This window comes from Triticum urartu, chromosome 4 (genome assembly GCF_003073215.2).
Source record: "Triticum urartu cultivar G1812 chromosome 4, Tu2.1, whole genome shotgun sequence".
Classification (NCBI taxonomy): Eukaryota; Viridiplantae; Streptophyta; class Magnoliopsida; order Poales; family Poaceae; genus Triticum; species Triticum urartu.
The window spans coordinates 324,454,834-324,599,012 of record NC_053025.1 but is presented as its reverse complement, the minus strand read 5'-3'; the positions used below and the strand labels follow the sequence as shown (position 1 = coordinate 324,599,012).

The window sequence follows — 144,179 nt, the reverse complement described above, 5'->3', positions numbered from 1 at the left end:
ATGCCTCCGCACCGGCCAGTTGAATTCGTCATCGATCTTGAGCCTGGCACAGAACCAATGTGCAAGCGTCCCTACAAGCTCGGACCGGAAGAGTTGAAGGAGCTGAAGAAGCAACTCGATATTCAAGAGCGTATGGGTCTCATCCGACCTAGTTATTCTCCGTGGGGTTGTGGTGTTCTTTTTGTGAAGAAGAAGGATGGAACGGACCGACTTTGTGTTGATTACCGTCCATTGAACAAGAAGACTATCAAGAACAAATACCCACTTCCCAACATCAATGAGCTGTTCGAACAACTCAAAGGTGCCCAAGTATTCTCCAAGCTTGATCTCCGTATGGGTTATCATCAGATTCAAATTCATGAACAAGATATTCCCAAGACGGCTTTCAGGACAAGCTATGGTTCATATGAATACACTGTCATGTCTTTTGGCCTCGTCAACGCTCCTCCGACGTTCTCTCGCATGATGAACTTCATCTTCAACGCCTACACCAATGACTTCGTTCTGGTCTATCTCGACGACATTCTGGTTTTCTCGAAGAACAAGGAAGATCATGCCAAGCACTTGCGTTTGGTACTCGATAAGCTCAGGGAACACCAGTTCTAAGCCAAGTTCTCCAAGTGCGAATTTTGGCTCGATGAGGTTCTTTATCTTGGTCATATCATTTCTGCCAAGGGCATTGCGGTGAATCCTGAGAAGGTGTCTGCAATTGTGAATTGGGAACCTCCTCAGAACGTGAAGCAACTCTGTAGCTTCCTCGGTCTTGCAAGCTCCTGCCGAAGATTTGTTGAAAACTTTTCCAAGATCGCGAAGCCTCTCTCAAATCTTCTCCAGAAGCACGTCAAGTACGTTTGGTCTCCGAAGTGTGACATTGCTTTCAACACTTTGAAAGAGAAATTGATCACTGCTCCAATTCTGACTCCGCCTGATGAATCCAAGCCGTACGAGGTCTTTTGTGATGCCTCTCTCCAAGGTCTTGGCGCAGTATTGATGCAAGAGAAGAAAGTTGTTGCTTATACCTCACGCCAATTGAAGCCCAACGAGAAGAACTACCCCACTCATGATCTCGAGTTGGCGGCAGTTGTGCATGCTCTTTTGACTTGGAGACATCTCTTATTGGGAAGAAAAGTGGACATCTTCACTGACCACAAGAGTCTCAAGTACATCTTCACTCAGCCTAATCTCAACCTCAGGCAGACTCGATGGGTCGAAATGATTCAAGAGTATAATCCGAGTATCGAGTATACTCCAGGCAAGGCCAATGTGATTGCTGACGCATTGAGCAGGAAAGCTTATTGCAACAGTCTGATTCTCAAGCCTTATCAACCCGAGCTTTGTGAAGCTTTCCGCAAACTTAATCTGCAAGTTGTTCCTCAAGGTTTCCTCGCCAACCTTCAAGTCTCTCCTACCTTGGAAGACCAGATTCGCCAAGCCCAGCTTCTTGATGCTATGGTGAAAAAGGTGAAGATTGGGATTGCCAAGAGTCAACCCAAGTACAAGTGCTACCGCCTTGATGACAAGGATACTCTCTTCTTCGAGGATCATATTGTTGTGCCCAAAGGTGAACTTCGTAAAGTGATCATGAACGAGGCTCACAATTCTCTCCTCTCCATCCACCCTGGGAGCACGAAGATGTATCAGGACCTCAAGCAAGCTTATTGGTGGACTCGAATGAAGCGCGAGATTGCTCAGTTCGTGAATGAATGTGATGTCTGCAGAAGAGTGAAGGCAGAACACCAAAGGCCAGTGGGTCTCCTCCAACCTCTTGCCATTCCAGAATGGAAGTTTGACCGCATTGAAATGGACTTCGTGACTGGGTTTCCAAAGTCCAAGCGTGGCAATGATGCTATATTCGTTGTCATCGACAAACTCACTAAAGTGGCTCACTTTCTGCCTATCAAAGAGTCAATCACTGCAGCTCAATTGGCGGAACTCTATACCTCTCGAATTGTCTCTCTGCACGGTATGCACATCCCCAATAATAAGAATATCATATTTCAAATAACATGGAACCGGAGAAATTTCGAATAACACTATGTTACCTCAACGGGGATATGCACATCCCCAATAATAAGAATATCATATTTCTTCTTGACAGTAGGAAGAGGAAATTCAAAACCTCCAAATATAATCGATGGAATTTTTCCAATAGAGTTGATACTATGAACTTGAGGTTGTTTCCTTGGAAAGTGTACCGTATGCTCATTAGCATTAACATGAAAAGTGACATTGCCTTTAGTGCCATCAATAACAGCCCCTGCAGTATTCAAAAAGGGTATTCCAAGAATAATAGACATACTATCGTCCTCGGGAATATCAAGAATAACAAAATCCGTTAAAATAGTAACGTTTGCAACTACAACAGGCACATCCTCACAAATACCGACAGGTATAGCAGTTGATTTATCAGCCATTTCCAAAGATATTTCAGTAGGTATCAACTTATTCAAATCAAGTCTACGATATAAAGAGAGAGGCATAACACTAACACCGGCTCCAAGATCACATAAAGCAGTTTTAACATAGTTTCTTTTAATGGAGCATGGTATAGTGGGTACTCCTGGATCTCCAAGTTTCTCTGGTATTCCACCCTTAAAAGTATAATTAGCAAGCATGGTGGAAATTTCGGCTTCCGGTATCTTTCTCTTATTTGTAACAATAGTATCTTTCTCTTATTTGTAACAATATCTTTCATGTACTTAGCATAAGGATTCATTTTAAGCATATCGGTTAATCGCATACGCAAAAAGATAGGTCTAATCATTTCAGCAAAAGCGCTCAAAATCCTCATCATCCTTTTTCTTAGATGGTTTGGGAGGAAAAGGCATGGGTTTCTGAACCCATGGTTCTCTTTCTTTACCGTGTTTCCTAGCAACAGAGTCTTTCTTATCATAACGTTGATTCTTTGATTGTCGGTTATCAAGATCAACAGCAGGTTCAATTTCTATATCATTACCATTAGTAGGTTGAGCATCATCATGAACATTATCATTAACCTTATCACTAGACTCAGGTTCATTACCAGATTGTGTTTCAGCATCAGAAATAGGAATATCATTTGGATTCTCAGGTGTTTCAATAACAGGTTCACTAGAAGCATGCAAAGTCCTATCATTTTTCTTTTTCTTCCTTTTAGAAGGACTAGGTGCATCCACATTATTTCTCTAAGAATCTTGCTCAATTCTCTTAGGGTGGCCTTCAGGATACAAAGGTTCCTGAGTCATTCTACCACCTCTAGTCATAACTCTAACAGCATTATCATTATCCTTACTATTCAATTCATTGAGAAAATCATTTTGAGCTTTAAGTACTTGTTCTACTTGAGTGGTAACCATAGAAGCATGTTTACTAATAAGTTTAAGTTCACCTTTGACATTACCCATATAATCACCCAAGTGTTCAAGCATATTTGAATTGTATTTCAATTGTCTGCCAAAATAAGCATTAAAATCTTCTTGCTTAACCTTAAATTTATCAAACTCATCTAAGCATGGGCTAGCAAACTTAGTAAATGGGATTTCAGCTTTATCATATCTATAGAGAGAATTTACCTTTACTACCTGTGTCGGGTTATCAAGACCATGAGTTTCTTCAATAGGTAAAGGATTAAGATCATATGTTTCTTCAACGGGCGGTAAATTAAGACCATGTATTTATTCAATAGGAGGTAAATTCTTAACATCTTCAGCTTTAATACCTTTTTATTTCAAAGATTTATTTGCCTCTTGCATATCTTTAGGACTGAGAAATAGAATAGCCCTCTTCTTTGGAGTTGGTTTAGGAATAGGCTCAGGAATTGGCTCCGGAGCTGGCTCAGGAAGTGTCCAATTATTTTCATTTGTCAACATATTATTCAATAGAATTTCAGCTTCATCCGGTGTTCTTTCCCTGAAAACAGAACCAGCACAACTATCCAGGTCATCTCTGGAGGCATCGGTTAGTCCATTATAAAAGATATCAAGTATTTCATTTTTCTTAAGAGGATGATCAGGAAAAGCATTGAGTAACTTGAGAAGCCTCCCCCAAGCTTGTGGGAGACTCTCTTCTTCAATTTGCACAAAATTATATATATCCCTTAAAGCAGCTTGTTTCTTATGAGCAGGGAAATATTTAGCAGAGAAGTAATAAATCATATCTTGGGGACTACGCACACAACCAGGATCAAGAGAATTAAACCATATCTTAGCATCACCCTTTAATGAGAATGGAAATATTTTAAGGATATAAAAGTAACGAGTTCTCTCATCAGTAGTGAACAGGGTGGCTATATCATTTAATTTAGTAAGATGTTCCACAACAGTTTCAGATTCATAGCCATGAAAAGGATCAGATTCAACCAAAGTAATTATATCAGGATCAACAGAGAATTCATAATCCTTATCAGTAACAAAGATAGGTGAAGTAGCAAAAGCAGGGTCAGGTTTCATTCTAGCATTAAGAGATTGCTGCTTCCATTTAGCTAATAACCTCTTGAGCTCGTATCTATCTTTGCAAGCTAAAATAGCTAAAGAAGCTTCTTTATCAAAAACATAACCCTCGGGAATAACAGGTGAGTCTTCATCATCACTTTCATCAATATTATCAGATTCAATATTTTCATTCTCTCTAGCCCTAGAAAGTTGTTCATCAAGAAATTCACCAAGTGGCACAGTAGTATCAAGCATTGAAGTAGTTTCATCATAAGTATCATGTATAGCGGAAGTGGCATCATCAATAACATGCGACATATCAGAACGAATAGCAGAAGCAGGTTTAGGTGTCGCAAGCTTACTCAAAACAGAAGGTGAATCAAGTGCAGAGCTAGATGGCAGTTCCTTACCTCCCCTCATAGTTGAGGGATAAATCTTAGTTCTTGGATCTTTCAAGTTCTTCATAATGATAAGCAGATATAAATCCCAAGTGACTCAAAGAATAGAGCTATGCTCCCCGGCAACGGCGCCATAAAATAGTCTTGATAACCCACAAGTATAGGGGATCGCAACAGCTTTCGAGGGTAGAGTATTCAATCCAAATTTATTGATTCGACACAAGGGGAGCCAAAGAATATTCTCAAGTATTAGCAGCTGAGTTGTCAATTCAACCATACCTGGAAACTTAGTATCTACAGCAAAGTGTTTAGTAGCAAAGTAATATGATAGTAGTGGTAACGGTGGCAAAAGTAATGTTTTTGGTATTTTGTAGTGATGATAGCAATAGCAACGGAAAAGTAAATAAGCGAAGAACAATATATGGAAAGCTCGTAGGCAATGGATCGGTGATGGAGAATTATGCCGGATGTGGTTCATCATGTAACAATCATAACCTAGGGTGACACAGAACTAGCTCCAGTTCATCAATGTAATGTAGGCATGTATTCCGAATATAGTCATACGTGCTTATGGAAAAGAGCTTGCATGACATCTTTTGTCCTACCCTCCCATTGCAGCGGGGTCCTAATGGGAACTAAAGGATATTAAGGCCTCCTTTTAATAGAGTACCGTACCAAAGCATTAACACATAGTGAATACATGAACTCCTCAAACTACGGTCATCATCGGTAAGTATCCCAATTATTGTCACTTCGGGGTTAACGAATCATAACACATAATAGGTGACTATAGACTTGCAAGATAGGATCAAGAACTCTCATATATTGATGAAAACATAATAGGTTCAGATCTGAAATCATGGCACTTGGGCCCTAGTGACATGCATTAAGCATAGCAAAGTCAGATCAACATCAATCTCAAAACATAGTGGATACTAGGGATCAAACCCTAACAAAACTAACTTGATTACATGATAGATCCCATCCAACCCATCACTGTCCAGCAAGCCTACAATGGAATTACTCACGCACGGCGGTGAGCAACATGAAATTGGAGATGGAGGATGGTTGATGATGACGATGGCGATGGATTCCCCTCTCCGGAGCCCCGAACGGACTCCAGATTAGCCCTCTCGAGAGGTTTTAGGGCTTGGCGGCGGCTCCGTATCGTAAAACGCGATGAATCCTTCTCTCTGATTTTTTTCTCTCCGAAACCAAATATATAGAGTTGGAGTTGAGGTCGGAGGAGCTCCAGGGGGGCCACGAGGTAGGGGGCGCGCCCCCCACCCTCGTGGACAGTTGGTGGGCCCCCTTGCCTTCTTCTTTTGCAAGGATTTTTTATTATTTCCAAAAAGTTGTTCCGTGAAGTTTTAGGTCATTCCGAGAACTTTTGTTTCTGCACATAAATAACACCATGGTAATTCTGCTGAAAACAGCGTCAGTCCGGGTTAGTTCCATTCAAATCATGCAAGTTAGAGTCCAAAACAAGGGCAAAAGTGTTTGGAAAAGTAGATACGACGGAGATGTATCACCCGCCGCACCGCGTTCCTCGCCGCCCACGGCCGCGCACATGGTAAGGAAGCGATGGCATCTCGCCGCGCCGAGTTCATCGCCGCCAGCAGCCAAACAGTTACATGGGCGGAGTTTGAGGATGCCATGGCCGAATGGGTGGTGGATCTAGAGGCGGCCAAAGCCACATAGAAAGAGTGGAAAAGGCAGAAAGCAGTCAAGAAAAGAGAGTCCCGCCGCCGCAAGAAAAAAGAGGCCGCACGCCGTGGTGAGGAGAGCTTGGCGGAGATAGCACAGTGGGCTGCCGCCTACAAGGCCGGGAAGGAGAACGCCAGCGTCTGGCCAGCATGCCTTGATGGCAGCATGTGCGAAGTAGTTTAAGTTTGTAGTATTAGAGAAAATTACCAGTAGTACTTTAAGTTTGTAGTATTAACGTACAATGTCAGTAAGAGCGTCCTTTGAGGGCTTTGAGTGTTGATTAGCATGTGTGCCCGTGTGCGTTTTTTGCGTTAATCATTAGAAGATCACAAAACACACGGTTTCTATGACGTACCCATCTGTGTTTTTTGCGTTAATGACCCATAAGTCAGTTACCTGTGTGATATTTCCTAATAAACCAGGCGTACCATTGACCAAAAAAAAGATCAAGTACACGTGTACATTTTTTTTTGGAAACAGGATCTATCAACTTTCTTTTATCTCGCACACGAGTATTTTACGTGATTCGTCTGCATTGTGTGTTTCCCCTGCCCAAGTTTCAAATTTCGCACCAAAATTTTCATTAGGCGCGCGATTTCAGAATTTATTCCTCCAACAACATCCCCTTCCCCTCGGTATCCCCCCTCCCTCGCGCCTCCCTCTACCGGCATCTCAAACCGCCACCGCCGCCGCGACCACAGCTTCAACCACTTCTACGTTCTTCTTGGATCCAGTCAGGTAACCCACCGATCTCAATCACGTCCCCGGCCTGATTGCTTAAATGGCGCCTGCGAAACATCCTCATGCCTCCAAATCCCCCCCCCCCCCCCCCCCCCCCCCCCCCCCCCCCCCCCCCCCCCCCCCCCCCCCCCCCCCCCGCCAGGAGCTGATGGCGGTCCATGGCGCGATGGCTACTGTGCGTGTTGACCCGGAGGAACACCTCGCCTCCGCTGCCGCTGTCGACATGGTGCAGGCTCTGGCCCGGATGAAGTCCCCCAGCGACTCCCCCCAGGACTTAACATGTAAGATCTGACCAGCTAAATCTTACCAATACCACTTGCAACGTCTATGATTTGTATGGTTGGTGTATTAAGCATGTTCATGCCTTTTTTATTTCAGTACTACACACTGTGTGATGTTCAAATGTTACCATGTCCAGCTCAATTTCACCAATACTAGCAATAAACTTACAATACATGACTCAGGATATCACTAGAGATGCTGCCCATTTGCTATTTTTGGTGGATGCTAACCCTATTGCACTTAACATGCATGCCCATGTACTTACGCGGGGTCATAATGGCTGATGCTTTTGTTTGCCGTCAAGGTGAGCTGCATCCCATGTCTTACAGTATTTCACATAATTTGTGCAATTGCAGTTTAACTTCTACCCATTTACTGGTTGCCTGTAGGTACACATGTTAGTGGCACTGATCCATGCTTTAACCCGGAGGAACAGCTCGCCTCCGCCGTCGCTGACTTTGGGCGAGCTTTGGCCAAGATGAAGTGCCCCAGCAACTACCTCTCGGGACTTACCAAGTATGTACTCACCAGTTCAATCTTACCAATACCAGTTGCAATTAATTGCTATGTTCTGTACGGTCGATGTATTAAGCATGTTCTAGTAAACATGCCTAACACGTTTTTGCTACTATCCCTACCTTTTTATAGACATCTGGGCCATTCTCTGCTCTGGCAGTACCTGCCTTGTGATGTTTAACTATGCCAATAGCATTTTTATCAGTACCGGTTTCAATGTCTATTAAGCCTATTGCAATTAACAGTTGAATCCATTTTTAAACAGTTGCATTTCAATGGCTACAAACTTACAAAACATGACTTAGGATGTTATTAAGCCTATTGCAATTAATAGTTGTATCCATTTTTTAATCTGTCCATTTGCTACCATGCTACTCTGCTCAATGAAGATATACTAGAGATACTGCCCCATTTGCTATTTTTGGTGGATGCTAACCCTGTTGTACTTAACATGCTTGTCCATGTACTTACGCAGGGTCATAACGGCTGATGTTGTTGTTTGCCGTCAAGGTTAGCTGCATCCCATGTCTTATAGTATTTCACATCATTTGTGCAATTGTAGTTTAACATCTACCATTTACTGGTTGCCTGTAGGTACACATGTCAGTGGCACTGATCCATGCTTTGACCCGGAGGAACAGCTCGCCTCCGCCACCGCTGACCTTGGGCGGGCTCTGGCCAAGATGAAGTGCCCCAGCAACTACCGCTCAGGACTTACCAAGTATGTACCCACCAGTTCAATCTTACCAATACCAGTTGCAATTAATGGCTATGTTTTCTATTGTCGATGTATTAAGCATGTTGTAGTAAACATGCCTAACATGTTTGAGTTATTTTCCCTACCTTTTTATAGACAACTAGGCCATTATCTGCTCTGGCAGCACCTGCCCTATGATGTTTAACTCTGCCAATTGTATTTTTATCAGTACCGGTTTCAATGGCCATTAAGCTTGTTGCAATTAATAGTTGTATCCATTTTTAAAGAGTTGTATTTCAATGGCTACAAACTTACAAAACATGAATTAGGATGTTGTTAAGCCTGTTGCAATTAACAGTTGTATCCAATCTGTCCCTTTGCTACCATGCTACTCTTTCAAAATGAAGATATCACTACAGATGCTGCCGTTTTATTACCAGATGCTATTTTTGGTGGATGTTAACCCTGTTGTAGTTAACATTGGCTTTCCATGTACTTACACAGGGCTACAATGGGCGATGTTGTTGTTTGCCGTCAAGGTTAGCTGCATCCCATGTCTTATACACCATCTATTCCTAAATATAAGAATTTTTAGAGATTCCAATATAGACTACATAAGGAGAAAAATGAGTGAATCTAGATTCTAATCTAAACTATATCTATAATTCTATATGCATCCGTATGTAGTTCATATTGAAATCTCAAAAAAAATACTTGTACTTAGGAGCACAGGTAGTTGTATTTTACATCATTTGTGCAATCTCGGTTTAGCTTCTAACATTTACTGGTTGCTTGTAGGTACATATATGAGGGGTACTAATCCATGCTTCGATCCCTTTTGCATATGGGGAAATGAGACATTCATGAACAAGCGTCAAGTGAGGAAACTAAGAAAGATTGTTAGGCGAAAGAAATGGGTGATTGGAATTAAGCTCTTTATTTACACTTTGTCGAAGACAATGGTGAACTTTAGGATGGTAAGTAATGTGTTGCCTTTTCTCCTTCCCACAACAAGTTACTCTATTAGACCTCCATATCTGATATTTTTCTCTTTTCAGTGGTTTCCGAAGCTATTTACTGATGATTACCTTGCAAAGTACATGACCGGAGTGGAGGCAACTAAGGTTGAAGTATATAATTCATGCTACCATGATAATGCTCTAGAAGTCTTCGTGAAGGCAGTGAAGGATGGGCGGGCGATTGTCACAAGGGGTTGGACAAAAGTGGTTCGTGCCTATGGCATGCAAGAAGGCACATTATGGGCATTCCGCTTCTTCAACATCGTCTGAAGTCAAAATGATTTACACTTGTCTCTTCACCTTTACTGCCTTTAAATAATGCGGTTCATCATAGTTAATTGCTGCCTAATCCTGTAATTACTGAACATATTGTACTGGCAATTTTATTTATGGATTCATTATTGAACCATTGTGCTGAGAATTTGAATTGCATGTTTCGTATTTCAAAATTTCCAATTAGAATAATAAATACAGGCAAAAATAAAAATAGAACAGACGGTCATGGACCTTTGCAAACGGTTCTAGCAGTAAAAGCGCTTGCGATGGATAGCCCAATGCCACACAGTTTTCTACATCAAATCGTGTGTGATGTAGTTAATGAAAGCAAACAGTTAACCAAGGCAGAGTGTGTGTGATAGTTACACCTTTCACACACGAGTGTATACATAAAACCGTGTGGGGTGTACATCCGAACGGAAATGTTTTCCCTGGATTGACTGTGTGGGATGTACATAAGAACGGAAACGTATTCCTTGGATTGACTATGTGTGATATACATACGAACAGAAATCTTTTTCTGGGATTCATCGTGTGGGATGTACATACCTATGGAAATGATTTCTGGGATTCACCATGTGGGATGTACATACCTACGGAAATGATTTCTGGGATTCACTGTGTGGGATGTACATACCTACGGAAAGGAATGGGTTTTGATGCCTCGCCCGATCACACACGGCCCCAGCCTGGGTCCCAGGAGGGCCTATCCCCGACGATTTCTGGGTCGTGTGGGGAGGACACCCTATCGCACACACTCACTTGGCGACGGTTCCAAATGCCGTCGCGGAAAGGGGTTTTAAACCGTTTGTTTAGGACCGACACGCACCAGTGATGTTACTATTAAACTTGCTAATAGAGACACTATATCACCAATTGGCATTGTTAGAGATGTTGAAGTCTTGTGTGGGAAAATAAAATACCCTACTGATTTTCTTATTCTTGGTTCCCCACAAGATGACTTTTGTCCCATTATCTTTGGTAGACCTTTCTTGAACACCATTAATGCTAAAATTGACTATGAGAAGCAAATTGTCGGTGGTAGTTTCGATGATGAGTCTCATGAGTTTAATTTTCTAAGTTTAGTAGAAAGCTTCATGAAAAAGAATTGCCTAGTAAAGATGAATTAATTGGTCTTGCTTCTATTGTTGTGCCACCTACTGATCCACTAGAACAATATTTGCTAGACCATGAAAATGATTTACATATGCATGAAAGAAATGAAATAGATAAGATTTTATTTGAACAACGTCCTCTTCTTAAACACAATTTGCCTATTGAAACTCTAGGAGGTCCTCCTCCACCTAAAGGTGATCCTGTGTTTGAATTAAAACAATTGCCAAACACTTTGAAATATGCTTACCTTGATGAAAAGAAGATATATCATGTTATTATTAGTGCTAACCTTTCAGAACATGAAGAAGAAATATTACTGAAAGTTCTAAGGATGCACCGAGCTGCTTTTGGATATACTCTTGATGATTTAAAGGGCATTAGTCCCGCTCTATGTCAGCACAAAATTAATATGGAACCTGATGCTAAACCCGTTGTTGATCACCAACGTCGGTTAAATCCAAAAATGAAGGAAGTGGTAAGAACGGAAATCTTAAAACTTCTGGAAGCAGGTATAATCTATCCTATAGCTGATAGTAGATGGGTAAGTCATGTTCATTGTGTCCCTAAGAAAGGAGGTATAACTATTGTTCCTAATGGTAAGAATGAACTTATTCCACAAAGAATTGTTACAGGCTATAGAATGGTAATTGATTTTAAAAAATTAAACAAAGCAACTAGAAAAGATCATTACCCTCTGCCTTTTATTGATCAAATGCTTGAAAGATTGTCGAAGCACACACATTTTTGCTTCATTCATGGATACTCTGGTTTTTCACAAATACATGTTTCTCAACCTGATCAAGAAAAGACCACTTTTACTTGTCCCTTTGGAACCTATGCTTATAGATGTATGCCTTTCGGTTTATGTAATGCAGCTGCTACTTTTCAAAGATGTATGACTGCTATATTCTTTAACTTTTGTGAAAAGATTGTTGAGATTTTCATGGATGACTTCTCTGTTTATGGGAAGTCTTTTGATGATTGTTTAAGCAATCTTGATCAGGTTTTGCAGAGATGTGAACAAACAAATCTTGTCTTGAATTGGGAGAAGTGCCACTTTATGGTTAATGAAGGCATTGTCTTGTGTCATAAAATTTCTGGAAGAGGTATTGAAGTGGACAAAGCTAAGGTTGATGCAATTGAGAAAATGCCATGTCCTAAAGATATAAAAGGTATTCGTAGTTTCTTAGGTCATGCTGGTTTCTATAGGAGATTCATGAAAGACTTTTTCTAAAATTTCTAGGCCTCTTACAAATCTTTTGCAAAAGGATATTCCTTTTGTTTTTTATGATGATTGTTTAGAAGCCTTTGAAACGCTCAAGAAAGCCTTAATTTCTGCACCTATTGTTCGACCACCTGATTGGAACTTGCCTTTTGAAATTATGCGTGATGCTAGTGACTATGATGTTGGTGTTGTTCTAGGACAAAGAGTTGATAAGAAACTGAATGTTATTCATTATGCTTGTAAAACTCTAGACAGTGCTCAACAAAACTATGCTACTACTGAAAAATAATTCTTAGCAGTGGTGTTTGCTTGTGATAAATTTAGACCTTATATTGTTGATTCCAAAGTAATTGTTCACACATATCATGTTGTTATTAAATATCTTATGGAAAAGAAAGATTCTAAACCTAGACTTATTCGATGAGTTCTCTTGTTACAAGAATTTGATTTACATATCATTGATAGAAAAGGAGCTGAGAACCCTGTAGCTGATAACTTGTCTAGGCTTGAAAATGTGCCTGATGACCCACTACCTATTGATGATACTTTTCCTGAGGAGCAGTTAGCTGCAATAAATGTTGCTCATAGTACTCCTTGGTATGCTGACTATGCTAATTACATTGTTGCTAAATATTTACCACCTATATTTACATATCAACAAAAGAAAAAAATCTTCAATGATTTAAGACATTACTTTTGGGATGACCCACATCTTTATAAAGGAGTAGATGGTATTATTAGACGTTGTGTACCTGAGCATGAACAGGGACAAATCCTACGGAAATGTCACTCTGAAGCTTATGGAGGGCATCATGCTGGAGATAGAACTGCTCACAAGTTATTGCAATCTGGATTTTATTGGCCTACTCTCTTCAAGGATGCCCGTAAGTTCGTCTTATCTTGTGATGAATGTCAAAGAAAAGGTAATATCGGTAAGCGTCAAGAAATGCATATGAATTATTCACTTCTTGTTGAACCATTTGATGTTTGGGGATTTGATTACATGGGACCTTTTCCTTCCTTTAATGGGTATACACATATTTTGGTTGTTGTTCATTATGTTACTAAATGGGTAGAAGCTATTCCAACCAGTAGTGCTGATCACAACACCTCTATTAAAATGCTTAAGGAAGTTATTTTCCCAGGGATTGGAGTCCCTAGATATTTAATGACTGATGGTGGTTCACACTTTATTCATGGTGCTTTCCATAAAATGATTGCCAAGTATGATGTCAACCATAGAATTGCATCACCTTATCATCCTTAGTCTAGTGGTCAAGTTGAACTTAGCAATAGGGAAATAAAATTAATTTTGCAAAAGACTGTCAATAGGTCCAGGAAGAATTGGTCTAAGAAATTAGATGATGCACTTTGGGCTTATAGAACAGCATATAAAAATCCTATGGGTATGTCTCCTTATAAAATGGTTTATGGAAAAGCTTGTCATTTGCCTCTTGAGTTAGAACATAAAGCATATTGGGCCATCAAAGAGCTCAACTCTGATTTCAAACTTGCTGGTGAAAAGAGATTATTTGATATTAGCTCATTAGATTAATGGAAAACCCAAGCTTATGAAAAAGCAAAATTATTCAAACAAAAATTTAAAATATGGCATGACAAAAGAATCCAAAAGCGTGAGTTTAAAGTCAGGGAATATGTTCTTTTGTACAACTCTCGTTTCAGATTCTTTGCAGGAAAACTCCTCTCAAAATGGGAAGGCCCCTACGTTATCGAGGAGGTTTATCGGTCTGGAGCCATCAAAATAAATAATGCCAAATGTACTAACCCGAAGGTTGTTAACAACCAATGAATAAAACATTATATCTCAGGTACGCCCATTAATGTTGAAAGTAATATTATCCAAACTTTGACACCGGAAGAACACATAAAAGAGTCCTTCCGTAACACTCCAGAATCGTGAAAATAAGGAGGTACGTGATACGGTAAGTAAACGGACTCCAGAAAATCCGCAAAAATATTTTTTGTCGGTTTTGGAATATTTAGAAAAATAGGAAAATAAGAAACTTCCAGGAAGAGTACCCTGGTGGGCACAAGACACCAGGGCACGCCAGACACGCCCAGGTGGGTTGTGCCCACCAGGGACACCTTCCGGACTCCATTTTTCTTCTGTTTGCTTGTCCCCCAAGATAAAAAAATCTATATATACTTCCCGAACCTGTTGGCCACCGTGTCGCAGAGAAATCCCCTATCCTTCTTTCTTGCTGTTTTCTGCGCGGTTCTGAAAAATTTCATCCCAACACTTTGACGGAGAGAGCTATGTCTCACATCTCATTGCTGGCCCAAAGACCTAGGGGGGCCTATCTCCTTATGGTCAAACTACCGATGACGAGGAGGATGCTCACTTGATGAGGATCGATGATTCAAGCTCGGAGGAGGAGGATGTCCCTCTACCTCAACCTGTGGATATGCACGTGGAGTTCAAGAAGTCAAGTCTCCCTAAGAGAGCTAAACAGTCTAAAAACCGATCTATTCCTTTTCGTTTTCGGCAGAAAAGCAAAGGGGATTTATGTGAAAAGATCTTGAAGCTGGAGCTGGAAGTCGATGATTAAAAGAGGAAGTTGCTCTCCTCAACTATAATATGAAAAAGTTGAAGGCACAACTGTCATCACCACCACCTTCTTCTTCTTCACCAAAAGAGAATTGAGTATCAGGTATGGGCACTCCCCTTGTCTTCCGCCAAGCTTGGGGGAGGTGCCCCGGTATTGTATCATCCCCACTATCTTTTGCCTTTACTTATTTTAGTTCGACCTTTTGCTTTAGATGAATAAAAGGTGAGTTTGATACTTTATTTTCGAGAGTTTGCTTAGTGATCTATCCTTGTAATCATGTGCGAGATATATAATAAAGTTTAGTTTGAGTTTTTGCTTTCTTTATTTTCATGTTGCAATTAAAAGAAAGGAAATAAATGAAAGAAAGGAAATAAATGAAAAGGATCATATGCTAATCTTATGGTAGGTGATGACACTAGATAAGGAAAAGTATAAGTAGGAAATTTTATTAGAGATTGACAAACATAGCATTAGTCAATGATGCAACTTATGAAAGGATTAATAAGGGAAGAAAAGATTCACATATAAATACACTATCCTAGAAATCTTTTGTGATTGTGAGCCCTCATCAAAATATTATATGCCAAAATTGTTGACATTGGACAAGGAAGACAACTTAATGGTTTATGTTTGTTTATATTCACATAGAAGTCATATTGTCATGGATCCTTTAACATGTGGTGCTTGCCCTATCTTTGCTAGCCAAAAATTCCGCACTAAGTAGAGATACTACTTGTGCATCCAAAAACCCTTAAACCCAAATCTTATTTTCAAGTGTCCACCTAGGGATTGAGAAAGATCCCTCAAGTAAGTTGTCATCGGTACAAAAAGGCAATAAAAATTGCTTCTAAAAGTCTGAGATCATTTAGTGTAAGAGAAAATTGAGCGTTGCACGAACTTGCGATGGTCAAGAATAAAAGCGATAGACTGCATAATAAAGGTCGCTATCACAAGGGGCAATGCAACGTGACATTCTTTTGCACTAAGGGGTTGAGCATGCAAACAAATAAGTATATGGCAACCTCTACTTCCCTCTACGAAGGGCCTATCTTTTACTTTTATTTATTTACTTTTATGCAAAGAGTCAAAGTTTTCCTCCTATTCCTTTTCATTTTTGTCCTTTGGCAAGCATCATGTGGTGAGGAAAGATCTAGGCACATATGTCCAGTTGAATATAGATAGCATGAATTATTATTGTTGACATCACCCTTGAGGTCAATACGTTGGGAGGTGAAACTATAAGCCCCTATCTTTCTATGTGTCCGGTTGAAACGATTTGCTCATGTGTACGCGGTGAGTGTTAGCAATCATAGAAGACTATATGATGGTTGAGTATGTGGACTTGTCTAAAGGCTCCGATACGTGACCCTTCCTGAAAAGATGATGAATTGTAGTTGCAAAGTTGACTAAGAACATAGTTTGTTGGTTTCTAATAGAGTTTTTGCTTTGTACTTCAATAGTGTGATGAATTGTCACTTGTTCATGAGAAGTCTATGATATGAGTCTTATTTTTAAGTTTGTTGTTGTTATAATAATGAACATGATGATTCTATGTCCGTATTTTGTTTTTATCGACACCTCTCTCTCTAAGCATGTGGACATGTTTTTCGATTTCGGTTTTTTGCTTGAGGACAAGCGAGGTCTAAGCTTGGGGAGTTGATATGTCCATTTTGCATCATGTTTTCTTACTGTTATTTATGATGTTTTTATCCATAATAATGCTTTTTGGAGTAATTCTAATGTTGTTTCTCTCATAATATGCAAGGTATACACAAAGAGGGAGAATTCCGGCAGCTGGAAATCTGGACCTGGAAAAGCTACATCATGCCACCTATTATGCACAACTCCAAACAAACCAGTAGGAGTAGGGTATTACGCATCACTTGCGTCCCGAACCTGGATAAATTCCCCCGTGTTGATCTTCTAAAACCGCTCTTTCCATAGCCCCGTGCCCGCCAACCGTAGAAGGGATTCCCTGTGATCCCATAGGTGTCATTTCCACCGACATTTTTGGCGCACCAGGTAGGGGGCGCAAGCTGTGAAAACCTAGTTTGGAAGTTAGAGCATCGACTTCATCATCACCATGGCCCCCAAGAAAAAGGGGATCACAGCGATCGGGTCGTCCGGAGCAGGCCCATCCAAGCCAGCGCGAGCAGGCGACCGGGTGGCCACGGATGGTGCCGGAGACGTGGCCCGTGAGCATCCACGACACTCTGGCAATCGGAGCCAGGCGAGCGGCGTCGTTCGAGTGTTAGACAACGAGCCGCACGACGCTGGGTTCGGGGCGGGGCCATGCTGCCCACGGGCGGCGCGGAAACCTCTACTGTGCCCCAGTTGGCACCCGCATCGCGGCCTTCCTAGGCCGCGTGCGATGAGCGACACCGTGACGCCAGAACTCCCGGGCACCGCCGCGGGAAGAGCCCTGTGCGCCACTCTTAGGACGCACTAGGCCGGCGCGCGCCCGGGCGCCGGCGAAAGTGGCATGCGACCGCGAGACTATGACAGAGCTCCTTCTAACTTGGTTAGAAGTCGGAGCACGTCGCGGTCCATGCAGCTTTCGCCACCGCCCACGCCAGCAGAAGCGATGGCGCGCATGCAACTGCTCCTCGACTTCCCCCCTATTGCAGAGAAGCTCGACGAGTGGAGGGCCACCATCCGAAGCCTCATCAGCTTCGCCAATAAAGACGAGCCGCTCCCGGCGGGACCCTCATGCCGGCGTTCTATCGAGCCAGTGCATACCGGCGGTGGGAGGACAAGAGATGTTGCGACCATGGTGCACTCTCCTCCCCCACGGCCGCGACAGCAACCACTGGCTCGCCGGGCCGACGCCTGTGACAACGTTTCCACAGCGTCATCCGACCCGCGAACCCACTGCGACCAATGTCGTGTGCTTCGAGAACGAGCTCAGGAAGACGCTCGAACTACCATAGAGCGACGGCGGGAAGCGTGCCATCAGTCGGATTGTCGTGCGGGGCCTGCTATGGATCACCCAGCGCCGGGGGGCTCTAGCGACCTGCCTTACGAGGTGGGTTGTTCGGCCTTTACCAGAGAGTTGTGGCAGTTCCAGTGACCCTCCCACCGCACGTTCAAGCCTGATGTTGGGGAAAAGTACAACGGCAAGACTCACCCGTCAGAGTTCCTCAGCATCTACACCATCACGATGCAAGCCGCCAGGGCTCGCGACGACAAGGTACTCGCCAACTACTTTCCGTTGGCGCTTAAGCCCAATGTCATGTCGTGATTGATACACCTGCCAGTAGATTCCATCTCTTCCTGGTCGGATCTATGCCACGAGTTTGTTGGCGCCTTTACCGGAGGCCACCAAGCTCCTGGCCAAGCAAGTGACTTGTTGTCATCCCCCAGAAGGATGGCGACTCCCTGCGTAAGTGCATACAAAGATTCAGCCGTGTGCAGTACACCATCCTAGATGTTCATCCCGCCACTGTCATCAGTGTGTTCCATCAGAACATACACAACTGCAAGATGCGTGAAGAGCTGGCGATGAACAAGGTCAAGGATGTAGCCGAACTTTATGTTCTGGCTGATAGATGTGCTTGGGCTAAGGAAGGAAGGAAGTACCCGGCGAGGACGCCGACGCGGAGACTGACTCCACGGACGAAGACGCCGGCGCCACAATGAAGAAGGGTCGGCACCACAACAGGAAGCGTAAGGGCAAGATTGTGCTTTCTGTTGAGGGATCCGGCGACCCCGGCGCCGCCAAGAAGGCCAAGGCTGAGGACCCCAGCAAGGAGGTTGCCGGGTGCGCTGCCTACCGGGCCTTGGCGGCCGCCGACAAGCCAGGAGGCTCCGACAAGCAGTACTGCAAGATCCATCGCACCAATGGCCATGACCTCCAGAACTGCCGACAGGTTGAGCTACTTGCAGAAAAGCAGAAAGCTGAATATGCAAGGCGGGACAAGGAGAAGGGTCAAGATGGTGCTGAGGGGTCCAGCAAGAAGCGTGGAATCCAAGGAGGTTGCCGCGGCAAAGATAATCAACAAGAGAGGCCCGCTCGGGGCCGCGACAAGAAGGAGGAAGATGATGATCATGACGAGCACGACGAGTCCGGCGAGCACGAATTCCAGAAAGCTACAGAGGCCATGTGCATCGACGGTGGCGCCTCGCTGCACACCTCTCACCGCCAACTGAAGCAGTGGGCGCGTGAGGTCACTGCGGCAGAGCCATCGTTCGATGCCCAGGAGCCACTGAAGTGGTCCCGCACGCCCATCATTTTTGACACCGAGGATCACCCTAATCGCACAACTGCGGTCGGGTGTTTGCCGTTGTTGGTTTCACCAACAATACGCAACCTCAAGGTGACAAAAGTGCTGGTTGACGATGGGGCCGGTCTGAATTTGATCTCGCCCGCTATGATCAAGAAGCTGCAGATTCCTGATGGAGATCTCGAGGAGACGGGCATGTTTCAAGGGGTCAACCCGGGAAGGAGTCCGCCGAAGGGTAAAATCATGCTACCTGTTACGTTTGGGGGCGAGCTGAACTATAAGATGGAGAAGATCGTTTTTGATGTCGCCGAGATCCCCTTGTCGTACAATGGGATCCTTGGCCGCCCAGCGCTGGCCAAGTTCATGGCGGCATCACACTATGCCTACAACACGTTGAAGATGTCGGGGCCACCGACCGTCATCATCGTCCCCTCTGACAAGAAAGATGCGCTCATCTGCGCCAACCAACTCTACCTAGAGGCAGTTGCTGCAACTGCCGCCAAGGCACTTGCTCCTACCGCTGAATCCCCAGGAAGGAAAAAGGCCGGCAAGACCGCTTCCGGCGAAACCTCTTCCGGCAAGACCTCTTGCACCCATTCTGGCAAGCGCGCCTCTTCGGAGTGCTGCGCTCCCGTTGGGGACATGCCAGAAAGCTCCACCGGCAAGAGCAAGAAGTCCAAGGCTGCACCACCAGAAACCAAGAAGGTGTCCGTTAAGGAGGACGACACTGGCGGGCTTTCACTATAAGCTCCACCCTCGACAGCAAATAGGAAAGCGCTCGTTGCCTTCCTGCAGGCGAATGTCGATGTGTTTGCATGGCAAGCATCCGACATCCCCGAGGTTCCCAGGGAGGTGATTGAGCACTATCTTGTTGTATGTCCTCATGCGTGGCCCGTCAAGTAGAAGGTCAGGAAGTAAGCTTTGGTGTGACAAGAGTTCATCATCGAGGAGATCAGGAAGTTGGAGGCGGCAGGCCTGGTTAGAGGAGTGCTCCATCCTACGTGGTTGGCCAATCCAGTGGTGGTGCGTAAGGCAAATGGGAAATGGAGGCTATGTATTGACTACACAGATATCAATATAGCCTGTCCAAAGGATCCTTTCCCTCTGCCACACATCGACCAGATTGTGGACTCCACTGCCGGGTGTGACCTGCTGTCATTCCTCGATGCTTATTCAGGATACCACCAGATCTTCATGATGAAGGAAGACGAAGAAAAAAACGCGTTCATCACCCCATGTGGTATGTATTGTTTTGTACGAATGCCTTTTGGGTTGAGGAGCACTGGTTCAACGTTTGCCCGAGCTGTCCAGATTGGTTTTGAGCCCCAGCTACATAGAAATATGGAAGCTTATATGGACGGCATAGTGGTCAAAACCAAGGACAGGGCCACACTCGTGCAAGATTTAGAAGAAACATTTGCAAATCTGTGCAAGATCAACCTCAAGCTCAACCCAGAGAAGTGCTTTTAGTGTACCATCCGACAAACTCCTTGGGTTCTCTGTGTCTCAATGTGGGATCAAAGCAAATCCCGACAAGATCAAAGAAACTGAGCAGATTAAGGCGCCAAAACAGGTCAAAGACATCCGTAGGCTTGCCGGCTGCGTTGCTACCCTAAGTAGGTTCATCTCCAAATCTGCTGAGCGCACCCTCCCCTTTTTCAAAGTTTTGAAAAAGGTGGGTCTAGTAAAGTGGAATCCGGAGGCAGAGGTAGCGCTGCAAGATTTGAAGAGGTACCTCTCCTCCACGCCAATACTAGTTGCGCCTAAACAACAAGAGTCGTTGTTGCTGTACTTAGCAGCAATGAATCAAGTGGTCGGCACTGCACTGGTGGCACAGAGGGAACTTGGGGAAGAAGAAGAAGCAGTAGAAGCAGAGCCATCGGATAGTGGGCCAGAGCCCTCCCAGGCAGAGCCTAACACCGGCAAGGCGGAACCCCCAGCAAGGCCCGGTCCCGGCAAGATAGAGTCTGAGTAGATGGGCGAAGTGGGACAGAAGAAGAAGGTGGTGCAGCACCCTGTTTATTTTGTCAGTTCCCTCTTACAGGGGGCTAGATCAAGATATTCTAGTATGAAGAAGCTACTTTTCGGCCTCCTTATGGCCTCGAGAAAGTTGCGTCACTATTTCCAAGCGCATGAGATCACCGTTGTCACCCGCCTCCCCTTGCAACGGATTTTGCACAACCCAGATGCGACGGGGAGGATTTTGGAGTGGGCATTGGAGTTGTCGAGCTTTGGCCTCAAGTTTGAAAGTACTGAAGGAAATATGCCCTAGAGGCAATAATAAAGTTATTATTTATTTCCTTATTTCATGATAAATGTTTATTATTCATGCTAGAATTGTATTAACCGGAAACATAATACATGTGTGAATACATAGACAAACAAAGTGTCACTAGTATGCCTCTACTTGACTAGCTCGTTAATCAAAGATGGTTATGTTTCCTAACCATGGACAAAGAGTTGTTATTTGATTAACGGGATCACATCATTAGGTGAATGATCGGATTGACATGACCCATTCCATTAGCTTAGCACCCGATCGTTTAGTATGTTGCTATTGCTTTCTTCATGACTTATACATGTTCCTATGACTATGAGATTATGCAACTCCCGTTTGCCGGAGGAACACTTTGTGTGCTACCAAACGTCACAACGTAACTGGGTGATTATAAAGGAGCTCTACAGGTGTCTCCAAAGGTACATGTTGGTTTGGCGTATTTCGAGATTAGGATTTGTCACTCCGATTGTCGGAGAGGTATCTCTGGGCCCTCTCGGTAATGCTCATCACTTAAGCCTTGCAAGCATTGCAACTAATGAATTAGTTGCGGGATGATGTATTATAGAACGAGTAAAGAGACTTGCCGGTAACGAGATTGAACTAGGTATTTGGAATACCGACAATTGAATCTCGGGCAAGTAACATACCGATGACAAAGGGAACAATGTATGTTGTTATGCGGTCTGACCGATAAAGATCTTCGTAGAATATGTAGGAGCCAATATGGGCATCCAGGTCCCGCTATTGGTTATTGACCGGAGACGTGTCTCGGTCATGTCTACATTGTTCTCGAACCTGTAGGGTCCGCACGCTTAAGGTTTCGATGACGGTTATATTATGAGTTTATGATTTTTGATGTACCGAAGGAGTTCGGAGTCCCGGATGAGATCGGGGACATGATGAGGAGTCTCGAAATGGTCGAGACGTAAAGATTGATATATTGGACGACTATATTCGGACATCGGAAAGGTTCCGAGTGTGACGAGGAGTCTCGAAATGGTCGAGACGTAAAGATTGATATATTGGACGACTATATTCGGACATCGGAAAGGTTCCGAGTGATTCGGGTATTTTTTGGAGTACCGGGTAGTTACGGGAGAAGCAATGGGCCTTGATGGGCTTTAGTGGGAAGAGGAGAAAGGGCCAAGAGGCTGCTGCGCCCCCCCCCTCCCCTCTAGTCCGAATTGGACTAGGGAAAAGGGGGCCGGCCACCTCTCCTTCTCCACTTCCTTCTCCCTTCCTCCCCTCTTGGTGGACTCCTACTAGGACTTGGAGTCCTAGTAGGACTCCACATCCTGGCCGCACCAACCTTGGCCGGCCTCCTCCTCCTCCATCCTTTATATACTGAGGCAAGGGGCACCCCAAAGACACAAGTTGATCCACGTGATCTATTCCTTAGCCGTGTGCGGCGCCCCCAACCACCATAGTCCTCGATAATATTGTAGCGGTGCTTAGGCGAAGCCCTGCAGCAGTAGTACATCAAGATCGTCACCATGCCGTCGTGCTGACGGAACTCTTCCCCGACACTTTGCTGGATCAGAGTCCGGGGATCGTCATCGAGCTGAACGTGTGCTAAAACTCGGAGGTGCCGTAGTTTCGGTGCTTGATCGGTCGGGCCGTGAAGACGTACGACTACATCAACCAAACGCTTCCGTTGTCGATCTACAAGGTATGTAGATCACACTCTCCCCTCTCGTTGCTATGCATCACCATGATCTTGCGTGTGCGTAGGAAAATTTTTGAAATTACTATGTTCCCCAACAGTGGCATCCGAGCCTAGGTTTTATATGTTGATGATATATGCACGAGTAGAAAACAAGTGAGTTGTGGGCGATATAAGTCATACTGCTTACCAGCATGTCATACTTTGGTTCGGCGGTATTGTTGGACGAAGCGGCCCGGACCGACATTACGCGTACGCTTACGCGAGACCAGTTCTCCCGACGTGCTTTGCACATAGGTGGTTTGCGGGTGACAGTTTCTCCAACTTTAGTTGAATCGAGTGTGGCTACGCCCGGTCCTTGCGAAGGTTAAAACAGCACCAACTTGACAAACTATCGTTGTGGTTTTGATGCGTAGGTAAGATTGGTTCTTGCTTAAGCCCGTAGCAGCCACGTAAAACTTGCAACAACAAAGTAGAGGACGTCTAACTTGTTTTTGCAGGGTATGTTGTGATGTGATATGGTCAAGACATGATGCTGATTTTTATTGTATGAGATGATCATGTTTTGTAACCGAGTTATCGGCAACTGGCAGGAGCCATATGGTTGTCGTTTTATTGTATGCAATGCAATCGCGATGTAGTGCTTTACTTTATCACTAAACGGTAGCGATAGTCGTGGAAGCACAAGCTTGGCGACACGACAACGATGCTACGATGGAGATCAAGGTGTCGCGCCGGTGACGATGGTGATCACGACGGTGCTTCGAAGATGGAGATCACAAGCACAAGATGATGATGGCCATATCATATCACTTATATTGATTGCATGTGATGTTTATCTTTTATGCATCTTATCTTGCTTTGATTGACGGTAGCATTATAAGATGATCTCTCACTAAATTATCAAGAAGTGTTCTCCCTGAGTATGCACCGTTGCGAAAGTTCTTCGTGCTGAGACACCACGTGATGATCGGGTGTGATAGGCTCTACGTTCAAATACAACGGGTGCAAAACAGTTGCACACGCGGAATACTCAGGTTATACTTGACGAGCCAAGCATATATAGATATGGCCTCGGAACACGGAGACCGAAAGGTCGAGCGTGAATCATATAGTAGATATGATCAACATAGTGATGTTCACCAATGAAACTACTCCATCTCACGTGATGATCGGACATGGTTTAGTTGATTTGGATCACGTAATCACTTAGAGGATTAGAGGGATGTCTATCTAAGTGGGAGTTCTTAAGTAATATGATTAATTGAACTTAAATTTATCATGAACTTAGTCCTGGTAGTATTTTGCAAATTATGGTGTAGATCAATAGCTCGCGTTATTGCTTTCATATGTTTATTTTGATATGTTCCTAGAGAAAAAATGTGTTGAAAGATGTTAGTAGCAATGATGCGGATTGGATCCGTGATCTGAGGTTTATCCTCATTGCTGCACAGAGGAATTATGTCCTTGATGCACCGCTAGGTGATAAACCTATTGCAAGAGCAGATGCTGACGTTATGAACGTTTGGTTAGCTAAATATGATGACTACTTGATAGTTTAGTGCACCATGCTTAACGGCTTAGAATCGGGACTTCAAAGACGTTTTGAACGTCATGGAGCATATGAGATGTTCCAGGAGTTGAAGTTAGTATTTCATGCAAATACCCGAGTTGAGAGATATGAAGTCTCCAACAAGTTCTATAGCTAAAAGATGGAGGAGAATCGCTCAACTAGTGAGCATGTGCTCAGATTGTCTGAGTACTACAATCGCTTGAATCAAGTGGGAGTTAATCTTCCAGATAAGATAGTGATTGACATAATTCTCTAGTCACCATCACCAAGTTAGTAGAACTTCGTGATGAACTATGATATGCAAGGGATAACGAAAACGATTCCCAAGCTCTTCGTAATGCAGAAATTGACGAAGGTAGAAATCAAAAAAATATCAAGTGTTGATGGTAGACAAGACCACTAGTTTCAAGAAAAGGGTAGAGGGAAGAAGGGGAACTTCAAGAAGAACAGCAAGCAAGTTGCTGCTCAAGTGAAGAAGCCCAAGTCTGGTCCTAAGCCTGAGACTAAGTGTTTCTACTGCAAAGGGACTGGTCACTGGAAGCGGAACTACCCCAAGTGATTGGCAGATAAGAAGGATGGCAAAGTGAACATAAGTATATTTGATATACATGTTATTGATGTGTACTTTACTAGTGTTTATAGCAACCCCTCAGTATTTGATACTAGTTCAGTTGCTAAGATTAGTAACTCGAAACAGGAGTTGCAGAATAAACAGAGACTAGTTAAGGGTGAAGTGACGATGTGTGTTGGAAGTGGTTCCAAGATAGATATGATCATCATCGCACACTCCCTATACTTTCGGGATTAGTGTTGAACCTGAATAAGTGTTATTTGGTGTTTGCGTTAAGCATGAATATGATTTGATCATGTTTATTGTAATACGGTTATTCATTTAAGTAAGAGAATAAATTCTTGTTCTGTTTACATGAATAAAACCTTATATGGTTACACACCCAATGAAAATAGTTCGTTGGATCTCGATCGTAGTGATACACATAATCATAATATTGAAACCAAAAGATGCAAAGTTAATAATGATAGTGCAACTTATTTGTGGCACTGCCGTTTAGGTCATATTGGTGTAAAGCGCATGAAGAAACTCCATGCTGATGGGCTTTTGGAATCACTTGATTATGAATCAGTTGATGCTTGCGAACCATGCCTCATGGGCAAGATGACTAAGACTCTGTTCTTCGGAACAATGGAACGAGCAACAGATTTGTTGGAAGTCATACATACTGATGTATGTGGTCCGATGAATATTGAGGCTCGCGATAGGTATCATTATTTTCTGATCTTCACATATGATTTGAGCAGATATGAGTATATCTACTTGATGAAACAAAGGTCTGAAACATTTGAAAAGTTCAAAGAATTTCAGAGTGAAGAGGAGAATCATCGTAACAAAAATGAAAATTTCTACAATATGATCGCAGAAGTAAAATATTTGAGTTACGAGTTTGGTCTTCAATTAAAACAATGTGAAATAGTTTCACTACTCATGCCACCTGGAACAACATAGTGTAATGGTGTGTCCGAACGTCATAACCGTACTTTATTAGATATAGTGCGACTTATGATGTCTCTTACCGATCTACCACTATCATTTTGGGGTTATGCATTAGAGACAACTGCATTCACGTTAAATAGGGCACCATCTAAGTCCGTCGAGACGACACAATCTGAACTGTGGTTTGGCAAGAAACCAAAGTTGTCGCTTCTTAAAGTTTGGGGTTGTGATGCTTATATGAAAAAGTTTCATTCTAATAAGCTCAAACCCAAATCGGAGAAATATGTCTTCATAGGATACCCAAAGGAGACTGTTGGGTACACCTTCTATCACAGATCTGAAGGCAAGACTTTTGTTGCTAAATTCGGAGTTTTTCTAGAGAAGGAGTTTCTCTCGAAAGAAGTGAGTGGGAGGAAAGTAGAACTTGATGAGGTAACTGTACCTGCTCCCTTATTGGAAAGTAGTTCATCATAGAAATCTGTTTTTGTGACACCTATACCAATTAGTGAGGAAGCTAATGATATTGATCATGAAACTTCAGATCAAGTTACTACCGAATCTCGTAGGTAAACCAGAGTGAGATCCGCACCAGAGTGGTACGATAATCCTGTTCTGGAGGTCATGCTACTTGACCATGACGAACCTACGAACTATGAAGAAGCGATGGTGAGCCCAGATTCCGCAAAATGGCTTGAGGCCATGAAATCTGAGATGGGATCCATGTATGAGAAAAAAGTATGGACTTTGGTTGGCTTGCCCGATGATCGGCAAGCAATTGAGAATAAATGGATCTTCAAGAGGAAGACGGGCGCTGATAGTAGTGTTACTATCTACAAAGCTAGAATTGTCGCAAAAGGTTTTCGACAAGTTCAAGGTGTTGACTACGACGAGAGTTTCTCACTCGTATCTATGCTTAAGTCTGTCCGAATCATGTTAGCAATTGCCGCATTTTATGAAATCTGGCAAATGGATAAACAAAACTGCATTCCTTAATAGATTTATTAAAGAAGAGTTGTATATGATACAACCAGAAGGTTTTGTCAATCCTAAAGGTGCTAACAAAATATGCAAGCTCCAGCGATCCATCTATGGACTGGTGCAAGCATCTCGGAGTTGGAATATACGCTTTGATAAGTTGATCAAAGCATATAGTTTTATACAGACTTGCGGTGAAGCCTGTATTTACAAGAAAGTGAGTGGGAGCACTACAGAATTTCTGATAAGTATATGTGTATGACATATTGTTAATCGGAAATAATGTAGAATTATTCTGCAAAGCATAAAGGAGTGTTTGAAAGGAATTTTCCAAATAAAGACCTCGGTAAAGCTGCTTACATATTGAGCATCAAGATCTATAGAGATAGATCAAGACGCTTGATAAGTTTTTTCAATGAGTACATACCTTGACAAGATTTTGAAGTAGTTCAAAATGGAACAGTCAAAGAAAGAGTTCTTGCCTGTGTTGCAAGGTGTGAAATTGAGTAAGACTCAAAGCCCGACCACGACAGAAGATAGAAATAGAATGAAAGTCATTCCCTATGCCTCAGCCATAGGTTCTATAAAGTATGCCATGCTGTGTACCAGATCTATTATATACCCTACACTGTGTTAAGCAAGGGAGTACAATAGTGATCTAAGAGTAGATCACTGGACAGCGGTCAAAATTATCCTTAGTGGAATAAGGAAATATTTCTCAATTATGGAGGTGACAAAAAGGTTCGTCGTAAAAAGTTACGTCGATGCAAGTTTTGACACAGATCTGGATGACTCTAAGTCTCGATCTAGATACATATTGAAAGTGGGAGCAATAAGCTAGAGTAGCTCCGTGCAGAGCATTGTTGACATAGAAATTTGCAAAATACTTACGGATCTGGATGTGACAGACCCGTTGACTAAAATTATCTCACAAGCAAAACATGATCACACCTTAGTACTCTTTGGGTGTTAATCACATAGCAATGTGAACTAGATTACTGACTCTAGTAAACCCTTTGGGTGTTGATCACATATCGATGTGAAACTATGGGTGTTAATTACATGGTGATGTGAACTATTGCTGTTAAATCACATGGCGATGTGAACTAGATTATTGACTCTAGTGCAAGTGGGAGACTGAAGGAAATATGCCCTAGAGGCAATAATAAAGTTATTATTTATTTCCTTATTTCATGATAAATGTTTATTATTCATGCTAGAATTGTATTAACCGGAAACATAATACATGTGTGAATACATAGACAAACAGAGTGTCACTAGTATGCCTCTACTTGACTAGCTCGTTAATCAAAGATGGTTATGTTTCCTAACCATGGACAAAGAGTTGTTATTTGATTAACGGGATCACATCATTAGGTGAATGATCTGATTGACATGACCCATTCCATTAGCTTAGCACCCGATCGTTTAGTATGTTGCTATTGCTTTCTTCATGACTTATACATGTTCCTATGACTATGAGATTATGCAACTCCCTTTTGCCGGAGGAACACTTTGTGTGCTACCAAACGTCACAACATAACTGGGTGATTATAAAGGAGCTCTACAGGTGTCTCCAAAGGTACATGTTGGGTTGGCGTATTTCGAGATTAGGATTTGTCACTCCGATTGTCGGAGAGGTATCTCTGGGCCCTCTCGGTAATGCTCATCACTTAAGCCTTGCAAGCATTGCAACTAATGAGTTAGTTGCGGGATGATGTATTACAGAATGAGTAAAGAGACTTGCCGGTAACGAGATTGAACTAGGTATTTGGAATACCGACGATCGAATCTCGGGCAAGTAACATACCGATGACAAAGGGAACAACGTATGTTGTTATGCGGTCTGACCGATAAAGATCTTCGTAGAATATGTAGGAGCCAATATGGGCATCCAGGTCCCGCTATTGGTTATTGACCGGAGACGTGTCTCGGTCATGTCTACATTGTTCTCGAACCCGTCGGGTCCGCACGCTTAAGGTTTCGATGACAGTTATATTATGAGTTTATGAGTTTTGATGTACCGAAGGAGTTCGGAGTCCCGGATGAGATCGGGGACATGACGAGGAGTCTCGAAATGGTCGAGACGTAAAGATTGATATATTGGACGACTATATTCGGACATCGGAAAGGTTCCGAGTGTGACGAGGAGTCTCGAAATGGTCGAGACGTAAAGATTGATATATTGGACGACTATATTCGGACATCGGAAAGGTTCCGAGTGATTCGGGTATTTTTCGGAGTACCGGGTAGTTACGGGAGAAACAATGGGCCTTGATGGGCTTTAGTGGGAAGAGGAGAAAGGGCCAAGGGGCTGCTGCGCCCCCCCTCCCCTCTAGTCCGAATTGGACTAGGGAAAAGGGGGCCGGCCACCTCTCCTTCTCCTCCACTTCCTTCTCCCTTCCTCCCCTCTTGGTGGACTCCTACTAGGACTCGGAGTCCTAGTAGGACTCCACATCCTGGCCGCACTAACCTTGGCCGGCCTCCTCCTCCTCCATCCTTTATATACTGAGTCAAGGGGCACCCCAAAGACACAAGTTGATCCACGTGATCTATTCCTTAGCCGTGTGCGGCGCCCCAAGCCACCATAGTCCTCGATAATATTGTAGCGGTGCTTAGGCGAAGCCCTGCAGCAGTAGTACATCAAGATCGTCACCACGCCATCGTGCTGACTGAACTCTTCCCTGACACTTTGCTGGATCGGAGTCCGGGGATCGTCATCGAGTTGAACGTGTGCTAAAACTCGGAGGTGCCGTAGTTTCGGTGCTTGATCGGTCGGGCCGTGAAGACGTACGACTACATCAACCAAACGCTTCCGTTGTCGATCTACAAGCTATGTAGATCACACTCTCCCCTCTCGTTGCTATGCATCACCATGATCTTGCGTGTGCGTAGGAAATTTTTTGAAATTACTACGTTCCCCAACAAGTACTTCAACGATCAAGAGCCGAGCCTTGGTAGAATTCATAGCGGAATGGACCGCAACGCCCGACGAAGAGGTTCAAGAAACCACCCTTCCCGGCAAGGAGACCTACCGCGATTGGGTTATGTACTTTGATGGTGCTTTCTCACTACAAGGTGCTGCTGCCGGCATGCTACTCGTCATGCCCACCGAAGAGCACCTCAAGTACGTAGTCCAGATGCACTTTCCCCGGGAAAAATCAATGAACAACATGGCGGAGTATGAAGGATTGCTTGCCGGTCTCAGGATCGCGGCAGACCTCGGAATCAAGAAGCTCATCATCAGAGGTGATTTGCAGCTCGTCGTTAAGCAAGTCAACAAGGGTTACCAGAGCCCGTTGATGGAGGCCTACGTGGATGAAGTGAGGAAGTTGGAAGCGTGTTTTGACGGATTGCAAGCAGAGCATGTTCCCCGAGCGAAGAACGGCATTTCTGACAACCTGTCGAAGGGCGTTGCCCTGAAGTTGCATGTGGAACCAGGTACCTTTGTGCTTCAATTACCTCAACCGTCCGTCGAGCCATCAGCAGGACAGAACAAGTGAAGGAAGGCAAGCCCTGGCAAGTACTTTCCCGTTGAGCTCCCAGGAGCCGCCGGCAAGGACGTTGCCGGGTGCCCCAAGCTTGCCGGAGAACAGCAACCCCCGGCGGAGCCTCGAGCTCTGATCGTAGAGGCAGCTGCCCTTGCAGCTAAAGATGTGCCTTTAGTCCTTGTCGTCGAGCCTCAGGCTCCGGCATGGGCACAGCACACCGTCCGTTTCTCCAAACAGGGGAGCTTCTTGAGGAACAAGAAGAAGTAGAGAAAGTAGACCGTCAGTCCAGCATGTACCAGTTTGTGGATGATGCCCTATATAGAAGGAGACCGAACGGCATGAAGTTGAAGTGCGTTCCTCGGGAATACGGACTGAGGCTATTGGCGGAGATACATGGAGGCATGTGTGGCTCCCACATAGGGTCGAGAGCCCTTGTCAGCAAAGCATTCCGGCAAGGCTTCTTCTGGCCCACCGCCCTCGAGGATGCAACTGCCCTAGTAACCAAGTGTGAAGCGTGCCAGTTCCATTCAAAGAAGCTTCATCAACCAACCCAAGCTCTTCAGACAATCCCTCTTTCCTGGCCATTTTCGGTCTGCGGGCTCGACATACTGGGCCCCTTTCCCCGCGCTGTCGGGGGCTTTGAGTACTTGTATGTCGCGATCGACAAGTTCACAAAGTGGCCGGAAGTGGAACCAGTGAGAAAGGTGACAGCACAGTCAGCCGTCAAGTTCTTCAAGGGGCTAGTCTGCCATTTTGGTGTGCCCAACAGAGTCATCACCGACAACAGCACGCAGTTCACGAGCCTCACCTTCATGCAGTACATTCAAGACCTCGGCAGCAAGGTCTGTTTTGCTTATGTTGCTCATCCCAGAAGTAACGGCCAGGCCGAGAGGGCGAATGCAGAAGTGCTGCAAGGCCTCAAGACTAGGACTTTTGACAAGCTGCACAAGTGTGGAAGGCGTTGGGTTGATGAGTTGCCAACAGTTCTTTGGTCGATCAGAACGATGCCAAATTGAGCAACTAGCCATACACCCTTTGCCCTGGTTTACGGGGCCGAAGCAGTTCTCCCCGCGGAACTCATATATGGGTCACCTGAGTGCTCGCTTATGATGAGCTTGAGCAAGAGCAGTTGCGCCAAGCGGATGCGACGCTCCTTGAGGAAGATCGTCTTTGGGCTGCTGTGCGAGCCGCTCGCTACCAGCAGGCCTTGCGCCGCTATCATAGCCGCAAGGTTCACGCCCGAAGCCTTGAGGAAGGCGACCTTGTTCTTCGGCAGATTCAATCCGCCAAGAATTCAAACAATTTGACGCCAAAGTGGGAAGGCCCTTATCAGGTAATTCGAGACACCAGGCATGGCGCAGTCTGCCTGGAGACCGAAGATGGCATTCCGGTGAGCAATTCCTGGAATATCGAACATCTTTGCAAGTTTTACCCCTAAGGCGCGGTTGTCGGGAGCCTCGGCAACCCCCATTTTGTACTAGCCTTGCCGGCAAGGCATGTAACCCTATGTACAAAGCCAGGCGCAGACCCTGTGCGCAGTCAGGGAAAGGAATCCCTTAGTATGTATAGTTTCCTGTTGATTCCCATGTTTTTGTGTGTATGTATATACATGCTTGTCGGGGGTACTGTACTGCTTTTTTATTCCAATAAATGTTAGTGGACCATCGAGGTTCCATGCTCTTGCCCTCTCTTCTTTCCAGCCACGGCAAGGGCGCGCGATCCCGCCAAGGACCCAGCTCTGACAAGAAGTCGAGACGACTGCCCAGCACGGCGATCCCCGGCAAACCAAACATATAAAGTTTACCTCTTGCCCATTCGTGTTAGTAACCTATGACTTGTGCATTAGAAAACCTCACCACTCTTCTTTAAAACTCGGGTGCTCCCATTCCCGGCCCGAACACTGCTTCGGTCAGAGTGGTCGTAGTAGCCCTTGCTAAAAGGAGGTGGATGGGGGGCTGGACCCTTTGTCTGTAACCTGGCAGATATGATTCTCCGGCAGGCGCAAAGGGCGCCGGCAGGGCAGCTTGCTGGGAGGACTCATTTACTTACATTAAGGAGGCATTTCGCCTCTGCACGAGCATAATGCGTGCACGGGTTCCCGGCAAGGCTAGACTTTTTCATTAACATACTGATGCAAGAACAGAGGTTACACGACACAAGCATGGGCTCAAGAGATTACATTATCTAGAAATTAAGATTTGGCAAGTGCCTACAATTTAAAAGAAAGATAGGTGCCCCGTGATCTCCGTTCTTGCCCCTTTCCTCCCAGGTGCGGCAGGTGAAGGCAAAAAGGAAGCGGCGGGGAATGCGCTGATGGAGAGCTTGACGAGGAAGACACTCGGCAGGGCGCGTGGCCGAGGGAGGAGGGCAGCGCGGTCAGTCGGAGTCGGTGTCCTCCCGCTTGACGCCCTCGTCGTCGTTGTCGTTGTCCTCCTCATCACTCTCGCTCGAGGAGGAGGTTTCATCGTCAGTGGAGCTCTCCACGCAACACCTTAGGCGAGTTCCCAAGTGCCCAAAAACCTTGACGGAGAGCAGGCTATTCTCCATCAATTTGAAGTGGAGCACGAGCCCCTCCGACAGACTATGGGCATGGGCGAAGGTTTTCCACCCGCGGCGGAGATACATGACATGAGGGGCGAGGAAGTCGACGTCGACCCGCATGATGCCATTCCCGCAGCCCCTCATATGCAGCCTCAAGGCCTGTGGCGGGTCGAGCTCCATCTCCCGAGCAAACGGAGTGGGGAGACGGAGGTGACCGCGCACTGGTTTGTGCAGCCTGATGAAGAATTCACGGGGCTGGTCTCCGACATGGCCCTCCATTGGGGGAGGAGCCGCTGGCGGAGGCACGGCTGGTGCGCCGCCCCGTCCTCCTCTCCCCTGTATGCCACGGTGGCCTCGCCCCTCCCTCTTCCTCTCGCGGCCGGCTCCTCCACCACGAGCTCTTGGGGAGGAGGGGCACGCTGTCGAGCAGAGACCCTCGTCGATGCCATCAGAGCGACGGCGCACCCTCTCGCCATAGCGAAGGGAAGGAAGGAGTCAAGATGGAAGGAGATGAATGTTGAAGGATTTAAGGATGCCATCCCATCCCCTTCTTATAAAGGGGCGGGGCCGGGGCTCGACCGCCCCACTTAATCAATCTGGCCGCCAGGGGCGTAGGGAATCGGGACCGACCCGCTGCTCCAATCAGCGACGACCTGGTTTCCCGCCTCGCCATTAAGGCCCGTGCCCTCCGCATCCGCCACCTACCCACCTTGGTCCATGGAGGACACGTGGCGAGCAGGCCAGAATCGAGAAGACAAGTGAAGCGACTGTTTTCCACCCCGTGATCGTGGGGCGCGGGCGCCTTAAAGGCCACAACCCGAGTCCACTTAGTAAATGAGTCGCGCCCCTGCGTTTTCCTCTTTTTATGGGTAAGGCGCGAGCTTCCTCTTTACTATCCGCCATGATGTGACGCAACTGGGCCGCAACCGCCCCATGCACGACCCCCACGTCACACATTCAACGCGGGTCGTGGGGAAGCGCAAGTGGCGAGGGAGATACTGCGATAAAACTCTGCCACGCATACCCTCGCACCGTTCTGTGCCTGGCCCAATAACGCTCCGCGCTTATTTGTGGCACAGGCCCGGTGGCTCCTATCGGTGTACAAAAGTAGGGGTCCTTTTTGTACCCCTTTACTTGTGCGCGGGCAGTCACAGCCACACGCCTGCGGCCACGCTTGGCGGGTAGAGGAAGCGAAGACACAAGACTACCAGGGCAGCGCCAAGCCAAAGGCGTTGTTAGAATTATGTCGAATATTATTGTACAAGGTAGGTTACAGTTGGACTTGGTTTGGACTGTGTGTAGACTGGGTAGGAGTTGTGTCCTAATAGGACACATGTATCCTAGGCCTCTCATACATATCGGGGGTAGACACACGATGTAACCTATGCCAACATAATAGCACGGGCACGCGGGGGAGCCAGCGGCGTGTGCCGGCGCCCGGGCGGCCGGGGTGTGGTATTGTGACGGTGTCACGGGGAGGAGCACCCGTAGTCAAGCCCCGGGGATGTAACCATGATGGTGAACCTCGTTAACAAATCTCGGTGCCGTGCTTGTGTGATTGCTTGGTTCTCGGATGATCAATGGTATGCCTCGGATTTATTCTAACAAGTGGTATCATAAGCAATGCACGGAGATGTGCGGGCGGACACGATGCAGGGTGGAGCATGGTTGCAGTCGGATAATTTCGGCTAGGTCAGACTGGACTGTCTGACGTACCGACATGGATGTTGGTTAAAGCAGAAGACGGCGGTGATTTTAGCGACGACGACATAGGAGCGTGATGCTGATGGTGGCCGACTTCTGGGGCGTGGAAACACGTGGTGCGGGCCTGAGGGCTTGTGCAGCTTCGACAGACTATGACGCAGGGTTGATTCAAGATGGTGCGCATGAGAGCTTGGAGTCGACAGGGCGCGGGGGGGTGGCACGTACAACCACCATGGAGTCATGTTGAAGGTGGAGCTGGAGTCCGTTGGAAGACTTCACTCTGTGCTGATGGAGGGGCTACGGCGTAAGAATTCGGAGAGTCGAAGCCTATTTCAGTGGGATAGCGAGAGACACGTGGATCGGACTGGGTACCAGTGGTCGGATGGAGACGTGATACTCGGCATCGATCGGTGATGATCGGTGGTTCTCTGCAGTAGGGGTTTGAGTGGTGTGGGTCTGCAGCCCTAGAGACTCGACCAGGACAGCAGAGGCTCGGTGCGGTGATAGCGCCGAGGCGTGTGGTAAGCACGGGACACAGCGACAGGCCAAGGCACTAGCGGTCAGACGTGTGGTCAGACAAATTGTGCACGGGGTGCTGAAGCAGTGTTGACGAGTACCGGATTCAAGTTGGTGACTGGGACCATGGAGAATCTGAGAAAGTGGCGGACCGTCTGAAATTGTCAAAAGCTGAGAGAGTACATGGCCGTATATTCTGTGGTGTTCAGTGCACATGGCAAAGTGCGGATGACAAGGCAGAAGGAGGTGGAGTGCTATATCTATGGGACATGTCAGAGACTATCCGAGAAAAAAGGATGAGACAACTGTGAATTTGACTCAAAGTGACACAGGGCGACGGTGAAATTCCTTCAAGTTTCAGACAGACGGTCATGAAAGAGCGGTGATGTTGAGTTCAGGTAAATCTTATATGTGACACCCAATATGTGAGTTGTTCATTTTCACGCAGATTAATGATCAGTGTGTGATGGCATTGAGCGGATACTCCGGAAGTTGGGAGCACAAAGTAGAGTAACGAGGAACTTAATTTTTGCTCGAGTGTTGACTGTGATGAAGACGAGAAGGGACTACAGTTGCAGGTGGAGTCACATGGAGTCTGAGAGTAGCAGCGGTGCTCATGGTGTATCTCAAGTCCAATGTACATGGAGGTTCGACGCACGGACGAATTCAAGGTGGTGGAGAATATTCGCCAAGGTGGAGTTTGTTATAATTATGTCGAATATTATTGTACAAAGTAGGTTACAGTTGGACTTAGTTTGGACTGTGTGTAGACTGGGTAGGAGTTGTGTCCTAATAGGACACCTGTATCCTAGGCCTCTTATATATATCGGGGGTAGACACACGATGTAACCTATGCCAACATAATAGCACGGGCACGCGGGGGAGCCAGTGGCGTGTGCCGGCGCCCGGGCGGCCGGGGTGCGGTATTGTGACGGTGTCACGGGGAGGAGCGCCCGTAGTCAGGCCCCGGGGATGTAACCATGATGGTGAACCTCGTTAACAAATCTAGGTGTCGTGCTTGTGTGATTGCTTTGTTCTCGGATGATCAACGGTATGCCTCGGATTTATTCTAACAGGCACGAGAAGTAGAGGGACAAGGTAGGCTTTCCCCGACAAGAGCCTTGCCGGGGCAGCTTACGTAGCCCTAGCAAGAGCCTTGCTGGGGCAACTTGCCCAACACCAGCAGAGCCGCCACCCTTGAGCCTAAGAGTTCCGACACCGTCGACAACATTGGAACCAAGGCACGGGAGGCGCCTGCATGGTGGCATGCGGATCTTTGTAAAGACCAAGAACATACAAGACTAGATGAGAACCAGAAGACGGAAACCCCCCGGCGAGATCCTTGCCGGGGATGCTCACGAAACCCCCGGCGAGATCCTTACCGGGGACGCTCACGAGACCCCCGGCAAGACCCTTGCCGGGGACACCTGCGGGGCCGCAACCAGGCCCCCGCCTGCCAAGGCTCCACCGCCGTTCCAACACAGCAATCAACCCGCCAACAAGGCAGGCACCTACGTAGCGACGTGCAGCTTCCAGGCCAACTCAGCGAGCACCTGCGTGGTGGCATGCAAATCTTCGGGAAGACTCCGCCACCGCACTAACTCAGCAGCCAGCCAGCCAGTGTGGCGCTGCACGCCTAGTCAGCTTGGACGCGCGTCAGTGCGAGATGAGGCAGTGACAGGCGAGACAAGCTTCCTTGTCATCCCTGATAAAGTGAGGGGGCACGTCGGCAGCGCATTAAATGCGTTTGTTCTACGGTACCAGGGGATAGACTTGTATACAGTACAAACTTTCTACCTCCTATGTGCCACTATGGCGACCCCTTTGGCTATAAAAGGAGGCTTGAGGCATACTGGAGTGGGATTCGGACTTTTTGGACCCTGCACGCTTTGTAGCTAGTCCAAGAACACCAGATGAACACAAACCGACATGAGTAGGGTATTACGCATCACTTGCGGCCCGAATCTGGATAAATTCCCCCGTGTTGATCTTCTAAACCCGCTTTTTCCACAGCCCCACGCCCGCCGACCGTAGAAGGGATTCCCTGTGATCCCATAGGTGTTGTTTCCACCGACACCCTCCGATGGAGCGATTCCGCCGGGGGGGCTTCCCTCCCGGAGGGGGAAATCATCGTCATCATCATCACTAACAACTCTCTCATTTTGGGGAGGGCAATCTCCGTCAACATCTTCAACAGCACCATCTCATCTCAAACCCTAGGTCATCTCTTGTGTTCAGTCTTGTTACCGGAACTATATATTGGTGCTTGTGGGTGACTAGTAGTGTTGATTGCATCTTGTAGTTGATTACTATACAGTTTATTTGGTGGAAGATTATATGTTCAGATCCAATATGCTATTTAATACCCCTCTGATCTTGAGCATGATTATCATTTGTGAGTAGTTACTTTTGTTCTTGAGGTCACGGGAGAAATCATGTTGCAAGTAATCATGTGAACTTGATATGTGTTCGATATTTTGATAGTATGTATGTTGTGATTCCCTTAGTGGTGTCATGTGAACGTTGATTACATGACACTTCACCATATTTGGGCCTAAGGGAATGCATTGTGGAGTAGCAATTAGATGATGGATTGCGAGAGTGACAGAAGCTTAAACCCCAGTTTATGCGCTATTCCGTAAGGGGCCGATTGGATCCAAAAGTTTAATGCTATGGTTAGAATTTATTCTTAATACTTTTCTCGTAGTTGCGGATGCTTGCGGGAGGGTTAATCATAAGTATGAGGTTTTTTCAAGTAAGAACAGCACCTAAGCACCGGTCCACCCACATATCAAATTATCAAAGTACCAAACACGAATTAAGCCAAACATGATGAAAGTGACTAGATGAAAATCCTGTGTACCCTCAAGAACGCTTTGCTTATCATAAGAGACTGTTTTGGCTTGTCCTTTGCCTCAAAAGGATTGGGCTACCTTGCTGCACTTTTGTTACTACTATCGTTACTTGTTTGTTATAAATTACATTGCTATCAAACTACTCTGCTACTTCCAATTTCAACACTTGCAGGCATTACCTTGCTGAAAACCACTTGTCATTTCCTTCTGCTCCTCGTTGGGTTCGACACTCTTACTTATCAAAAAGAGCTACAATTGATCCCCTATTCTTATGAGTCATCAGCCGCTGTGGCCTGGATCCGGCGGTGAGGCGTCGCGAGGGGCCGCCGTGGCCTGGATCCGGCGACGGGGCGTGCCATCCAGCGATGAAGCCAGATGCAGGCAGGGGCATTGTGGCATGTCGGTTGGGGTTGCTGGGCGGCGGGGAGAAGGTGAGTAAGGGGTTGGCGCATCGGAGGAAGGGGGAACCAGTGGCAGAGGGTGGGTTGGGTAGGCCGACGTAGTGGAGAAGGTGGAAGTGACTAGATGAAAATCCTGTGTACCCTCAAGAACGCTTTGCTTATCATAAGAGACTGTTTTGGCTTGTCCTTTGCCTCAAAAGGATTGGGCTACCTTGCTGCACTTTTGGTGGGTCGGGTGGGGTGGTGGGCTATTGGGGTAGAAGGAGGCGGGTCGGGTTGTGGTGTTAGCAGAATAACGATATTGTTAGCAGAATAAGGTCTTAATGGTGTTATTAAAATAGACCCATCCTATATATATGTGTGTATTATGTAGTTCAATAGCAATCAGAAAACAAAAAATATAGCTTGAACTACCTCTGGATCACTGAATGCAACATCAATATCCTGAAGGCAAGGCTTCACGTGTTCACACCGCGCATACTATGGTAGGTTACAACCGTTCAAGACCATTCATCTTTCAATGTTTGTGCAATTGATTCTGCAAAAAATGCTCAAATCTGTATGGTCATCATAAAAACTAATTCACACTTAGAAAAAAAATGTTTTTACATGTAAGAACTGGAAGCAAATGCAGCTGCTAAGCTATGATATGATCCATTCCCGGAAGTTGGGGTGAAATTAGTATTATTGTGATGATAATGCTCACAAAGAATCTTTGTCGAGCAGATTAATTTTGTACCTGCTCAACAGAACGAAGTACCAATGGAAAGAGCTATAATAAAACATCTAAACTACAACAAAAGTAATAAATACTTGTGATGGCATCAACACCTTATTCGCAACTGGCTCCTCCCCTCTACATCACCACCCGAGGAAGCCGCCGCCACCACTACCGTCGTGGCCATCATCTGGATCTCGTCACCCAAATCAACACATCTCGAGGTTGATAGGGGTAGGACGGGGTGGGGATCAAGTGACCGTACTTACCTTAACACCCTCGATCGCAATGTGCTCCTCCTCCACCACATGCACCACCGCCATCGTGTACTTCTCTGTCGCGGACCTTGAGTTCAGGGCTCCAGGATCAGTTCCAGGCCGGCGGGCATGCCTCTCGACCTAGGCGCCTCAGCCAGCAGCGGTGATCGGATGCGGGCTCCAGGGACAACCTCCTCCGGCTGCAGTTGCTCCCCCTCCTCGCCTCCAGACGGAACTTGACCGGCAGCACGGACGCGCTAGCCCTCTTCTGCGGCGAGGTCGGTGTGAGGGGATGTGGTGGCTCGGCACCTCCGGGTGGGATATGGAGACGACAAGAGTGCGGGGAGGACGACGGCGGTGGTAACCCTGGTTGTAGGAGTGGGGGGGAGAGGGGCGCTGAGCGTGAGGGGGAAAGTGGCTCGCTGGTCGCTCGCACTCATGAAGTCGAGTTTTGTTTATTGCTTCATTCGGTACAGTAAAATCTAGCATGGTAAAAGTGGACAGGTGTACCACGTGAGCAAGCGCCCTTACCCTGATGCTTATTGTGTTTGATTTTTGGCATGATGACCAAGAAACATAATTATAGACCATCTAGGACGAATGCCTTGACTAATTAGTTGATTATAAGTAAATCATTTAGTCTAGGAAAGAAAAAGATACATGCAATCAAAAGAGATTCTTTCCCTATTTTTCTCTAAAAGGAGATATACATGCAATCAACAATCATAGGGAAGATACTTTTTTAGGGCTAAAAATAAAATTAGAAGAAATGTATCTTAGATTGTGAAAATTTATCAAAAATAAATACACCCTATATAAAAGAACGGATAGAGTAATATTGTAGCACGGAATTAGAAGAAATGTACTTAGATTGTGAAAAATTATCAAAAAATAAATACACCAAATATAACAGAACGAATGGAGTAATATTGTAGCACAAATATAGTATGAAATATAGTAAGTGCAGACAGCGATGCAGAAACTTACCCCACATACGTATAGATTGATTAGCAAATAACATAGAATCATACCTTAAAAGGCCCATCAAAACACCGCATTATAAAAAAACACATTGTCATTTCCCACACTCACTAACCAAATACTCACAGGGTTCTAAAATATGAGGTGTATTTGTTTTTTGATAAGTCAAATTTCTTTAACTTTGACCAAGTTCAAAGTCAAAAATATCGACATCTACGATTCTACTAAATAAATAAAATATAAAAATTCATTTCATGGTGAATCTAATTATACCAGTTTGATAATATGGATATTGACATATTTCTCTACAAATAAAAAGTTTTAACTTACTAAATAACTAATACACTTTACATTTTAAAACAGAGGGAGTAAAAACATTATGAAAACCGCAACAAAGCACGTCCAACACTTCAGTAAAAGTAAAAGGCTGGGGAGTCAAGAATAAAGGGGAGAACAGTAAAAGTAAACGGCTGGGGAATCGAGAATAAAGGGAAGAATGGAATTGCACCAATCGCGAGCACGCCCCTGGTCGCCATGCGACAGTCCTTCCTCGCTATCCGTCCCCACCCCTTTGGCGTGTTTGTCAGTGCGTGATTAAAAAACAGATTATATTTGCGTTAAAGAAAATTAAGAGAGTGCTTGGATCCAAAAGAATTATTTTAGCCTGACTAAAAATAGTCTCTTTAAAAGGCTAAAGTTTCAAGCACCTTTGACTAAAGAGTGGCTAAAACTAATCTTAAGACTGAATTTTTTTAGTTAGGGGTACAACTACTAAAATGTGAATTAGTCCTAGGGTTTGAAAGATAATAAATGCTCATTAACTTGATTTTAGAATAATAAATACTCATTAACTTGATTTTAGCCTTTTTAGTATTTAGATCCAAGTATGGATGAGGCTAGCATGTTTTAGTCACACTATTTTTAGTCATGGGACTAAAACGTATCAAGCACCCTCTAAGCCAAAGAACAAATGAGTGATGCTCAACGAAAAAGATTTCACGATAATAACAAACGGTGCTTGATTTCTCAAAATTACATGATAAATATTATTGTCTTGAATTATGTAAATGATAACAAATCCTTGTCCAGCTACAAAAGAACCACCAGCATAACATGAAAGAAATATAAAAGCTGCTTCAGTAATCTCTTTCTCAAAAAGAGCTATATCTAGGCCCCAACCATACATTCTTGGCTCCCCAGCCAGCCTACATGGCTGCTGCCTTGCCGTTCCCAGCAGCAACGACGGTATCAGATGGGTTCAGCTCGTCCCAGGCCTCGATCCAGGTGACCATGGCATCAGCAAGCTTCACGAAGTAAGGGTCAATCTTGCCAAGCTTCTCCTTGACCTGCTCCGAGAGTGAGATGTAGCACTTCTGGACTGTGTCACACTCCTTGGAGAGGGTGGCGTTCTGGAAGAAGGGGATGATGTCCTCCTGCCAGAAGATGCCCTTGTACTCTTTCTTCAAGTTGACAAATGGGTTGCTAGCCTTGCTGTGCCACAGGTATGGCAGCCCAGTCTTCACTCCAAGGCTCAAGTGGTCGCAGATGACCTGAAGTTTACACAGTTGTATCAGTTTCATTACTTCAGTTCCTTCTTTTTTTGAGATGAGAAGATTTCATTACTTCAGTTAAGTGAAGTGTAAATACAAGTTGTAGTTCAGTTAAATAAATACATACCTTGACGCACCATCCAGCCCACATGTCATCGTAGCGACCAATAGGCTGGCCATCACCCATGAGGCCAAAGTACATTGCAGGGCCAATGAGCTGACGGTCAAAGGCAAGGTTCATGCCACACATGGGGAACAGTGTCCCCTTGGGAATAGTCAGGACGGCATCAACATACCTGAACAAAATATAAGAGATCAACAGCAATTCTTGATGCAATACAATGATTGCTGATTAGCAGCAGATCAAACAAAATGCAGTACCTGCTGTTCCTCTCACGAGGCTTAACCATCTGTGTGGGTGCATCATAGTCAGGGATGTTCAGCCAAAGGCCATGAGAGACCGCGGTGGGGGCACCCTCCCTAAGGCTGAAGGGGTATCCACGGACAAAGTCCGCACCTTCACGGTAGGGGTCATACAAGGTGTTGAAGAAAAACGGGGTGGACGGGCTGAGGAGGTTCTTGATGTGCTGCTCAAGAGCATTGATGTCTTTGCCAGATGGGTCCTTGGCCACCTATTTCCAAGGAGGGCCAATAAATTTCAGTTCAAGCAACACACAAGACACTGATCGGAAGAATAAAACAGTTTACCCCCACTTGATTGCTTCATCAGGAGAGGCAAGATCTAGTGGAGACCATATGGTGTGGATCTCAAAAGGATGAAGCATAGTTCTTTTACAATCGAATCAAGTACAGAGAGTAAACAGAAATCGAGCTACAACGGTGTTTCTCGGATCTGCGGCAAATATCGTGGACCAACTGAAACTGACAGTAAATACTTGCAATGCGTTGTTTGGTTACTAATAACTGAACCTGCCAACTCGTGTTACACGACCGAATCACATAAACTAGAACCTCTAACCAAATGAAAAGACTCTTCACCTCTAACGAAAAATGAACAGATGTGCTACCTATCACATGCATCAGATGGGGAAAATTAATTATACTACGATCACAGAGATCACTTTACTGGATTCTCTACCAGCCAATGCAAGCAAGGCCGAGGCTGCTTGTCTGTGTCCCAGGAGCAGCTGCTGCTCAAATCTGATACGGCTCGGGATCTGATAGGCTACACTTTTTTGTTGAAGTGACTGATTGCGGGTTCCTAGATCCAGATCTGATCAAGCCAGATCCGGAAAAATTAGAACGAAGGCGACCCGGATCCGGGGCAACAATCCTAAACTTCCCACGGATCCGCGCAGAATTCGAACAATCGCCAGCAGGAACGACTAGGAAACGAGGGCAATTTGGATTTGTGCAGAGGGAAAGTTAGAAAGGAACTTACGAAGCAGTCGTCATCGATGGTGAAGACGTACTTCTTCTTGGAGACCATGTAGCCGAAGCAGCGGCACGCGGAGTCCTTGAAGGAGATGCATGAGGCCTTGGGGCCGAGAATGCGGTTGATGTCGTTGCGGTTGTAGAGCTCGTAGTCGAAGCCCTCAGGAACCTTGATGACCTTGCTGGGGTCGCCGTCCTGCACGATGATGAGGTGGTACGGCTGGAAGAAGGGGCGCCACATCTCGAGGAAGTCGAGATTGCGGATGGTCGGGATCACGATGTCCAGCTCGTCCTTGAGCAGCGGCGTTGATGGCACCGACGATCCGGGCACAGTCACCGTCCCTGCCATTGCTGCCTGGCCGGGATCTCGATCTCGAGCCCTGGATCTCGCTGTTCCTGGAGGTGGTGGTAGGGGTGGGAGTAGAGAGAGGTGTGGGTTTGGGCTTGGAAAATGAGGGGGTTATATAACGCTCCAGGATGAAGAAGACTTTCATCTCCATCGGTGCCTGCCTGTCGGTGTGCGTTCCTCTTTCCTTTCTCCTTCCTTTTGTGTGTTATATTTACTTTTTTATTTTCTCCTTCCTATAAAGAACGGGGAAATGCGTACGTGAAATGCACGTTAATATACTGTTGAGAGGCATAAAGATAAAAAATAAAACATTTTCTTTAACTATGTGAATAATGTTGACGATGATATTTGGTATGATACTAATTACACGTTGAACATGTTAAGCGCTCACCATTGAAGCAATGTGGGTGGTTAGATTTGACCTTATTTGATAGCCGAGATCGATTGAGGTCTTTTTTTATATTCTATACTATATACATGCTATAAAGAATGTTGGAGAGTACCAGCCTCCTAGGGGCATCAGCGCTCGCAGGTGCCCTTCACGTCGTCCGTTTCGCGCATGTGCCTCGTGTCAATGGCTGTTGAGCGCCCTCCCCACCATCCGATCTTAACGGACGCTTCGCACCTAGCGGACTTCCTCGGAGCTCCATGACGCGTGGGCTGCTGGCACGTTAGCACCGCACCACGTGTGTGGCCTCGCACGTTCGAGAAGCATCTGGTCGGACTCTCTACCCACCCCTAATGTTCGGTTCCGCTGCCCGGGCTTATTGTTGGCAGCCGTATAGGCTATCCATATGCCTCGTTGCCCTTGCCCCACGTGTGTCGCCTCGCCTAGTGGAAAGACCATTGTGCTGGCTTTCCAGCCACCGACCATTCGGTTGTTCTGGTCGGTCCTCTTCATGGCTGCTTGGTAGATTGGATGTACGGGGTTTATGTGTTGCTTGGTTATTGTGCTCGCCTGTGCCGGGGACGCCCATGCGTCCGGTCACCCGCCTGTTAGGTCCATGCAGATAGGCACCCCGGGTATGCCTGTGCACCCAGGCACCCTTTGTGTGTTTGGTTTGCCTTTCTCACAGTGCCTTGAGTGCAGGTTGTTTGCCCTGCATGCGCCAGGTGCGAATGTTCCTGTTGTATTCATGTGCGCCAGGTGCAATGATGCTTCCGGGCACCCTATGTGTGTTTGGTCAGCCTTTCTCGTCGCGTTGGAGATGTGTTCTCGCCCAAGTGTGACTGGGTGTTTGAGTGGACACTTGTTGGTGTGTTTGTGTGTGTTTGGTCAGCCTTTCTCGTCGCGTCGGAGATGTGTTCTCGCCCAAGTGTGACTGGGTGTTTGAGTGGACACTTGTTGGTGTGTTTGTGTGTGTGTGTTCGAAGTTGGATGCTCTGGGCTCACCTTGTAGGCCGATGGCTTTGTGCAGAAGCTTCCAGGGAGCACCAACATAGGCCAGGGGGTCACCAAGGGGGCCTACGCACCCCCACCATGCACAAGGGGGTGCCACCAGACCACAAGGGCCCGCTGGTGCTCCAATTGACCACCTCTGGATCCCTGTGCCTTTATGTACTCCTGAAACCCTTTAGGATTTTATCGCCCTAATTTTTCCGTCGTCACACGCCTCTGTTTTGCAAAGATCCAATCTGGAGGCCTTTTCTAGTACTCTGTCGGAGGGAGAATTCTTCACGATGGCCATCTCCATCAACTTGAAGGCCATCATGCTCGTGAGTAGTTTCCTTTGGACTATGGGTCTATGATACGTCTCGAACGTATCTATAATTTTTTATTTCCATGCTATTATAGTATTAATCTTGGATGTTTTATATGCAATTATATATCATTTTTTGGGACTGCCATATTAACCAAATGCTAGTTGTTGTTTTTTGCATGTTTTTGGTTTCCCAAGAAATCAGTACCGAACGAAGTCCAAATGCCACGAAACTTTTTGACGATTTTTTCCTGGACATAAGAGAACCTAGAAGCTTCGGGAGGAGACCAGAAGGCGAAGGAGTTGTCCACAAGCCACATGGGCACACATAGGGGGTAGGCGCGCCCATGTGCCTTGTGGGCCCCTCGTTCCTCCATTTGACCTAATTCCAACTCTATAAATTCTCTAAAATAAGTAAACCAATAGAGCCATCCAAAATACTTTTTCTGCCGCCGCAAGCTTCTGTTCTCACGAGATCCCATCTAGAGGCCATTTCCGGTACTCTGCCGGAGGGGGAATCGATCACGGAGGGCCTCTACATCAACCTTGCTGCCCTTCTGGTGATGTGTGAGTAGTTTACCATAGACCTATGGGTCCATAGCTATTAGCTAGATGACTTCTTCTCTCTCTTTGATCTTCAATACAATGTTCTCCTCGGCGTTCTTGGAGTTCTATTTGATGTAATCCTTTTTTGCGGTGTGTTTATTGGAATCCGATGAATTGTGGGTTTATAATCAGATTATCTATGAATATTATTTGAGTCTTCTTTAAACTCTTTAATGCATGATTATTATAGCTTTGTATTTCTCTCCGATCCATTTGGTTTGGCCGACTAGATTGATTTATCTCGCAATGGGGGAGGTGCTTTGTAATGGGTTCGAGCTTGTGATGCTCAATCCTAGTGACAGAAAGGGACATGAAACGTAGTTGTATCGTTGCCATTAAGGATAAAACGATGTGGTTTGTTCATATTATTGGATTTACTTTGTCTACATCATGTCATCTTGCTTAAGGCGTTACTCCGTTCTTTATGAACTTAATACTCTAGATGCATGTTGGATAGCGGTCGATGTGTGGAGTAATAGTAGTAGGTGCAGGTAGGAGCGGTCTAATTGTCTCAGACGTGATGCCTATATACATGATCATTGCCTTGGATATCGCCATAACTATGCACTTTTTTATCAGTTGCCCAATAGTAATTTGTTTACCCACTGTATGCTTTTTGTTCGAGAGAGAAGCTGATATGTCTCCAATGTATCTATAATTTATGAAGTATTCATGCCATGTTCATTATAGTTTTGTATGATTTTGGTGCACTTTTATACAGCTTTTATATGATTTTTATGGACTAACATATTGACATAGTGCCCAATGCCAGTTGCTATTTTCTTCTTGTTTGTGGTTTTCTAGAAAATCCATATCAAATGAAGTCCAAATGCAGCGAAACTTTTTGATAATTTTTTAAACAAAAGAGACCCCCGAAGCTTTATGGGAGGACTAGAAGAGCCATGAAGTGGACACTACCCACCAGGGCGCGCTAAGGCCCAAAGTGGTGGGTTGGTGGGTAGTGGGCACCTCGTGGCCCATCTCAGCGTGAAGCTGATGCCAAAAAATCCTATAAACAGAGAAACCTCCAGAAATAACCCTAGAACTTCGACTCCACCGCCACAAGCCTTTGTGCCTCCATGATCCAATCTAGAGCCCTTTCCCGTCACTCTGCCGGAGGGGGAAATCATCACCGAAGGCCATCTCCATCATCCCGATGGTCTCCATGATGAGGAGGGAGTAGTTCACCCTCAGGGCTAAGGGTTTGTCCTAGTAGCTATGTGTTTGATCTCTCTCTCTCTTTCCCTCTCTCTCTCTCTCTCTCTTTCTCTCTCTCTCTGTCTCTCTCTCTCGTGTTCTTGATTTGGCACGATCTTGATGTATCACGAGCTTTGTTAATATAGTTGGATCATATGGTTTTTTCCCCTCTCTTTCTTGATTGAATACTTTTATGGATTTGCGAACACTTGATGTATGTCTTGGCACTCAACTCGTGGATTCCCGAGGTGACATTGGGGTAATCTATGCATAGGGATTGATGCACGTTTTCGTCTTTGTTTCTCTGGTAGAAATCTTGGGGCACTGTTTGAAATTCTTTGTGTTGGATACTCTCGGTGACATTGGAGTATCTAGCTGACATTAGAGTTGGTTCATGTGTATCATATGGTGTTATTTTAGTATGAACTCTTGCGCTGTTTGTGACACTTAAAGGAATAGCTCGATAGATCGGTCGAAAAGGAAAACTTTGAGGTGGTTTTGTACCCTACAAACAATTTCGTCTTATGTTCTCCGCTAGATAAGAACTTTGGAGTGATTCTTTGTCGCACTTTGAGGGATTGCCATATGATCTAATTGTGTTAGCACTACTGAGAGATTGCACTAGCGAAAGTATGAACCCTGAGCATTGCAATACCGTTTGTACTCACTTTTGTTACTTGCTACCTTACTATTTTTTATTGTTCAATTTACAAAAATCAATATCTACTATCCTTACTACACTTGTATCACCATCTCTTCGCCAAACTAGTGCACCTATACAATTTACCATTGTATTTGGTGTGTTGGGGACACAAGAGACTCTTTGTTATTTGGTTGTAGGGTTGTTTGAGAGAGACCATCTTCATCCTATGCCTCCCACGGATTGATAAACCATAGGTCATCCACTTGAGGGAAAATTGCTACTGTCCTCCAAAACTCTATGCTTGGAGGCCAATACGAGTCTACAAGAATAAAGTTGCATAGTAGACATCAGAAGCCTCTAGTGAAAACTATGACCCCCAAGTCTATCTTTATCTCTACTCCTAATGAAGCAGTTGGTAGGAGTGCGTCCATGTTTTTTTTCATCCCACCACTTTCGTCCGGATTTTTTCGACTGGTTTTTTTCATCCCCTCCCCCACCCCACTGGTTTAGTTTCGCGTCACCCTCTCGCACAACAAAAAAAATCTGAATGAATTAGAACTTTTCATGGTGATGGAAGATATTTAGTAATGTCTTTATGTGAAAGAATCAATCATGGTCAATATCTAAATATCAAATCTGAATTAATTAACCTTACCTTAAATTGCTCAACCACTACACCTAATGGATCAGCTGGTAGGATTGCCTTCAGGTTTTTTTCGTCCCACCACTTTCGTCCGGGTATTTTCGACTGGTTTTTTTGTCCCCTCCCCCCACCCCACCGGTTTAGTTTCGCGTCACCCTCTCACACAACGAAAAAAATATGAACGGATCAGAACTTTTCATGCTGAAGCGAGTTATTTTGTAATGTCTTTATGTGAAAGAATCAATCACGATCAATCTCTAAAGATCAAATATAAATTAATTAACCATACCTTAAATCGCTCAATCACATTAATTAGGAAAAAATAACCGATTTTAAAAAATTAATGTGTAAATCATAACACATAAGGTTCCTTTTCCTACCAATGATCGCGTCCCGCCCTCCCTTCGGCAACCCACCCCCACGATCGGTTCCTTCCCCCCTTGCCCCACGTTGATAGCCCCTTTTGAAAAAAAGCCCTCCAAAAAATATGATCCCTCCTGATCCAACTTTCTCTCGTTGACCAAGCCCTATCCCCATCCCAATATGGCCGCTGCCAGGGTTGTCAACGTCGCCTACCCTCCTCCATCTTCCCACGAGCGTCGGGGCATGGCTGTCCTCCAACAATCTTTAGTCCTAATGGAGCAGTTGGTAGGATTGCGTCCAGGTTTTTTTCATCCCACCACTTCCGTCCGGGTTTTTTAGACTGTTTTTTTGTCCCCTCCCCCACCCCACCGGTTTAGTTTCACGTCACCCTCTCACACAATGAAAAAAATCAGAACGGATCAGAACTTTCCATGCTGACGCAAGTTATTTAGTAATGTCTTTATGTGAAAGAATCAATCATGATCAATCTCTAAAGATCAAATCTAAATTAATTAACCTTACCTCAAATTGCTCAATCTCTACTCCTAATGGAACAGTTGGTAGGATTGCGTCCAGGTTTTTTTCGTCCCACCACTTTTGTCCCGGTTTTTTCGACTGGTTTTTTTCGCCCCCTCCCCCACCCCACCGGTTTAGTTTCGCGTCACCCTCTCGCACAACGGAAAAAAATTGAACGGATCAGAACTTTTCATGCTGACGCAAGTTATTTAGTAATGTCTTTATGTGAAAGAATCAATCACGATCAATCTCTAAAGATCAAATCTAAATTAATTAACCTTACCTTATATCGCTCAATCACATTAATTAGGAAATAAAATAACCGAATTTAAAAAATTAATGTGTAAATCATAACACGTAAGGTTCCTTTTCCTACCAATGACCGCGTCCCGCCCTCCCTTTGGTGACCCACCCCCCCGATTGGTTCCTTCCCCCCTCCCCCCCCCGTCGATAGCCCCCCGTGAAAAAAAGCCCTCCGAGAAAAATAGGATCCCTCCTGATCCAACTTTCTCTCGCTGACGAAGCCCTATCCCCATCCCAATATGGTCGCTGCCAGGGTTGTCAACGTCGCCTACCCTCCTCCATCTTCTCACGAGCGTCAAGACATGGCTGTCCTCCAACAATCTCTACTCCTAATGGAGCAGTTGGTAGGATTGCGTCCAATTTTTTTACGTCCGGTTTTTTTCGACTGGATTTTTTGTCCCCTTCCCCCACCCCACCGGTTTAGTTTCGCGTCACCCTCTCACACAATGAAAAAAATCTGAACGGTCAGAACTTTCCATGCTGACGCAAGTTATTTAGTAATGTCTTTATGTGAAAGAATCAGTCACGATCAATCTCTAAAGATCAAATCTAAATTAATTAACCTTACCTTAAATTGCTCAATCTCTACTCCTAACTAGTAGAATGCCCGTGTGTTGCCACGGGGTTTTGAAATATTTTTTGTTGAGTTGTATAAACATAATGCATGTTCAATTTCACACGTAGAGATAATATAGCATGGGAATGTCGGTGCCTTGCCACATGCTATGAAAATATTTTGCTGGAATTATGTAAACATAACACATGTCAAATTTCACATGTAGAGACAAGATAGCATGGGCAAAATTGGGTATGTATTGTAGTCTAGTTTACTTGCAATATAAATTGATAAAAAGGATAAATTAATGATGCATATAGAGCGATGATCCAACTAAAATTCTATTAAAAATTAATACCTAGTTCTTGCGCTTAAGAAGTTCTCGCACAATACCAGGAATGTTATCTTTAATTTCATTCGCACGATAATTGAGAAGTATAATAAAAAATTCTTCCTCGGCTTATACACATCTTACACAAGCAACGTGTAATGGAGAATACTTCATGTCAAAGGTCTTAAAATGTGCAACGGAGAATACTCATGGTGCTAACCGAACGAACTATTTTTTTTACCATTCCACCATAGCATAAAAAACATAATAGCCAGACATATCCCTACAATTTCCTAAATTAGTGTTATTTTGAATATAGTGATAACAAAAATAAATGCTTGTATTTTGAATGTCAAAAGTTTTGTAGTACATTTCTCGGAAGGTTACGAAATTTCTGTGGTTTTCCAGTTTTGCCCCTCGCTCGCTCACTCACTCGCCCACTCGTTCAATCACCTCTTCACACTCATTCCCCTCGCTCATCGACTCTCCCAAATGCCTTGCCCACGGCGGTGACGCACCACCCCCTCACCTGTGTCGACGGCTCAGCCGTGTTGCCGCCCTTCTCCTCAGGTGTCGCCGCCTCACCTTCTCGCCCGCATCGCATCTCCCTCTCGCCCGCATCCTCTGCGCCACGCTTGAGAAAAAATTGGTTGTTTTAGTGAGGTCGAGTAGGAGCACGGGGATTTAGTACTCTCGCTTGGCTCAAACCAAACTGATTCTGCTATAGTATTCTTTTTATCATGCAGGAGTACTTTGATTGATCTACTAGGCTCAAATCAAACAGATTTTTAGAGTATACTCCATGTTACTCCATTTCAGAGCACATTCTTGGAGTGGATCTGCATTTCAAAAAGTTTACAAGTGGGAGTACATGGAGTACTACAGTTTAAATCGAGGAGAAGATGGTGCCTGCTCCGTGATGATGCCGCCGTCACCTACGACTCCTCAACCACCACCACCACCACGACGACTTTCTCGAACATGGTGAGTACTAAGTACTCCTCCAATGCTTGTACTCCTATCAATGTTTACTGATGTAATCATGGCAGGAGTAATGCACCATTAGTTGGTAAGAAACAATGTCAGTATGAAACCTCTCAATAGTAACTGTTTTTTCTATGAGGCACAGTACAAGGTTTCGGCTTTATTTGCCCCATTCCATGTTTTGAAATCATTACCAAATCATATGAAGCATGGTAACAATGTTCAAGCTGATTCGGTGAATCTGTAGTCTATACCCTATATATTACACCTCACTGTGTGCCCCAAACATTCTGCATTGAAAAACAAATAAATAAAATAAAAGCTTCTGAATGGATGATAGTGTGAAACAATATATCATATTTTTTTTTCCTGGGAGCATCATGGACCAACTTGTCAATGTAACCTGGGTTGTAAACTACATCTATATCCCTGTCAATGAACATGTGCACTATTGAACTACCTATGCATCTACATCTCTATGAAGATGCATGTACAACTACATCTTGGATGAATACTATTGTCAATTTACTCGCATGGGCCATTCAAGGAAAGTAGTCTCTCAGTTCTAGTGTGCTTAGATGTACGATGAAACGAACTTGTGAACCAAAGCAATTTGACATGACTACCGGACAGAGGAAGCGGGGCAGAGATGATTTATTCGTGGGCGATGATGAATTGCTACAAATACATATACTCCTACCCTCCATGCATGTCAGCATCCGGTGCTAGCGCTTGATTCCCTGAAGATTGAAGAACCACCCCCCGCCCTTAACAAATCATTTCATATAAACTACTGCACCTAGCAATGTAAAAATACAAAAGGATAAAATCACTAACCTTTTATAGAAAAATGGTACACTCTTGGCCGTCCTGCATGTTTTGGCATAAGTTTCCCTCACCTTGCATGTCACCGTGTCCTTAAGAAAAACAAACACATTGGTAATTATAATTAAGAACTTCGCCTAAAACAAAACAGAACCAGCAGCAACTCATCGCTTTCATTGTCTTCAAGGCCCTCATTGTCATCTGGTAATATAGTTTGGGAGAAGTCCATATTACCCCCTTGAGCTTGTCTTAGGCTTCACTTTACAAACCTCAACATTGTGTTCGTTCAAGTTTCATCCTTCAACTTTATAAACTGGTCATAAATATAAGGGGTCTGCTTCAGTATACCCACCTTAAGTGAGTCAATGGTGGAGATTAAAACTTCCATAGAACCAAGATAAGCCTTCCATAGAACCAAGATAGCATTATCTCTCAGATTCTCTCTTTAGGAGAAGCACACAAAGCAGATTTTACAATTCATTTCAGATTCCGCTAACAATCTACTGGGTAACTGGAATTTGCTACTCCAATAAGTAACAAACTAATAAATCCATCTAAAATTTGCATAGCCACACTGAGTTATATAGATTCCAAATTGTATTTAGCTACCTTGAACAATCATCATTCACACATGCATATTATATTTTCAAAATTGACATTTTCATTCCTGTGTGGCACAAATTTCATGTGCAATGTATATATATACGTGCAGATCTGCGCAGCCACCAATTACCTGCATGATGCAAACCTCACGCACCTCTACCATCTCTGCTTCTATTTTATTCCTCCATCATCCCTCATTGCCTGGTGGAAGATCGTGGATGTCGCCTAGAGGGGGGGTGAATAGGCGCTTTAAAATAATTACGGTTTAGGCTTGAACAAATATGGAATAAACCTAGAGGTTAATTTGTCAAGCACAAAACATACAACAACTAGGCTCACCTATGTGCACCAACAACTTATGCTAAGCAAGATAAAGTACTAGGTGATAGCAAGATATATGACAAGAAACAATATGGCTATCACAAAGTAAAGTGCATAAGTAAAGAGCTCGGGTAAGAGATAACCGAGGCACGCGGAGACGATGATGTATCCCGAAGTTCACACCCTTGCGGATGCTAATCTCCGTTTGGAGCGGTGTGGAGGCACAATGCTCCCCAAGAAGCCACTAGGGCCACCGTAATCTCCTCACGCCCTCGCACAATGCAAGATGTCGTGATTCCACTAAGGGACCCTTGAGGGCGGTCACCAAACCCGTACAAATGGCAACCCTTGGGGGTGGTCACCGAACCCGTACACTTTGGCAACCCTTGGGGGCGGTCATCGGTACCCATCAAATTGCTCGAGGCGATCTCCACAACCTAATTGGAGACCCCGACGCTTGCCTGGAGCTTTACACCACAATGATTGAGCTCCGAACACCACCAACCGTCTAGGGCACCCAAGCACCCAAGAGGAACAAGCTCAAGGGTACCAAGCACCCAAGAGTAATAAGCTTCTCAACTTGTAACTTCCACGTATCACCGTGGAGAACTCAAACCGATGCACCAAATGCAATGGCAAGGGCACACGGAGTGCCCAAGTCATTCTCTCTCAAATCCCACCGAAGCAACTAATGCTAGGGAGGAAAATGAGAGGAAGAACAAGAAGGAGAACACCAAGAACTCCAAGATCTAGATCCAAGGGGTTCCCCTCACATAGAGGAGAAAGTGATTGGTGGAAATGTGGATCTAGATCTCCTCTCTCTTTTCCCTCAAAAAGTAGCAAGAATCCATGGAGAGATTGAGAGTTAGGAAGCTCGAAGAAGGTCAACAATGGGGGAAGAACTGTGACACCCGGATAATTATGCTACAGTAATTTCATGTCTAATGATGCCTTGTCATCATAGTTATTTTGCTAACCCTCAATTTGTTTTGAACCAAACTCAAATCAAAATTGAAATGCCAAGTCAAATTACAATTTTATAAAATAGTAAATTAAAAATGTTCCTTAGGATGAAAATAATCATTACATAATTGTGATGCATAACAAACATTTTTTTTGATGTTTAAAATGCCCCTAGGAATTAAGATAGTGGAGTAGGATCAAATTTATTTGACCTTAACAATTTTTTAAAAAATAGTTGAGCCCTCCCAACTGCTTTGAAACCTTTTGCGTCAGCCCATAATATTGCCAAGTACTTGTGGGACAAGTTTCACTTTGAACAAAAATCGCCAAAACAAATGCAAAATCAGAGAGCAAAGTATAAATCAGAAAATAATTAACAAAAAGGAAAGAAAGTCCCAAAGCTACACTAGGCCCTAGTGGCCACAGTGCAGGCCCAGCCCAGCCGCCCCACCTATAACCCTAGCACTCACCCAACTTCCCTCGCACACACCTCTCCCCCTCGTCTGCCCCAGCCTATCCATCCAACGGAATATTTTTCTGGTTAGGGTTTTAAGAAGCACGTGCTCTATCCCCTCCTGTTAGGGTTTCTGGTTCCTCTCGGCGACTCCATGAGGCGCCGTTGAGATTAACTCTTCCCCTCGCCGATCTTCCTCCGGTTCCCGGGCTAGGGTCGATCCTGGGCGTTCTCCGCCTCTCGACCTCGACCCCGGCAGGTTTCGCGGAGGCAGGCAGGCAGTTAGGGTTCCGTCGAACCTGGTGATCTACTGTCGTCAGGTTAGGGTTCTTGAGGTATGGCTAGCCGCGCGTCGAGTTCTGACGCCGAGGCGGCGGGTGTCGAGGAGATGATGAAAAACCTGGGCATCACTGAGGATGATCTGGATGCCGTGGTTTTCGAAGAGCAAGATGTTCAAGCGGAAGCGGTTGTGCGTTGGATGGCCATCGCGAGAGTTCACACCCCAAAGAGTTACATCCAATATTGGTTCTACCGCAATATGAGGGCTGCCTGGGATCTGGCGCAGGAGGTAAAGATCCGCCCGCTTGAAGAAAACCTGTACACAATGCAATTTGCTTGCCTCGGCGATTGGGAACGCGTCATGATGGAGGGACCGTGGACCTTCAAAGGGAACGCGGTGGTACTGGCAGAGTATGATGGGTTCACTAAACCATCAGAAGTTAATTTGGACATGCTGGATATATGGGCTCAAATCCACGACTTTCTTGATGGTTACTTCCCGATGATCAAAGCTCTAGCAGGGAAGATTGGGCAGTACATATACGCTGAACCGAAGTCACATGACTTTGAAGGTAATTTTGTCCGGGTCAGGGTCAAGATCAATGTCCATCGCCCTCTAAAAAATGCAGTCTCGGTGGTGAAAGAAGGTAAAAGGAAAATATTCCTGGTAAAATACGAGCGCTTACCTGACTGGTGTGCTGTCTGTGGCCACCTTGGTCATCAATTCAAGGAGCATGGCAACGGTGTTCATCCTTCTGAGGCTCTGGTCTTTAAGAATCTTCGGGCATCATGGTTTAGAGGACCGGGATGGGGACCGGGAGAAAGAAGAGGACGTGGCAGATCGGGGCGTGGACGCGGTCGAGGCCGTGGTCCATCTCAGAGGAGCAACGAGATGTGGACTGAGTAGGAGGATCCAGAAAGTTTGAGGGGAGATGTGGCCATGGATGACGTTGAGAACAATAGAAAGAGGGTTTCTCCGGCAGCACCGGACTCAAGCCTTGCGGGTTCATTGCCTAATGCCCAACCAAGCAATCCTTTGCTCTTGGAGCATAACCAAGATGCACCTGCGAGCTCTCCTTCAAAGCAGGAACCCAAGAGGAATAAATTGTCACTTCCTGCTGCAGATAATGCTACGGTTAAGAGCTTAGTGCTGTCTCTCAACAATGATGCGCGTTTGGCGGGCTCCCATGGGGAGTCGCGCCATGCGCAATGAGTCTACTATGTTGGAACTGTCGCGGGGCTGGCAAACCCGCGACAGTTCGAGAGCTTCGTGATCTAACGAGGCAACTTGCCCCCTCTGTTTTATGCATTGTCGAAACTCAGATAGAGGGCTCTCGTGTAGAGAATTTAGCAGGCTCATTAGGCTTTACAAATAGTTTTGCAGTCAATAGTTCTGGTAGAAGTGGTGGACTCGGTGTTTTTTGGAATGATAAAATAAAGCTAGTGGTTGATGGCTACTCTAAGTATCATATTAATGTTGTTATTGATGATTTGGCTCATGTAAAATCAAGGGTCACCTTTGTCTATGGAGAGGCCCAAACAGCGGAGAGATACAAAACTTGGGACATGTTACACAGTATAGTTGGTGCTAACGATCTGCCATGGCTGGTAATGGGTGATTTCAACAAGGTGCTACACTCGCACGAGCATGATGGAGTCGCCAACAGAAGTCAGGCACAGATGGACGCGTTCAAAGATGCACTGGACACGTGTGGCTTGTCAGATATAGGATACAAGGGGATCAACTGGACCTTTGAGAAAAAAGTGACAGGTGGTACCTACACCAGAGTACGACTGGATAGGTGTGTCGCAAACCCAGCATGGTCGCTGGCCTTTCCAAGGGCATCTTTAGAACATAAACATGCCGCTTCTTCAGATCATATACCAATCTTTCTTCAGCTCAACATGGTGCATGCAGGTGCACGAGAACCGAGGCGCTTCAGGTACGAGATGTGCTGGGAGCGAGATCCCATGCATGCAGACGTAATTGGTGAGGGGTGGGATCCACAGAACCTGGAACAAGGCCGACCGCTGGAGCGGGTCCGACAAAAACTGCAGCGTGTGTCGGGGGATCTGTCAGCCTGGGATCGTGAGCACTTCGGAAATGTCAGACGACAGATTGCACAGTTGCAGCACCAGCTACAGGAGTTGCGCGGTCTTCCAGGTAGATCCGGTCCTAATCATTTGGAGTTGAAAATAACAGAAAACCTGGTTGAACTATATCACCATGAAGAAATTTTATGGCGACCGTCTCGAGTGGTTGATGCATGGAGATAAAAATACGCACTTCTTTCACTTACGTGCGAGTAGAAGGAGGCGGAAAAATCTAATCAAGGCGCTACAGAAGGAGTCGGGCCAGATCACTGAGGATATAGAGGAGATGGAAGAAATGACCACCGCTTTTTATAAGGATTTGTACACTTCTGGGGGGGTGCAGGATATGGAGAGTGTCCTCTCAACAGTGCCCTGCAAAGTTACGCAGGGGATGAATGATATGCTGAATGAGCCCTACACCCAAGCCGAAGTTAAAAAAGCCCTCTTCCAAATGTTTCCTACAAAAGCTCCGGGCCCGGATGGATTCCCAACCCACTTTTTCCAACATCATTGGGATATTTGTGGGGAGGATGTAACCAAAGCAGTGCTTGACATTGTGGAAGGGAGGGAGTCAGCGAGAAGTATAAATGAGACGGTGCTTATCTTGATCCCAAAGGTGAAAAATCCCACGTTGCTGTCTCAGTTTCGGCCCATCAGCTTCTGCAACGTCCTCTACAAACTTGCATCCAAGGTAATAGCTAACCGACTGAAAATCATTTTACCTGAAATTATTTCAGAGGAGCAGTCAGCTTTCGTCCTAGGAAGGTTGATTACTGACAACATTGTGACTGCTTACGAGTGCTTGCATTTTATGAAGAGGAATAAAGCAAAGAAACATCAGTCGTGTGTTCTGAAACTAGACATGATGAAAGCTTATGATAGAGTCGAGTGGGAGTACTTGCAATCAATCATGCTGAGACTTGGTTTTTCTCAAAGATGGGTACAGATTGTTATGGGGCTGGTATCTTCAGTCACCTTTTCAGTCCAGTTCAATGGGAAGAGGCTGGAGGAGTTTACACCAACACGAGGAATCAGACAAGGGGACCCGATATCTCCATACTTGTTCTTGTTAGCAGTAGAGGGCCTTTCGTGCCTGTTAAAATCAAGAAGTGAGTCATCCAACATGAGTGGTTTACATGTGGCGCCTTCGGCACCAAAGGTGAATCATTTATTATTCGCAGATGACAGCCTGCTATTCTTCAAGGCAAATAGTATGGGTGCTACCGAGGTGAACCTGGTACTGGACAGGTATTGCTTGGCGTCAGGCCAGCGTATTAACTACAGCAAGTCATCGGTTTATTTCAGCAAGGGGGTCCCTGATAGTACTCGGACTACGGTTAAGACGGTGATGCAAGTTCCAAATGAGACTCTAAATGAGAAATATTTAGGTATGCCCTCGGACATAGGCTCATCAAAAAATGGTGCTTTCAAATACTTGAAGGACCGCCTCTGGAGCAAAGTTCAAGGGTGGATCGAGAGCACGATGTCTTCGGCAGGCAAGGAGGTTCTAGTAAAGGTTGTTGCTCAAGCAGTCCCGGTCTTCTCTATGTCCTGTTTCAAACTACCACGAGGCCTATGTGAACACTTAAATATGTTGATCTGAAGATTTTGGTGGGGGAGCAAAGAAGGTAAGCGCAAACCACATTGGGTGTCATGGGAAGCGATGACCAAACCAAAAGGCATGGGTGGACATGGTTTCAAGGATTTTGAGCTATTTAATCTGGCTATGTTAGCAAAGCAGGCCTGGAGACTATTGCAGGTGCCGGAATCCCTCAGCGCGCGCATTTTAAAGAGCATATATTACCCGAATACTTCGATTTTGGAAGCTCCTCTGGGGAATCATCCTAGCCAGATTTGGAGAGCCATTATAGAGGGTCGGGATACGCTGAAAGTTGGCTTAATAAAGCGCATCAGTAATGGAGAAACGACAAGGATTTGGGAGGATAACTGGCTGCCTAGAGGGGAGATGATGAAACCTTATGGTTGTATTTCCCAAAACCCTCCGTTGCTTGTGTCCGAGCTCATAGATAATACATCAGCATGTTGGGACAGAGAAAAAGTGCAATCTGTATTCATGCCGATGGACACTCAGGTCATTCTTCGAATCCCCTTGTGCACCCGCAACATCCCAGATTTTGGAGATGGCAATATGAAAAGAATGGCCTATTCTCGGTCAGGTCGGCTTATCGCATGCTCGTCGCCACTAAAGCTCGAAGAGAAGCCTGGCTGGAGAACCACTCAGGTTCAAGCGCGCCGACGGAGGAAAGATCTTGGAAGAGTTTGTGGAAAACTAGAGTACCAGGAAAGGTGAGGATGTTCTTATGGAGACTTTCAAAGCAATCAATCCCAACGAATGATGTCAGGGCACGAAGACATATGGCACAATCAAATTCATGCAGCCTTTGCGGGGCTCCCGACTCCTGGAGACATTCACTTCTTGATTGTACAATGGCCAGGTGCACTTGGGCATTAGTGGAAGGGGACCTTCTGCAAAAGATGGCAGCAACAACGGAGCCAAAGGCCAAACATTGGCTATTCACCTTAATGGAGCTGTTATCTCATGCTAAATTTGTCAAGCTTTCGGTGACTTTATGGGCTATCTGGGCAGCAAGGCGGAAGGCTATCCATAAAGGCATCTTCCAGAGCCCACATGCGATCATGTCTTTTGTTGATAGGTACATCAATGAGCTTGAGGTGATCAATGGCGGACAGGAGCAGGCTCGTACCCAGCCCAGGGTTGCAACTGTGGGCGGGAGGAAACCAAAAGCACCCCCTACGGGCTATGCAAAAATCAATGTTGATGTGGGGTGCAGAAAAGGAAGCAGGGGGACAGCTGTAGCAATATGCAGAGATAACACCGGAAAGTTCCTCGGAAGTTCGGCTCTCGTAATCAGAGGTGTGGATGATCCAACGACGCTCGAGGCAATGGCATGCCGGGAAGGATTGGCACTCGCAGCCGACCTCCATGTCAACCAATTTGTCATTTCATCTGATGTTAAGGAGGTGGTCAGCGCTATACATAATGATAGCTGTGGGCCCTATGGAGCCATCATCAAGGAGATCAGAGTCCAACATTTATCTTTTCTTTGTAATTTTTGTTTCGAAGGTTGTTTGAACAATTTAGAAACTCATAAGTTAGCCAGGCATTCACTTTCTTTGGGTCCGGAGTGCCACGTCTGGTTTGACCAACCCCACGACCTGAACTGTATCCCACTTCATGTGGTTTTTGATGAATAAAGCTTGGCTATTTCCCTCAAAAAAAAAAAAACTCTCCCCCTCGTCTCGCTCACCAGCCGCCGCCACACAACGCCCACACAGGAGAGGAGCTCCTGGCCCCGATCCCCATGGCTGCCAGCGACCGCCTCGGGCCTTCGCGCCCCTGGTCCTCTTCTCCGACGCTCGCTCGGCTCCAGTGCCTCACACGTGACCCCGCACTTATGCTCGTCCCCACGCCCAAGCGCCTTCCATGGCTGCCGCTCGCCGTAGCGAACCGCCGCGGCCACCGGCCTCCAGTCGTCGCACCATCGTGCCCATCCGCTACTCCGACCTCCTCTTCATGGTCTTCGACGACGGGATCAAGCTCGGGACCCCTACCTCGTCGGATCGTCCTCGTCTCCCCTCTGTGCCCCGCCGGTCATCGTCGTCGATCCGTCGCCATCGCTGCTTCTTCGCCCTCGTCAAGCGCTCCACGAGCTTCGATGTGAGCACCTCGCATATCTCCCATGTTTATGCCGTCGTTCTTGTTCCCTGGCCGTTGTAGCCATTGACGGAGCTCCGCGCGCTCGCCGTGAGCCCTTGGCTGCCCCGACCGTGCCCGTCTGCACATGCCGTGCAGCCCCGTGCCTGCTACTGCCAACGTGCCCTCGCGGCTGCTCGCCCGCCGGCGCCCGTCCGCTCACGCCATGGCCGCCCTCGACCCGTGTGCTCCCCTGCATCCTACAGCCACCCTTGCGCCCGTGTGCAGCAGCCCCTGCGGCGGCTGCGCCTACTGCTGCGCGCGCTTGTAGCCGTCGCTGCCGTGGCTCCTATTGCTCCTGCCGCTGTTGTTTGACACCGAATCCTGCTACTTCCTTCTTCAGTTAAGCTAGGTGTCGATTTATTCAGTTTCGTCAGTATAAGCATGCATCACCAGGAGTCCGTTCTCGTACATGTATTTGTGGATATAGTAGCTAGTGCCGTGGTGTTCGCTCCCGTGGGATAGTGTGGCCATTAGCTCAAACGTGGCTGGTAGACTAGGAAGAATCTCTTGCTGTAACGACATGGCGCTGTAGTTAGTAGCACCCAACACAAAATACTCTCACAGCTCTTTAGTTACAGAGCGGCGAGAGAGTGCAAGGACACCGGCAGCAACTACAGCTGCCTCTGCCGCGCACACCGTGCCCTACCCCCGTCCATGCGCGCCCGCACCCGCTACGTCCTGGAGCGTGCCCGTTCGCCCGCTAAGGACCCCGCCTATGACACAGGGGGCCCACCCCACAGAACGTTTAAAAATAAAATAAAAACAAAAATAAGTAAATAATAGTTTAATTAATTAATTAATCTCAAAAAATTAATTAATTAATAATTATTTAATTAATCAATTAGTTAGTGAATTAATTAGTTAATTTAATTAACCTGCTTAATAACCTAATCAACCCGATTAGGTAATCAAATGTTGTCTAGTAAAATTTGTGTCAATGACATGCGGGTCCCGTGGGTCCTTTTGACGAGTTAACGGTCCAGTCAAAAGCTGACTAGACATTTGACCAGGACCCCACCTGTCGGCCCTTTAGACACACTCTGGGTACACTTCCTGTGTACTCGTAGCAATTAAATACAAATTTAATTTCGAATTAAATTAAATCCAAAAATTAGAAAATCATTTTAAGTCTTTAAATTTTAATATAAAATAATCCGTAGCTCGGATGAAAATACTTTGTACATGAAAGTTGCTTAGAACGACGAGAAGAATCCGGATATGTAGCCCGTTCATCCGCCACACATCCCTAGCATGGTGAACGCGCAACTTTCTCCCTCTGGTTCATCTGTCCGAAAACGTGAAACACTGGGGACACTTTTTCGGATGTTTTCCCTCTTTGCCAGTATCACCTAGTATTGCATTAGGTCACCTCTAGCACCGCGTATTACCATGTTATGCTTTATGATGCTTTAATTGCTTTGTTATTTATTGTGTTTCCCCCATTACTTCTTTCCGATAGACCCTGAGATCGCTGTCGGTACCCCTGTGATCGACTACATCGACGACGAACCCTTCTTGCCAGAGCAACCAGGCAAGCCCCCCCTTGATCACCATATATCGCCTACTCTTCTCTCTACTGCTTGCATTAGAGTAGTGTAGCATGTTACTGCTTTCCGTTAATCCTATTCTGATGCATAGCCTGTCATTGTTGCTACAACTGTTGATACCTTACCTGCAATCCTAAATGCTTAGTATAGGATGCTAGTTTATCATAAGTGGCCCTACATTCTTGTCCGTCTGCCAGGTTATACTATCGGGCCGTGATCACTCGGGAGGTGATCATGGGTATATACTATATACTTTATACATGATATATGTGATGACTAAAGTCGGGTTGACTCGAGGAGTACCCGCGGTTGATTCACGAATTGGGGGGCTGGAAGGACATACTTTCCCGACGGCCCTCTGTGTGGATCTTTGTGGCGAAGCGACAGGGCAGGTAGAGACCACCTAGGAGAGAGGTGGGCCTGGCCCTGGTCGGCGTTCGCGGTTATTTCAAGATAACACGTTTAACGAGATCTTGGTATTTGATATGAGTCTGGCCACTAGTATATACGCACTAACCATCTACGCGGGGACAGTTATGGACACTCGACGTCGTGGTATCAGCCGAAGCCTTCGTGACGTCAGCCACTGAGCGGCGCGCGCCGGATTGGACCGTAAGTCTGCTCTTGTATTAAGGGGGCTAGTTCTGTTTCCGACCTCGTACGCAACGTGCAGGTGTGCAATGGGCGATGGGCCCAGACCCCTGCGCCATAGGATTTAGACCGGCGTGCTGACCTCTCTGTTGTGCCTAGGTAGGGCTGTGACGTGTTGATCTTTCGAGGCCGGGCATGACCCAGAAAAGTGTGTCCGGACAAAGGGGATCGAGCGTGTTGGGAAATGTGATGCACCCCTGTAGGGAAGTTAATCTATTCGAATAGCCGTGATCTTCGGTAATAGGACGACTTGGAGTTGTACCTTGACCTTATGACAACTAGAACCGGATATTTAATAAAACACATCCTTTCAAGTGCCAGATACAACCGGTGATCGCTCTCTCATAGGGCGACGAGGGGAGGATCATCGGTTAAGATTAGGATACACGATACTACTTGGTGAACTTACCATCTACTCTCTTCTACATGCTGCAAGATGGAGGTGGCCAGAAGCGTAGTCTTCGATAAGAACTAGCTATCCCCCTCTTATTCCGGCATTCTGCAGTTCAGTCCATATATGATACCCTCATTCCACTTGATACCAATGCATACATATGTAGTGTAGCTCCTTGCTTGCGAGTACTTTGGATGAGTACTCATAGTTGCTTTGCTCCCTCTTTTCTCCCTTTCTATACCCGATTGCTGCGACCAGACGATGGAGCCCAGGAGCCAGACGCCACTGTCGATGACGACTACTACTACTCGGGAGGTGCCTACTACTACGTGCAGCCCGCTGACGACGACCAGGAGTAGTTTAGGAGGATCCCGGGTAGGAGGCCCGCGCCTCTTTCGATAGGTATCTCAGTTTGTGCTAGCCTTCTTAAGGCAAACTTGTTTAACTTATGTCTGTACTCAGATATTGTTGCTTCCGCTGACTCGTCGACCGAGCTCTTGTATTCGAGCCCTCGAGGCCCCTGGCTTGTAATATGATGCTTGTATAACTTATTTTATTTGTAGAGTTGTGTTATGATATCTTCCCGTAAGTTCCTGATCTTGATCGTACACGTTTGCATGTATGATTAGTGTATGATTGAATCGGGGGCAGCACAAGTTGGTATCAGAGCCAACTGCCTGTAGGAATCCCCCTTCCACACTCCTTGGCCGAAGTCGAGTCTAGACATTGCAAAACTTTTTACTAACATGGTTGTGTGTCTTACGGGCCCACGTCGCTATTTGGGTGGTATTAGGATCTTTTACTCCTCGATCTTTACTCTGTGACTCTGAACTCTCTTCTACTCGGGATAAACGATTTTACTAAATCTATCTTTAGGTTCTCGAGAATACTTCTCCCGGAGAGCCCCTTCAATCCAGATGACCGCCTGCTGCACCAGAAAATTTTGAAGATACTCTTCGATGTTTCCCCGAACCTTGTGCCTATTGCTTTTGCAATTCCTTACCACCGAAATATCCCTATGAATAAATACTTACACCTATCGTTCTTGCCTTTATTCCCAGTCGACCTTGTTATTACAAGATACCCCGAGAATACTTTGTGCCTCTACCTTGTAGTTCCTTGTCGCAAAAATACCCCTACGGATAATTCCTCGCACTTATCGAGCATCTCCTCATTCCCAGTTGTTCATGTGTTTTGCAAAAGTCTTTGAAATACCATTCGGTCTTCCGAATATCCTGAGTAGCCTATTGCTCTTGAAATTCTTGCTTGCTTGCATTATGGTTAATCCCATAAGTCTCGTAATCTTATTGGCATCCCTTGTCATTATCATTTTGATTGCATTGATACAATATGTTGCGAATGCATGCAATCCTCAATCAGATCCTAGAATTCATCCTTCTGGCTCAGACGTCATTTTAAACATGAGCTGGATCCCGACCAATTAAATTTTGCCATCGATTGTACCCCTAAGGCTATTCAACTTATCCATCCCTAATCAGAGCATTGCTTCTGATCCCTTGTCTTGAAATTGATAATTCCTTTGCATTTGAACTTTGAGTTAGTCAGTTGTTTCGATAAAATGATCTCCTTGCATTCCTTCTTCCTCTGGTTGAGTACCGATGCTCACATCAGATCCCTTGTGGACCACCAGATCCTTTGTTGGATTTTATCCGACAGCGTCCTTCATATTCTATAAGCTTGTGAGCCTTTCCTCGGATACTTAATGCCTTTGGTAAATCGTATCCTCTGCTTTTTCTAGCATGCTCTACTATCGAGCTTGTGTTATTTATTCCTGAAATTGTGGTATATGCTCCTAAGATGCCTCGATGGGTTGAACCTATGCCTTCCCCAAACCGTACGAACCCGAAAGTTTTCGTGAGTCATACTCTTCTGTTGTTTCGCCAGATAAAATTTCTACACTACAACCTCATCAAAAGCGAGAAGTAAAATGAAAGGTTATACGTTGAACAAGTGGGAGTCGACCTTAAACCCTGTGTTCATGTCCATGGACCCGATGTATACCTTATCATGGAAGCTTCTCTTAAAATAATTATCCCCTTGTTATAAGTTCATCTTGTATTTGTGGACGTGGTTCCGACCATGTTTCTCCTTGATTCCATTTCTCGTGCAAGTTTGAGCACTTGTCTTCTACAGAGCATTTCCCTAGTCCAACCTCTGCTTTGATCTGTCGTCGAGTATTACCCCCGTGGTATCTCGAGATTATCATGGAACCGCATAACTTCTTATGAGTTCTTCATCAAGTGCCACATTCTCATTGATTCCAATTTTTCACGGGCTCTGAGTTTTTTTAAACACTCAAAGACACCAATAACTGACTCAAGTCCTCACCGTGATTAATCAGCTCTTGGTAACTTTCATTACTTACGAGTTTTAACTCGATCACGTCATTCCTAGCCTGTTTGGCTATATCCTTGTCGTGCCGATTTTAACTGTGCTACCTGGTCCTTTTTCCCGGAGCACAAATTTTGACGGTGAGCTAATCTTACGTCGACCTTCCTCGTCTTATCATTTCTCCTTGAACAGCAAACTTGATTTCGAGTTTGTATCGTACCCTTGGTTCCAATTACCTTTCGCTTCATCATTCTTTGACTTGATGTCATCGCCGATCGATTACATCTTCATGAAATCTCTCGACAAATGTGTCGTGATCATCATCAACATTCTGAGCTTTTCCAGGATATCAATCTAATTCATGGTGAGAAATACCATCCTTGCCCCTTGATGATTTGTGTTATCATCGACAACATCCTTGTCTTCCCTCAACACAAATGTGTTCATGTTTTGGATTGAATCTTGAGTCCCATTCTATCCAGCATCTGTTCTTCTTTACCTTGGAGTATTACCATCTTTTATGTTAAGAATGTTGTGAGGATTGCCCCACCTCCTAAGAATTCTTGGTATAGTGATACTTCCCACCATCGCCATTCTTTCTCGTGTTGTTTCTAACCAGAATACCAACAAATGGTCTGTGATGTGTAAAATTCAAAAATTCTAGCAATCCTATTGCTTTGACCTTAATGGTCGATAGCCTCATTCTAAGTCTATTGCTTATTGAATCATCATTCAAACATTGATTGTGCTACCTAGTCCAGATTTTTGGGTGCACTTTTCAGCCAATGTTTAATTGTGTATGTTTTCTTCGAGCATACATCATTATATCATTTGATCCGACAAATGTTATCCCCTTGTTCACATAAGTGTGGAAATCCACCTTTTGAAAATCTCAATGAATTTTCGCTGAGTCACTCAACCACCTCCTCACCTCTCCTTCATTTAATGATGAACTCTTGTTTTGGAACCCGCTTTCATAGTTAAATTTCTGAGAATCTTACAATATCATCTCGACAATTTGTGTTACACCTTTCTTCTCAGGCATTCCGAGTCTGAGTTATCCTAACACCAATCAGATCTGAATCTTGGTCAGATATGATGGTTGGAACATATTCCCAAGAGTTATCACCTTGGTCTTTATGTGACCCGGTAATGTGATGTCGTGCCTAGCACACCTGGCCCGAGGCCCTATTGTTATAGATTCCTTTTCAGCAAGGTTATCCATTCTTCCATGAGGAAATTGTAAGACTTATTCTATGATTTATTCCCGATGGGTCCCTTGTGTTTACAAAGTCTGACCTTCACCTCTTGACCATGTTAATGCTATCTCGAAGCATGTCTGTGGTAATCCAATCTCCAATAAGAACGTTTGAAGCACGATATTAAAATTTCTTTATGAATTATCCAAACACCGTTGTATGGGCAATGTCATGAAATTTTCTTTCCCCTTGCCTAAATGGTTTTATACTTCTATCCTGTCATGGATATCATGCTCTGCTTGTCCTTGGGAAGGATATACCCCTGAAATATGTGTTTAAACACATTTTTCTTTCTATTGTTCTGTTTAATCTGACAATTACATTTTCCTTTCCATTGGTTTGTTTAAACCTTAATGTGATCTATATTATATAAGCAGTAATATTTCCCTGCTTATGTAAAACACCTCGTTGTATCACTCTGTCAGTAAGACCCTGTTAATATTGATGATAACATTCCGGTAACCACCGACGGACGAGAACTTTACCTATTGGCCCGCCTCGTTCAACGAGCAGGAAGATGGTTCTCTTCATCCCCCGCCCTTGGTACCGATGTTGCCGACATAATTGATAGGTTATCCTCTGACATGCCTTGTTATCATGACTGTGCAAAATATCACCGCCCTTTCTACTTTTAACCCACATGGTGGGTCCATAACCCACAGTTCCACAGGATCGAAACCTGACTCTCCGGTACACCCCCTGTTCCCAAAGATACTCCTCGCGCGTGTCCTCGTAGGTAATTCATGAGCCACCTTTCGAGAAATCGTCAATTCTGGTATCAGACACAAAACTAATTCTCGTTGCTCTGAACCCCTTTCACGCGTTGTTTCAGGCAACGACGATTGTCTATCCGCTCGAAACTTTTTATGGTACCTTCTTACTTTTCTCTCGATGTGTTTCATTTGTTCAACTCGAGAGATACTCCTGTGTTCATTCTTGGGATAACCCCCAGATGATTTTCCCTTATAACATTCTATCGTTGTAGAGCTACCCCCTTATCCTTTTCGTAAGTACGATGGAGTTCCCGAAGAAAGGTTGCCGGCGTCATCATGATGACCTCAAGCTGAAGTATGAAGACATCAGCGTTATGGATTGACCTCTTCGAGAAGAGTAACCAACACAGAGAAGAACCGTTAGAATTTCGTAACCAAATCCTTTCCCCCTTACTCCCGCTTCTAAATCTCGGGACGAGATTTCTTGTAGTGGAGGAGAACTGTGACGCCCGGATAATTATGCTACAGTAATTTCATGTCTAATGATGCCTTGTCATCATAGTTATTTTGCTAACCCTCAATTTGTTTCGAACCAAACTCAAATCAAAATTGAAATGCCAAGTCAAATTATAATTTTATAAAACAGTAAATTAAAAATGTTTCTTAGGTTGAAAATAATCATTACATAATTGTGATGCATAAAAAACATTTTTTTGATGTTTAAAATGCCCCTAGGAATTAAGATAGTGGAGCAGGATCAAATTTATTTGACCTTAACAATTTTTAAAAAATAGTTGAGCCCTCCCAACTGCTTTGAAACCTTTTGCGCCAGCCCATAATATTGCCAAGTACATGTGGGACAAGTTTCACTTTGAACAAAAATCGCCAAAACAAATGCAAAATCAGAGAGCAAAGTATAAATCAGAAAATAATTAACAAAAAGGAAAGAAAGTCCCAAAGCTACAATGGGCCCTAGTGGCCACAGTGCAGGCCCAGCCCAGCCGCCCCACCTATAACCCTAGCACTCACCCAACTTCCCTCGCACACATCTCTCCCCCTCGTCTCGCTCACCAGCCGCCGCCACACAACGCCCACACAGGAGAGGAGCTCCTCGCCCCGATCCCCATGGCTTCCAGCGACCGCCTCGGGCCTTCGCGCCCCTGGTCCTCTTCTCCGACGCTCGCTCGGCTCCAGCGCCTCACACGTGACCCCGCACGCATGCTCGTCGCCCACGACCAAGCGCCTTCCATGGCTGCCGCTCGCCGTCGCGAACCGCCGCGGCCACCGGCCTCCATTCGTCGCACCATCGTGCCCATCCGCTACAACGACCTCCTCTTCATGGTCTTGGACGACGGGATCAAGCTCGGGACCCCTACCTCGCCGGATCATCCTCGTCTCCCCTCTGTGCCCCGCCGGTCATCGTCGTCGATCCGTCGCCATCGCTACTTCTTCGCCCTCGTCGAGCGCTCCACGAGCTTCGATGTGAGCACCTCGCATATCTCCCATGTTTATGCCGTCGTTCTTGTTCCCTGGCCGTCGTAGCCATTGACGGAGCTCCGCGCGCTCGCCGTGAGCCCTTGGCTGCCCCGACCGTGCCCGTCTGCACATGCCGTGCAGCCCCGTGCCTGCTGCTGCCAACGTGCCCTCGCGGCTGCTCGCCCGCCGGCGCCGGTCCGCTCACGCCATGGCCGCCCTCGACCCGTGTGCTCCCCTGCATCCTACAGCCACCCTTGCGCCCGTGTGTGGCAGCCCCTGCGGCGGCTGCGCCTACTGCTGCGCGCGCTTGTAGCCGTCGCTGCCGTGGCTCCTATTGCTCCTGCCGCTGTTGTTTGACACCGAATCCTGCTACTTCCTTCTTCAGTTAAGCTAGGTGTCGATTTATTCAGTTTGGTCAGTATAAGCATGCACCACCAGGAGTCCGTTCTCGTACATGTACATACTCTTTGTTTTGTGGATATAATAGCTAGTGCCGTGGTGTTCGCTCCCGTGGGATAGTGTGGCCATTAGCTGAAACGTGTCTGGTAGACTAGGAAGAATCTCTTGCTGTAACGACATGGCGCTGTAGTTAGTAGCACCCAACACAAAATACTCTCACAACTCTATAGTTACAGAGCGGCGAGAGAGTGCAAGGACACCGGCAGCAACTACAGCTGCCTCTGCCGCGCACACCGTGCCCTACGCCCGTCCATGCGCGCCCGCACCCGCTACGTCCTGGAGCCCGAATCGTGCCCGTTCGCCTGCTAAGGACCCCCGCCTATGACACAGGGGGCCCAGGCCACAGAACGTTTAAAAATAAAATAAAAACAAAAATAAGTAAATAATAGTTTAATTAATTAATTAATTAATCTCAAAAAATTAATTAATTAATAATTAATTAATTAATCAATTAGTTAGTAAATTAACTAGTTAATTTAATTAACCTGCTTAATAACCTAAACAACCCGATTAGGTAATCAAATGTTGTTTAGTAAAACATGTGTCAGTGACATGCGGGTCCCATGGGCCCTTTTGACCAGTCAACGGTCCAGTCAAACGCTGACTAGACATTTGATGAGGGCCCCACCTGTCGGCCCCTTAGACACACTCTGGGTACACTTGCTGTGTACCCATAGCAATTAAATACAAATTTAATTTTGAATTAAATTAAAATCCAGAAATTAGAAAATCATTTTAAGTCTTTAAATTTTAATATAAAATAATCCGTAGCTTGGATGGAAATACTTTGTACATGAAAGTTGCTCAGAATGACGAGACGAATCCGGATATGTAACACATTCATCCGCCACACATCCCTAGCATAGCGAACGCGAAACTTTCTCCTTCTGGTTCATCTGTCCGAAAACGCGAAACACCGGGGATACTTTCCCGGATGTTTTCCCCCTTTGCCAGTATCACCTAGTATTGCATCAGGTCATCTCTAGCACCGCGTATTGCCATGTTATGCTTTGTGATCCTTTAATTGCTCTGTTATTTATTGTGTTTCCCTCGTTACTTCTTTTCGATAGACCCTGAGATCGTTGTCGGTACCCCTGTGATCGACTACATCGACGACGAACCCTTCTTGCCAGAGCAACCAGGCAAGCCCCCCCTTGCATAGGCTGTCATTGTTGCTACAACTGTTGATACCTTACCTGCAATCCTAAATGCTTAGTATAGGATGCTAGTTTATCATAAGTGGCCCTACATTCTTGTCCGTCTGTCATGTTATATACTATCGGGCCGTGATCACTCGGAAGGTGATCACGGGTATATACTATATACTTTATACATGATACATGTGATGACTAAAGTCGGGTTGGCTCGAGGAGTACCCGCGGTTGATTCACAAATTGGGGGGCTGGAAGGACATACTTTCCCGATGGCCCCCTGTGTGGATCTTTGTGGCGAAGCGACTGGGCAGGTAGAGACCACCTAGGAGAGAGGTGGGCCTGGCCCTAGTCGGCGTTCGCGGTTATTTCAAGATAACACGTTTAACGAGATCTTAGTATTTGATCTGAGTCTGGCCACTGGCCTATATGCACTAACCATCTACGCGGGGACAGTTATGGGCACTCGACGTCGTGGTATCAGCCGAAGCCTTCGTGACGTCAGCCACTGAGCGGCGCGCGCCGGATTGGACCGTAAGCCTGCTCTTGTATTAAGGGGGCTAGTTCTGCTTCCGGCCGCGTACGCAACGTGCAGGTGTGCAATGGGCGATGGGCCCAGACCCCTGCGCCATAGGATTTAGACCGGCGTGCTGACCTCTCTGTTGTGCCTATGTAGGATTATCGGTTAAGATTAGGATACACGATACTACTTGGTGAACTTACCATCTACTCTCTTCTACATGCTGCAAGATGGAGGTGGCCAGAAGCGTAGTCTTCGATAAGAACTAGCTATCCCCCTCTTATTCCGGCATTCTGCAGTTCAGTCCATATATGATACCCTCATTCCACTTGATACCAATGCATACATATGTAGTGTAGCTCCTTGCTTGCGAGTACTTTGGATGAGTACTCACAGTTGCTTTGCTCCCTCTTTTCTCCCTTTCTATACCCGATTGCTGCGACCAGACGATGGAGCCCAGGAGCCAGACGCCACTGTCGATGATGACTACTACTACTCAGAAGGTGCCTACTACTACGTGCAGCCTGCTGACGACGACCAGGAGTAGTTTAGGAGGATCCCAGGCAGGAGGCCCGCGCCTCTTTCGATAGGTATCTCAGTTTGTGCTAGTCTTCTTAAGGCAAACTTGTTTAACTTATGTCTGTACTCAGATATTGTTGTTTCCGCTGACTCGTCTATGATCCAGCTCTTGTATTCGAGCCCTCGAGGCCCCTGGCTTGTAATATGATGCTTGTATGACTTATTTTATTTGTAGAGTTGTGTTGTGATATCTTCCCGTGAGTCACTGATCTTGATCGTACACGTTTGCGTGTATGATTAGTGTACGATTGAATCAGGGGCGTCACAAGAACATGAGCTCAAAGAATATGGTTCATTGGGGAAGAAGACCCCCTTTTAAAGGTGGGGAAAAATCCAACCGTTATGCTCACAGCCCGCACAGAGCGGTACTACCGCTCGTCCTTACGGTACTACCGCTAGGGGTAGCGGTACTACCGCTAAGGGTAGCGATACTACTGCTTGCGAGCGGTACTAAAAAATTACATCTGTGCCTACCACCGCTGGACTTATGACGAGTTTTTGGTCTAGAGCGAAAGTAGCCACGGAAGTAGCCGCGGTAGTACCGCTCCCATGGGCGGTAGTACGGCTGCAGCCTTCTTAAGAACACCAAAACTGACACAACTTCTGCAAACGGACTCCAAATTCAACGAAACCAAGTTTGTTGGAAAGCTAGCGACAAGGGCTAACACAATCTTGATAGAAATAACAATAAGAGGCAAATAAGAAAAGATCCATAAGAAAATGGTGAGAACCCTTCCTCGAACAAGACTGGTAAAACCTCCAACACCGAAAACGCAATAGAAAAAGCATGCGAACTCCATTTTTGATGAACTTGAGCTTGTCAAGAAGATGACCATAAGCTCTAAGACTCACAAAGAGAACCAAACAAGAACCAAGAAAGAGGATGCAAGGATGCAATGGTTTGAGCTCTCTGTGAACGATTTGATCAAGCTACTCATCAAGAGCCCCCCTTGATAGTACGACAATCGATCCTATAACCCGGTCTCCCAATTACCACCATGAGACCGGTAAAATAGAAAACCTATCAAGGGCAAACCTTTGCCTTGCACAAAGTCCACTTGAGCTAGATGTAGATGGTCTTGACTTTCTCAAGTTGGACCACCTTTCTTGATTGCGTTGGCTTGGTGAAGACTAGTAGATTGCTCCCCCATACTCCACTATGGGTGAGCCACTCTTCGGCACATCTTCACAAGTCCATTGTCACCACAATGGACGGCAAGCTTCAAGCACTTGATCTCTTCGTGATGCATCACTTGAACTTTCACACAGCAACCTAACCCCACAAAGAACTCTCATGAAGACCATGGCTTAGTACACAAAGCGTAATTGACAATGCTTACCATACCATGGGATCACTTGATCCCTCTCGGTACATCTTCTACGCTTTGTGAGTTGATCAACTTGATTCACTCTTGACTTAGTCTTGATCAACCTTGAACCTTTCCAACTCTCTTCATTTGGATGATGTCTTGAAGGTAAGCATGAATGATCACACAATCTTCTTCTTCAAGACATGCTTGCAATAAGCCCAACACTCATATGACCAAACTTTGGATAATTCCTTAATATGACCTCGGTCAACTCATAAACTCCTTGAAACCAACACATGGACTTCAAGAAATGCCTATGGACAAATCCTTCAAATATAACTCAATGCAACCATTAGTCCATAGAGATTTGTCATCAATTACCAAAACCAAACATGGGGGCACCGCATGTTCTTTCAATCTCCCCATTTTGGTAATTGATGACAATCACTTTCAAGAGAGTTTATACAAGGAATAATGCATCGCCATGCAATGCAACAACCAATGATGCATGAGTATGAGATGCAAATGCTTAGGAACAAAGCCAAAGCAAGAAGAAACTCTGAAAACTACTCCACAAAACTCTCTGAAACTTCTCCCCCATTGGCATCGATTGCCAAAATGGGTGAAAAGCTTAGAGGGCCAATATAAAAAGTGTTCCTTCATAAGTTGTGTATATCTCAGCAAGAGAGTGGAATGCCATACACATATCCAATGATAAATACTTGGAGGAAGACAAACTATATTGAGGCCGAAAGATGCAAAAGAATGATATACCATAAAGACATAACAAAGAGAGAAACAAGCAATCAAGCAATTAAAAGATATCAATTGAAGCAAGCTATCGAAAGATACCAATTGAACGAACTAGACCAAAGATCCTACGAGCCACATGAATAAAGGATATTATGATATGAGCAAAGGAGTGTGCTAAAGAAACTAGAGAAGCTCCCCATGATTTGTGCACAAAAGAGAATCATAGCTCCCCCAAAATCAATAGAAACTTACAACAAGTGCTAGTGGACATGAAGGAAACAAAGCTTAGCACTTTCAACAAACAAACGGTTGAGCAACATATAAAAGAGTCAACTTAAGAATAGGCTCAACCAAAACTGATATGTGAGAGTCAAGGCAATGCACTTGATAAGACTAATGTACGGATGAGCATTAAGCATCAATATAGTCTTGGAAGAATGAGATACATGGTGCAAGGCATGTCATTGCGACACACAACAAGCGAAAGGGGTTCACAAGCTCACTAAAAAGTGAATTAACAACAAGGCTTGCGACAACCCATGGTGAAGAAAGAAAGTGAAAGCCTCATCAAGACGAGGGAAACCAATTAAGATGGCAAAAGCCTCATCGAGACAAGTAAGAGGAAAATAATCTTCACCACAAAAGAATGCATCAAGATGCAACGAGAAATGACCCGCACTCAAGATAAATCCTTTCACAGAACCACCAAGGAAAAAGGTGGACGTGAAAGAATAAGGATATCAACTAGAGATGTAACTTCTCTCAAGTGTATAAGATTCTAGGTAGATCAAAATCATGATGATATCAATCCACAAAGAAGGATGTACACACGAAATAGTTACAACAAGGAAAGAACAAGATATCCACAAGGAAGTCATAAATGTACCAATAAGATATTTGCTTGAAAGCATAGCACTTGGCTAGATATGGTCTTATTGTATACAAATGAACTCCTACCGCACATCCATCAAAGACATGACAACTAGCAACAAGAGATCATAGTTGGGATGCTTTGAGAAAGGAAACAAGTATCACAAGATATGAAATGAATATCATGCCAAGATGCAACCTACACAAGGTTGAATGCACGAGAGGAAAGCGTGATACTTGTTACCTAGATAGCATTGTAAGGATGCAGGATATACCAATTGAAGGTATTAGATAGTAGTTCATTGAACATCCTAGCTTGACTCCAATAAGCACATGGTGAAAACACCTTCCTTGTGAGTGGGCCTAGCATGCAATGCATCTCCAATTGTTCCTAGAACAACATCATAAACAAAATGGTACCCAAACTCATTGGGAGCAAAGATTTAGAAACACCAATACATAGGACAAACTCCACAAAATATGTGCACATAGATATGAAAATAAATATCATGCACATCTCATCCAATTTGAGACTTGGTGGATTTCCCCCTATATATTGGGTCAAAGAAAGAAAGCATGCCAAATAAAATACATGAAGTAAATATGCATGCTCAAGACTTTCAAGAACTGATACCAATTGACAAAGAAATGCCAAGTGAAGAAAAGATACTAAATGAATAAATCATCACCCGGAGGATATCAATTGAAAGATACATCAAGGAATGAGATATCCATTGGCACACTCAAAATAAAAGATACCAAACTCCCAAAAGAGAGGATGGTTCCAAACAAACCAAGCTCTCTACAAAGTTTCATGATGGCACAAAGTACCAAAACGAAAACGGCTTGCCTTCCACCAGCACACACTTGATAAGGATCGCAAGATGAGCGTCCTAAGAAAAATAGGATAGCTCCCCCAAGCATTGTGCATTATAGAGAATTTGCATTGAATACAAAATGCACAAGATGGGATCACCACTTTCACTATATCTAACAAACACTAGACAAGCTCAAGGAAATAACAAGATCCACAAGCTGTATGGAATACAATGGGAGTTGGCACAATCCTAGGCAAGGGATAAGGCAAATAAAAGCAAAGGTCAATATAAAGATGATCAATAATTTCTACCACACATAAGTGAGTACCAATTGTCAAAAGACAAGAAGTATTTGGAAATAATTCCCGTTGGTAGATAGCAAGGATATCCAACATCATCTTCACACCAAACACAAGCAAATTGCAACTTGTAGAGCTAACATGCCACCTAGGAACAAGATAATTTACAATATCAATTCTAGGTGACAATATCTCAAATGTACACATTTTCTAGGCTTGTAATATGCACATATCATATTACTCCCCCATAATGTGATACCAATAAAAACTTAACAAGAGGCAATAAGAGGATCCAACAAGAGATAATTAATGGACTATTTAGAATTTGAATTTCTCATGAGGAGACATACCACATAGCGACTAGATAATCCTGCAATATCAATACTAGATGGTATTCCTCATGTACACACATTTATAGGATTGTGAGGTGCACGAAACACATCGCTCCCCCATAATGGGATATTCCATTAATCTCTCACAAGAGCCAACTAAGATACAAATAAGAAGCATAAAGGCTCTACGCACGACACACACGTACATGATGTGCAAACCAACACACACATATTTGATTTCTCAAGATAATCAAGTTGGAAGCACAACATATACAAACACATGCAAGGAACAAAACCAAACATGCAAAGGGGCAAGTAACTTTCAATGTAAACAATTTAAGTACCAAGTTACCGGAAGGAGGCACATTGAATATAGTATAGAAACTTGATAACCCAATTGACTTGGATTGAGACAATAAGAATGATGAAGTCCCCTTAATTCTTCATAATGTAGCCAAGTCTCTAATGACCTCCAACAACACTTATTGATCAAGTATGAGCTAGTTGGTCCCCAACCAAGTTGGGTCCTAAGAGGTTAGTCACAATAGGCTTGGCTACCCAAATGTTTCTTTTCTTGACACCACTTTGAGCACCAACAAATTTGGCAAACACATTGCCAACCTTATCCTTCCCAAGAGAATAGATATCATCAATTAGAATAGGGTTGGATAAGGTACCATTTGTGCATGAAGAAGCGACGTGACCTTTTTCACGACATAGGTAGCAACGTCTACTCTTTACTTTCCTCTCACTTGATTTCTCAACTTGAGAAGCATTAGCTTGAGTTTTCTTGGGAAGAGGCCTTTCTTCAACTTGAGGTTGAGAATGAGAGTGAACTTGTGGCCGCTTCCCTTGTTGCTTGTCACTAATGGCCTTCTTCTTCAAAGGGCAAGGTCTAGCATGATGCCCTTCAATTTTGCACTTGAAGGAAATGATCTTGGCCGAATTCTTGACTTGTTTTTGGCCCTTCTTGTTGTTGCTCTTGGACTTCTTCTTATTGGAGTTGAATCCAAGTCCACCTTTGTCATTGGGGGATTTTTGTACACTCAAGATATTGTTGAGTGTGGCCTTCCCTTCATGACATTTTTCCAAATCATTCTTCAAAGAAGTGACTTGGGCCTTGAGCTCTTTGATTTCCTCTACATGGTTAGTCTCAGCACAAGCACTAGAGGAAGTATAAGCTTCATCGTTAAAGCAACAAGGCAAGGAAAGCAATTCATCACAATATGTACCAATGTTATGCATGGATGAATTGCGAGGACTAGCACAAGGCAATATAGCATTTTGACTAAAAGTACTGCTAGTATCCAAATGAGGCTCACTAGATGTTACCTTAGCAAGCATGGCCTCATGAGCTACCTTTAGCACATTATGGGATACTAGAAGATCATCATGAGAGCTTGTGAGCTTTACATGATTTTCTTCCAACATCCAATAATTGCTAGATAGCAACTCAAGTTGAGCCCTTAGCTCAACATTCTCCTTCAATATGGATGCTTCACAAGATATAGAGTTAGTAGCACAAGCATCATCATTAACAACAAGAGGAGAAGACAACTTGGCAAGCTCTTTTGAATACAAAGCTTTAAGTTGAGCATGAGACTCGGTGAGTTTGATGAGCTCACTCTTAATGACCCTTGAGCCATTTTCAAGGTGCTTAAAGTCCTCAAGGAGTTTAGCATGCGCAACTTCAAGCTCCTTTTTAGTTTCAAAATCATTGGCCACCTCAAGAGCTCTATCACGAGATTCCCTCACTCTAGATAATTCTAGAGCAAAAGTCTCCTCAAGAGATTCCTTGGTGGTTTGTTCAAGTTCAAGAGCTTGAGAGAGGTCCGCAATCTCATTAGCGTAATCACGCTCATGACCTTCCATTTTATCAATGGTGACCTCATGCTCCTCAAGACGAGATTCCAACTCATCAATATATTTCTTGCCCTCAATAGCAATAGACATGATTTCCATGAAGTTGGAACGAGCAATTTTATTCTTAAGAAGAGCTTTAAAAATCATTTCCCCCTTAATTTTTAAGGAGGCAACATCATCATTCTCTTCATCATAATCAACATCATCATCACTCTTGCCATCATCAATATCATCACAAGATATATTGGGATTCAAAGTGGGAGATACCTTTGAAGTCTTGGCCGTAAGGCAAAATGCAATAGATGATGATGTAGGGCCCGTTGAAGAACCATTCAAGACCACATATTGTTCCATGGGGTGTTGGATTTCCTCTACATTGTTAGCACAACAATTCAAGGAAATATATGCATTTTTATCATGGCAACAAGACATAGTAAACATATCATCATGAGATTTAGTCAAGTAATTTCTACATGATATGCAAGGACTATCAACACAAGCATGTGAAACATTTGGAGTGCTCGGAGTGCTAAAGTCCAAAGATGAAGCATTGCAATAAGAAAGTGATGAAGGATTATCAATAATAAGCCCACTATCATCATTGCAATGTACATCACTACTCACCATGTCATTACCTTGTGGCAAATCACATGTAGGTGAAGTAGAAGAAGTTGAGAACACAACACGGCTGGATGTGGAGAGAGAACAATCATCCCCACAAAACTTGGACACGCTATATTTATCTTGAAGCTTTGTCCACAACTCATGAGCATCCCGGAACGACATGAGTTGAAATATAACTACATTGCTCAAAGCATCAAAAAGCACATTAGAAGCTTAAGCATTGACATAAGAGTTTTTCTCATCCTCTAAAGATAATCTTTGGGGATCCTTTGGAGGAGAAAAACCAATATCTACAATTCGCTCTAAATTTGGGTCCATGACCCTAAAGAGATTAAGCATGCGAATTACCCAAACATCAAAATTTTTGCCATCGAAACTAAGAATGTCAGAGAATCCTAATCCCCTAGTCGACATCTTTACTCTCTAGGCGATAAAGCCTAATAAAGAGAGACGAGGCTCTGATACCAATTGAAAGATCGTGGATGTCGCCTAGAGGGGGGGGGTGAATAGGCGCTTTAAAATAATTACGGTTTAGGCTTGAACAAATGTGGAATAAACCTAGCGGTTAATTTGTCAAGTACAAAACCTACAACAACTGGCTCACCTATGTGCACCAACAACTTCTGCTAAGCAAGATAAACTACAAGGTGATAGCAAGATATATGACAAGAAACAATATGGCTATCACAAAGTAAAGTGCATAAGTAAAGAGCTCGGGTAAGAGATAACCGAGGCACGCGGAGACGACGATGTATCCCGAAGTTCACACCCTTGCGGATGCTAATCTCCATTTGGAGCGGTGTGGAGGCACAATGCTCCCCAAGAAGCCACTAGGGCCACCGTAATCTCCTCACGCCCTCGCACAATGCAAGATGCCGTGATTCCACTAAGGGACCCTTGAGGGCGGTCACCGAACCCATACAAATGGCAACCCTTGGGGACAGTCACCGAACCCGTACACTTTGGCAACCCTTGGGGGCGGTCACCGGTACCCGTCAAATTGCTCGGGGCAATCTCCACAACCTAATTGGAGACCCCGACGCTTGCCCGGAGCTTTACACCATAATGATTGAGCTCCGAACACCACCAACCGTCTAGGGAACCCAAGCACCCAAGAGGAACAAGCTCAAGGGTACCAAGCGCCCAAGAGTAATAAGCTTCTCAACTTGTAACTTCCACGTATCACCATGGAGAACTCAAACTGATGCACGAAATGCAATGGCAAGGGCACACAGAGTGCCCAAGTCCTTCCCTCTCAAATACCACTGAAGCAACTAATGCTAGGGAGGAAAATGAGAGGAATAACAAGAAGGAGAACACCAAGAACTCCAAGAACTCCAAGATCTAGATCCAAGGGGTTCCCCTCACATAGAGGAGAAAGTGATTGGTGGAAATGTGGATCTAGATCTCCTCTCTCTTTTCCCTCAAAAACTAGCAAGAATCCATGGAGGGATTGAGAGTTAGGAAGCTCGAAGAAGGTCAACAATGGGGGAAGAACACGAGCTCAAAGGATATGGTTCATTGGGGAAGAATACCCCCTTTTAAAGGTGGGGAAAAATGCAACCGTTATGCTCACAGCCCGCACAGAGTGGTACTACCGCTCGTCCTCACGGTACTACCGCTAGGGGTAGCGGTACTAAAAAATTACATTTGTGCCTACCCCGCTGGACTTATGACGAGTTTTTGGTCCGGAGCAGAAGTAGCCGCGGTAGTACCGCTCCCATGGGCGGTAGTACGGCTGCAGCCTTCTTAAGGACACCAAAACTGACACAACTTCTGCAAACGGACTCCAAATTCAACGAAACCAAGTTTGTTGGAAAGCTAGCGACAACGGCTAACACAATCTTGATAGAAATAACAATAAGAAGCAAATAAGAAAAGATCCATAAGAAAATGGTGAGAACCCTTCCTCGAACAAGACAGGTAAAACCTCCAACACCGAAAACGCAATAGGAAAAGCATGCGAACTCCATTTTTGATGAACTTGAGCTTGTCAAGAAGATGACCATAAGCTCTAAGACTCACAAAGAGAACCAAACAAGAACCAAGAAAGAGGATGCAAGGATGCAATGGTTTGAGCTCTCTGTGAACGATTTGATCAAGCTACTCATCAAGAGCCCCCCTTGATAGTACGACAATCGATCCTATAACCCGGTCTCCCAACTACCACCATGAGACCGGTAAAATAGAAAACCTATCAAGGACAAACCTTTGCCTTGCACAAAGTCCACTTGAGCTAGATGTAGATGGTCTTGACTTTCTCAAGTTGGACCACCTTTCTTGATTGCGTTGGCTTGGTGAAGACTAGTAGATTGCTCCCCCATACTCCACTATGGGTGAGCCACTCTTCGGCACATCTTCACAAGTCCATTGTCACCACAATGGACGGCAAGCTTCAAGCACTTGATCTCTTCGTGATGCATCACTTGAACTTTCACACGACAACCTAACCCCACAAAGAACTCTCATGAAGACCATGGCTTAGTACACAAAGCGTAATTGACAATGCTTACCATACCATGGGATCACTTGATCCCTCTCGGTACATCTTCTACGCTTTGTGAGTTGATCAACTTGATTCACTCTTGACTTAGTCTTGATCAACCTTGAACCTTTCCAACTCTCTTCATTTGGATGATGTCTTGAAGGTAAGCATGAATGATCACACAATCTTCTTCTTTAAGACATGCTTGCAATAAGCCCAACACTCATATGACCAAACTTTGGATAATTCCTTAATATGACCTCGGTCAACTCATAAACTCCTTGAAACCAACACATGGACTTCAAGAAATTCCTATGGACAAATCCTTCAAATATAACTCAATGCAACCATTAGTCCATAGAGATTGTCATGAATTACCAAAACCAAACATGGGGGCACCGCATGTTCTTTCACCTGGGCTGGCCTACAATCTAGATCCGTAACAATAGGAAGTGGGGGAAAGGGGAGGTGTGGTTTGAATGTGGGTGCCAGTAATGTATTGCACTTACATAATATATTCTACTTACCACATCAGCCAACAAAAATAAGAAATTTTATCATGGGGTGTAGGTAGTAAATATTAAATAGATAGAATTTTTTGACAAGAGATATAACAAACAAACGAATGTATGGTGAACAATCACGAAGATATGAATGGACCTTGTGCTTTAGAGTGGCATACTCCCTCCATATCTTTTGTAATGATATTTCCCTGATACAAGCACCCCAAGAACTGAGAATTGGTGTGCCCACAATGTACATTTCCAACAAACATAGCGTGGTCCTGTTAGTTAAAGAGGTAAAAAATATTAAGAATTGGTACATAAGAGCAAGCCAAATTGGATGCCAGGAGAGCTGTGGAACTCCCTCATGGCTTGGTGCAAACTGTAAGTGTCACTAAAATAGACACTCGAGTGTCAGGCCTAGATTATTTTCTATGAAAGGAATTTGAACATCCCACAACCAACCACTTATTGAGAGAAATATGATCACAACCAACCACTTATTGAGAGAAACATGAACATGGCGACATATGGATGAGAAGGGGAAAACATTTGGGGACTGTTTTTGCTGTTCAGTCTATAATCAATGAACAATTGATTTATTATGTCTAGTGATCTCATTGTGGAAGGGCTTGGAGTTTGGATAAAATCTTGCGCACATGCTTTGATTTTCGCTATCCAATTTGGTTGGAAACTAATAACTTTGCCCATCTGCAATAGAAACAGCAGTGCAGATCAGGGACTTGTTAGTCCATGTCCTTTACCTCATAGTGCAAAAGGTATTCTGCAGTAACATTTTGTCATTTTTATTAGTATAATCCTGAATTTTTTAACTGCTTGGTATGGTTGTTGAGTACTATCAAACTGTATTCATATTTGTTGTTTTCCTCAGCTGTAATTGCATGCAGAAACATACCATCTACATTTACTTAATATTGGTAAAATTAGTTGCATAGTTAGTTTTGCACTGCCCGAGATAACTCCCACTTAAACGCTATTAATCTCGTGAGGTCCGTGGAACTGAAGAGCGAAATATCCAAATGGGGGATGAACTGAAGTGTTCATGTGCACGTACCTCCCAGGGAAGGTAATGAATTGCTCATCTTCGCTCTGGAATAACGATCGACAACCCAAGATGCATCGGTGACAAGATCCAAAGTTGCTTTACATTCCCCATAATTCAAAGTTATGGTGACAAGACAACCTATTAATCTGACATAGTTTTAGATAGCAACTCAGTGACCTTTTTCTTGAATGCAAAGGGTTAATGCTTAATCTAAAGAACGAAATAAAACAGGTTGACACATGTTGCAGTTCTTGGAGTAGTAGAACAGGCTGCTTGAGAAAAATTAAGACATGCCCAAAACTTAAGGTGCACTAATTAAGTATAAAATATCCAATGCATCCGCTGCAATGAGAAGTTCAAGATACTTAGAAACATAGTAACATATTATAGACCATTGTAGCTCTGTATCTTGACAAAAGTGAGAATAATTGCTTCTTTGTCATACGTACAAAGAAAATCAATGCTTGTTTACCTGGACCTCACATCGATTGTCGAGCCGTGTCTTGCTCTCCTAGTTCCACTCCACCTCAATGGCGTTGTTGTGATTCCCACCACTCTCCACAGTTGCCGGCCCTTGCACGGACAGAAACAAATCAGCGAGGAGTAGGGATCACATGGGGTAGAAGTCACATGAGCACGATAAACCCATTACCTTATCACCTGCTTTTCACTCCTGTCGTGGAATTGTCATGGCAGATGTCCTAGCAGAAGGACTTAGTCGCGGAGCCATCGCAACAGGGTTAGCTTGGGGTTAAACGGGACAAAGGACACAAGGAGTTTATCCTAGTTCGACCCCTTGCGGTGAAGGTAAAGGTCTAATCCAGTTGAGGTGGTATTGCTTATGTCTCGGTTACCAAGGAGCGAATACGCTTGACCTAGTTTTCGATTTGTTGTCTCTTGCCCTAAGCCGCCTCTGGGTCGTCCCTTTATATACACAGGTTGATGATACGTCTCCAACGTATCTATAATTTATAAAGTATTCATACTATTATATCATCTATCTTAGATGTTTTATATGCATTTATATGCTATTTTATATGATTTTTGGGACTAACCTATTAACCTAGAGCCCAGTGCCAGTTTTTGTTTTCCCCTTGTTTTTGAGTATTGCGGAAAAGGAATACCAAATGGAGTCCAATTGACGTGCCAATTTTTGATGATTTTTTATGGACCAAAAGAAGCCCCCGGAGTAAAAGAGTTGGGCCAGAAGAGTCCCGAGCCATCCACGAGGGTGGGGGGCGCGCCCCACCCCCTGGGTGTGGGCCCCTATCTCGTGGACGACTCGGAGACCCCCCTGACGTGAAAACGATGCCAAAAATTCCTATAAATACAGAAACCCCCAGAAAATAACCTAGATCGAAAGTTCCACCGCCGCAAGCCTCTATAGCCACTAGAACTCAATCTAGGCCCTCTCTGGCACCCTACCGGAGGGGGCCATCATCACCGGAGGCTATGGAGGAGGATCCCGGAGGGGCCATAATCACCATGAATCCCAAGGACTATAGGGAGAACCTCTCCCCATCCAGGGGGAGGCCATGGAGGAGGAAGCACAAGGGGGAGAACCTCTCCTCCTCTCCCTCGGTGGCATCGAAGTGCCATCGGGAGGGGAATCATCGCCGCGGTGATCGTCTTCATCAACATCACCATCATCATCTCTTTTACGCGGTCCACTCTCCCGCACCCTGTTGTAATCCCTACTTGAACATGGTGTTTTATGCCACATATTATGATCCAATGATGTGTTGCCATCCTATGATGTTTGAGTAGATATCCTTTGTCTTTGGGTTGATTGATGATCTAGATTGGTATGAGTTGTATGTTTTATTTTGGTGCTGCCCTATTGCACCCCCCGTGTTGCGCAAGCGTGAGGGATTCCCGCTGTAGGGTGTTGCAATACGTTCATGATTCACTTATAATGGGTTGCTTGAGTGATAGAAGCATAAACCCGAGTAAGGGGGTTGTTGCGTATGGGATAAAGGGGACTTGATGCTTTAATGCTATGGTTGGGTTTTACCTTAACGATCTTTAGTAGTTGCGGATGCTTGCTAGAGTTCCAATCATAAGTGCATATGATCCAAGAAGAGAAAGTATGTTATCTTATGCCTCTCCCTCATATGAAATTGCAATGACGACTATTGGTCTTGTTAACAATTGCCTAGGACAATTCCGCACATCGATCCACCATTATTCCACACTCACTATTTATAATATTTAGTAATATATTCTAACTTTATGATAATAGCACCTACTTTCATATTTTAGCTCTCCGATACAATGCAAAGTTATCCTCTTCATACCCACAACGTAGTTTTATTTCTCGTTTCTAGTTGGAAGTAAATGTTCGGTGTACGTAGAGTCGTATCAGTGGCAGATAGGACTTGAGAGAATATTGATCTTACCTTTAGCTCCTTGTGGGTTCGACACTCCATACTTATCACTTCCATATTTGGGAATTTCTACGATGATTCCCTGCACTTGGGGATTATCAAGTTCTTTTCTGGCGCCGCTGCCAGGGAGCAATAGTGTGGGGTTGATATTCTCGTGTGTGCTTGTTTGCTTTCTTCACTAAGTAGATTTTGTTTTCCCTTTTTTGTTTCTGTTTAGTTGTGGGTGAAACATAAAAAAATTCAAAGAATGAAAATACAAATTTTTTTTACCTGCCTCTCATGCCTAAAAAGTTTTTCAATAAGAGAAGTGATTGGAAGATTATGCATTGAAGATATGAGGGTCGACCTTGAGCACTTGTGTTCATGCTCATGGAAACAATGTAAAAAATTTCATGGAAGCTTCTCTGAAAATAATTATCCCATTGTATATATCCATTGTATTATAAAAATAATGTGCCAAGCTTCGGTTTTGGATGATTAGATTTCTTGTTTACTATGTTCAGTACAAAAACAGAAACTTTGGCTGTAGCGCGTGATTTTACATTTTTATTGAAAAGTCAAATGGGTCTGACACTTTTTGCACATTACTTCTATACAACTTTTTTTAAATTTTCATATTTTTTTAGAATTTGTTGGAGTTACTGTCAGGACCCCGATTCCAAGTCACATCGATCTAGCCGGTAACACCTCATATCACTTTGCGGCCTCACGCACGGTATCCCCACGGGTGTCGCCTTACCATGGCCCGAGACCGTTTGCACCTTTTGGCTCACGTATATGATAGTGTCGCTAGCATCCATATGACAGAGAACCCGGGCCGACATGACTAGTCGTGAACCCAAAGTGGCACTAACTTACGGGGATAGACATACATGAATCAACATCGAGCATGTCGGTCAGCAGCGTGCGAATCCTGGCTGTAGCACTGGGCTAACAGGACTCCGGTGAACCGGGCTGTAGCAGGCTAGGCAGGACTCCATATGTCACCGCGTGACCTTTCCCCGAAGGGACAGACACAAGAACGAAGTGAATCACATCCCGTCCAGTCAAGTGTTCCGGAGCAGTAGTGCTGGGCTAGCAGGACTCTGGTGAACTGGGCTGTAGCGGACTACTATGGCTCATGGAAGCACAAGACTACATTTCCCCATAAGAGAGGCTACCAAGGATAAACAACTAGGATGTCGGATCCCACACATACCAAGCATTTCAATCATGCACACAATATGCTCAATATGTGCAATACAACATGGCATCACAACAAGACTCTATGACTCAGAGTATTTATTCATTAGGCTCCGAGGATCGAGATATTACAAACATGGGTCTCATGACCCAACATACAGAGCATACAAGCAACAAGCACAAGCAGAAGCTTCACTTGTCTGAGTACACACAACTACAAATGAAGAAGGCTGAGGAGCCTGACTATCTACGAGACCCTCCCAAGGGTACAAGATCGTAGCTGAGGTAACAAGCTAAACGTCGAAGTCCATGCGGAACTACTAGTGAGACTGACGTCTCTCTGCAAAACATAAATTAAGCAAACGTGAGTACAAATGTACCCAGCAAGACTTACATCAGAACTAGCTACATATGCATCAGTATCAACAAAGGGGTGGTGGAGTTTAACTACAACAAGCCAGCTTTGACTCGGTGGCTATCCTGAACTACGACTGCAAGTAACTCTTTGAGGTGGCGCACATGAGTCCACATATTCACCATATCAATACTCCACTATGGATCCGCTCCCGTCTCCCTACGAGAACGCCATCCATAGCACTCACGCTTATCTTGCGCATTTTAGAGTATCCACTTTCACTTGTCTATGAACTATGCAAGGGGTCCAAGTTTCCATATCCGAGGAATCCGGCTATTCGAATAGATAATGATAACCCTGCAGGGGTGTACTTCTTCACACACGCTCTCACCACTTATCACCATGTACACGTCATGTATCTCGGCAACCTTCAAGCGGAAGCTTGGCGAGGGTGTCGGCCATGACCTGACTAACCACACAAGTCTCTCGTCCAAGTTTATCGCCTATTCGGGTTCCATCCGCAAGGAGACCCGGTCGGGGTGTCGCTCACGGCCCCAAACGATGTGTGCAGGGTTGCCAAGCCCACCATCCGGGTGCCACTTGGTACACCGTGCCACTGTGCCTAGTCTGTCCCAAGCCCATTTGTACCGGGTGCCACTTGGTAGACTACTAACACTACCTACAAACACCAAAAACTAGTTGCAACTCCTGGACAGAGATTGAGTTGATTAATAAGCCGAGAGGGGCCGAGTTACTGGAACCCAATGTGTGGTAGTAACTGTTCATGGATCACAAACACAGAACTCAGTTCCTGAGATCGGCTGCAATGAGACAACCCACCATGTACTCATACACGGCCTCTCACCGCTACCTTTACCAAATCGTGTTCACACACTTAGCTCACACACGGTAGGACATGTTCATCACCATTCCAATTCATCCCCGATGAATCAGACCTGACTCAACTCTAAGCAGTAGCAGGCATGACAAACAAGCATGAATGAGTAGGCACATCAGGGCTCAAACAACTCCTACTCATGCTAGTGGGTTTCATCTATTTACTATGGCAACGACAGGTCATGCAGAGGAAAGGGGTTCAGCTACCGCATCATGTAACAGTTGAAATGTTGTTGTCCTAATGCAGTAAAAGAGAGCAGGAGCGAGAGAGTGGGATTGTATCGGAATGAACAAGGGGGTTTTGCTTGCCTGGCACTTCTGAAGATATTATAGCTCTTCATCGGTGTCATTGAACTCATCGTCGGAAGCACGTCTATCGAGAGGGGACAAATACCGGCAACAGAGAAGGAGAGCACAATCAATGCAATGCACAATATGATGCATGATCATGACATGTCAATATGCTGTGTTTTGAGCTAATGCAACTAGCAACATGTTAAATGGAGTTGGTTTGAACCCTAGGTTCAAATTCAAACTCCATATGTGAGGGTTTAAATGCCATTTAAATGATTTGGCCTAAACAGCAGCCATAAGTTGTTCTAACATGCATGAAAATGGTACAGATGGATTCCTTGAATTTTTTTAATCATTTTTCATATATAATTTATTTCATTTGGAGCTATAGATTAATTTCTATGAATTTTTGAAGTTTTGGATATTTTCTGGAATTTCCTGATTATTAATAAATGCAGAAAATGTATTACTGCATCAACATTAGGTCATGCTGACGTCAGCTGGTCAACAGGAGCTGTCCAGGTCAAACCTGACCAGTGGGACCCACTGGTCAGTGTCTCAGTGCTATTTAGGGTCGCTGACCTGTGGGCCCAGTCAATGGTCACGTCAGCAACGTCAATGCTGACGCGTGGGGCCACAGTGATTAGTTAAAACTAAACATGTTTTAAACTACGGTTAGTTAGGGCGTGGGGCCCATGTGTAAGGGGGTCAGGGGTTAATTAGTGGGTGATTAGCCCTAATTAGTGGCCACGTCAGCGCACCGACGGTTAGCCGCCGGCGACCAAACAGGGCGGCGGAGGCGCTCGGGATTCGCCGTCCAGCGATCGTTTGACTCACGGATTGGCCCTACGGGCTGCTGGACGTGCGCCGCGTCCAATGGAGTATCCAGCTGGGCGAGAGGAGGCCGGAAACAACGACTGCAATGACGGCTGGCGGCGGCCGGAGTTCGGCTTAGCACGGGCGAGGCGCTGCACTTGGCTATCGAGCGAGCTGAGCGACGGGGAGGACTCCTAGAAGTTCCAGGAGCACGCTGGTGCCATTAGACCGAGCGGAGGTGCTCAGGAGTATGGAGCTCGACGGCCATGGCGGCGGCCAGAGCCCGGGGCTCGCGGAGACGGCGGCTAACGGACGGGAACGGAGGGGGAAGCAAGGGGGGAAGGAGCAGGAGCTCACAGGGGTCCAGAAGAGCAGCTCAGGAGCCTCGGGGAGGCAATGAGGCAAGCGTGGGGTCACCGACGATCTTGGCGGGTGGAGGTTGAAGAAGGGATCGATGGCGTCGTCTTGGGGCTCGTCCGCTCGAGTTCATTGGTGGAGGTGACCAGCGCGAGGAGGCGGAACCGTTGGACTCTCTAGCCGGGCGAAACGACGGCGGTGGCTGCGGTGGTAGTGGACGGCGACGGCGGGCGCGACCGGTCCGGGCGGGAGAGAGAAAGCAGAGGAGAGGAGGGCCACGCGGAAGAGTGAGAGGGATCGGGGGGGGGTGCGTGTCGACGTTCCAGGGCGTCCAGAGGGAGGAGGGGGCCAGGCAGGCAGGGAGGAGGTGGCCACACGACAGTGCACGCGCGTCGGGCACGCGCCTCGCCTACTGGCGCGAGGTGGAAGACGGCGCGGTGGCTACAGTAGTGGGCTCGACCAGCTGGGCCGGTCCTGCTAGGCCACCAGGTAAGTTGGGTAGGTTTCTTTCCCTTTTCTACTTTTCTTCTGTTTTAGATTTTTCCTATTTCTTTTATTCTGTTTTGAATTAGTAAAAATACTAATTCATTTTTTAAAACTCCTGAGATAAATTAGGAGCATTATTTGGATTATTCCAAAAGCCCACAATTGAAACCAGAATTTTTTGGAGCATTTAAAATATTTATAGAATTCAAATGCCCCAATTCAAATACAATAGTGATTCAAATTCAGTGCCCAAAATATTCCACAAAAATGTTCACTATTTTTGGTTTGGTATCAAGCCTTGCCAAAAATTATCAAACATTGATGGAAGCATTTTGGGTTCATTGAATGCATTTTTAAGCTAGGCCTATTTGGATTTCAAAGTGCTAGTGTTTGATCACCCCCATTTCAAGTTTCTGAGAAATTTAAACATGATGCAAGATGATGATGCAATGACAAGCAAGGCCAATGCTAGGGCTGTGAGTTACAGAAGTATACTAAACTTCCAGATTACTACAGACTGTCCTGTTTTTGAGAGATTCTGTTTTCTATGTGTTGATCGCTTATTTTGATGAATCTATGGGTAGTATCGGGGGGTATGAACCATGGTGAAGTTGGAATATAGTAGATATAGTTCTAATATGGAATTGGAATGATTTTGCAACAGTACCTAAAGGTAGTGATTTGCTTTATTATACTAACAGATCTCACAAAGTTTTTATTAAAGTTTTGTGTGGATGAAGTGTTCGAAGAACGAGGAGTTACTGATGTGAGAAGAATAAAGAGAGGCAAGAGCTCAAGCTTGGGGATTCCCAAGGCACGCCAAGTAAATATTCTAAGGATACTCAAGCATCTAAGCTTGGGGATGCCCCGGTTGGCATCCCATCTTTCTTCTTCAACAATTATCGGTATACCTCGGTTTTTGTTTTGTTCACATGATTTGTGTCCTTTGTGTTTTTTGTTTTTTCTTTAAGAACCATGCTAGTATGAGATAGCCCTTCATTGGTTTATAGAATGCTTCATGTGCTTCACTTATATCTTTTAAGTATGATCTTATAGAATTGCTCTTTGTGCTTCACTTAAATCTTTTGAGTATGGTTTTATAGAATGCTTCGTGTGCTTCACTTATATATTTTGAGCTTGTATATTGGTTAGTCTATATTAATTGTAGAATGGTCCATGAACTTCACTTATATATTTTGGAGTATGAATAATACTATCATCTAAAGTGGATTTAGAAGAAGTTTGCTCCCACTATTCTGAATGAGGAGAATTTTTCTTATGTGGAGAGTAGTAAAATTTCTATGCTCGTAGATCATGAAAAGAATGCTTTATGTGATGGTTATATTGTTGAAATCATTCATGATGCCACTGAAAATTATTATGAGGGAGGAATACATGTTTTTAGGAGTTGCAATAATATCAAGTTTCTCTCTATATGCTTAAAGTTTTGAAGTTATACTTGTTTTCCTTCCTATGCTAGTTGATTCTTGTTCCTATAAATTGTGTGCTCACAAAATCCACATGCATAGGAAGTGGGTTAGGTTTAAATTTGCTAGTCATATTCTTCATGATGCTCTCTTTATGTTTCAATTCTCATCTTTTATGTGAGCATCATTGAAATCATCATGCCTAGCTAAAAGGCTCTAAAGAAAAGCGCTTGTTGGGAGACAACCCAATATTTACCCTTACTATTTTTGTCTGTTTACATGATTAAGCTAAAGTAGTAATCATATTTAATAGCTTTTGTTTCAATAAAGTGCCAAGTAAGACCTTTGGGAAGACTTGGGTGAAAGTTAATGTGATCTTGCTGTAAAAAACAGAAACTTTGCGCTCATGAGATTAGCTGTCATTTTTTACAGAATAGTGCAATTGAGTTGATTCTTTTTCAGAAGATTAATAGACGAATTCCTCACGTCCAACAATTTATTTCATAATTTTTGGATTAGCATAAGTATGGTTGGTGTTCAGATCATTACAGACTGTTCTGTTTCTGACAGATTCTGTTTTCATTGCATAGTTTTCTTGTTTTCTAGTTTCTATGGCTTGTATTTCTCAATATAAATTGTAGAAATGATATGGTACAGTAGGCATTGTGTGAGAACAATTATGAACCTTGTCTTTGACAGTACAAAAGTGAATGGTTTACTCTTTATCATACTAACCTATCTCACGAAGTTCCGTTAAGTTTTGTGTGATTGAAGTTTTCAAGCTTTGGGTGAGATATCGATGTGAGGAGAATAAGGAGTGGAAAGATCCTAAGATTGGGGATGGCCAAGACACCCCAAGGTAATATTCAAGGAAGACTCAAGCGCCTAAGCTTGGGGATGCCCCGGAAGGCATCCCCTCTTTCGCCTTCAAAACTATCGGTATACCTTACTCAGAGCTATATTTTTATTCATCACACGATATGTGTCTTGCTTGGAGCGTATTTTCAATTTTACTTGCTGTTTTAATAAAATATCTGGATCTGAAATCTTGAATGAAAAATAATCCTCCCATGGCTATTTAATTATTTGACTACTCAGTATTCTTCACTTATATCTTTTTGGAGTACTTTGTCATTTACTCACGTGCTTCACATATATCCTATGAGTAAATGGTTGAATGAATTGAATATCATAAATTTGAATTCATATACGTTTCATATGCCTACAACATGGGGAGTAATGACTTCACACATAATAAGTATAGGTAGTAATTATTGGAAGTTAGCAAACGCAGAATTGGTCACTTGAACAATTCGTGAAAGAATATTGAAGGAAGATTGATTTCACATATAAATATACTATCTTGGACATCTTTTGTAATTGTGAGCACTCATTAAAATATGACATGCTGAAAAGTTGATGTTGGACAAGGAAGACAACTTAATGGGTTATGTTTTCCTATATTCGAAACGTTATATTGTCTTGGATCATCCAATATGTTGAGCTTGCCTTTCCCCCTCATGCTAGCCAAATTCTTTGCACCAAGTAGAGATACTACTTGTGCTTCTGAATATCCTTAAACCCAGTTTTGCCATGAGAGTCCACCATATCTACCTATGGATTGAGTAAGATCCTTCAAGTAAGTTGTCATTATTGCAAGCAATAAAAATTGCTCTCTAAATATGTATGGTCTATTAGTGTGGAGAAAATAAGCTTTATACAATATTGTCATGTGGAAGAAATAAAAGCGACGGGCTGCATAATAAAGGTCTATATCATAAGTGGTAATATAAAGTGACGTTCTTTTGCACTAAGGTTTCATGCATCCAACCATAAAAACACATGACAACCTCTACTTCCCTCTGCGAAGGGCCTATCTTTTATTTTTGTCCTATACTTTATACAATAGTCATGGTGATCACCACCTTTCCCTTTTTACACTTTTTCCTTTGGCAAGCACTTTGTGTTGGAGCATCCGGATATATATATCACTTGGATGTAGGTTTTCATAAATTATTATTGTTGACATTACCCTTGAGGTAAATGGTTGGGAGGCGAAACTATAAGCCCCTATCTTTCTCTGTGTCTGATTAAAACTTTGAACCAATAAATATCACGTGAGTGTTAGCAATTCTGAAAGATTAAACGATAGTTGAATATGTGAAGTTTGCTGAACCAAAGCTCTTACATGGACCCTTCCCGAAAATAAGATGAATTGCAATTGTTCGATGACTAAGATCATGGTTTGTTAGTTTTCAAGAAAGTTTATGATCTATACTTTAACATGTGAATAGCTTGTTACTTGATCATGAGAAGTTTCATGAGTTGAGCTACTGTTATGATATATAATGATGCTAGAAAAAGTGATTGGAACTATCATTGATGAAACTTATGCACTTGCTAGCATTCACACTTCATATATTATTTCTTTTATCATTTACCTACTCGAGGATGAGCAGGAATTAAGCTTGCGGATGCTGATACGTCTCCAACGTATCTATAATTTATGAAGTATTCATGCTATTATATTATCCATCTTAGATGTTTTATATGCATTTATATGCTATTTTATATGATTTTTGGGACTAACCTATTAACCTAGAGCCCAGTGCCAGTTTCTGTTTTCCCCTTGTTTTTGAGTATTGCAGAAAAGGAATACCAAACGGAGTTCAATTGACGTGCCAATTTTTGATGATTTTTATGGACCAAAAGAAACCCTCGGAATAAAGAGTTGAGCCACAAGTCCCGAGCCGTCCACGAGGGTGGGGGGCGCGCCCCACCCCCCTGGGCGTGGGCCCCTATCTTGTGGACGACTCGGAGACCCCCTTGATGTGAAACCGACGCCAAAAATTCCTATAAATACAGAAACCCCCAGAAAATAACCTAGATCGAAAGTTCCACCGCCACAAGCCTCTGTAGCCACGAGAAATCAATCTAGGCCCTCTCTGGCACCTTGCCAGAAGGGGCCATCATCACCGGAGGCTATGGAGGAGGATCTTGGAGGGGCCATCATTACCATGAAGCCCAAGGACCAGAGGGAGAACCTATCCCCATCCAGTGGGGAGGCCATGGAGGAGGAAGCACAAGGGGGAGAACCTCTCCTCCTCTCTCTCGGTGGCACCGGAGTGCCATCGGGAGGGGAATCATCACCGCGGTGATCGTCTTCATCAACATCACCATCATCATCACCATCCTCATCTCTTTTACGGGGTCCACTCTCCCGCACCCCGCTATAATCCCTACTTAAACATGGTGCTTTATGCCACATATTATGATCCAATGATGTGTTGCCATCCTATGATGTTTGAGTAGATATCCTTTGTCTTTGGGTTGATTGATGATCTAGATTGGTATGAGTTGTATGTTTTATTTTGGTGTTATCCTATTGCGCCCTCCGTATCGCGCATGCATGAGGGATTCCCATTGTAGGGTGTTGCAATACGTTCATGACTCACTTATAGTGGGTTGCTTGAGTGACAGAAGCCTAAACCCGAGTAAGCGGGTTGTTGCGTATGGGATAAAGGGGACTTGATGCTTTAATGCTATGGTTGGGTTTTACCGTAATGACCTTTAGTAGTTGCGGATGCTTGCTAGAGCTCCAATCATAAGTGCATATGATCCAAGAAGAGAAAGTATGTTAGCTTATGCCTCTCCCTCATATGAAATTGCAATGACGACTATCGGTCTTGTTAACAATTGCCTAGGACAATTCCACACACCGATCCACCATTATTCCACACTCGCTATTTATAATATTTAGTAATATATTCTAACTTTATGATAACAACACCTACCTTCATATTTTAGCTCTCCGATACCATGCAAAGTTATCCTCTTCATACCCACAACGTAGTTGTATTTCTCGTTTCTAGTTGGAAGCAAACGTTCGGTGTACGTAGAGTCGTATCGGTGGCTGATAGGACTTGAGAGAATATTGATCTTACCTTTAGCTCCTTATGGGTTCGACACTCCATACTTATCACTTCCACCTTTGGGAATTACTATGATGATTCCCTGCACTTGGGGATTATTAGTTGACGCCCAGCGGCCTACAGAGTCCCAAGCCGGTTCATAACAACGTGTCCGGCTCGGTGACCAAATACACATGCCTTACAATACAAGTCATACATATATGGCGGTTTACACCTATGGGCCTTGGGCTCTTAGTAAGTCATCTTCATGAACCACCATCTTTGATACCTTCATGGGCTTCGTGATAATGAACCACCGTTGGTATAACCCGGCTACTCCTGGGTGGGTCGTACCTAATAGTTATATCCCCAACATTAGGCCCCAGGTTGATTTGAACTTGTTCATGTCAATCTTCAACACTTAGGAAAAATCCTTCTTCACCTGTTCTCACAAGATATTGTAACCCGCCATGATGTCATCTCCTAAAATTACGGAAAACCACCATGACGCCATCTCCTGGAATTACGGGAAACCGCCATGACGTCATCTGCCATTAATTTCGCACAATACCCAACATATCTAATAGATCCTTATCTTTAATAACCATTCTGAAAATAGAGGCGTTGGAATAGCCAAATAATCATTCTTTGGCCTCCTCGATTCCCGCGCCCGCCTGTTACCCCTTTCCTTATAAATAGGGTCCGACAGCCTTTCCACTTCCCCCTTTTTCTTCTCATCTTCAACCTCTCTCTTCGCGATGCACCTGCATGCCTGAGCACCGCCGCTGCCGAACTCGTCAGCTTCCTCGACTCCGGCCACTGCATCGACCTGAATGAGACCAGAGCAGCCGCGACATCTCTCCATTATTCAGTGGATCCCGTAAGTGCCTCTCCTTTCTCCACTATAGATCCTTCATTAGGGTTTCTCGAAGTTCTTCAGAGTTCATCCTTGTTCTTCGCTGCAAATTGATCCAAACTTAGCACTTCTCCTGCACGACGGCAGCCGTGATACTTGTTTCTGTTATTAGATCATCTCCTCCGCGTAAGAAAAAACCCATCTGAACATATGAACTGCTCGAGCACTGTAATTTAGGTCAAAAATATTTTCCATTATCTGAAGTATCACAGATCCGAAATCCTAGCATCCATTTGAGAAATATGTTTGTTTCAACACTTAGTAGAATTCGCTCTTGATAGATCTTGAATACCATTGCTGTCATGGAGGCTTACATCACCAGTCATAATTTAGTCATATGGCATTAGGCCCCGTTTAAGCCGCCAACCTGAATATATATTGCAGCATTCATTTCCGGTTTAATGAAAACAACTTAAACCGGCAAATTTTATTTCTTTTAGGCTTCCTCCTTCAAAGTGCCGAAGACAGTCACTTCATGCAATTGGGTTCCTTCTATTGTCACCGAAAACATGCTCAAGGACTTTATCAAAATTGGCCTTTTACCAGCCAAAGATATCCTACATTGGCGCGTTCCCAAACAAAACGAAGAAAGACCTCACCCAAAGGACGGTGAGGCCATTGTTTTTACTAATCACATGAACCGGGGCTTCTCACCGCCCGGCTCAAAATTTTTTCGAGACGTTCCGCACTTCTTTCAACTTCATCCTCAAGACATCAGACCCAATTCCGTGTCAAACATTTGCAATTTTCAAGTCTTCTGTGAAGTCTATCTTCAAGAGGAGCCTAGTGTTGAACTCTTTAGGGAATACTTTTATCTGCACCGGCATAATGAGTTTACTAACGGACCTAGTTTAGGACTTGGCGGGCTCTCGATTCAATGAAGAAGAGACGTTGTCTTCCCGTATGCTCGCCTGCCGAGTCATCCCAAAGATTAGAACCAAACATGGTTCTATTGTAAAGATACTTCTCCGGCTGACGAAAATCCACTGCCGAGTTATCATGTCGAGCTGCTCGAGCCAAAACAGCATCTTCCCGAAAAGCTTACCATCGCTGAACGTGCCAAGCTTACTCCCACCATCGCAAAGGTCAGGGCCTTGCTGGGAAATGGGTTAACCAGAATTGACTTGGCCAGTGCTGGATTTCTTGGCGAATTATACCCTTGAGCCGCCGACCCGGCTTAATGTGCACTTACTTGGGTGGCGCAAAAGATCCACTGCGCCACAGCTCCGTGTGCCTCTCTGATATGCAATCAATGAAATGACAAAGACCCTTTTGAATGAGAGCCTGGGGAGCTACAGCAAAGTAGGGATGAACCCTTTCTGCAAACTTAACCCGCCACCAGATGTGAGTCTTTAAACTACTTACTTCACCTTATTACTCCAATGTTTTGTTAACTCGACCTTGATGATTTTCACAGGCTGCATCTGATTTTTGGAATAAGGAATATGACCATGAAGCTACTAAGAAAGCCAGCACCAAGACAAAAGCCGTCAAGAAAGCCGCCAAGAGGAATAAGAAGAAATTAACTGCTTCTGATATGCTTGGTCTGGACGACAGTTCTGAGTCGGAGGTAGCCCTTGATTCCCTTGGCTCCTTTTTCAATCATCTTATTGACACTGATTATCACCAGGATGACACGGGGACCAGTCAAGCAGTCGAAGAAGAGGTAGCTATCATTTCATCCGACTTAGAGCCTTTGCCAAGACAGAAATTTCGACGGGTAACCCGAAAAGTAAGCTTTTTGCTACCTCTTGAGCACTGCGTTGGTTTTCCCTTGAAGAGGAAAGGGTGATGCAGCAAGTAGTGTAAGTATTTCCCTTAGTTTTTGAGAACCAAGGTATCAATCCAGTAGGAGGCCACGCACGAGTCCCTCGCACCTACACAAACAATTAAACTCCACGCAACCAACGCGATAAAGGGGTTGTCAATCCCTTCACTGTCACCTACGAGAGTGAGATCTGATAGATATGATAAGATAATATTTTTGGTATTTTTATGATAAAGAGAAATAAAGATTCAAGTAAAATAAATGGCAAAGGAAATAGCTAAGTATTGGAAGATTAATATGATGGAAAATAGACCCGGGGGCCATAGGTTTCACTAGTGGCTTTTCTCGAGAGCATAAGTCTTACGGTGGGTGAACAAATTACTGTTGAGCAATTGACAGAATTGAGCATAGTTATGAGAATATCTAGGTATGATCATGTATATAGGCATCACGTCCAAGACAAGTAGACCGACTCCTGCCTGCATCTACTACTATTACTCCACACATCGACCGCTATCCAGCATGCATCTAGAGTATTAAGTTTAAGAGAACAGAGTAACGCTTGAAGCAAGATGACATGATGTAGAGGGATAAACTCATGCAATATGATATAAACCCCATCTTGTTATCCTCGATGGCAACAATACAATACGTGCCTTGCTGCCCCTACTGTCACTGGGAAAGGACACCGCAAGATTGAACCCAAAGCTAAGCACTTCTCCCATTGCAAGAAAGATCAATCTAGTAGGCCAAACCAAACTGATAATTCAAAGAGACTTGCAAAGATAACCAATCATACATAAAAGAATTCAGAGAAGATTCAAATATTTTTCATAGATAAACTTGATCATAAATGCACAATTCATCGGTCTCAACAAACACACCTCAAAAGAAGATTACATCAAATAGATCTCCACAAGAGAGGGGGAGAACTTTGTATTGAGATCCAAAAAGAGAGAAGAAGACATCTAGCTAATAACTATGGACCCGAAGGTCTGAAGTAAACTACTCACACTTCATCGGAGAGGCTATGGTGTTGATGTAGAAGCCCTCCGTGATCGATACCCCCTCCGGCAAAGCTCTGGAAAAGGCCCCAAGATGGGATCTCGTGGATACAGAAAGTTACGGCGGTGGAATTAGGGTTTTGGCTCCCTATCTGGTAGTTTGGGGGTACGTAGGTATATATAGGAGGAAGAAGTACGTTGGGGGAGCAACGTGAGCCCCACGAGGGTGGAGGCCGCGCCTGGGGGGGGGGAGGCGCGCCCCCTACCTCGTGCCTTCCTGGTTGATGTCTTGACATAGGGTCCAAGTCCTCTGGATCACGTTTGTTCCAAAAATCACGTTCCCGAAGGTTTGATTCCGTTTGGACTCCGTTTGATATTCTTTTTCTGCGAAACTCTGAAATAGGCAAAAAACAACAATTCTGGGCTGGGCCTCCGGTTAATAGGTTAGTCCCAAAAATAATGTAAAAGTGTATAATAAAGCCCGACAATGTCCAAAACAGGATATAATATAGCATGGAACAATAAAAAATTATAGATACGTTGGAGACGTATCACTTTTCACACCCCTTAGCTCATTTGGATCCTCACTTTCTTTTGAAGCAACAGCAGCATGAGAACTGGCGACAAACTCGGACTAGCGGAGGTGAAGAGTTATCGTCCGCTTACCAAATACTCCAGCTCCATGGAAACGTCGAAACGAGGTCTTTCCAAAATTAAACTCTTTTTACCCAGTGGCGGGTCTTATTCGCCAGCCACTTAATCCTTCCGATTCAAACTATCAGGAAGCTTCTCGCTCTTCTTCCGACAACTCATCTCAGACTCAGTTGTCGGCTTTCAAAACTGCCCCTGGGTAACATCACTTTTATTCTCCACCTCCTTATGCTCTTATACTTGTACTAATATCTCATAACCCGTGTAGTGGACATGCAAAGCCTAGCAAGAAAGCAAAGGTGACCAAACCGGCTGAACAGCCCAAAGCCCATGAACCGGAACAGCAAACTCCAGCATCTGACACCTCCATGCCACAACCTCAAGAGCTTGTCCATGATGTTCCACCAGAAATTCCTGACCTTTCCAGTGACCATGCAAATGTTAATCCTTTGGGCACTGAATCGTCAAGCCCCATTAAACCATCAGGAACACCCACTGACGATGTTGTGATCACTGGCACCGGCTTTAAAGAACCGGGACAACCCACTGTCTTGGCCAAGAACTCTGCCAAGGAGGAGTTCCTTGAAAGGCGAAAAGTGAGATTTGATATTGCTGATTACTCTCAATTGAGCGCCAGTGAAGTACTCTCTGGTTATCTTAATCAAGTCCATAGCAGCCGCGATCTTGAGATTGGTATGGTGAAGTAGATGCACCAGAAGTATGAGGTATGAATTCCGGCTTAATACATTATGCATATCCTGTCAGCCCCCAAGTCTAATGCGTATGCTATGATTGAATATGCTGTAGACTTAGAGTAGCCATGAGTATAAAAACATCTTTGGTAGAATCCTTGCAAGGCTGGCTTTCACCATTAGAGTTAAACCGGATTTTAAATGATTAATATTGCATCCGTAGCCCCCAAGGGCCGGTTTAATCAGCATGAATGAATCGGTACTTGTGCATCATTGTTCATAAATCAGAACTTACATGTGTAGTCCCCATGAGCCGGTTGTGGTCATTTGCAGTGCAACCGGGTCATCATAAAATAAGACGTGTAATGTGCATTAGCCCCCAAGTGTCAAGTACTCTTGCTTGCAAAGTGCTTGAGACTTATTTATAAAAGCCATTTGTATGAAGAATTTTTTCGGCAGGCATTAGCCCCCAAGTGCCAAGTGTTGTTTCTTGCAAACTGCTTGGGACTTTATTCATAAAAGCTGACTTAAAAATATGGTTTCAAATCTGTGCCTATACAGGACACCACTGCTCAACTTCAATCAGAATTGGCTGATATGAAAATCGACTGGAGGTTCAAGAATTTGAGACCCGGAAAGCCGACTTAAAGTTCAAATTTAGTCTGGAGGAGACAAAAAAGCTGAAGACCGGTTTTCATGCTGAAAGAACCGCTTGGGCTAAGGAGAAAATTTCTCTAACGCAGCAGCCTAAAAAAGTGGAGGCTGATCTTCAAACGGTGACCACTGAGCTTACCGGTTTAAAACACCGTGTATCCCAGATTGTTTCTGCTATCTTTGGTGAGCCGCCTCGCCAGCATCAAAATTGAATCTCTTCTTTTTGTACCATAAACCACCGCTAATCACTCCATGATTGTTACACAGGTTCGAGGAGCAGCAACCTTAGTCAAGATACGCTGGTGAAGCTTAAAGCCGTATATACGCTTATTGAACAACTATATATTGGAACTCAGCACACACTAGCCACGATTTCTCCAACAAATCAAGGACCCCATTTGCTGAGTGACGTCTTGAAAAAATTGTCAATTCTGCCTTCGAGGATTCAAGAGATAAAATGGTCATGTGCAAGAGTCGGCGCCATGACGGCCTTGAGCCGTGCTAAGGCATGGTTACCATAGCTAGACCCAGCCAAGGTAGCTACTGGGTATCCAAGTCTGAAAGAAGATGGCACTTCTTTTGACCAAAAAGACTTTGCTGCCCGTGTTAAAGAAATACGTCCTCTGGCGACTCTAATTGCCGATGAAACAAATCTCTCAAAATATCAGCCGGCTTATGATGCAAAAAAACCAGAAGATGCCCATGCCGGCTTACAAAGTGATGGATCTGATTCCCCCAATCCGTAAGCATACTTTCGCCCCTGAAGTTGATCCGTCCGACCTTATAGATGGTGAAGCTGAATTCCAAGCCTTGCGTGGCATTGACTGGTCATCACCCAACTTCCAGACGATGGAGGACGAAGAACCGGAGAAGGATGAACAGGAAGCTTCAAGTCATCAAGGCCAAGAAGAATGATCCGTTGGGAGGTTTAAACATTTGATCTTCCAAAAAAACACTTATCTTTGTGGCTCACTAAGTCATGTAATAGGCTAGTGAAACTTTGATCTGTCGTGCCATCGTGCACATTTTGTTTTGCGCAAACTACTGATCCGTCAGTTGAAAAACGACCACTTCATGCTTATGATAATGTTGATTTATGCAGCTTAGATGAACAATACCATGCACACAAACAGATCACAAGTGCCTCGGCAGTTTACCGCGGGGCGGGTCAAAATACTCTATATAAACCACTGGTGACTAAAACAAGTCATAACCAGGGCCGGTTTAATCATAATCATATAGAATCAAAGAATATCATACTTGTGATATTTAATCGCACTGCCGACTTACCATACCAGTGCAGTAAAGGTGTCAATCCAGAAAGATTGGACACATAATGTCCTGTTTAATTGCCATGTACTATTGCCTTATACAGCAAGGGGTAGTAACGCTATGTTCTCTTTGGTGAATACACCTATGTTTGAACATGAAGCCCCCAAGTGCTTTGTAAGCATGGCGTATGAGCCGGACCAAGAGGGATATTCATAGCTATGCTTCAAATATGAGCAGGAAGCCCCCAAGTGGCCATAAATGTGGCGCCACGCCTATCAAGAGGGATATTCACAGCTATGCTTCAAATATGATGTAACACCCCGGATATGTTTTTCCCAATATGTACTCCAACTCTTGCCGTTTCCGGCGTTAAGTTATTTTATTTTCTCGGGTTCGGGTTTTTGTCTCCGTGTGTTGTTATCGTTGTCATGCATCTCATATCATGTCATCATGTGCATTGCATTTGCATACGTGTTCATCTCATACATTCGAGCATTTTCCCCGGTGTCCGTTTTGCATTCCGGCGCTTCGTTCTCCTCCGGTGGTCATTTCTACCTTTCTTTCATGTGTGGGGATTAAACATTTCCGGATTGGACCGAGACTTGCCAAGCGGCCTTGGTTTACTACCGGTAGACCGCCTGTCAAGTTTCATACCATTTGGACTTCGTTTGATACTCCAACGGTTAACCGAGGGACCGAAAAGGCCTCGTGTGTGTTGCAGCCCAACACCCCTCCATTTTGGCCCAAAATCTACCAAAACCCTCTCCATCATCTAGAGCGTTCGATCACGATCGCGTGGCCGAAAACTGCACCTCATTTGGACACTCCTAGCTCCCTCTATGCCTATTTAAAGACACCCCCGAAAATCTCCTTCTCCTTCCCCCGGAAAAAAACCCTAGATCCAAATCATCATCGCGCGCCGCCGGACAGAGCCGCCACCGACGGACACGTCCGGATCCGCCCCGCCGCCGCCACGTGGCGCTCCGCCACTCGCCCGCCGAGCCGCCCCACTTCGCCGGCCCGCTCGGCCCGGGGAGGGCCCCCGAGGCCCGCGCCTCGCCGTCGCCACGCCCGGCTTGCCCCGCCGCCTCTTCCCCGCGCCCGGTGACCGGAGCCGCCGCCCGCCATCTCCGGCCGCCGCCACCGGAGTTCCGCCGCTCCGCCGCCAAGTTCGCCGCCACCCGGCCGCCGAGCACCGCCCGCCGTCGTCCGTCGTCCCTCGTCATCCGCGCCGCCCCAAGACCGGCAAGTCCCTCTCCGTTTTGGGCATATAGCATATCAAAATGTTCATCTCAGAGAGTACATCATTTCATCTCATTGCATCATTTTCATTTGAGTTCATCTTGATGCCCGAAATGCTGTTAGAAGAGTGCTATTTGAGTTAATTGTCAGATCTGCTGCTCCAATTAGATATTTGTCATTTTTTGCCATGATTAATGTGTGCATGATATGCCCCTGAGTTCTTCATGAGTTTTGTTATATGTTTTGCTATCTATCCAGAGGTGCAACCCATGTATTTTTGTGATGTGTGTGGTGACTAGCACAAGCTTGCAAAGTGGAGCATTCGTTAATGCTGATTTCAGGGACTTAGCATTTCCACTAAGTCCTTGAACTGTTTATCTCATTATGCCATATGTTCATGTTGTTTCCTAGTGATCCGTGTCTCTTTTGAGGATGATCAGTAAGGATGTTTTGTTAATCTTGTAGTGCTCTATCCATCCATGTCTTTGTTTGCAATTATGGAGCAACCTAGCTTGAGTCAATCGAGCTCTACTTTTGCTATTTCGTGAATCTGGGCAGATTGTCTACTTGTTAGCAATTTTGCCGAGGATGTTGTAGTTGATCCGTGCATGCTATGTTATTGTTCTTGCCATGTCTAGATTTTATTTTGTGTATTATTGATGGTTGTATGCGTAGATTATCATGACTTGCTCTGTAGTGAGTGCATCGAGCTCGTAAACATGCGTACTTGATATGTGTTTCAGCATGCTCCAGTTTTCACTAAGTCTGAGAACTGATTATGTTTTTGCCATGTTCACATGCTTGCAAATGTATTTTCTGATCCCTTTTGGCTCAAGGTCACTAAGGGACTTTTGTTAAGATCTTTGACTAGCTCCATGCCAAGCTTTACTTTGCCATGTTCAGGTCCCGTAACATATAGTTTTCATGCTCCAAAGAGTGCTATCTGATCTGAAATTCCAGACAAGTGTTAATTTCACTAAGTCTGAAATATGTTTGCCAAATGCATTTTTGCCATGCTTGTTTGAACCTGTTAATGGATGAATTGGCCATAGCTCAGTGCTAGTCTTTTGTTAAGCATCATAAGTGGATCCCTGCCATGTATTTTGATGCCATGTTTGGGTGCTGTAGCATGTTCACCTTGTTGCATTTAGATGGCTACTTGCTGTAAATCGCAGAACGTGGTCATATTTGAATTGCTTGCCATTCCCAAACCCTAACTCCGATTCCGGCGTTCTTTATATCGTTTTCAAGTGATTTCATCTCATCTTTCCAGTGGCACACTTGGTTTTCCAAGTTGAGGCCAGGTTCATGCATTCCTTGTCAAATCTTGCATATGCATCACATTTTGCATCCCGCATAGCATACCATCTTTGCATCATATTGTTTGAGCCTTGCACGTGATTGATTGTGTCTTTGTTGTTTGTTTGTCTAGTTTGGGTAGAGCCGGGAGGCGAGTTCACTAACGAGGAGCCCATTGAGTTTGCTTTTGAGGATCCAGTCAACTCTGACAACTTTGCAGGCAAGATGATCATACCCTCGAAATCACTACTATCTTTGCTATGCTAGATGCTCGCTCTTTTTCTATGCCTATGCTACGATGCCTACCACTTGTTTATCTTGCCCCCCAAATTGCCATGTTCAACCTCTAACCCACCATGTCCTAGCAAACCGTTGATTGGCTATGTTACCGCTTTGCTCAGCCCCTCTTATAGCGTTGCTAGTTGCAGGTGAAGATTGGAGACCGTTCCTTGTTGGAACATTATTTACTTGTTGGGATATCATTATATTGCCTTGTTATCTTAATGCATCTATATACTTGGTAAAGGGTGGAAGGCTTGGCCTCTCGCCTAGTGTTTTGTTCCACTCTTGCCACCCTAGTTTCCGTCATATTGGTGTTATGTTCCCGGATTTTGCGTTCCTTACGCGGTTGGGTGATAATGGGAACCCCTTGATAGTTCACCTTGATTAAAGCTTCTCCAGCAATGCCCAACCTTGGTTTTACCATTTGCCACCTAGCCCCTTTTTCCCTTGGGTTTCCGGAGCCCGAGGGTCATCTTATTTTAAACCCCCCCGGGCCAGTGCTCCTCTGAGTGTTGGTCCACCTCGTCAGCCGCCGGTGGCCACCAGGGGCAACTCTGGGCTGGTCTACCGGAAGTTTGGACAATTTGAGTGTGCCCTGAGAACGAGATATGTGCAGCTCCTATCGGGATTTGTCGGCACATTCGGGCGGTGTTGCTGGATTTGTTTTAACTTGTCGAAGTGTCTTGTAGAACCGGGATACCGAGTCTGATCGGAATGTCTTGGGAGAAGGTCTATTCCTTCTTTGACCGTGAGAGCTTGTCATGGGCTAAGTTGGGACTCCCCTGTAGGGATTTGAACTTTCGAAAGTCGTGCCCGCAGTTATGGGCAGATGGGAATTTGTTAATGTCCGGTTGTAGATAACTTGAACCCTAACCTAATTAAAATGAATCAACAGTGTGAGTTACCGTGATGGTCTCTTCTCGGCGGAGTCCGGGAAGTGAACACGGTGTTGGAGTAATGCTTGCCAGGATGTTCTTTAGTTCCTCGTTCGTGCTTTGCCTCCTCTTCTCGCTCTCTTTTGCGAACAGGATAGCCACCATATATGCTAGTCGCTTGCTGCAGCTCCACATATTTACCTTGCCTTACCTCTAAGCTTAAATAGTCTTGATCGCGAGGGTGCGAGATTGCTGAGTCCCTGTGGCTCACAGATTACTTCCAAACCAGATGCAGGACCTGATGACTCCATTCCAGATGACGCGCTTGAGCTCAAGTGGGAGTTCGACGAGGACTCACAGCGTTACTACGTGTCTTTCCCTGATGATCAGTAGTGGTGCCCAGTTGGGGCGATCGGGACCGTGTCGCATGTTGGGTTTATATTTTATTTTGGCGCCGTAGTCGGGCCATGAGTGTTTGATTGATGTAATGTTATTTATGTACTTTGTTTGACGTGGCGAGTGTAAGACAACTATGTATCTCCCCTTTTATTATCTATATTGCATGGGATGTTGTGAATATTGCCTAACTTGCGACATTGCTTTCAATGCGGTTATGTCTCTAAGTCGTGCCTCGACACGTGGGAGCTATAGCCGCATCGAGGGCGTTACATATGAGCAGGAAGCCCCCAAGTGACCATTTGTAGTAAAAAAGACTTATTATTCTTTGAGATGAAATGAACAGAGACCCTGTATTAGTAGGGGTGCCATATTTATTATAATCATCATACTATATACATTGTCAAGATATGTACATTGTAAGAGCCGGTGGCTCAAGTGTAGTAATGCCGAAGATGAGCAATATTGCACGGCCGACGGGTCTCCTCCTCCGGCGTGCGTGAGTCCTTGTGGTCTCGAACATCGACAAGGTAGTATGATCCATTGTTCAGATTCTTGCTAACCACAAAAGGCCCTTCCTAAGGTGGGGATAGTTTATGCATATCAGTTTGATCCTGAATAAGCCGAAGCACCAAGTCACCTTCTTGAAAGGTTCTGGTCTTAACCCGACGGCTGTGATAACGACACAGATCTTGCTGATAAATCACTGATCGACCCATTGCGAGGTCATGCTCTTCATCTAATAGGTCAATTGCATCCTGACGTGCCTTTTCATTATCAGCTTCAACATAAGCCGCCACACGGGGTGAGTCATGACGGATGTCACTAGGGAGAACCACCTCCGCTCCGTAAACCATGAAGAAAGGCGTGTAACCCGTAGATCTGTTGGGGGTAGTATTGATACCCCATAATACTGAGGGTAATTCCTCCACCCAACAACCCGGCGCCCTCTGCAAAGGAACCCTAAGTCAGGGCTTAATGCCTCTCATGATTTCTTGATTAGCTCTCTCTGCTTGACCATTAGACTGGGGGTGAGCGACTGATGATACATCAAGCCAGATATGCTCACGTTGAAAAAATTCCTCCATGGTACCCTTGGATAGATTAGTGCCATTATCAGTTACAATACTGTGGGGAAAACAAAAACGAAATATCACCCATTTCATAAATTGAACCGCCGTCGCTGCGTCACATTTACCGACTAGCTCTGCTTCAACCCACTTCATAAACTTATCAACCGCCACCAGGAGGTGCGTCTTTTTTTCCTTGGACCTTTTGAAAGGCCCAACCATATCACGCCCTCAGACTGCAAACGGCCAAGTAATTAGAATCATCCTCAATTCTTGAGCCGGCACATGAGCGCGCCGTGAGAATTTCTGACAACCATCACATCTACTGACTAGATCCTCCGCATCAGCGTGCGCCGTCAGCCAATAGAACCCATGATGAAAAGCCTTGGCTACGAGAGATTTAGACCCGACATGATGACCACAATCCCCTTCATGAATCTCTCATAGAATCTCACATCCTTCTTCAGGATAAACACAATGTTGAAATGCCCCTGTGACACTACAATGATGCAATTCCCCATTGATAATAGTCATTGACTTAGACCGGCGGGTTATCTGTCTGGCCAAAGTTTCGTCCTCAGGTAACTCGCCCTAGGTCATATAAGCCAAATAGGGAATTGTCCAATCAGGAATAGCATGAAGAGCCGCCACCATCTGTGCCTCCGGGTCAGGAATAGCAAGCTCCTCCTCTATAGGAAATTTGACATAAGGGTTATGCAGAATATCCAGGAAAGTGCTAGGTGGCACCGGCTTACGCTGAGACCCTAATCGGCTTAAAGCATCAGCCGCCTCATTTTTCCTCCGATCAACATGCTCAACTTGGTAACCCTTGAAGTGACTTGCGATAGCATCGACCTCCCGACGATAAGCTGCCATGAGTGGATCTTTAGAATTCCAAGTGCCAGAAACTTGCTAAGCTACCAGATCTGAGTCGCCAAAGCACCTCATCCGGCTTAAGTTCATCTCCTTAGCCATCCGAAGAGCGTGGAGCAGGACCTCATATTGAGCTGCATTGTTAGTACAAGGTAAGATCAACCGGAGAACATAAGAAAATTTATCACCTCGTGGGGAAGTCAATACAACTCCAGCCCCCGAGCCTTCCAACTGTTTGGACCCATCAAAGTGAATAGTCCAATATGTGTTATCCGGCTTCTCTTCAGGCATTTGCAACTCTGTCCAATCATTGATGAAATCCACAAGTGCTTGAGATTTGATGGCTGTACGAGGCACAAACTTTAAACCATGAGGTCCAAGCTCAATGGCCCACTTGGCTATCCGACCTGTGGCTTCTCTGTTTTGAATGATATCTCCTAAAGGGGCAGAACTAACCACAGTGATAGGATGACCCAGGAAATACTATTTCAGCTTCTGGCTAGCCATAAAAACCCCGTATACAAGCTTCTGCCAATGTGGATACCTCTGTTTGGACTCAATAAGGACCTCACTAATGTAATAAACCGGCCGTTGAACCGTATATTCTTCGCCTGCTTCCTTCCTTTCTACCAAAATGGCTACACTAACAGCCCGGCTATTGGCAGCCACATATAACAGCAAAAGCTCCTTGTCAATGGGAGCAGCAAGAACTGGCGGCCCAACCAATTGTTTTTTCAAGGCCTCAAATGCCTGATCAGCAGCATCACTCCAGACAAAGTGATCTGTCTTCTTCATCATCTGGTACAGAGGGATAGCCTTCTCACCCAACCGGCTTACGAACCGGCTTAAGGCCGCAATACGAGCCGGCAAACGCTGAACATCATTGTTACACGCCGGCTTAGCCAGAGAGGTGATGGCTTTTATCTTCTCTGGGTTAGCCTCAATACCCCGTTCTGAAACCAGGAAACCCAAAAGCTTACCAGCTAGCACACCAAAAACACACTTGGCCGGGTTAAGCATCATCTTATAAACCCGGAGGTTGTCAAAGGTTTCCTTCAAATCATCAATCAGGGTCTCCTTCTTCCTAGACTTCACCACAATATCACCCACATAGGCATGAACATTGCGCCCGATCTGATTATGAAGACAATTCTGCACACATCGCTCGTAAGTCGCCTGGGTGCTCTTGAGCCCAAAAGGCATAGACACATAGCAGAAGGCTCCAAACGGAGTGATGAAAGCTATCTTCTCCTAGTCCTTAACTGCCATCTTGATCTGATGATAACCAGAATAAGCATCCAAAAAACTCAAATGCTCTCAACCCGCTGTAGCATGAATAATTTGATCAATACGAGGGAGAGCAAAAGGATCAGCCGGACAAGCCTTATTTAAGTCTGTGTAATCCACACACATACACCAAGTTTCGTTCTTCTTAAGCACCAACACCGGGTTAGCCAACCACTCAGGATGAAAAACTTCAACAATGAACCCAGCCGCCAAGAGCCGGGCCACTTCTTCACCAATGGCCTTACGCCTCTCTTCATTAAAACGACGAAGAAACTGCTTGACCGGCTTAAACTTTGGATCAATATTAAGAGTGTGCTCAGCGAGTTCCCTCGGTACACCTGGCATGTCAGAAGGTTTCCATGCAAAGATGTCCCGGTTCTCATGGATGAACTCGATGAGCGCGCTTTCCTATTTCGGGTCCAGATTAGCACTGATGCTGAACTGCTTGGATGAATCGCCAGGAGCGAAATCAACCAGCTTGGTGTCATCTACCGATTTAAACTTCAAGGCCGGATCATGCTTCGTAGTTGGCTTTTTCAAAGAGGTCATGTCTGCCGGGTCAACATTGTCTTTATAAAACTTCAACTCCTCTATTGCGCAGACAGACTCAGCGTAAGCAACGTCACCTTCTTCACACTCCAAGGCTATCTTGCTACTCCCATGCACCGTTATAGTGCCCTTGTGACCCGGCATCTTTAGCTGCAAGTAAACATAACAAGGCCTTGCCATAAACTTAGCATAAGCCGGCCACCCAAACAGAGCATGATAAGGGCTCTTGATCTTAACCACTTCAAAGGTCAATGTCTCCGATCTGGAATCATAATCATCTTCAAAAGTAACCTCCAGGGCTATCTTACCAACTAGGTAAGCTGACTTACCAGGCAACACACCGTGAAAGACATTGTTCGACGGCTTAAGATTTTTATCAGTTAATCCCATGCATCGGAAAGTTTCATAATAAAGGATATTGATGCTGCTACCTCCATCCATGAGTACCTTAGTGAATTTATATCCTCCAACCTGAGGTGCCACCACCAAAGCCAAGTGACACGGATTATCAACCTGGGGCGGGTGATCCTCACGATTCCACACAATGGGCTGCTCAGACCAGTGCAAGTAACAAGGAACTGCCGGCTCAATGGCGTTCACATCCCTTTTATGGAGCTTCTAATCCCGCTTGCATAAACTTGTGGTGAAGACGTGGTACTGCCCATTATTCAACTGCTTTGGGTTACTCTGATACCCAGATTGCTGTTGCTGATTCCCCTGACCGGAATGTTGATGATAACCACTCTGATTGCCTTGATTGCTTGGGTGACCCTGGAAACCGGAATTAGAACCGCCACCACCGTAACCCGGACCATGAGAGCCGGAACCTAAGCCGCCACCCGGCCTATGATTGTTCTAGATTTTTTTTGAAATTTTGAACTCCTTCATAATTTGGCAGTCTTTCCAGAGGTGACTGGACGGTCTTTCCCGTGTACCATGATTTGGGCAAGGCTCATTCATCATCTGCTCAAGATTGATAGCCATCCCTCCTACCCGAGGAGGTGGCTTTCCCTTACGACGCTGACCATTATTCTGTGTGTTAGCGTTGGCCACAAAATCTGAATTACCATCGACTTTGCACTTACCATTGCCCCCTGACTCGCCGGGTTATGATGCTGGTCCTTGGCTTGAGCTATCTCATCTCTCAGCTGAACTTGATTCTCCGGGTTTACCTTTGCCATTAACAATGTTGTCAAGGTGTCCAATAAGTCAGACAGGACCTGAGCCGGCGGGCGCACAGGGCCTCCTGCCCCGGCTGCCGTCGCCGCTGCTGATCCGGAAACCATTGTCGCTGCAGTCGAAGAATTCAGCCCTGACTATGTACCGGCCATGAAAATTGCAACCCGGTTTGGAGGCTCATAGGTGTACGGAATACTATCGCCATCGGAACATCCCCCAAGCCTGTCGTCTTGCAGCTGATACAATGAAGTAGTCTCGCCTGTGGATGACTCACATCAGAATAGATGGCCGTCTCACCGCCAGACACGGATCCTTCCTCAAATTCCGCCCCATGGATGAATCCAATGAAGGCGTGCTTCACGGCGGGTTGAACCCGAGCAGGTCGCGCATGCTGAGCCGTCTCGATGATGTCAGCGCAAATGTCTGGCTCAGGGTCCGGTTCACCGATCTTGCCGATGAAAACATGAATCCCGCCGAAGGGGACCCGGTAACCATGCTCAATTGAGCCGGCCTCGGGGTCCCAGCCCGCATCGTCGATGTAGAGCATGCCACGACGACTCTTGGTCATCCGGCCCACAGCGTATCCTTTGATCCCTTCGAAGTTGCCCTTTAAGAACTCAAAACCACCATGCGTTGGCCCCATGGTGGGCGCCAACCGTCGTGGAATTGTCACGTCAGATGTCCTAGCAGAAGGACTTAGTCGCGGAGCCATCACAACAGGGTTAGCTTAAAGGGGTTAAACTAGAGAAAGGACACAAGGAGTTTATATTGGTTTGGCCCCTTGCGGTGAAGGTAAAGGCCTAATCCAGTTTAGGTGGTATTTCTTATGTCTCGATTACCAGGGAGCGAATACGCTTGACCTAGTTTTCGATTTGTTGTCTCTTGCCCTAAGCCGCGTCCGGGTCATCCCTTTATATACACAGGTTGACGCCAAACAACCTACAGAGTCCCGAGCCGGTTCATAACAACGTGTCCGACTCGGTGACCAAATACACATTCCTTACAATACAAGACATATATGTCGGTTTACACCTATGGGCCTTAAGCCGCCTTTGGGCCTTGGGCTTTTAGTTAGTCATCTTCATGAACCACCATCTTTGATACCTTCATGGGCTTCATGATAATGAACCAACGTTGGTATAATCCGGCCCCTCCTGGGCGGGTCATACCTAATAGTTATGTCCCCAACAACTCCTGTGTGGGAACCGGTGTTGTTGGCACAATGTACGACCAGCTTCTCCATCCATTGCCCAGATCCATCAATCTTCGTCCAGCTACTGGGACGGTGATTGTGGTGGTGGTGACCTGCATAGTCGGGCATGAAAAGACACAAAGCATGGCATCGATGGCGCTGGTGGAGTAAACAGAGGGGTTGACCCTGCCGGTGAGTGCAGCGGCGTCCGTCGGCGTGGCCATTCCGGCGATCAACATTCATATGCTACCTAGCACGGAGATACCTCTCCTTCTCCTTGACACTGCCGCCGCTACCTCCATCATGTGTCTTGGACAACCACGACCACCCTCCACACAGTCGCATTAGGTGTGCCTCATCCACCGACAAAGACGACGGTGAAGTAGCCATCGGATCGAAGTCCTCCTGAGGCATAGTCTTCTCTGGGGCTGCTGGATCGGTGCCTCATCAGACCTCTAGGGTTTGGAAGGGAGAAAATAGTGGGGTTGGGGATAAGGAGACAGGGCATGTTCTGCTAGTAATTAGGAAAGTTTCTGCTGGCGATGTCAATTGATGATTGATCATGGGTTTTACATGGTTATTATTTATCCACCGGTTCTTTGTGGGAATGAAAAAATCGTTGGCGAGGTGGGAAGGCGTACGTAGGAGGTGGAGAGGACGAACGAACCATATCGATGGTGGGGGCTGCAAATGAACGAACGACGTAAGTATGGAAGGGGATCGATGGGAGAAATAAATCGGAGAGGAAGGTGATATGTTTGGAAGGTGATCTCATGTATATGGTATTATTTCTGAATTGTTAATTACCAAATATTTACATGATTGAATTGAATTGACACTTGTCAAAGCAAGCACAAATAAATGGAAGGAGTATCAGACGCGATTCGGTTTTAAGTGCGAAGAAGGAAAAAATTAACGTGGGAGGGGTGGTGGGAGGTGAGACGAAAATAAATCGGACGAAAATTAACCAGACGAAAAAAAACTGTGGAGGCTATTCTACCAACTGAAACATTAGGAGTAGAGATGGAACAGTTGGTAGGATTGCATCTAGGTTTTTTTGTCCCACCACTTTCGTCTGATTTTTTGACTGGTTTTTTTCGTCCCCTCACCCACCCCACCGGTTTAGTTTCGCGTCACCCTCTCACACAACGAAAAAAATCTGAATGGATCAGAACTTTTCATGCTGACGCAAGTTATTTAGTAATGTCTTTATGTGAAATAATCAATGATGATCAATCTCTAAAGATCAAATCTAAATTAATTAACTTTACCTTAAATCGCTCAATCACATTAATTAGGAAATAAAATAAAAGATTTTAAGAAAATTAATGTGTAAATCATAACACGTAAGGTTCCTTTTCCTGCCAATGACTGCGTCCCGCCCTCCCTTCGTCGACCCACAACCATGATTGGTTCCTTTGCCCCTCGCCCCCACGTCGATAGCCTCTCATGAAAAAAGCCCTCCAAGAAAAATAGGATCCCTCTTGATCCAACTTCCTCTTGTTGACCAAGCCCTATCCCCATCCCAATATGGCCGCTGCCAAGGTTTTCAACATCGCCTACCCTCCTCCATCTTCTCACGAGCATCGGGACATGGCTGTCCTCTAGTAATGCGTCGGCTACCCACCGACGCTGCACACCTGCGACGACGATGTACTGCCTGCGACCCAGCGACCCGATGTGAAGTCCCGAGCTACTTCTCCAATGGCGTCCGCCGTTTGTTAGCTTCGTCCTGGTCTTCAAGCTCCTCTCATCTCTCTCGCATGGCAACGACCTTGGATCGAGAGAAATGGCGGTCGGACCTAGGCCAGCTCCGGCGCTGACCCAATTTTTTTACGAAGCACATCACTATGTACTGCATATATTAATATTTACAGAAGGAAAAGAAAAACTAGATCTAGGGTATGTAGAGGAAAGGACCTATAGCCTATACAAAATTGGCTGCCTAGGCCTAGTTACAACAACATAGTAATCTAAGATTGTTCCTTGCAGGAATGTAAATAAGCGTTATGTGTTGGTCATGGCAAGAAAGAACAAGTAATATTAAGACCAAATAAGCCTCCTATCAGGTTTTCATTCGTGTTAGAAGATAAAGTTGTGTGTATTGTTTTAGACAAACCATGAAGCAGCAGGTATGTGAAGCAGCAAGTCTAGCAACCCTAATGTCCTTCTTTGCATTTGTAAACACTTGACCTGATTGTTTTTAAGATTGCTGCGTTTCTCGTGGTCCAAATGTTCCAGCAGCCAAGGATGATCAACTCATGGTGAAAAGGTTTCTTCAAAGAGTCCCTTAGAGCAAAGATCCATTGACTGGCAGAAGACAAATTGGTTTGTGATCAAGGGTAAGGCATAAATATCCCTAGCAAAGTTTTTCAAACGGCAACTCATGTATTATTCATGTGGGTATTCAAAGTGAAATTAGTTGGCTTGATTTGATTCTTTTGGAAAACTAATTAGTCACACTATTGACTCGAAGCGGCCACAACATGGGTTTTGTAGTTCATCAACTCTACCATGGCTTCCATAAGCGAGGTCTGCTAATAGGCCAATTACATGCTATTGTAATTGGAGTACACAAGATGACGAGAAGGCCACTGACAACACAAGTGCATTGGGTGGCCGGCAACCTTACTCATGGGTGTCGGTAGCAAATCGATCACATCTTGTGAGTATATTGCATGCGCAGTCCTGACATATACACATGTTCCTTTCGAAAAGCTGAATTTTTAGATGCTATTATTCAACTAATGATGATGATGTAACATCTACACATCTCTAATTTGGCTTCACTTTCCCTGAATTATTCCAAACTATGCACTAACATTTTTTATGAATCTCACAAACTATGCACTGACATTGGAACTTGAACATGGCACATCTGATGAGGAGATGAAAAGATGACACGCATGCTATGTCGACAAGTAGTGGGTTAGCATTGCGGCAGATCATGGCTCTACAAGATGTATCTGCCACTTCCCATATACATCTTTGTTTTGACTAGAGGCACCTTATAATCTAGCTTGTCAGTGACCGGACGAACACTCCGGGGAGCGCAGCCGGTCGCCGGACATGTCCTAGGAAGAGCTGGCAGGAGCGGAACCGGACGAAGCTCCGACCAAATATCGCCGCGTTGCATGTAATAATATGGATTTGAGGTTTCTAATTTGAGGTATCTAGATGTGGAATGCATTTTTTGAGGGGTGACCGGTCACTATCTGCGAACACGCCTGGGCACGTCCGCGGACGTTTCGAATTTTCCAAGTCCGGCCGTAGATGCTCTTAGTGCAGCAAGAAGATGTCGACGTTTGTTGGGTTGTGGTGTAGGTTGGGATTATGGACTAAAAATGCATGAGCCTTGGCACTTGTCGTCGTTGTGGACTAACGAATTGCTTATTGCCTCTAGCTGTGAACATCTATGGATCCTTCTCCTCTTTGGATCCATTGATTTTTGCGCATATAGAAGAGAGAAGTCAACAGAAAGCACTTCAAAAATAATGGGCAAGGAAGAAGATTGATTTTGTGGTACAAAAAGGTTGGCTATGTTTCATTAAAATATTTTATTTGATGTGCTTTATCCTTTGAAGCTTTATGTTTGACATATAATATATATTGCTTGTGCAGGATGGTTATAAGTTGAGAAATAATTTTTTATTACATTTGCTAAAGTATCGTGCAAATGAAGCTTAAGACAACATACCTGACATTGTAAGATAATATCTTAATCACATCAAGTAGATCTTAGTTCGTAACATACAATTATTTGGATTATTGTTCTCTATGTATATATCGCCGATTACATTGCAGGTGAAATTGATTTATTTATTTTTTATTGTTGCTGACTATCTTTTCTCTACATACAAAATATAATATACATTATATGCGCAATCTGATAGATGCAATAAACAAATTAAGAGTCTGTGGCAACGCACGGGCGTTCTACTAGTCATATATTAAAATCCAAAAATACCTTGCTGCAATTTATTTAGTTTTATTTTATTTTATGTTTTTGTTTATTTATCTGTCACTACGAGATTTGATCCTTGCAATAACCGCCAAGGGATTGACAACCCCTTATTTGCGTTGTGTAACATCCTGAGATTCTTGCTACAGTGATCTTCCACTAGTTATGCCAGGTCATCACCATTATGCCCTAAGAAAAACAATTAAGAATAATTCGACCTCAATTTCGAATTTAAAATAAATTCAAAATATTAATTATTCAAACAGCAAAACAAAAGTGTTCGTGATATTGCAAAATTTCCGAAGCTTTTATAAAAATGAAACCAACGTTTTATAAAGTGTTTAAATGCCCTAAAACAATTAAAACAGTGCCAAAACAATATTTAAATGCTTATCTAAATTATGAAAATTCCAAACTATTTTAAAAAGAAACTCCCAAACTTTTTTTTTGGCAGTGCAGATTATTGCCTAGTAATTATTGAGACAAGTTTCGCATGCGACGAAATTCATTTGGATCAAAATTAAAATACAAAACTGAGCGGAAACTTGTCGCAGAAAAGAAAAAGAAATAGACTAGATATTACTGTGCACTTAAGGCCGGACAAGCCACAGTGCGGCCTGGCCCATTTACCGTGGCCTTTCCTCAACCTCTCGGCAGAGAGGAGGCCATGGCTTGTGCACGCCGTCCATGCCACAAATGGGCACGTGCCAACCATCCCGCGGCTCACTGGGCAGATAAGGACCCCCTCAACCCCCTGACCAACCCTAGCACGCCTCTCTCCCCTCGCTCACATCCCTTCCTCTCTGTCTCACTCGTCCGAGCGCCGCCATGGCGGCCTCAACGTAAATCGTGCGACCAACAGCTTCCTCTCGCCGTTCCGAGCTGACCAGGAAGATCACCGCTGATTACTTCGTCGATCCTGAGCAACAAATCAAGCGAAGCGGCCTCGTACATTCATCATTGAGCTCATCCTCACCACGTACATTGCCGGCCGCCGTCATCGATTGCGTCATCTCCGGTCCACCTCCAACCTCCCCGTCGCCTCCGTTGGAACCATGGTGAGCACCTCGACCGATTCCCCTCGATCCTGGTTCCGATCCGTGCCGATTCCGCCGTAGCCGAACGCCCGCATCTTACTGCCCGTGGCCGCGCTCCCTCACCACTGCTAACCAGCCCGCGTCCGGCCGGGCGTGGCTCACCCCCGCAGCCGCCCACGCGCCCTGCCTGTTGCTGCCTGCCTACTGCTTCTTACGGCTCCGCCCGCTGCCGCGCTTGCGCTCATGCTGCCCTGCCTGCTGTATTGCGCTGCTGCCGCGCCGGCTGAACTCGCCGCTGCAATGCCTTGCGCCGCCGCGACCCACTGCTACTCTGGCTCCCGCGTCGCCGCTGGCCGCCGCTACCCAGCCCTCGCCCAGCTGTCTCCCGCTTCGCCTTGCGCCTTCCCTCCAACGCCCTCTCGCTGCTCCGGTGTGTGCCTCTGGCACTGGCCACCGGTACCTTGTGCCTGTGCGAGGCCAGCCAAGAGGCCGGTTGTGTCCCTGGCTGATAGGGTCGGCCCTTGTTTAGATTAGGAGTTAATCTAATTAGCTGATACAATTAACGCTGACTTCTAGGCCCCAGTCAGATAAATAACATTTTAGTTAAACCTAGTCTTTGACACATGGTCCCCCCTGATATCTAAACCTGTTTAAGACTTTAGATAAAATATCAGTCAATGACAAGTAGACCCCATGACAACTATTCACACTTTGACCAGGTCAACCTTTGACTGTTGACTTGCTGACTGTGTATGCTGACACAACCACTGGACCCGCCTGTCATTCTAATAGGCTAGCTGTCTGAGAGTATAAAAAGTAGTACACTGTCTAATTTCGAATTTAGGTATATCAGAAGTCCAAAAAAATCAGTAAACCTTTGGAAAATTAATATAAAATAATCCGTAACTCGGATGATAATACTTTGTAATGAAAGTTGCTCCGAACGACGAGACAAATCCGAATACACAGTTCGTTTGTCCGCTACGCATTCCTAGCATAGCGAACATGCAACAATCCACCTCCGTTTCATCTGCTCGAAAACGTCAAACACCGGGAATACTTTCCCGGATGTTCCCCCCTTTGCCGATATCACCTACTGTCGCGTTAGGGCACGCCTAGCATCGTGTATTGTCATGTTATGCTTTGTGATGCTTTGATTTCTTTGTTATTTATTGTGTTCCCCCTCCGTTACTTCTTTCCGGTAGACCCCGAGACTGCTGCCGATACCCCTGTGATTGACTACATCGACGACAACCCCTGCTTGCTAGAGCATTCAGGCAAAGCCCCCCTTGATCAACCCGATATCGCATATTCCCTCTCTCTACTGCTTGCATTAGAGTAGTGTAGCATGTTACTGCTTTCGGTTAATCCTATTCTACTGCATAGCCTGTCATTGTTGCTACAACTATTACCCTTACCTGCAATCCTAAATGCTTAGTATAGGATGCTAGTATTCCATCAGTGGCCCTACATTCTTGTCTGTCTGCTATGCTATATTATCGGGTCGTGGTCACTTCGGGAGGTGATCACGGGTATATACATATTACACTATTATACATGATACATGGTGGTGACTAAAGTCGGCTCAGCTCGTAGAGTACCCACAAGTGATTCCGATGTGGGGGCTGAAAGGACAGGTGGTTCCATCCCGGTAGTGGTGGGACTGAGTTCCCGATGGCCCCCGACTGTTAATTTGAGGCGGAGCGACAGGGAAGGTTGAGACTACCTAGGAGAGAGGTGGGCCTGGCCCTGGTCGGTGTCCGCGGTTACATCAAATAACACACTTAACGAGATCTCGATATTTAATCTGAGTTTGGCCATTGGCCTATATGCACTAACCAACTACGCGGGAACAGTTATGGGCACTCGACGTCGTGGTATCAGCCGAAGCCTTCTTGACGTCAGCGGCTGAGCGACGCGTGCCGGGTTGGACCGCGTAACACAACTTCCTTTGTAATGGAGGTTGCTAGCTCTGCTCACCGGCCACATATGCAAGGTGTAGGTGTGCAATGGGCGATGGGCCCAGACCCTTGCACACATAGGATTTAGACCGGCGTGCTGACCTCTCTGTTGCGCCTAGGTGTTGCTGCGACGTGTTGATCTTCCGAGGCTGGGCATGACCCAGGAATGTGTGTCCGGCCAAAGGGGATCGAGCATGTTGGGAAATTTGGTGCACCCCTGCAGGGAAGTTTATCTATTCGAATAGCCGTGTCCCTCGGTAAAATGACGACCCAGAGTTGTACCTTCACCTTATGACAACTAGAACCGGATACTTAATAAAACACACCCTTTCAAGTGCCAGCTACAACCCAGTGACCGCTCTCTCAAAGGGTGACAAGGGGAGAATCGCCGGGTAAGATTATGCTATACGATGCTACTTGGTGAACTTACCATCTACTCTCTTCTATACGCTTCAAGATGGAGGCTGCTAGAAGCGTAGTGTGACTCCCCGAGACTGATGCGCCAGGTGTCTTCCAACTATTCCTTGTTGTTGCCTTGTGATTCGCTTGCGTGTTGCATCTTGCCATGTCATCATCCTCATTGCATCATCATGTTTTCAAAACTTGCATCCGTCCGGGTCTCCCAGTTCTCTCCGTTGTCCGTTTTGAGCCAAACCACACTCACACGCGCCCGCGGCATGTCCGAAATATTATTTTATAAGTGGCAAAAATGTTCTCGGAATGGGTTGAAGGTTGGCGTGCGGCCTTATTATAGTGTAGGCAGACCGCTTGTCAAATTTCATCGCATTCGGAGTTCGTTTGATGCCCCAACGGATAAACATATAGCGGCATTATAGCCGGTCAGACGTCGGACGTTTTCGGTGTTCGGAAACTGCTGTCGGGCCTCTGTTCTTCCCTCTCTTTTCAGTCCAACCCCCCTCTACACAGTCCATTTAGCCCACCTACCTACCGCCTCTGCTTCGGACCATCCGATGGCGATCGAACGGCTCCGAAACGGCCTCAAACCCCCTAACCCTACCCCCTTGCCTTATATAGACCCCCTCCATGCCATTTTGGGTACCCCTAGCCTTCCCCTACCCTTAGCCGCCGCATCTCCCTCGAAATCAGCACCACCGGCCTTGTTTTCCGCGCCGCCCAGCCCACCGCCGCCAAGTGTCGCTGCCTCCTTCCACAGCCGCCACCTGCGCCGCCGCTTCCCACCAACCGCAGCGCGCCACCTCGCTGCGCCCGCGCCCCTCCAGCCACTGCTGCTCCCACCTAGCGCCTCCACCCCCACTTCTCCCGCAGGCCCGCCAGGACCCGGATCGGGCTCTGGGAAGCCCATCGGGGCCTAAGCGCTCCGCCGCCACCGCCCGAGCACCCGCGCCAGGGAGCTCGCCTCCTCCAGCCGCCTGACCGTGTCGCCTTGCTTCTCGCCTCCATCCCGCCGGCCGTCGGAGTACCCTCGCCAGCGAACCCCAAGCAGGAGCCCTGTCGCCCTCTTCCTCCTCTCTGACCTACCCCTCTCCTCACTGCCTCATCCTCTCTCTCCCGCGCAGGTCATCGTCGCCGGTGGAGATCCGTGCCTCCCTGCCGTCTTGCCTCGCCGCCGACCAGATCTGGCGCCCCAAGGCCGGATCCGCTGCCCAGCAACCCGTTCCTGGCCTCGCCAGCGCCACTGGACCCCGCTGTCGCCAGACCGTTGCCGCGCCGCCGCCATGGTCCTCTGCTCGTGCGGGCGCGAGACGACGACGATGTCCAGGCCGCCCCAGCGCCCTGGTGGGCCTCGCTCAGCCTCCAAGGCCCAGCAACCGGCCTGCTTCACCTCCGATTGGGCTTGGCCCATGGTGAGAGAACCTCAGCCCAACGCCTAGCAGATTAGGCCCAATGCCTGTTTTTTTTCCCTCTGGTCGATTTTAGGATTTATCCAGAGAACGCCGTTTTATAGAAAAGTCCCTAGAGCTCATGCATTTATTAACTCTTCAACCGTGCATCATATTAAAATGATTTATATATGTAAAATGCTTAGAATTTTGTCTACTTTCATAATATCCAACTTTCACGCATGTTTAAAATGTTTAAAATGACGTTTGCATATAATTTGCCATATTGCCATGTTAAAATGATTTAATTCATAACTAATTAACCGTAGCTCCAAATTTAATAAACTTTATATGTAAGTGGGGTAGGAAAATGCCTAGTTTAACATGGTGGCTTTACTTTGCATGTTTGACAACTCTAAAATTATGTATAGGGCAGAACAGTACCAACTTTAAATATGCACATGGGGATTTTCCGGAATTGTTGTTTGATGTTTCCGGCCTCATTTAAATTGCCTAAACTACGTAGTTTACTTATGATTCACCTCGTGCCATGTTTAAAAACATTTAATATTGTTGGGTACATAAACGAGAGTGAACTAAATGATTGAATGTGGTGTTTCGTCAATATGCAACTCGTTGCATATTGAGCTCCACTATTGTTTGTGCATATTGCCATGCCATGCCTCTTTAAAATGGACATGCATCATACTTGGTTGTGCTTCATGCCATGTTTATGTGACGGTTGTTTACTATGTTGCTTGCTTCTTTCTGGGTTGCTTATCCCGTTAGCTCCGGTTTCGGTCCAGAGTTGTGAGGATTCGTTCGACTACGTCCGTTCGTCTACTTCTTGGACTTGTTCTTCTTCCTTGCGGGATTTCAGACAAGATGACCATACCCTCGAAATCACTTCTATCTTTGCTTGCTAGTTGCCCGCTCTATCGCTATGTCGCGCTACCTACCACTTGTTTATCATGCCTCCCATGTTGCCATGTCAAGCCTCTAACCCGCCTTCCTAGCAAACCGTTGTTTGGCTATGTTACTGCTTTTGCTCAGCCCCTCTTATAGCATTGCTAGTTGCAGGTAAAGTTGAAGTTTGTTCCATGTTGGAACATGGTTATGTTGGGATATCACAATATCTCTTATTTAATTAATGCATCTATATACTTGGTAAAGGGTGGAAAGCTCGGCCTTATGCTTGGTGTTTTGTTCCACTCTTGCCGCCTTAGTTTTCATCATACCGGTGTTATGGGAACCCCTGGACAGTTCGCCTTGAATAAAACTCCTCCAGCAAGTCCCAACCTTGGTTTTACATTTGCCTAACAACCTATTACCTTTCCCTTGGGTCGGCCAACCCGAGGGTCATCTTTATTTTTAACCCCCTTGGGCCAGTGCTTCTCTAAGTGTTGGTCCGAACTAGGCGATGTCCGGTGCCCCATGGGCAACCAGGGTCTATGCCAACCCGACATCTTGCCCATCTGGTGTGCCCTGAGAACGAGATATGCGCAGCTCCTATCGGGATTGTCGGCACATCGGGCGGCTTTCCTGGTCTTGTTTTACCATTGTCGAAATGTTTTGTAACCGGGATTTCGAGACTGATTTGGGTCTTCCCAGGATAAGGAATATCCTTCGTTGACTGTGAGAGCTTGTGATGGGCTAAGTTGGGACACCCCTGCAGGGTATACACTTTCGAGAGCCGTGCCCGTGGTTATGTGGCATATGGGAATTTTTTAATGTCCAGTTGTAGAGAACTTTACACTTAACTTAATTAAAATGCATCAACTGCGTGTGTAGCCATGATGGTCTCTTTTCGGCGGAGTCCAAGAAGTGAACACGGTCCTGTGTTATGCTTGAACGTAAGTAGTTTCAGGATCACTTCTAGCTTCTCGACCGTTGCGTTGCTTCTCTTCTCGCTCTTATTTGCGTATGTTAGCCACCATATATGCTTAGTGCTTGCTGCAGCTCCACCCCATTACCCCTTTCCTACCCATAAGTTTAAATAGTCTTGATCTCGCGGGTGTGAGATTGCTGAGTCCTCGTGACTCATAGATACTTCCAAACAGTTGCAGGTGCCGATGATACTAGTGCAGGTGGCGCAACTGAGCTCAAGTGGGAGCTCGATGAAGATCTTGATCATTGTTTTGTATCTTTTCCGGTTGATCAGTAGTGGAGCCCAGTTGGGACGACCGGGGATCTCGCATTTGGGGTTGTCTTCTTTTATTTTGGTTCCGTAGTCGGACCTTTGACTGTACTCTGGATGATGTATGTTTAACTTGTTATTTGTGTGAAGTGGTGATTGTAAGCCAACTCTTTATCCCTATCTTATTCAGTACATGGGATTGTGTGAAGATTACCCCACTTGCGACTAAATCACCATGCGGTTATGCCTCTAAGTCGTGCCTCGACACGTGGGAGATATAGCCGCATTGTGGGTGTTACAAGTTTGTATCAGAGCCATCCCCGACTTAGGAGCCCCCTGCTTGATTGAATCGCTGATGTTGTCGAGTCTAGAACAAAATGTTTTGAGTCTTAGGATTATATATATCGGAGAGTAAGATTCTTTTACTCCTCAGTCCCTTCGTCGCTCTGGTGAGGCCTCTTGACGTAGAAGTTTTGACTTTCTGTCCTCAAATTTCAAGAATTCTTTTAGGATCACGCGTGTATCTTGGAATCGTTCCGATATTCTTGTGACGAGAACATTGTTCTTGGTGCCTCCTGACATTTAGGGGTTGTGGAAGTGTCCTGGGGAGTTGAGCTCCGAGGTGTTGTCGTCACAATTTTATCATAGCAGTTCTGGAATAGTTGAGTTTGCCGACATCGAAAATCTATTTTATGGAGTTGTTGGCGAGATAACCTCGACGCCACCCAGTACTGGGGCGGGAGTTCGGGAGTATTGCCATAACTCGTATAACGGATGATTTTCGAAGGTTGAGGTACATGATTTCCGAAGGTTTCTTGGTTATGTGTTGAAGGATGGATACAACTGTATGTAGGGATTGTTAGTTTGGGTGAGATATTATGCTTCCCCTATATCCCCAACACCTGATTGCATAACCAGAAAGTTTCGGGAGTTTATAAGTGGGAATTCAAGTAGCTCCTAGAATATCTTTCCAACAAACACATGATACAATATGGGATCTATCATATGTTTGTTCTGGCTTATTTTGCAAGCCGATCCTTAGTTTTGTTTTGAGTTGTGGTATTTGAGTTGCTTCAAAGTCAAATGTTGATTCCATGCCTCTTCCTAAGTGGCGTTCTCATATTTCTATGTGAATACTAATCCTTCATGATAATAGAGATTGTCATGTCAATCCTTTTCAACCGGCATGTTTCTCTTCAAGTGGATCCGATCATTTTCAACATCCGCAAGATCAACTCAAAGTCTTCTCAATGTTATTTGTTTCATCCGTCCCATGTTGACTTTGTTTTCCCCCCCCCCCCCCCCTTTTTTTCAAGGTCTCAGAGATATCAAATCAACTATCCATTTTATTGATGGAAGCCTCTCCATTCTTTTCTGTCAATGTTCTTATCCGGTGATTCTCAGGAAGATACTAATGGAGCTTCAAGTTCATCATTCTTCGTTCTATTTCTTCTCTGGTGGATTCAATTCAAGCTTTCAGTGTTGATCATATCCCTTTTTCCTCCTTTCAAATGCTCTCTCATGCCGGTGGACCTCTTAATCATTCTCTTCTCAATATTCAAGGATTCTGGAGCGCTGAAGATATCTCAGAAGATTCGTGTTTTCACTCCTAATCCGTTCAGTCTATTTCGAGGATGTTATCTCATTCAAGCTATTTAATTCAAACGGTGAAATCTCTCTTCAAAATCATTCCAACGGTGTTTCTCTTGAGTGGGCCCTAACCCACAGGTCTTTTCCCAGGATCTTAACCGCCTCTTATAATTTTCTCGGAGTTGCTCTTAAGTTCTTTTCAAAGTATGACGTAAGTATGAATTGTCATCAGTCATATGTCTTTCTCTAAGATCTCTCAAATTCTTTTCATCGTTGGCTCAACCTTTCTATTCTTCATTCCGGAGTGCCTCAATAATTCATGGTGGTGTTTCTCATCGTCATTCTCAACATTTGAAGACCGAAGAAGAGTTCCTCTTAAATTCTTACCTGTTCTTCCAAAGATGCGAAGTTCAAGCTTGATGCCATCCTCTCATAGTTGTTGTCGATTGTGAGAATTCTTTTCACCCATCCGGAGCAATTCAGGAGTCTTTTTAGTTCGATTCTCCAAAGGCCATCATTTCATATTTATTCATTCCAGCTTTCAGCTCTCGTTCTCAAAATCTTACCGGTGCATTGCTCAAGTATTCTCTAGTCAGTTCATGATCTCTTCGTTTCACTTGTATCTAAATCCTCTCGAGAACCTTCGTTCATTTTTCAATTCATCCTAGCGATGCATTCATTTTCTTCGCTCGTTCTTTTAATCCTTATGGTGGTTCGTCCAACATTCCTCTTTCGTCGTTATCGTATCAATGCATTCGTGCTTTCCAAATCCTACCGGTGGTTCGTTGAAGACCTTTCTCAAGCTTGCGCTATATCTATCTTAATCCTTTCTACGAGAATAGGTAGTATGCCAAATCTGTTGCTTGTCATCAATTTAAATTGGTGAAAGATACGCATAACATAATTCTTATTCTTGATTCATCCAAATGATGGATTCATTCTTCCGGAGTTTGTTCACGATGAGTAAATTCTCGGTTTAACTGCTTCATACTTTTCCCGGATTTCCAAGATCTCTCAATTATATTACCACGAAGATTCATCTAAATCATTGCAAGGATTCACCTTGTGTTTTCAACTTCTCTTTCTTTATATCATCCTTTTATTACCGAAGTCCTTCATGGAGGCTCTACATGGTGGTTCATCAAGGATTTAATTCCTTATCGAGGTGTCCATCGAGATTCTTTTCAGAGGAGCTCAAGTATTCTTCATCTTGCATTCCGAAGGGCAATTCTTTCTACCTTATCTTTTGAGATGGTGTTATATCATTCTTGACTGTTTTTCCTTCATGTCTCATGGATGATAAGTTGTCAAAAATGAGATATTTAAACCCATAATTTTTCTTCCTTGGAGTTATCTTGGTATAGATTTCACCTATAGCCTTCCCTAAGGAATGTTGCTATTGTGGTGCGTATCAATGATCCAATCTTCTCCTTCCTACCTCAGTGAAGAAGTTTTTCATCTTTTCTTTGTTCCCGATCAATCATTGTTTTCGGTGGCAGAATTTCACCTCATAATGATGAGAAGTTTCCATAAGCCCACTACAAGCTTATTTGTTTCGTTGTTGGTTCTCCAACAACTCCGTTATAACCTTCTTGGAAGGGTGTTTTCCAAACTCATTTGTGGTACAAGTTGGAATTTTCTTCCCCATTCTGTTATTGCAATGGTATATCTTCTATTCTTCCTTCCGGAGACATTGTGATGTTGCTCTCTTCACTCATCATCTCGGATTGTGAGGATCATGTTCTTTTCGTGCTTATCCATTTAACTAGAGTGTTGTGTCCTCTGCTCAAGTTCTTTTCATCTTATCAAGTCTTGCATCTCTTCTGAACCGGAGTGCTGTCTGAAATCTTTCTTATCCCTTGTGCCATTCTTTCAATAGTTTCGGAGGCAGTGTGTTGTCGATTTCATCAAGTATCCTCTCATCTTGTCAAGTTCATATTCTATGCCTTCCTTTTCCAACTGGAGTGTTGTCGTAATTGATCTTTATCGTTCATTGTACATCTCGTTTCAACCGAGTGCTTGCATGTACTTCTTGTCCATTGTACCCCTTTTCTTATGTCTTTCAACCTACAAGGTTCTAGACTTCTAGTAACGTTCCTTGTTCCTCTTTTTCTAAGGGAGTGTCTTCAACTTTGTTCATATTTGTTGTATTCTTTCTTTCAATTTGTTCAACCTCGCAAGGTTCTTTGGTATCACTCATTTGTCAAAGGAGCAACTTAATTTTACCTCTTCTCTTCCTCTTCCGTTTCTCTCCAGAGCCATCCTTAGATCTCGGGACGAGATCCTCTTGTAGTGGTGGAGTGTTGTGACGCCATGAGACCGATGCGCCAGGTGTCTTCCAGCTATTCGTTGTTGTTGCCTTGTCATTCACTTGCGTGTTGCATCTTGCCATGCCATCATCCGCATTGCATCATCATGTTTTCAAAACTTGCATCCGTCCGGGTCTCCCAGTTCTCTCCGTTGTCCGTTTTGAGCCCAACCACACTCGCACGCGCCCGCGGCATGTCCGAAATATTATTTTATAAGTGGCCGAAAAATGTTATCGGAATGGGTTGAAGGTTGGCGTGCGGCCTTATTATAGTGTAGGTAGACCGCATGTCAAATTTCATCGCATTCGGAGTTCGTTTGATGCCCCAACGGATAAACATATAGCGGCATTATAGCCGGTCAGACGTCGGACGTTTTCGGTGTTCGGAAACTGCTGTCGGGCCTCTGTTCTTCCCTCTCTTTTCAGTCCAACCCCCCTCTACACAGTCCATTTAGCCCACCTACCTACCGCCTCTGCTTCGGACCATCCGATGGCGATCGAACGGCTCCGAAACGGCCTCAAACCCCCTAACCCTACCCCCTTGCCTTATATAGACCCCCTCCATGCCATTTTGGGTACCCCTAGCCTTCCCCTACCCTTAGCCGCCGCATCTCCCTCGAAATCAGCACCACCGGCCTTGTTTTCCGCGCCGCCCAGCCCACCGCCGCCAAGTGTCGCTGCCTCCTTCCACAGCCGCCACCTGCGCCGCCGCTTCCCACCAACCGCAGCGCGCCACCTCGCTGCGCCCGCGCCCCTCCAGCCACTGCTGCTCCCACCTAGCGCCTCCACCCCCACTTCTCCCGCAGGCCCGCCAGGACCCGGATCGGGCCTCTGGGAAGCCCATCGGGGCCTAAGCGCTCCGCCGCCACCGCCCGAGCACCCGCGCCAGGGAGCTCGCCTCCTCCAGCCGCCTGACCGTGTCGTCGCCCTCTTCCTCCTCTCTGACCTACCCCTCTCCTCACTGCCTCATCCTCTCTCTCCCGCGCAGGTCATCGTCGCCGGTGGAGATCCGTGCCTCCCTGCCGTCTTGCCTCGCCGCCGACCAGATCTGGCGCCCCAAGGCCGGATCCGCTGCCCAGCAACCCGTTCCTGGCCTCGCCAGCGCCACTGGACCCCGCTGTCGCCAGACCGTTGCCGCGCCGCCGCCATGGTCCTCTGCTCGTGCGGGCGCGAGACGACGACGATGTCCAGGCCGCCCCAGCGCCCTGGTGGGCCTCGCTCAGCCTCCAAGGCCCAGCAACCGGCCTGCTTCACCTCCGATTGGGCTTGGCCCATGGTGAGAGAACCTCAGCCCAACGCCTAGCAGATTAGGCCCAATGCCTGTTTTTTTTCCCTCTGGTCGATTTTAGGATTTATCCAGAGAACGCCGTTTTATAGAAAAGTCCCTAGAGCTCATGCATTTATTAACTCTTCAACCGTGCATCATATTAAAATGATTTATATATGTAAAATGCTTAGAATTTTGTCTACTTTCATAATATCCAACTTTCACGCATGTTTAAAATGTTTAAAATGACGTTTGCATATAATTTGCCATATTGCCATGTTAAAATGATTTAATTCATAACTAATTAACCGTAGCTCCAAATTTAATAAACTTTATATGTAAGTGGGGTAGGAAAATGCCTAGTTTAACATGGTGGCTTTACTTTGCATGTTTAACAAATCTAGAATTATGTATAGGGCAGAACAGTACCAACCTTAAAATATGCACATGGGGATTTTCCGGAATTGTTGTTTGATGTTTCCGGCCTCATTTAAATTGCCTAAAATGTGTAGTTTACTTATGCTCCACCTCTTGCCATGTTTAACAACATTTAATATTGTTGGGTACATAAACGAGAGTGAACTAAATGATTGAATGTGGTGTTTCGTCAATATGCAACTCGTTGCATATTGAGCTCCACTTAATTTGTAGTATTGTTTGTGCGTATTGCCATGCCATGCCTCTTTAAACTGGACATGCGTCATACTTGGTTGTGCTTCATGCCATGTTTATGTGATGGTTGTTTACTATGTTGCTTGCTTCTTTCCGGCCTGCTTCTCTCGTTAGCTTCGGTTTCGGTCCATAGTTGTGAGGATTCGTTCGACTACGTCCGTTTGTCTACTTCTTGGACTCGTTCTTCTTCCTTGCGGCATTTCAGGCAAGATGACCATACCCTCGAAATCACTTCTATCTTTGCTTGCTAGTTGTCCGCTCTATCACTATGTTGCACTACCTACCACTTGTTTATCATGCCTCCCATATTGCCATGTCAAGCCTCTAACCCACCTTCCTAGCAAACCGTTGTTTGGCTATGTTACCGCTTTTGCTCAGCCCCTCTTATAGCGTTGCTAGTTGCAAGTAAAGTTGAAGTTTGTTCCATGTTGGAACATGGTTATGTTGGGATATCACAATATCTCTTATTTAATTAATGCATCTATATACTTGGTAAAGGGTGGAAGGCTCGACCTTATGCGTGGTGTTTTGTTCCACTCTTGCCGCCTTAGTTTCTGGCATACCGGTGTTATGTTCCTTGATTTTGCGTTCCTTACGCGGTTGGGTGTTATGGGAACCCCTGGACAGTTCGCCTCGAATAAAACTCCTCAAGCAAGGCCCAACCTTGGTTTTACATTTTCCTAACAACCTATTACCTTTCCCTTGGGTCGGCCAACCCGAGGGTCATCTTTATTTTTAACCCCCCAGGCCAGTGCTTCTCTAAGTGTTGGTCCGAACTGGGCGATGTCCGGCGCCCCTTGGGCAACCAGGGTCTATGCCAACCCAATGTCTTGCCCATCCGGTGTGCCCTGAGAACGAGATATGTGCAGCTCCTATCAGGATTGTCGACACATCGGGCGGCTTTGCTGGTCTTGTTTTACCATTGTCGAAATGTCTTGTAACCGGGATTCCGAGACTGATTTGGGTCTTCCCGGGAGAAGGAATATCCTTCGTTGACCGTTAGATCTTATGATGGGCTAAGTTGGGACACCCTTGCAGGGTATATACTTTCGAGAGCCGTGCCCGTGGTTATGTGGCAGATGGGAATTTGTTAACGTCCGGTTGTAGAGAACTTGACACTTAACTTAATTAAAATGCATCAACCGCGTGTGTAGCCGTGATGGTCTCTTTTCGGCGGAGTCCGAGAAGTGAACACGATCTTGTGTTATGCTTGAATGTAAGTAGTTTCAGGATCACTTCTTGATCACTTCTAGCTTCTCGACCGTTGCGTTGCTTCTCTTCTCGCTCTTATTTGCATATGTTAGCCACCATATATGCTTAGTGCTTGCTGCAGCTCCACCCCATTACCCCTTTCCTACCCATAAGCTTAAATAGTCTTGATCTCGCAGGTGTGAGATTGCTGAGTCCTCGTGACTCACATATACTTCCAAATAGTTGCAGCTGCCGATGATACCAGTGCAGGTGGCGCAACCGAGCTCAAGTGGGAGCACGATGAAGATCTTGATCGTTGTTTTGTGTCTTTTCCAGTTGATCAGTAGTGGAGCCCAGTTGGGATGATCGGGGATCTAGCATTTGGGGTTGTCTTCTTTTATTTTGGTTCCGTAGTCAGACCTTTGATTGTACTCTGGATGATGTATGTTTAACTTGTTATTTGTGTGAAGTGGCGATTGTAAGCCAACTCTTTATCCCTTTCTTATTCAGTACATGGGATTGTGTGTAGATTACCCCACTTGCGACTAAACCACCATGCGGTTATGCCTCTAAGTCGTGCCTCGACACGTGGGAGATGTAGCCGCATCGTGGGTGTTACACGTAGTCTTCGATAGGACTTGCTATCCCCCTCTTATTCTGGCATTCTACAGTTCAGTCCACATATACTACCCTTTTTCCATTTGATACCAATGCATATGTAGTGTAGTTCCTTGCTTGCGAGTACTTTGGATGAGTACTCACGGTTGCTTTTCTCCCCCCTTTCCCCCCTTTCTATACATGGTTGTTGCGACCAGATGTTGGAGCCCAGGAGCCAGACGCCACTGTCGACGACGACTCCTACTACATTGGAGGTGCCTACTAGTACGTGTAGGCCGCTGCCGATGACTAGGAGTAGTTTAGGAGGATCCCAGGCAGGAGGCCTGCGCCTCTTTCGATCTGTATCCTAGTTTGTGCTAGCCATCTTATGGCAATTTGTTTAACTTATGTCTGTACTCGGATATTGTTGCTTCCGCTGACTCGTCTATGATCGAGCTCTTGTATTCAAGCCCTCAAGGCCCCTGGCTTGTAATATGATGCTTGTATGACTTATTTTATTTTTAGAGTTGTGTTGTGATATCTTCCCGTGAGTCCCTGATCTTGATCGTACATGTTTGCATGTATGATTAGTGTACGATTGAATCGGGGACGTCACATGTTGGGTGCAAGTATTTGTTAGTTTGTGTGTACGTGATGTTCACGAGGTGTTGCATGGTTCTCCTACTTGATTGATAACCTTGGTTCTTAACCGAGGGAAATACTTATCTCTACTATACTGCATCATCCTCTCCTCTTCAGGGAAATCCCAACGTAGCTGACAAGTAGCAGTCTGTAGCGGTAGCTAGATGGTTCTCTCTCTTTTGCTTCTCAATACAATGATCAGATGAATTGCCCTACATGAATGTGATCCATCTGATGTCATATGCTGGTTTGTTTGTTGAGATATGTGAATTGCCACTTTGTGATTAGATTTATCCATAAACCTTTTTGAGAATCTTCGGTTTCTTTGCTGCATAGTTCTTATTCACATATGCTCTTTGATCTGTTCTTCTTTATTTGGCCATGTTTGGAGTTTGATCTTCACAGGGAGTTGTGTATGATAGTTGGGTTCAACCAGACAAGTAAGCTATTGCGGTGACAGAAAGTGGGAAAGTCTTGTATTTGTGTTATTGCCGCTAGGGATAAAAAAGATGGTTGCTTAGTTGTCCTTTGGGTGCACAGTGAAGACAATGTATCTTTTACTTTATGTCATCATGCTTATTGCAATACTCTATGTTTTACTTAATAGTTTTAAGATGCATGTTGGATAGCAGTCTTGGGTGAAGTATTAGCTATAAATGGAGTTGGATAATGACCCATAGATATTGGGATGTGATGCTCATATGTTAATTATGCCATTGATATTCATACTCATAGATATTGCAATTTAGTCAGTTGATACGTCTCTGTCGCATCTATATTTTTTGATTGTTTCATGCCAATATTCTACAACCTTCATATCCTTTTAGCAACTTTTTATATTATTTCTTGGACTAACATATTGATCCAGTGCCCAGTGCCAGTTCCTGTTTGTTGCATGTTTTTTGTTTCGCATAAAATCCATATCAAACAAAGTCCAAACACGATAAAACTTTACGGAGATTTTTTTGAAATATATGTGATTCTTGGGAAGCGGAAGCAACGCGAGACGATGCCCGAGGGGCCCAGAAGCTCAAGGGGCACGCCCCCTACCCAGGGCGCGCTTGGTAGGCTTGTGGCCACCTCGAAGGTCGGTTGGAGGTGTCCTTCGGCCGCAAGGAAGCTTATATCCAGATAAAATCATGTTAAAATTTCAGCCCAATCAGGGTTACCGATCTCTGGATATTTAAGAAACGGTGAAAGGCCAGAAAACGGGGACGTGAAACAGAGAGATAGATCCAATCTCGGAGGGGCTCCCGCCCCTCTGCTGCCATGCAAGCCATGGACCAGAGGGGAAACCCTCCTCCCATCTAGGGGGGAGGTCAAGGAAGAAGAAGAAGGAGGGGGGGCTCTCTCCCCCTCTCTCCCGGTGGCGCCGGAACACCGCCGGGGCCATCATCGTGACGACGATCTACACCAACAACTTCGTCACCGTCATCACCAACTCTCTCCCCCTCTATGCAGAGGTGTAACACCTCTTCTCCACGCTGTAATCTCTACTTAAACATGGTGCTCAACGCTATGTATTATTATCGAATGATATGTGGCTATCCTATGATGTTTTAGTAGATCTGTTTTGTCCTATGGGTTGATTGATGATCATGATTGGTTTGAGCTGTATGTTTTATTATTGGTGCTGTCCTATGGTGCACTCCATGTCGCGCAAGCATGAGGGATCCCCGCTGTAGGGTGTTGCAATATGTTCATGATTCACTTATAGTGGGTTGCTAGAGTGACAGAAGCTTAAACCTGAGTAAGCGGTTGTTGCGTATGGGAGTAAAGAGGACTTGATACTTTAATGTTGTAGTTGGGTGTTACCTTAATGATATTTAGTAGTTGTGTATGCTTGCTAGAGTTCCAATCATAAGTGCGTATGATCCAAGTAGAGAAAGTATGTTAGCTTATGCCTCTCCCTCATATAAAATTACAATAATGATTATCGGTCTAGTGATCGATTGCCTAGGGACAAATAACTTTCTTGTGACAAAAAGCTCTCTACTAAAACTAACCTAATTGTTTCTTTATCTAAACAGCCCCTAACTTTTATCTACGTGTTCTTTATTATCTTGCAAACCTATCCCTTTACACCTACAAAGTACTTCTAGTTTCATACTTGTTCTAGGTAAAGAAAACGTAAAGTGTGCGTAGAGTTGTATCGGTGGTCGATAGAACTTGAGGGAATATTTGTTCTACCTTTAGCTCCTCGTTGGGTTTGACACTCTTACTTATCGAGTAAGGCTACAATTGATTGATAAGTCTCCAACGTATCTATAATTCTTGATTGTTCCATGCTATTATATTATCAACCTTGGATGTTTTATATGCATTTATATGCTATTTTATATGATTTTTGGGACTAACCTATTAACCTAGAGACCAATGCCAGTTTTTGTTTTTTCCTTGTTTTTGAGTATCGCAGAAAAGGTAAACCAAATGGAGTCCAATTGACCTGAAATTTCACGAAGATCATTTTTGGACCAGAAGAAGCCCACGGAGTACCGGAAATGGGCCAGAAGAGTCCCGAGGCCACCACGAGGGTGGGGGCACGCCCTACCCCCTGGGCGCGCCCCCTACCTCGTGGCCGCTTCGGGGACCCCCCTAACTTGTTCCCGACTCCAACACCTCTTATATATACAGAAACCCCCAGAAAATAACCTAGATCGGGAGTTCCGCCGCCGCAAGCCTCTGTAGCCACCGAAAACTAATCTAGACCCATTCCGGCACCCTGCCGGAGGGGGGGGATCCCTCTCCGGTGGCCATCTTCATCATCCCGATGCTCTCCATGACGAGCAGGGAGTAGTTCACCCTCGGGGCTGAGGGTATGTACCAGTAGCTATGTGTTTGTTCTCTCTCTTTCTCTTGTGTTCTTGATTCACACGATCTTCATGTATCGCGAGCTTTGCTATTATAGTTGGATCTTATGATGTTTATCCCCCTCTACTCTCTTGTAATGGATTGAGTTTTCCCTTTGAAGTTATCTTATTGGATTGAGTCTTTAAGGCTTTGAGAACACTTGATGTATGTCTTGCATGTGTTTATCTGTGGTGACAATGGGATATCACGTGATCCACTTGATGTATGTTTTGGTGATCAACTTGCGAGTTCCGTGACCTTGTGAACTTATGCATAGGGGTTGGCACACGTTTTCGTCTTAAATCTCCGGTAGAAACTTTGGGGCACTCTTTGAAGTTCTTTGTGTTGGTTGAATAGATGAATCTGAGATTGTGTGATGCATATCGTATAATCATACCCACGGATACTTGAGGTGACATTGGAGTATCTAGGTGACATTAGGGTTTTGGTTGATTTGTGTCTTAAGGTGTTATTCTAGTACGAACTATTGAATATATCGATCAAAAAGAATATGTAACGGCCCGGACACACCCGTCGGTGGTCGTTACTCCTAGCGGGATCTAGACTGACCCCACACATCAATACTAGTCTTTTCTATGCACTTTGTCCTCACTCGTGCGCACCCGGGAGCAACTTCCCGGTCGGTCACCCATCCTGACACTACTCCAAGCCGAGCACGCTTAACTTTTGAGTTCTTTCCGAATGGGCTCCCGGAAAAGAAGGAATTCCTTATTGATATGAGTAGTCTATCATCCCTAATAAGCCAGGCTATCACATACACCCCCACTCAGAGGAACCGACGTCCTCGTCGGACCACAGGAACGTTCCCTCTTGGCACATATGTCTGTGCATCCTGTCCGGTACATGTGCCATGCCGTGTGCCACGACGGACACAAACGTCATGAACAACATGACCGCGCACCTATCCGCAAACATCCACGTAACCACGAGGGTCGGCTCTGATACCAACTTATAACGCCCCGGACACACCCGCCGTTGGTCGTTACTCCTGGCAGGATCTAGACTGGCCCCACAGATCAATACTAGTCTTTTCTGCGCACTTTGTCCTCACTCGTGCGCACCCGAGAGCAACTTCCCGGTTGGTCACCCATCCTGACACTAATCCAAGTTGAGCATGCTTAACTTTGGAGTTCTTTCCGAATGGGCTCCTGGAAAAGAAGGAATTCCTTATTGATATGAGTAGTCTATCATCCCTAATAAGCCATGCTATCACAGAATAACTTTGAGGTGGTTTCGTAGCCTACCATAATCTCTTCGTTTGTTCTCCGCTATTAGTGACTTTGGAGTGACTCTTTGTTGCATGTTGAGGGATAGTTATATGATCCAATTATGTTACTATTGTTGAGAGAACTTTCACTAGTGAAAGTATGAACCCTAGGCCTTGTTTCAACGCATTGCAATACCATTTTCGCTCACTTTTACCACTTGCTACCTTGCTGTTTTTATATTTTCAGATTACAGAAACCTATATCTACCAACCATATTGCACTTGTATCACCATCTCTTCGCCGAACTAGTGCACCTATACAATTTAGCATTGTATTGGGTGTGTTGGGGACACAAGAGTCTCTTTGTTATTTGGTTGCAGGGTTGTTTGAGAGAGACCATCTTCATCCTACGCCTCCCACGGATTGATAAACCTTAGGTCATCCACTTGAGGGAAACTTGCTACTGTCCTACAAACGTCCGCACTTGGAGGCCCAACAACGTCTACAAGAAGAAGGTTGTGTAGTAGACATCAAGCTCTTTTTTGGCGCCGTTGCCGGGGAGGTTAGCGCTTGAAGGTATATCTTTAGATCTTGCAACCGAATCTTTTAGTTTCTTGTTTTATCACTAGTCTAGTCTATAAAAGAAAACTACAAGAAAAAATGGAATTGAGGATACCTCATACGCTTCATATTTTTAATGTCTTTCATGAAAATAAGGATTCTGATAATTGTGCCAAAGTGTTAGAAGAAGAATGCATTAGAATGTTTGGCACTAAATCCTCGGATGGTGAGCATGATTGCAATGTTGTTAGTATGAATTCTAAGAATATCCATGATGCTAACGATATGCAAAGCCACAAGCTTGGGTATGCTATGTTTGATGAAGATGATATTTTTTGCCCCCCAAGTTGTGATGAGCAAATTTATTTTGATGATAGCATGCCTCCTATTTATGATGATTATATTGATGAAAGTAGGTTTGGAAGAATGTCAACTTTAGGAAGTAATGATCCCACTATTTTGGAGGGTGTTGAATCTTATTGTGATAATTATGAAAGTGGATTTGGAGAGGTCATGACTTTATTTAGTGATGAATCCACTATTTCGGAAGAGGTTCCAATTGATTATGAGAACGAAGTTGCTATCTGCTATGTCTTGAGCTTGCGTTGGTTTTCCTCGAAGAGGAAGGGATGATGCAGTAGAGTAGCGTAAGTATTTCCCTCAGTTTTTGAGAACCAAGGTATCAATCCAGTAGGAGCCCACGCTCAAGTCCCTCGTACCTGCACAAAGCGATAGCTACTCGCAACCAACGCGATTAGGGGTTGTCAAGCCCTTCACGGTCACTTACGAGAGTGAGATCTGATAGATATAATATTTTTGGTATTTTTGGTATAAAGATGCAAAGTAAAAAGTAAAACCAAAGTAAAAAGCAAAGCAAGATTAAAGTAATGGAGATTGATATGATGAGAATAGACCTGGGGCCATAGGTTTCACTAGTGGCTTCTCTCAAGAGCATAAGTATTCTACGGTGGGTGAACAAATTACTGTTGAGCAATTGACGTAATTGAGCATCGTTATGAGAATATCTAGGCATGATCATGTATATAGGCATCATGTCCGTGACAAGTATATCGAAACGATTCTGCATCTACTACTATTACTCCACTCATCGACCGCTATCTAGCATGCATCTAGAGTATTAAGTTAAAAATAGAGTAACGCCTTAAGCAAGATGACATGATGTAGAGAGATAAATTCATGCAATATGAAATAAACCCCATCTTGATATCCTTGATGGCAACGATACAATACGTGCCTTGCTGCCCCTTCTGTCACTGGGTAAGGACACCGCAAGATCGAACCCAAATCTAAGCACTTCTCCCATGGCAAGAACAACCAATCTAGTTGGCCAAACCAAACGGATAATTCGAAGAGACTTGCAAAGATAACCAATCATACATAAAAGAATTCAGAGAAGATTCAAATATTATTCATAGATATACTTGATCATAAACCCATAATTCATCCTTCTCAACAAACACACCGCAAAAAGAAGATCACATCGAATAGATCTCCATGAGAGAGGGGGAGAACTTTGTATTGAGATTCAAAGAGAGAGAAGAAGCCATCTAGCTACTAACTATGAACCCGAAGGTCTGAGGTAAACTACTCACACTTCATCGGAGGGGCTAGGATGATGTAGAAGCCCTCCGTGATGACGGCCCTCTTCCGCGGAGCTCCAGAACAGGCCCCAAGATGGGATCTCGTGGATACAGAAAGTTGCGGCGGTGGAATTAGGTTTTTGGCTCCTATTCTGATCATTTGGGGGTACGTGTGTATATATAGGAGGAAGGAGTAAATCGGTGGAGCACCGAGGGGCCCACGAGGCAGGGGGGCGCGCCCTAGGGGGGGCGCCCCCCACCCTCGTGACCACCTCTTTGATCCCTTGCATTAGGGTCCAAGTCTCCTGGATCACGTTCGGTGAGAAAATCATGTTTCCGAAGATTTTATTCCGTTTGGACTCCGTTTGATATTCCGTTTATCCGAAACACTGAAATAGGCAAAAACAGCAATTCTGGGCCGGGCCTTCGGTTAATAGGTTGGTCCCAAAAATAATATAAAAGTGGAAAATAAAGCCCAATATAGTCCAAAACAGTAGATACATTGGATACGTTGGAGACGTATCAGGCATCCCCAAGCATAATTCCTGCTCGTCCTCGAGTAGGTAAATGATAAAAAGAGAATTTTTGATGCGGAGTGCTACTTCGCATAATTTCAATGCAAATCTTCTTAATTGTGGTATGAATATTCAGATTAGAAAGATTCAAGATAAAAGTTTATATTGACATAGAAAATAATAATACTTCAAGCATACTAACAAAGCAATTATGTCTTCTCAAAATAACATGGCCAAAGAAAGTTATCCCTACAAAATCGTATAGTCTGGCTATGCTCCATCTTCCCCACACAAAGTATTTAAATCATGCACAACCCTGATGACAAGCCAATCAATTGTTTCATACTCTAACTTTTTCAAAACTTTTTCAATCTTCACGCAATACATGAGCGTGAGCCATGGATATAGCACTATAGGTGGAATAGAATGGTGGTTGTGGAGAAGACAAAAAGGAGAAGATAGTCTCACATCAACTAGGCGTATCAACGGGCTATGGAGATGCCCATCAATAGATATCAATGTGAGTGAGTAGGGATTGCCATGCAACGGATGCACTAGAGCTATAAGTATATGAAAGCTCAAAAAGAAACTAAGTGGGTGTGCATCCAACTTGCTTGCTCATGAAGACCTAGGGTAATTTTTGAGTAAGCCCATCATTGGAATATATAAGCCAAGTTCTATATTGAAAAATTCCCACTAGTATATGAAAGTGATAACATGAGAGACTCTCTACTATGAAGATCATGGTGCTACTTTGAAGCACAAGTGTGGAAAAAGGATAGTAACATTGTCCCTTCTCTCTTTTTCTCTCATTTCATTTTTTTATTTTTTTATTTGGGCCTTTTCCTTTTTTTGATGGCCTCTTTTTATTTGGGCTTCTTTGGCCTTTTTTTTATTTTTTTTCCGGAGTCTCATCCCGACTTATGGGGGAATCATAGTCTCCATCATTCTTTCCTCACTGGGACAATGCTCTAATAATGATGATCATCACACTTTTATTTTTCTTATAACTCAACAATTACAACTCGATACTTAGAAAAAAATATGACTCTATGTGAATGCGTCCGGCGGTGTACCGGGATATGCAATATGACAATGGTGGAGTGTGTCATGAATGGAACGGTGGAAAGTTGCATGGCAATATATCTCGGAATGGCTATGGAAATGCAATAATAGGTAGGTATGGTGGCTGTTTTGAGGAAGGTATATGGTAGGTGTATGATACCGGCGAAAGGTGCGCGGTATTAGAGAGGCTAGCAAAGGTGGAAGAGTAAGAGTGCGTATAATCCATGGACTCAACATTAGTCATAAAGAACTCATATATTTATTGCAAAAATCTTGAAGTTATCAAAGCAAAGTATTACGCGCATGCTCCTAGGGGGATAGATTGGTAGGAAAAGACCATCACTCATCCCCGACCGCCAGTCATAAGGAAGACAATCAATCAATAAATCATGCTCCGACTTCATCACATAACAGTTCACCATACGTGCATGCTACGGGGATCACAAACTTTAACACAAGTATTCTTTAAATTCACAACTACTCAACTAGCATGAATTTAATATTATCACCTCCATATCTCAAAAGAATTATCATGCTTCAATCTTTTCTTAGTATTCAACACACTCAAAAGAAAATTTCACAAATCTTGAATACCAAGCATATTATTATTAAGCAAATTACCATGCTATTAAGAGACTCTCAAAATAATTTAAGTGAAGCATGAGAGATCAATAGTTTCTTTAAAACGAATCCACCACCGTGCTCTAAAAGATCTAAGTGAAGCACATAGAGCAAAATTATAACGCTCAAAAGATATAAGTGAAGCACATAGAGCAAAACTACTACGCTCAAAACATATAAGTGAAGCACATAGAGCAAAATTACTTAGCTCAAAAGATATAAGTGAAGCACATAGAGTATTCTATCAAATTTTAATTCATGTATGTCTCTCTCAAAATGTGTGTACTGCAAGGATGATTGTAGCATACTAAGACACAAAGACACAAATAATACAAGACGCTCCAAGCAAAACACATATCATGTTGGTGAATAAAAATATAGCTCCAAGTAAATTACCGATGGAAGTGGACGAAAGAGGGGATGCCTTCCGGGGCATCCCCAAGCTTTGACTTCTTGGTGTCCTTGGATTATCTTGGGGGTGCCATGGGAATCCCCAAGCTTAGGCTCTTGCCACTCCTTGTTCCATGATCCATCAAAAGAATTCACCCAAAACTTGAAAACTTCACAACACAAAACTCAAAATAGAAAACTCGTGAGCTCCGTTAGCGAAAGAAAACAAAAGACCACTTCAAGGTACTGTAATGAACTCATTCTTTATTTATATTGGTGTTAAACCTACTGTATTCCAACTTCTTTATGGATTATAAACTATTTTACTAGCCATAGATTCATCAAAATAAGCAAACAACACACGAAAAACAGAATCTGTCAAAAACAGAACAGTCTGTAGTAGTCTGTAGCTAGCGCAAGATCTGGAACCCCAAAAATTCTAAAATAAATTTCTGGACGTGAGGAATTTATCTATTAATCATCTGAAATAAGAATTAACTAAATATCACTCTGCAAATAAAAATGACAGCAGTTCTCGTGAGCACTAAAGTTTCTGTTTTTTATAGCAGGTTCAACAAGACTTTCCTCAAGTCTTCCCAATGGTTCTACTTGGCACAAACACTAATTAAACACAAAAAAACACAACCAAAACAGAGGCTAAATAATTTATTTATTACTAAATAGGAGCAAAAGGCAAGTAATAAAAATAAAATTGGGTTGCCTCCCAACAAGCGCTATCGTTTAACGCCCCTAGCTAGGCATAAAAGCGATGATAGATCTAGGTATTGCCATCTTTGGTTTTGGGGAAAAAGAGACCAAACTTGTTATCTATGGAATTAATATTCCTATTTTGACAGAGCACATGTCCATTAATGGTATAAGAAAGATTAAGAATATTGCAGAAATTGGCATCTAGGCTAGCTTTTATCTCTTTGATAGATTCGTTTTGGTAAGAAAGCAAGAGAGATGTAATTTCAGTTTTCTCATTAATGGGGTGCCCAAATATAGTTTTCATCCTCTCATAGGTATCTATGGGGTCTCCTTCAAGAAACCCCCCCCCCCTCAAAAATAGAATCTAAGACTTGTTTGAATGAAGCGGGTAGCCCAACATAAAAGCTTTTCAAGTAAACCTCAATTTGATATTGGGGTACATAGCTAGCCCGGATCCTTAACAGCCTATCCCAAGCATCTTTCAAAGATTCATCAAGTAAATAACTAAAAATTCCAGAATCATCTTCATCAAAATTACTAAGGTTCTCATTGATAACTCCGGCAAGTTGTTCTATAGCATTTCGATTTATGAGTTTAGATAAGATAGCAGGATTGTCTAAAGCACTAGAACTTGGGAGAGAACCCCCAACTCTTTTTGGTTCTGACATGGCGAGGGAAAAGAGGCAAATAGAGAGGGAGGATAGAGAGAGAGAGGGTGAATAAAACGGCAAGGGTGAATTGGGGGGAGAGGAAAACAAGAGGCAAATGGCAAATAATGTAATGCGAGAGATAGGGATTGTGATGGGTACTTGGTATGTTGACTTTTTGCGTAGACTCCCCGGCAACGGCACCAGAAATCCTTCTTGCTACATCTTGAGCTTGCATTGGTTTTCCCCGAAGAGGAAGGGATGATGCAGCGGAGTAGCATAAGTATTTCCCTCAGTTTTTGAGAACCAAGGTATCAATCCAGTAGGAGCCCACGCTCAAGTCCCTCGTACCTGCACAAAGCGATAGCTACTCGCAACCAACGCGATTAGGGGTTGTCAAGCCCTTCATGGTCACTTACGAGAGTGAGATCTGATAGATATAATATTTTTTGGTATTTTTGGTATAAAGATGCAAAGTAAAAAGTAAAAGCAAAGTAAAAAGCAAAGCAAGATTAAAGTAATGGAGATTGATATGATGAGAATAGACCCGGGGGCCATAGGTTTCACTAGTGGCTTCTCTCAAGAGCATAAGTATTCTACGGTGGGTGAACAAATTACCGTTGAGCAATTCATAGAATTGAGCATAGTTATGAGAATATCTAGGCATGATCATGTATATAGGCATCACGTCCGTGACAAGTAGATCGAAACGATTCTGCATCTACTACTATTACTCCACTCATCGACCGCCATCCAGCATGCATCTAGAGTATTAAGTTAAAAACAGAGTAATGCCTTAAGCAAGATGACATGATGTAGAGAGATAAATTCATGCAATATGAAATAAACCCCATCTTGTTATCCTCGATGGCAACGATACAATACGTGCCTTGCTGCCCCTTCTGTCACTGGGTAAGGACACCGCAAGATCGAACCCAAAGCTAAGCACTTCTCCCATGGCAAGAACTACCAATCTAGTTGACCAAACCAAACGGATAATTCGAAGAGACTTGCAAAGATAACCAATCATACATAAAAGAATTCAGAGAAGATTCATAGATAGACTTGATTATAAACCCACAATTCATCGGTCTCAACAAACACACCGCAAAAAGAAGATTACATCGAATAGATCTCCACAAGAGAGGGGGAGAACTTTGTATTGAGATTCAAAGAGAGAGAAGCCATCTAGCTACTAACTATGGACCCGAAGGTCTGAGGTAAACTACTCACACTTCATCGGAGAGGCTATGATGATGTAGAATCCCTCCGTGATGACGGCCCTCTTCCGGCGGAGCTCCGGAACAGGCCCCAAGATGGGATCTCGTGGATACAGAAAGTTGCGGTGGTGGAATTAGGTTTTTGGCTCCTATTCTGATCGTTTGGGGGTACGTGTGTATATATAGGAGGAAGAAGTACGCTGGAGGAGCAACGAGGGGCCCACGAGGCAGGGGGCGCGTCCTAGGGGGGGGGCGCCCCCCACCCTCATGACCGCCTCTTTTGTTCCTTGGAGCAGGGTCCAAGTCTCCCGGATCACGTTCGGTGAGAAAATCACGTTCCCGAAGATTTTATTCCATTTGGACTCCGTTTGATATTCCGTTTCTTCGAAACACTGGAATAGGCAAAAAACAGCAATTCTGGGCTGGGCCTCTGGCTAATAGGTTAGTCCCAAAAATAATATAAAAGTGGAAAATAAAGCCCAATATAGTCCAAAACAGTAGATAATATAGCATGGAGCAATCAAAAATTATAGATACATTGGAGACGTATCACTATCTATGATGATTATTGTGATGACATCTATGCTATAAAGAACAATAATAACCATGAAACTTGTCATCTTGATTTTAATTTTCAATTGGATTATGCCTCACATGATAGTTATTTTGTTGAGTTTGCTCCCACTTCTATTCATGAGAAGAAATTTGCTTATGTGGAGAGTAATAAAAATTATATGCTTGTGGCTCATGAAAAGAATGCTTTATGTGATAGTTATATTGTTGAATTCATTCATTGTGCTACTGAAAATTATTATGAGGGAGGAATATATGCTTGTAGGAATTGCAATAATACCAAGTTTCCTGTCTATGTGCTTAAAGTTTTGAAGTTATGCTTGTTTTGGTTTCCTATGCTAGTTGATTCTTGTTCCCATAAATTGTTTGCTCACAAAATGTGACGCCCCCGATTTAATCGTACACTAATCATACACGCAAACGTGTACAATCAAGATCAGGGACTCACGGGAAGATATCACAACACAACTCTACAAATAAAATAAGTCATACAAGCATCATATTACAAGCCAGGGGCCTCGAGGGCTCGAATACAAGAGCTCGATCATAGACGAGTCAGCGGAAGCAACAATATCTGAGTACAGACATAAGTTAAACAAGTTTGCCTTAAGAAGGCTAGCACAAACTGGGATACAGAT

The 144,179-nt window shown here is 44.8% G+C and overlaps 1 protein-coding gene across 1 annotated transcript; it reads right to left on the bottom strand.

Annotated features, from left to right (window-relative positions):
* Positions 1 to 41,636: 41,636 nt before the first annotated feature.
* LOC125551594 (UDP-arabinopyranose mutase 1) lies at positions 41,637 to 44,039 on the bottom strand. The gene is made up of 4 exons (XM_048714848.1): positions 43,595 to 44,039; positions 42,574 to 42,824; positions 42,320 to 42,488; positions 41,637 to 42,192 (listed from the first exon to the last, which is right to left on the bottom strand). Exons 1-4 carry the CDS (start codon positions 43,934 to 43,936, stop codon positions 41,848 to 41,850), a joined length of 1,107 nt encoding a protein of 368 aa, XP_048570805.1. The 5' UTR covers positions 43,937 to 44,039; the 3' UTR covers positions 41,637 to 41,847.
* Between the last annotated feature and the right edge of the window lie 100,140 nt (positions 44,040 to 144,179).

Bases quoted from the DNA above. Each gene is read 5' to 3' on its own strand.
- LOC125551594 (XM_048714848.1), bottom strand. From the start codon at position 43,936: ATGGCAGGGACGGTGACTGTGCCCGGATCGTCGGTGCCATCAACGCCG. The intron at 42,825-43,594 runs GTAAGTTCCTTT...CCTTGGAAATAG, and splicing joins CCATCGATGACGACTGCTTC to GTGGCCAAGGACCCATCTGG. The intron at 42,489-42,573 runs GTACTGCATTTT...TATTTTGTTCAG, and splicing joins CCTCGTGAGAGGAACAGCAG to GTATGTTGATGCCGTCCTGA.